Raw genomic sequence first — 144,179 nt, forward strand, 5'->3', positions numbered from 1 at the left:
AGCTTGGAGGTCGAATGCCCCTGGGTTCCTTCCCCAGACCTGCAAAAAAAAAAAAAAAAAAAATCAGACAAGAGATATAATAGTTATAAAATGACATTTATATTGCTTTTTAAATATTTATCTATGTGGCTGCCTTTACTAATACTCTATTTCTCCATATGTATTTGAATTATCACCTAGTGTCATCTTATTTTAGGCTGATGGAGGTCTTTTAGAACAGATATGCTTGTGAATTCCTTCAGCTTTTGTTTATCTTGGGATATCTTTGTTTCTCCTCCAGCTTTGAAAAATCATTTTCCTGGATATTAAATTCTTCACCCTATCTCCTGGGCATTTGCACTGCTCTGATCATGCACATAGATCTTCAGGAATATTTCAGAGATTCGCAATGGCCCTACGGACATTTTCTCTAGAGAGTCAGGTGGGGATTCTCTTTTTCTTAACTGTTTCCTTAGGTAACTTATTGTTTCTTTTCTACCAATTTTTCTTATTGTTTCCTTAGGTAACTGCCATTTTAAATAATGGCAGTTGATTGTTTTAAGACAAATGACCTACAAATAGGGATTTTTTTTTTTTTTTTTTTTGCCATAGACCATCTCTGCCTCATGTCAGTAACAAATGGGCCTTTTTTCAAGGAATCAGCAGATATATCTTATAAGCCATAGAACCAAGAACAGTGCTCTGGGAGATGGTTTTTCCCTTCCTTCTTTTCTTCCTTCTGACTTTCTCTTTTTAAAATTTTTTTTGAGAAGCTTCGTATTATAATTCCCATCTTCTTTGAAGTCTACCTTTTCTATCTGAATATATTATTTTGATAATAATTAAGAGATGAGTTAAACAGCTCTTATGAGTAATCTATTATATTTTCTGTGGATGGGTCAGGTATAGTTTGTTAATGATTGAAAATGGGCTATATTTAACAAAGGCAGAACAAAAAGGAGCAGCATCATTTATTTCAGAGAATTCATGAACACCCTTTTCAGTAACGTAGGCTGTAATCTATATAGAACTTAAAAATTCTTCAACTAAAATGGGGAAAGAGAAGAAAATACAGCTTAAGAGAGAACTTGGATATTTCTGGGGCACAAACTTTTTAATTGTTAATATAATTGGTGCAGGAATTTTTGTGTCCCCCAAGGGGGTTTTGCAGCACTCTTGCATGAATGTGGGTCTCTCCCTGTGCATTTGGGCTGCCTGTGCTATACTGTCCATGACGAGCACTCTCTGCTCTGCAGAGATAGGTATAACCTTCCCCTACAGTGGAGCTCACTACTATTTTCTCAAGAGATGCTTTGGCCCAGTAATTGCTTTTCTCAGGCTTTGGACCAGTTTGTTTTTGGGGCCGGGGATAGTTGCTAGCCAAGCCCTGCTGCTCGCTGAGTACAGCATTCAACCGTTTTATCCCAGCTGCTCTGCGCCCAAACTACCAAAGAAGTGTATGGCCTTGGCCCTGTTGTGGATTGTGGGGATTCTGAATTCTCGAGGCATCAGAGAGGTGACTTGGCTTCAGACAGCAAGCACCATGCTGAAAGTGGCCATACTTGGCCTCATTTCCCTAAGTGGAGTGTTCATGCTGGTAAGAGGGAGGAGGGAGAACCTACAAAGGTTTCAGAATGCTTTTGAAGCTGAGTTTCCAGATATTTCCCAGGTAATAGAAGCCGTCTTCCAAGGATATTTTGCATTTTCAGGCGGGGGATGCTTTACATATATAGCAGGTAATTAACGATTAAGATTTAAAAAAAAAAAACCTCCAGCCAACACTCATTGTATTCATTATGAAATATGCATCGTTTTTTTAAAATCAGGTTTTGTTTTGTCTTAAGTAATGAGTCAATTATTCTGCCCATCTTGTACTTGTCACCTGCTTTTAACTCCTTTTCCCTTCTATTCCAAATTTTTAATTTATTGAATAACTCTTTTCCAGCTTTCTTTTCTAGGGTCACGAATATGGAACTCTTGAATTAATACGGATTTTTTTTTCTTTATCTGTTAATGAAAGAATGCTTGGGTTTCCAGAAATATTCCCTCTTCTCCATGAAACTGTGAATCCAGAAATGATCTAATGCCAGACTACGTTTATGTTGAGAGTGAGCGAGGCATACAGTCTCATCAGTATTTTTATTTCTTTATTTTGGAATTATAGTTCATATTTTATTATAACTTTTTTCTTCCATCGATGAATGCAATGTTAAAGATTTATGCTATAATACAAATTGATTTTGTATCCAGTTGGCATTTAAAATTAATGATAAATCTATATGGTTTCATGCATATATTATAGAAGTAATTAGCTCTAGTATGGTTATACTACAGAAATCTTGGATATATTTAAATGGTTAATTAGCAAGAATGCAAAGAAATATTTGGGACCACAAGCTTTCTAACCAAGATTACAGGAGCCCAAGAGATGCTTCCTTTCTCCCTGAAGCTCCAGACCAGCACCCCCCACACCAGAAGCAGGTACTTCTCCCGCAGCTCCAGGTCCCCTTGCTCACCACCCAGCACTGGGCAGCTGGCTGCTGGAAGAGTGTCCAAGCTGGGCACGGTGGTGCATTTCTGTGAGTCCAGTACTTGGGAGGCTGAGACAGAAGGGTCTCAGGTTTGAGGCCAACCTCAGCAGGTTAGAACGACTCTCAGTACCTTAGCAACACCCTTTTATCAAATTAAAAATAAAAAGGGTTTGAGGTGTAACTTGGAGGTAGAATGCCCCTGAGTTCAATCCTTAGTATCAAGGAAAACAGAACAAAACAAAACAATGGAGTTGTACCTCAGCTGGATTTTTGCGTTTGGACCTTTACTATGTATGCTCTTTCATGGTTTTATTTTTATTGGTGCATTATAATTATACATAAAAGTGGGATCCATTGTTATTTAATTAGTATTTTAAAATAGAAGATAATAATAGGTACCCTTGATTATCTGAGGCTAGATTGAATACCTTCTCTTCAAGGTCAAGCCGATATTTTTTTCTTTGTTTTAATTTCAAAGTCAGTCTCTTTACCTTGAACTGTTTCTTTCCCTCCTATCACCTCAGGGTCTTTTTTCTCACTTTCATTTATGTTGATGTTGTGTTTTTTCCCATTTTAGCTTTTTATTTATTTATTTTTGGTGGTACTGGGGGTGGAACCCAGAGGCTTTCTACCTCCAGGCTATACTCCCAGACCTATTTTATATTTTATTTGGAAACAGGGTCTCACTAAGTTGCCGAGAGCCTCACTAAGTAGCTGAGGCTGGCTTCGAACCTGTGTGATCCTTCTGTCTCAGCCTCCCAAGCGCTGGGATTACAAGCGTGCACCACCACGCCTGGCTCCATTTTATCTTTTTAACAATGCTTTTTCTTGATATTAAATATGAAGCAGACTTTTTTACTTCAAGCAAACAATTCTTTTAATCTTAGGACACTCTGACCCCATTATTTCAATTATTTATTATATAATTTCATCAGCAACTATCCTGATAAACGCTGACCATTTTTTATAACCCTATGTTAGTGTCTTAAAGAATAAGATGCCATTGTTGTCCTTATCTTAAATAGGCTTATAGACTGGTAGAAGAGGCAATACCTACATTTTGGCCTGGGTCACTATAGTTTCAGGGACAGGGATAATGACAAAATCTCCTCCTTTTTTCTTTTTTTACTTTTTATTTCTTGTGGTCTTGGGTATTGAATCCAGGGACACTTTATCTCTTGACTACACAACCAGCCCTACTTCATTTTTTATTTTGAAATGGGGCCTGGCTAAGTGGCTGAGGCTGGCTTTGACCCTGCAATCCTTCTGTTTCAGCCTCCCAAGCACTGGGATTACAAGTGTACACCACCACACCTGGCTGTCTTTCTCACTTTTTTTAAGAATAGAAGAGATATCTTTGGCTTCGATTGAGCCAATTTCATCTGGTTTCATTGCTACAGATGTTTCATTATTGAATAATTGTTCTCTGCTGAAAATAGATTTATACAATTTACTAACCTGTAAGCTAATTCAAAATCTAGGGAATTTAACTTTGCATTGGGTTGTTAATTGTTTTGGTGGTACTGGGGGTAGAACCCAGAGGCTTTCTACCTCTGGGCTATACTCCCGGACATTTTTTTAAAAAAAAATATTTTATTTGGAAACAGGGTCTCACTAAGTTGCTGAGAGCCTCACTAAGTAGCTGAACCCGTGCGATCCTCCTGTCTCAGCCTCCCAAGCGCGGGGATTACAAATGTGCGCCACCATGCCCGGCATGGTTGTTAATTTGATAAATATATTTTAAGTAAGACTAAGTTCTGAATAGTGTTTTTACCTGTAAAATAGTGATTAGTAGGCCACCAACTTGGCATAGTGCCAGAATACCCATCTTAAGATTAAAACCCAAGGATATTCACTACCTGTCCTGGTTATTATAATTCTTGGTCATTCATTAAGTTCTAATCTACCTTCTCTCTATAAATGAAATATAAAATAAGAATGAATACAAAGCCTGAATGAAAAGTATAGTTAATTTAAAAAATTTCCCTTTTGCTTATTCCAAAGCTTTAGCTAATAGCCATAGCCATTAGCAACAATCATTGTTTAATCATTTATTAAGTGATAGGCACCGGGATTGGAATTTTTTGTCTTTATAGTGTCCATTTCTACCAATAGTCAGGTAAGGAAATTGAAACCTCGACAGCCAATATGTTGTCTGAAGCCTACAGCTAGTGAGTGGTCAGGCGGGGAGGAATTGGAGCTTCCAGTTCTCTGCTCTCCAGTCACCTCGGCATCTCATACTGATGCTCTGTGGACATTATATGCAACCCTTGGGCAGAGGGGAGAACTGACATATGTCAGAGGGTAGATACTTATTAGTCAGGGGGATGGAGTTTTAAGTAACAGAAATCCACATACCTTAGCTTAAGCAGTAAAAGAGGAACTTACTGGAAGCTTAAGGCTGTGTTTCAAGGAAGATACTAGCAACCAATCTTCAGTGGCAGCAGGAAACTGGGAAACTCTAAGACTTAAAAAAAATCAATCCTCTTTCTTTCTCTCTTTCTGCCACCATTACATTACTTTCTTTTGATTCTCTTAGTCCGCTTGACCTTTGGTTCACATTCTTTAGAGAATTATTCTTATTTACTGGCAATAAATGATTGTCTTCCAGTGAGTCGGATGCCTTTACTGGGCTCTACTGCCTGTGGTCAAAGCACAGGGTCACATTGTATACACAAGGCTATTACAGGTTAACAAAGTCTGCAATACCCCACTCCCACCATGGAGGTATGCTGAACCAGTCCAGAGGGGTGACCACAGCCTTAGGTGCAACTGGGGGACATTGAATAAATATAAGAGTAGGTGGGAGGACACAGAGGGGCACTGAGTACTTTTTTTTTCTGAAAAGGGTAAAGTAAGCAGAACGTGGTGGCACACACTTGTAATCCTAGTACTTCGGAGGCTGAGACAGGAGGATTCCAGGTTGGACACCAGCCTCAGCAATTTGTGAGGCACTTTGCAACTTAGTGAGACACTGTTTCAAAATAAAGATAAAATAGGTCTGGGGGTGTAGATTGGAAGTGGAATGTCCCTAGGCTCCATCTCCATTACCGCAAAATAAATAGAGAGAGAGAAAGAAAGAAAGAAAGAAAGAGAGAAAGAAAGGATAAGATTAAGGTAAGCCAACAAGTTCAGTAATCTATAGATGTTGAGTTCTTTGGGTAAGGGAGAAATTTTTAGAGAAGGGAAAAATGGTGTGATGCGTAGGCAATCTTTGAAAAGGGAAGAACATCCCACATAAAAGATTGGATAGCATGGCAAGAAGGAGCATGATGTTTTTGAGGAATGAGAAAAAGACCAGTCTGCCTCAATATAACAGAGATGGTCAAAGGGACTTAAAATTATCATTTGACATATCTTCTAGAATTTTATTTTAATGGTCACTTCCATAGTCATCATCATTATTATTATAATTATTATTATCACTGTTGTTACTGTTATTATTTGTGATACTGCGGATTGAACCCAGGGGCATTCTACCTCAGAGGTACACCCCCAGCCCTTGTTTGTATGTATGTTTTGAAACAGTATTTCTCACTAGGTTGCTGAGAATCTCCTTATATTGCAAAGGCTGTCCTCCAACCTGTGCTACCACAGCTGGCTCCGTGGTCATTATCTTAACTATTGTTTATGAGCTCATTCAGTGAATGTGCACCTCCATTTTTTGAGGTTAAACTTCAAGCAGTTTTTTTTTTTCAGGTCTGGGGGTAGAACCCAGAAGCATTTGGCCTCTGAGCTACTCCCCCTGCCCTATTTTTTAAAATTCTTTTTTATTTTGAAACCGGGTCTTACTAAGTTGTGGAAGGCCTCACTAAGTAGCTGAGGCTGTCCGCGAACCACAATCCTTTGGTCTCAGCCTCCTGAATGCTGGGATTTCAAGCATGCGCCACCACACCCGCTTTCAAGCCTTTTTTTTTTTTTGCAAACCATTATGTTCCCACTCTGCACGCTCACTCCTTAGGCTCTCCTAGCGGAGAGCAAATTTGCAAGCAGGTTCTAAATGGCCAAATGATACAGGCACCATGGGTGCAAATATCAGTTTTGACTTTTGTGTCTTCAGAAATATCACCATCTACGAGGATGATTAGGAAAATTTCCTTTTCTGCATTTAGCACCAAACTCAGAGAGTGGTAAATGTGCAGGGTGTGTGTGTGTGTGTGTGTGTGTGTGTGTGTGTGTGTGTGTTGGATGGATAGGAAGAACTCTAATACTTGACACATGGAATACTTTTAAAGATTAAGTAATAATTTCTAGCATTATGATGTTGCTCTTTTATGTGTTATAGGCGAACTGAAGAAACCCAGAAAGACAATTCCCAAATGCATCTTTACAGCACTGCCTTTGGTGACTGTCCTCTTTTTACTGGTTAACATTTCCTATCTGACAGTTCTGACGCCCAGGGAAATTCTCTTTTCAGGTTTGTACACAAGAGGCCAAAGCAATAAATAAAGTGATGGTCCCTTTGGCACATTTTAATATCAATTTATTAGTTGGGACTGCAGTTTGATTATTATTCTGTATAAAGTGGATGTCGTTTTCTTTATTAATATTATTTGTTTATTGCAGTACTGGTGATTGAACCCAGGGCCATTATACATTATACTTTGGCTACACCCCCAGACCTATGTTTTAATTCTTTATTTTGAAATAGGATTTCACTGAGTTGTAGAGGGTCTCACTAAGTAGCGGAGGCTGTCCTCGAACCATGATTTTCCTGTCTCAGGGTCCCAAGTACTAGGATTATAAGCATGTGCCACCATGCCTAGCTGAACGAGTCATTTTCTAATAACAGACTACCAAAGAGTATGATTTGGCTTAGGAAGATGATTCATGTTCAAGCATGGTCTTGCATTTTCTTACAATATGAAGAGGGCATGTATCATGCTATTGTATTATACAGACCAGATTCAAAATATTAATTATTCTTTCCATAATCTCTTCTCATTAGTAACACTACAAAATCAGTTCTTATGTAGACTAATACATTTAAAACATTTGATTCTCAATATTCTTTTAAATGACAAGAAGTATAAATTTTAAATGTAAAGTATTAGCAATTAAAAGAAAATACTAAAGGTTAATTGCTACATGTTATTAATATTATTAATATGTAAAACAATGTAGTTTACCTTAAATAATTCCAAATTTTATAGTGGCAAAAGAACTTGGACACATTGGAAATTTGACTAAAAATTACTGTTAAAGCCCCAAATTGTAGAATATAAAAAAGAATAAATAATTAAAAAATACATATTTACAATTAATAACAGATTAAATAAATAAAAAGATAGTTGGAAAGAAAGAAAAATCAGGGCAGTGCAAGGATAGCAATTTTTTCACTCAAGTGTTAAACCTTGAGTCTCCACCTTCTGAAATAAACCTATCAACCAGCACCTATAGGACTAATCCCTTTTGAGGAATCCAGTGCTAGGTCTTTGTGGAAAACTCATAAAGTATTTTGACTATAATCACTTGTAATTTGGCTTACAGTACCTACTCTTTCAGAAATATAATACTAAGATTATGTTTAAATTCTGAATTAATATTTTTGAATTTAAATATCTATGCCTTTTATAAATTCAAAGGAAGAAATAATGAGAATTTCATATGAAAAGTATACTTACAGGGGAAACCATCATATCAGTAGATATGGCAGCAAAAACTACAGATCACCAAATTATCCACTAAGTTTGAAATAAGTAATTCAGAAAAATTCATGACCATTCTGAGCTTTTTTTTTTTTTTTTTCCTGCACTGGGGATGGAACTGAGAGGCATTCTACTTCTGAGCTACACCCCCAGCCCGACTTTTTATTCTTTATTTTGAAACAGGGGACTCATTGAGTTGCAAAAGGCCTTACTAAGTAGTTGAGGCTGTCTGCAAACTGGGATCCTCCTGTCTCAGCCTCCCGAATGCTGGGATTACAATATGTGCCACCACGCCCGGCTCATTCTGAACTTTTTAAAAGATAAAGACTGGGGATGGCAGCTTATTGGATGAATACTTGTTTAATGTATGTGAGACCCTGTATTCTCTCCCCAGCACCACAAACAAAACAAAACAACAACAAAAATGCTTTAAAATATCATATTATTGATGATACTCAAAGTTTAGGGATAATGTTTATAATGGAATAATGATGAGAATAAATTAAAAAAAATCTATACTCACCCGCATATAAAAAAAACAAAGAATAAATAGTCAACAAAGGTGATCAACTGGGGTAATATTTTGGATTTTTTGCTTTATGTATTTATTTATTTGTTTATTTGCAGTACTGGGAATGGAGGCCAGGGGGATTCTACCTCCAAGCTATACCCCTAGCCCTATTTTTTATTCTTTATTTTGAAACAGGGTCTCACTGAGTTCCAAAGGGCCTCACTAAGTAGCTGAGGCTGTCTGCAAACTATGATCCTCCTGTCTCAAGAGCCTCCTAAATGCTGGGATTGCAAGTGTGAGCCACCACTCCCAGCTTAAAGCACATAGTTTATGTAATTGGTAGAAAAAGTTATAAACAAAAGAAATTGGAATTTTAAGTATTAAGGGGTACATTTGTATTCAAACAAGTATATCTAAAAGATGGGAAGAATTTCCAAAGGAAAAGGAATATCTATAACCCAGTGTGAACTGGATATCACATTTTTTGAGGAACATTGAAAAAATTATGCTAAACTATAATAAATATTAAGTAAATGTTATAGGTTGGCATGATTGCTAATTTTCGGTACTAGCAATGCTATTAATCCTGTAATGTTTTGTCTGTGTCAACATTGGAGTTCTGACCTGTTTCTTTACATATTATTCTCTTAGAAGAAAAAATGTCCTTCATTGTAAGTAAGTTCTGCAACTGAGGACAGAGGTGTGTGGCCATATTCTAGTGAAAAGGCCTGGTTCTAGCTTTTTGGCCTGAGATTTTTTTTTTTTTTTTTTTTTTTTTCTGAATCCCTAGGACACGCTGTGGCCAAGAGTACCACAGATGGGGATTTTGAGGTTTTGATGCTGTATTTGATTCTAGAAAACATTGGCACCAGACAAGATTGATCGCATAAACCAGTAAATAGGCTGCCTGGGGAGAGAAGCCAAGGGTTCCTTGTGCAGAAGCAGTTTCTAGGAAGCAGCTTTCAAATACACAGGTGTGATTAAGAATTTGGGAATTAAAGTGGGAACTTTAGAATGATTTGTAAATTGATAAAATCAAATTTGGAGGGCATCTTTGTAATATTGCTCTTACTTGTGAATATATATGCCTTTGGACTTACAAGTCCCACTTCTAAGAATTTATTTTAGGGAGAGTTGTTTCAATTAATTATATTATTTATATTAATTATCAGGAATTGAGCTGGCTATGGTGGCACATGCTTGCAATCTCAATAGTTGGAAGGCTGAGACAGGAGGATCACATGTTTGAAGCCGGCCTCTGCAACCTATTGAAACCCTATTTGAAGACAAAAAGTGAGAAGGGCCAAGGGTGTAGCTCAGAGGTAGAATGCCCCTGGATTCAATCCACAATAGTACCAGAAAAAACAAAACAAAACAAAATGAAGACATGAGTGTTTTTATTAAAGAACATTTTTATTATAAAATAAAAACAACCTACAATCCACCAACACAAAATGAATAGATGAATTAATTTATGGTAATAGAATACTGAGAATTTACTAAAATAATTAGGTGGCTACATATGTTCTCTTATGATCAAGATACATTGGAATTCTGGGTGTGGTGGCGCATGTCTGCAATTCCAGTACATGGAAGACTGAGGCAGGAAGATCACAGGTTCAAGGACAGACTCAGCAATGGAGCGAAACCCTGTTTCAAAATCAAAATAAGGCTGTGTGTGGTGGTTTACACATAATTCCAGTATCTGGGAGGGTGAGACAGAAAGATTGCAGGTTCGAGAACAGTCTCATCAAGTAGTGAGACTCTCTTCAACCTAGCGAAACCCTGTTTCAAAATAAAAAATAAATAGGGCTGGGGATGACGCTCAGAGGTAGAATGGCCCTGGGTTTCAACCCCAGTGCCAAAATAAATAAATAAATAAATAAATAAATAACTGGTTGGGGTGTAGTTCAGAGGTAGAATACCCTGAGTTCAATCCCCAGTAAAAAATAAAAAGGGTTCCTGGTTCAAGCTTCAGTCAAAAAAAAAAAAAAAAAAAAAAAAAAAAAAAAAAAAAGAAAGAAAGAAAAAAAGAAAAGAAGAAAGAAAAGAAAAAAGAAAGAAAGAAAACTGAAAGCAGTAAAAAACAAACCAAAAATATCACTTGTGAGATAGTTTATGCAGGAATATTAAGTATGATTTTTGCCATCCAAAACTAGTAGAACTGTGCTAGACCTTTGTCGAGTTACAACAAACCTTGCTTATAGACTACCCACTAGGAAATCAAAGGAGAATTCCCTTTGCATTTACAAAAAATAAAAAAGATACAATGGAAAGTGAATAGAAACAAGCCCAGAGATGTGCACACAAACCCCTGTGCACACATGCATAGAATCCCCTCCTCCCACCACACATACATAGTCCTCACAGAGGCTTAAACAGTATGATAGACAACTTCTGGAAGAGGGTCCAAACAGATGTCAACAGTAGTTATATTTGGGGATCATGAATGAGAAATTGGTGAGAGAAAAAAAAAACACTTACCTTTGATTATATGCTTCAGTGCTTTTTATAAAAGCATTTTTTAGCTGGGCGTGATGGTGCACACTTGTAATCCCAGCATTCGGGAGGCTGAGACCAGAGGATTGAGGTTTTCAGACAGCCTCAGCTACTTAGCGGGGCCCTTCACAACTCAGTGAGAACTTGTTTCAAAAAATAAAAAAGACTAAAAAATAGGACCGGGGTGTAGCTTGGAGGCAGAATGCCCCTCGGTTCCATCCCCAGCACAGCAAAAATAAATAAATAAATAAATAAATAAATAAATAAATAAATAAATAAGAAGGACTAAAAAATAGGATAGGGCTGGGGGTGTAGCTCAGAGGTACAAGGTCCCTGAGTTCCATCCCTGGTACCGGAAGAAAAAAAAAGAAAGCATTTTTAAAAGAAAAGACATGAGCTAGGTAAGCTGATGCATGCCTGTAATTCCAGTACTTAGGAGGCTGAGACAGGAAGGACAAAGTTTCCAGGCCAGCTTCAGCATCCTAGTGAGACTCTGTTTCAAAATAAAAAATAAAAAGGGCTGGTGGAGTAGGTCAGAAGTAGAATGTCTCTGTGTTTAAGCTTTAGTACCCCCCCCAAAAAAAAAGACATATTGAAAGGAAGAAAAAATCACTTCTAGGATAAAGATCATGCAGAAATATTAAGTATGACTTTTGTCAACCCTCACTAGTAGAGCTGACTAGACCCTCATCTAGTTATAACCAACCTTGTTTACAGAATACCCACTAGGAAATCAAAGGAGAATTCCCTTTGCATTCACACAAAAGCAATATTTCTAAACACATGTCTGAGAGGGGATAGTGTAGGGAGGCTGAGTGTCCAGGAGACAAGACTGACAGTCACTTATTTGGAATGAATAAGAGGGGGATGAGATATCTTAAACAATACTGTAGAATAGCACTAAAAAAATAAAAAGTGATACTACATTGAGGCTATTGAAAATGGGTTTAAAAAAAATAAAGATATTAGGCCGGGCGTGGTGGCGCATGCTTGTAATCCCTGCACTTGGGAGGCAGAGACAGGAGGGTCATGCTTAAGAGACCCTGTTTCCAAATAAAAATATAAAATAGGTCCGGGAGTGTAGTTCGGAAGTAGAGGGGCTTCGAGGAACCCCAGTACAACCAAAAAAAAAAAAAAAAAGATATTAAGAGCAAGAGCCACTGATGACATTTTAGTTTTGTCACACTCTTTATTATAAGCTGCTGTATTCATGTCCCCTGAAACCAACCTACTCATGTACAAAAGTACAATCCCAGAGGCCAGGGACATTACCCCAGGGACATTAGACTCTGTTTTTCACTAAATAATGGGGAAATTGTTTCTCTGCGACAGATTGATTTATCCTAATATATATTTATTTAATATGAATTGGACTCAAGTGGATTTTCATGAACAATGGGTGCTTTTCATCATTAAATTTTTGGGCCTACTTATTTATATTAAATTAGTATTATAAGGTCTCTTTACTTTTAAGCAAAAAAAGTAAAAATTTCTGAATATTATCTAAGGATTGGTATATAGCAGTGTTTCTTAATTTCAACACTGTCAACATTTTGAACTGTGTGTGTGTGTGTGTGTGTGTGTGTGTGTGTGTGTGTGTGTGTTATGGTTGTGTATCTATATATATCTCTCTATATCTTTTCAGTGCTGAGGATCAAAACTACGGAGTTTTTCATGCTAGGCCAGTGCTCTGCCACTGAGCTACAGTCTATTTCTGGACCTCAGCTCTAGGGCTGTTCTGTTCATTATACGATATTTGGCAGTATCCTTGGCCTCTGCCTAGTAGATGCCAATAGCAACCTCCTACCTCCCCAGCTGTGATACATTGCCACGTGACCCCCAAAGAAGCCAGACCACCTCTAGTTGAGAACCACTGGTCTCTAAGTTAGGTTCCCGATGTCATGAACATTTTATCTGTGAGCAATTTTTTCTTGGACCTATGTGGTTCACTTCTCTTGAGTGTTTTAAATGGTATCACGCCAGGAGTCAGTTCCAGTCTCATGGCAGCAGTGTTACTCTGCTTTTTTGACTCTGTATCTATCGCCACTCCATATACTAGTTTTAGAAAATAAACATGCTTTTAATCATTCAACAAAACCAGTTTATTTCACAAATTTTTATCAAAAACTCACTCTACATCTGACAGTGAGTGAAGGACTAGTTTTCTAGCAAAAAAATGAAAGATCCTTGCCTTCAAAGCGCTCCTGGTCGTTTGGGGAAAGCATGATGAAAATGATAACCATTTATGATGTGTGGTGATGGGGATCGATGGACACGTGCATGAGATGTTATATAAGTGCAGAGCAAGGAAATAAACAAAACTCAACAAAATTTTATTTTCTTAGTGACTTTTAAAATTTTGTGCTTTCAGTGGGAAAGAATACTGTTAAAAGGTTTACCACGAGTTTCTCTTCTTAACACATTTTCTTTTGTTTTTCTACAGAGGCTGTGGCTATTACATGGACTGATAGAGTGATCCCTCAGTTAACATGGATTGTTCCTTTTGCTATTTCTGCCTCATTATTTAGCAACCTTATGGTTAATGTACTTGAAACAGCAAGAATAACCCATCTTGCAGGCCAACAAGGCCAGCTGCCTTTGTTATTTGGTACACTTAATATTCACTCCTCTCCGCTGATACCTGTGCTACTAGATATCACTATGGGATCTATTGCAATCATTTTAACAAATCTAATTGACCTGATCAACTATCTTTATTTTGTGGTTTCTATTTGGACTTTATTATCGATGGTAGGAATACTGAAACTGAGATACCAGGAACCAAATCTACATCGGCCTTATAAGGTAAAAGTGAGTTTTTAAATCTTTTTGGTTTTCAATGTGAAATAAAAGATACTATGTGTGACTGTATCTGAAGACGATATTCTGAACATCAGTGAGGTGATGTTTCACTACTTGATAAATTGTGAAACACGAAGGATAATCTGGTCTTCATTTTAAATTTAATTCTTACTGGGTAGGCTTCACTCAATATAAACTCTCTTAGGTTCCACATAAAGGTTTATTAGTGAGAAAGGTAGCTCTCTGGATGGTGGCACAGGTCATTATGAGTTTTTTGACCAGAAATTACTTGGTTTATATATGTAACTACTTATGCATACCCGTGTCTTCTACTGGTAAGGTCAGAGTCAGCAGATGAGAAATGAAGAAGGGTGAGGTCTCAAATGATAGCACCTATGGTTCTCAAACATTGCCGTATTGTGATCATTGACACGACCAGGCTTTTTGACATAAATATTTAAATTAAGTAATTAGTTAATTAATTTTGTTCCTGGAGATTGAAACCAGGGACATTCTACTCCAAGCTACACCCCAACCCTATTTTATTTTATTTTTTTAATTTAAAACAGAGTCTCACTAGATTGGTGAGGATCTTGCTAAGTTGCTGAGGTTGGCCTTGAACGTGCAATTCTCCTGTCTCAGATTCCCAAGTATTGGGATTACAAGCAAAATTGGCAACACAAGGATTTATTGAGGAAAGATAGACTATCAGAGTAATAAAATAATCTTGGTTGGCTCGGTGGCATGTTCAAAACTTCACTTCTATCATCACCTTCAATGATCAGTAACGCAAAAGGTGGATACTGCTGTTAGGCCTATTTTACACAAGAGGAACAGGCTTAGAAGAGCTAAGTCATTTACCCACGCACACAGAGAATGGAGTGAGGCGGCATTCAAATCTAGGCAGTTTCTTTGCAGTGTTTGATTCTTGTTAAGTACGAAATATAGGAAAGAAAACTAGGAGAAAGAAAACAATGTTCTGATCAGCAACTTCGGTTGATTTACAACCATCTTGCCTTTGCAGTCTTCCCTTCTACTTCCATCCAGACACTGCTTACCTGCTGTGCACTCAAGTACTTATTGAGAAGTGACTATATTTCAAGTACCTTGCTAGCTACTCTGGGTAGAGAAAGGAATAAGGCTGGGCTCCTTCCTTTTGACAAGTTACAATCTATTTGGTACTCAGGTGAAACAACAACAGTTGTTAATAGTATGCTAATTGCTACACAGCAGCATCCAGAGGATGCTCAGAGAACCCTTGGGGAGGGAGGGTTGACGTTTGTGGTTCCCCTTGGAGCCACCTCCCTCGGGTCTCCACTCCCCATAAATTCAGATGATGTCTTTTTAATCTGTCTCTTCTTTGATGTTTTCTCACCCACACTGTTGTTAGAACACTGACCCTAACTGTTTGTAATTAAAAGTTATACACTGACAATGGATTTGTAATGCACCAAGTAATAATATAAGGCAATCATTAAGAGCTTGGGCTCGATTCCAGTTCCTCAACTTATTTTCTGAACTTTGTCTTGTTATTGAACCTCTGATCCTCAGTTCTTAGGTATCTAACAGGGGAACAAATAATACTTGGAATACTTGGAATGTTGTATGTAGTAAATAAGCTAATGCACAAAAATAATCTAAGGTCTGACCTTACTGGCTATTTATTTATATCATTATTTGATTATTATTTTTGTGGTACTGTGGATTGAACCCATAAATATTCTACCTCTGAGCTATGCCCCAGTCCTTTTTATTTTTTAATTTTGAAACAGGATCTTGATAAATTGCTGAGGCTGGCCTTGCGCTTGTGATCCTCCTCACTCAGCATCACAGGTACTTGGATTACAGGCATGTGGAACCATGCCTGGTTTATGTCATCATTTGATTTACATTTAAATGTACAAAAAGGTACCTCCAAGGCTGGGTGTGGTGGCGCACACTTGGAATCCCAATACTTGGGAGGCTGAGACAGGAGGGTCACAGTTCACAGCCAGCCTCTGCTACTTAGTGAGGCCTTTCTGCAATTTAGTGAGACCTTGTTGCAAAATAAAGAATAAAAATAGGGCTGAGGGCATAGCTCGGAGGTAGAATGCCCCTGGGTTCCATCCCAGTAAAACAAAAGAAAAGAAAAGAAAAGAAAAGAAAAGAAAAGAAAAGAAAAGGAAAGGAAAGAAAAGTGCCTGCATTGTATATATAATGGTTAGAATTTTCTTGGTCTTGTCTCTTCTCCTCTCTCAATTATTTGATAACTAATCGTGAGCTGTGAGATGATAAATTATCTTTTCAGGGATATTTTATAAATTAAGAGAAGAATATTAATTAATTAAGCCTCAAATGAATGACCTCTCATTAAAGGGTTTCAAAAATTGTGACTAGCTACATTTTATCTTTAGAGTACAGATTCGTGTCTCTTACAGGAATCTCAAAAGTGACTGCTACTGAATTTTCTCTCTAGGTTGAATAATGTGAAGTGTAGGAACTCTATAATCCTAACACGAAGCGGGTACCAAGGATGGATCTTTAAAAAGATCCTTTTAAGGTATCCTTTTAAGGATGGATTTTGAAGAAAAAAAAAACAGATTAAAAAATTGGAAGAATTGTCTTGGTCAAAATTTTATCTTGATTTATTTCTTAATATGCTAAGCTTATAAAGTCATATGATATTTACCTGCCAATATTTACCTGAGTAATAGGATAAATAGACTTTGTGTTGAATTTCTTGACTCAAAATATTTTCCAGAGAAGATTATTGTGAGCTCCTTAGAGAGAGATTGTTGTTAGAGCTCCTTGTTGGGCCTTAGAAACTCCTGAGCAGATTCATGCCATGTCGATCAGCAAATGGTCATAATTACTTCCATTTTGAGAACGCCATGCTAGAGGCTCATTTCTTCCAAACAGCACCTTAGAATGAGCCTTTAACATCCCTCTCTCTCTCTCCCTTTTTGTAATACTGGGGATTAAACTCAGGCATTCTACCTCTGAGCTCCACCTCCAGCCCTATTTTATTTTATTTATTTTAAAACAGGGTCTCACTACGTTGCCGAGGGTTTTGTGAACTTGCAATCCTTCTGTTTCAGCCTACCAAGTACTGGGATTACAGGTCTGCGCCAACAAGCCCAGCTAACAGCTCCTTTTATGAAAGCATTTGTCTCAATTCTAAGCCAGGTTTATCTACCTTAATAACTAATTTAACATGCTTTTATATTATCAGTTAATATCTCATTTTTGTTTATCTAAATATGCAAGTATCGTGATAGTCTTCATAGCTAATTTTTTTGTTTTGCTTTTTTCAGGTCTTTTTACCATTTGTCTTCATGACAATTGCCATGAGCCTGTGCTTGGTTTTGGTACCACTGATAAAGTCACCAAAGATGCACTATATCTATGTGTTTCTCTTTCTTCTCAGTGGACTGCTGTTTTACGTACCTTTAATACATTTCAAATTGAAGTTGATTTGGTTTGAGAAGTTGACTTGCTATTTACAATTGCTACTTAATATTTGCATTCCTGATGTGTCTGATGAAAAAATGCCAGAAGTTAAAACTCGTTAAAAAAAAAAAAAAGCCTTCCAAAAACATAACAAGTTCCAAATAAAGATTAAGCAGATGATGCAATATTAATAGTGAAATTCCCATGGTAACTTTCTCAAGTGAAATAATGTACATAAAAGTGCTGAGGACAGTACTAGCTTTACACAAATCATTATGTATCACTAAAGCTGTTTTGTTTGGTTTGCATAGCTTGATATATTGATGGTATCTCTCTTATTCTTTCATTTCATTGTCTATACCTCATTCCTTTCTACTAAATTTGTGCTGTTCTTGTAATAAAAGTTAATGATTAAAAAAAAAATAAAACCATTCTCTTCATGGTTCTCTTCTTGAGTCCTCCTTGTGGCACTGACATGAAGGTAAAAAAGAATAATTCAACTTTTTCTGCTAGTTTTTTTCTCTCAAGCAGTATTTTTTTAACCTAACAAGTATTTTAGCAGAATGTGTTTTTAAGTTTTTTTTTCCTTTAGGAGCCTTTCTTCAAATTCTGAGGTGTTGTAGAAGAACATTACTATGTCTTAATTGGCTAAAATAGGATCTATTTGCAATCTGTATGTGATTGTTTGCATAAAAAGTGAGTATTAGAAAGCTGAGTGGAAAGAATTCACACTCATCTGATATCCCTCAACTTTTAAGAGTTCTGCTACTTAGTATAGAGTGCTAAAGAATCTGGGTTAGAAGATGTTCTTTCAGAAAGCAGAGTGGTGATGTGGGAATATAAAGGTATCTTTGCTTTTCATTTCTTCGTGCCTCAGAGATGGGGTCCACAGATACCTCTTACCTGTCAAGTGGGAGCAGCCATTCTCTGCTGTAAAGGCTTCTCCTCCTTCTCTTTTTTGCGGCGGAGTCTCCCTATGTTGCCCAGACTGGCCACAAGCTTCTAGACTTAAGTGATCCTTCTGTCTCAGCTTTTCCTGAGTAGCCAGGACTGCAGCTGAGTGCCCCTAGGCCTGGTTTGTGGCCATTAATTTGGCTGAGTCAGAGTGATCAAATATTTGGTCAAACATTATTTTTGATGTTTCTACAACTTAGGGAGCTGGGACTCGAACCCAGGGTCTTGTGACTACTTGGCAATGCTCTTCCCGGGAGCTACATCCCTAGATTATAGCTTATTTTTTGTCTTTAGTATTTTGAATTTTAATAACAATGTTACTTTCTGTGACTCTACTTTTATCTATGATGTTAGGCCTTTAGTGGGCCCTTTCAATATGAAAAATCTTCTCCTTGAAAATTTCTTAAACCATTTAATTGATGTTGGACCTCTTGGAAATGCATAGCCAATGACCAGTCTGGTTTGTTCTTATCTCTTTTAATTCTAAAACATATTTAGTTCTATTTCTTTCTGTTTTTTCTTTTCTTTTTCTTTTTTTTATGGTTTTGGGGATGGAACCTAGGGGCATTCGACCTCCGAGCTACACCCCCTGCCCTATTTTTTATTCTTTATTTTAAAACCAGGTCTCACTGAGTTGCGGAGGGCCTCACTAAGTAGCTGAGGCTGTCCGTGAACCGCGATCCTCTGATCTCAGCCTCCCGAATGCTGGGATTACAAGGGTGCGCCACCACGCCCAGCTTTAGTTCTATTTCTGAAGAAAAGATTTGGTTCCATCACTGATCCATTTCTGTATTTTGCAGTGATATGCAGTTTCTAAAACTAACAGTGCTTTTACTCTGTTATAGTGCCCGCCCAACTCATATCCTTTCGAAAATTTCAGAATGTGAATGCATTTGGAAATAAGGGTTTTGAGCATGTAGTAAAAGGAGTAAAAAGAAGGTCATATAGGAGTAAGATGGCCTTTTATTCTAATGGGACTGTTGTTCCTATAAGAAAAGTAAAAGAGACAGAGAAACAGACACACACAGAGGGAAGATGATGTGAGAAGACCTGGGGGAAAGGGCACATGACCCCTACGACAGAGATGGGAGCCATGCTGCTGTAAGCCAAGAAGGGCCACGGATGCTAGCAACAGCAATGGCAGCAGGAAGCACAGAGGCTCCTTACCTGGAGTCTGTAGAGAAAACATGGCCCTGCCCACACCTCGAGTTTAACCCTGGAATTCATGATCCTTTGTATGTGGCCTTGATCTGGGTTTTCCACTCATGCTATAGGTGAAACATGCTGTTGTTGAAGATGTTTTTACCCAGTTTTTTTTTTTTTTTCCTTCAGGCCAAAAATGGTTTAACTAGTAAAAGTTGTCAAGTATTCCCTGGTCACTTAGAAAGATGGTAATCAATCTCTCTAATCTGTTATATTAGCTACAAATTCGAGTTAACACCTACTGCCTGTTTGTTTACGAGAATCAAATGACATAATACCTAACATTTAATACAACATACTGAACTCAGGGACATTCTGCCTCTGAGTTACACCCTCAGTTCTTTTTATTTTGAAACATAGCCTCACTAAATTGCTGAGGCTGTTCTCAAACCTGCGATCTTCCTGTCTCAGCCTCCCAAGTATCAGGATTACAGGTGTGTGCTACCATACCTGGCTGAAGGTAATATATTTTAAAAAAGAAAAGGTATTCTTTTTTTTTTTTTTTTCTTTTCAGGGACCAGCACATTGTATACAGTAGTCAACATAATTTTAAATTACACCAGCTGGCCACAGTGGTATATGCCTGTAATCACAATACTCGGGAGGCTGAGATAGGAGGATGATAGTTTTGAGGACTGTCGCGGCCCTCTCGGCTAGATCGGGATGGGGCGGTGGCTCAAGATGGCGCCTAGGCATGTTGCCAAGTCACGAGGCTCACGAGGCTGGCAGTGTCCTGAGCCTGCACAGTGAGCCCTATCAGGCGCCCTACGGATGATCAGTGATGCAGCGCCTCATGCTACCACCAGCCCGCCTATGAGAGGGTTAGAAATGTGCATGCCCTAGCTGTGGGAAGCTTTGGGTTGGTGGAGTGATGAGGGAGGGGTTATGAGACTGATATATATTTGCCTGCTGTGCGCATTGAGGGGGAAGCATTAAAGAGGAGGAAGCATTAAAGAGGAAGCATCATCAACAGACTCGGTGTTTGTGTCTTCTTTCCTGGGGCTCTGCAGGCCGGAGCCCTAGAGATGCGACAGAGGACAGCCTCAGCAAATAGTGAGACACTCATCAACCTAGTAAGACTCTATTTTAAAAATAAAAACAAAAAGGCTGGGAGTGTAGCTTAGAGGTAGAATGCCCCTGAGTTCAAGCTCTAGTTCCACACACATACACACAAAAAGTTATACCTCTATTTTATTTTAATAACTATTTGGATGACCCCCATGATTTGGCAGAAGGAGGATATCTAAAACTGGAGATATACACAGCTTTTTAAAATGTCCATCACCTAAAAAAAAAAAAAAAGAAAAAAAATATTCTCTGGTAAGAAAGAAAGCAAAAAGAAATATTGAAATGTTATCTTTAAGTCATCAAAAGTTTGGTACCAGACAAATGAAACTGTTATGTGAGATTATCAATGTTAATATTGTATAAATTGCTATAATACTAGATGTCAACCAGTAAGCCAAGCGTGGGAAGGAGGGATGGGGAGGGAATGGGGTGGGGATCGGGTAGGGGCTAACTGGGCGAGATGTGCATGTATGTCCACAAAAGTATTTTCTTTATACCACTATGATGTATGAATACATTGCACCAATAAAAAATAAATTAAAAAAAAATAAAAAAATAAAGAGAAAAAAAAATAAAATGTCCAATATCTGGCATGCAATAAATGCTCCATAAAAATTTAAAACAAATGGCCGGGCGTGGTGGCACACGCTTGTAATCCCCGCGCTTGGGAGGCTGAGACAGGAGGATCGCACGGGTTCGAAGCCAGCCTCAGCTACTTAGTGAGGTTCTCAGCAACTTAGTGAGACCCTGTTTCCAAAAAAAAAAAAATACAAAAAAGGTCTGGGAGTATAGCCTGGAGGTAGAAAGCCTCTGGGTTTCACCCCCAGTACCACACACACACACAAAAAAAAATTAAAACAAATGAATATAGTAGATATGAAATATATTCTACTAAATGGGTAAATAAAAGTATAAATGGGCAAGGAAGTGAGTTAACTAGTGAGTGTCGATAGTTTCTGTTATTCTTAGTTACTCTAAATTGCTAGAAGGAACAGTGGCATGGTGTCCAATTGAATGCTATGGAAAATTTAATATAGTTCCTCTGGAGAGCTTACAATAACATGATAAGCGGGACAATATGAACTCCCTGAAGAACACTGTTATCACCTCATTTACTACTGATAAAGCCGTCAGTTGTTTTGTTTTGTTTTTGTGGTACTGGGGTAAAGTAGCCCATTGCATCATGGAACATTTTTACAACCCCTCTTAGGAAATTTCTTTAAATAGTATTAAGTGCAGATCTTGTCTCTCACCCTATCTGGGATTTTATCTGAGAATCTTACATGCTTATGTGAGATCATCAAGTTTCAATTTATCTAATATACGTTTAGCATTTGCCATACACAGAACTCATTAAAACAAATGGAATGTACCAGAGAGGTTTCTACAGAACAAGGTGTTCCTCATAAAAGCCCTTGGCTTCTATAATTCTTTTTCCTTTCCCAATTGATGTGCTCACTGTGGGCATAAGCGGACTTCCAACTAGAACTTCTTCATCTGTTGGTCCCAATCTTATCACAACAGTTTGTATTTTTAAAAGGAACGTATAACATTAAAAGATAATATTATTTTCTTTTGCTTGCAGGAAGCACGCATTGTGTTTTTCACTGAAAAAAAATTCTGGCTCACATAGCTCTTGACGTCACACCTGAACTCAAAGTCCATTCTTGTTTTGTAATTTTAAAAAAGCCTGACTGCAAGTTCTGCAGAAATCATAATTTACAAAACAACAGCTCAAACCTTCATGATATTTTTGATGGCTGATTCAACAGAATCCAAATTACCTCAGTTCAATATAAAGGAAATGACTTAAACCAATTATTAAATTGTGTAAAATCCTCTGGAAAAAAGTAAGTGATTTATGTTTAAATATTTTATGAGTCCAAAGGTTGGATCTTAGGGATAGGGCTTTGAAAGGCCAAAGCCATGAAAGAATTAATGCCATGGTTTCTTAGGTTGCTCTTCTAGAAAGTTACTGAAAGATTATGGGCATATATCTGTGATCAAGGGGAAACATCACTCAGAGGACACTCAGAGGACAGTGCCATTGACTTCTTCACCTTGTGGGTGAACTGGAAAATGGTCCCTGTTGAGTCCCAGGAAAGAGTAGCCTTCAAACCCCAGTCAGAGAAGGACTCAGCTTGTGGTCTGATGAGGACAAATGCTTAATCACAAACCTGTGAATCAGTACTCATGGAAGGGACAGTGTGAACAATTTAGGTAGAACCTGATTGCACTGAGGAAATTTTCAGTCAAGGTAATATTAGGAAAAACGAGAGCTCAAACTCCAGCTGGAGAGAATACTCAGCCAAGAAGTTTCCAGATTAAGGTACAGAAACAGTTTGAGAATGACAATTATCATTTCATGTTATCTTTTTTTTTCTTTTTTTTTTTTTTTTGCAGGTCTGGGGATGGAACCCAGGGGCGTTTGACCTCAGAGCTACTCTCCCTGCCCAATTTTTTATTCTTTATTTTGAAACAGGGTCTCACTGAGTTTCAGAGGGCCTCACTAAGTAGTAGCTGAGGCTGTCCGCGAACTGTGATCCTCCGGTCTCAGTCTCCAGAATGCTGGGATTACAAGCGTGCGCCACCATGTTATTTTATGTTTATAAATTTATACCCTCTAGGGTATAAATTACCTGAGAGTTCATCAAATGTTAGTGGGTAGTGGGTACTGTTATTATATGTTACATAAAATAGCTACTGCACATAGGCAGTTATTTAAACTATCTTTGCATGCTACTCAAAATTGGGCAGCTATGGAATGAGCTTGTCAACCATTCATTCTCAAACCTTCATGCTTTTCTGATTCTTATTTTTATAGCAATCTAGAATGGATGGAAGAAATTCTGACAGAGAGAGAATAACCTTTCATTCCATAACTATTAAGGCTCCCTAAAAAAAAGCAACAAAAACTTCTCAGCAGAGTTGAGAACTCCTGTGACTTGGCTATGGTTTGAGTGTGTCCCCAGGAGCTGATGTGTTGCAAGCTTGGTCCTCGGTGTTGGGGGTATTAGGAGGTGGTGTGGCAACTTTAAGATGTGGCAGTGTGAAAAACAGTGTCGAGGTAGATTTGATAGAACTTGGTAGCTGACAGATATGGGGAGTGAGGAAGGAGGGCTCAGAGGTGACTCTTCAGTGTGAGTCTACTTTGATTAGGGCAGTGGAAAATTTGTAGGTCATTGGGGGTGTTGCCCTTCAAAGTGATTAGAGTCGTCGTTTTGGGTCCCCGAGTTCTTGAATGAGTGAATAGTTATAAAAGAGTGAGCCCGACCCTTGAATCTCGCTCTGGCTTCCCATCTCACCATGCGATCTCTTTTTCTCATATGCACTCCTGCCACGATGCCATCTGCCATGTTGTGATGTGGCCAGGGGGCCCTCACAGAGGTGGCACCATACTGCTTGGAATTTCTGTCTCCAAAACTATAAGAGAAATAAATCTCTGTTTTATTTAAGTTATCTAGCCTTAGGTATTTCACTACAGTAACACAAAATGTGCTAGTATAAAAACCATAATGCTAATAATTAGAATTAGAGCCCATTGCTTAAAAAAAAAAAAGTATGTCTGAGACTATTCAGAATAACCTCCCTGCCTTGTTGCCCTCACAACCTCTCACCTCCCACCCATTTCTCACTACATCTTACTAGCTTTCTGTTGCATCATTTTAGTATTTCAAACAAGGATTAGGCTTGGTTAACTACTTGTGAAGAAGTTGAATTTATTAAAGGAAATTGCTAAGCTATATGTTATTTTCATATTTTGAAAGGGCACATTTCATAATATAGAAAAACAGAAAAGGGTATCTTTTCAAGCTACACAGAAGAGCAATAGAAATAAGAACCAAGAAGCAGGAATATGATTAGCATATTACACAGACAAAACCATTGTCTGGCCTGTGGGTCAGTGATAGCACATTTTCTGTACATCATAGCATAGATTCCCAAATTTATTGCCTTATGGGCCATTTAAAAATACTTTATTTCCTCTGGACACTACCATCACCCCCTTATTTTTATTCAACATCCCCCAATTGCTCCCAAGGCTACTATAGCCCTGTGGATGGTTCCAGCATCCCACCACTTGGGGAAGGAGTCTAGTGTCACTGACTTTGAGAATTTATGGAAAGGTATGTCCTTCAGAAGTTTATCATTTACATTTTCTTTTTACCATGGGAACACTATTTTCTCAACTTGCCTTCTTGATAATGACTTCCAAACCAGGTGTGATGGTGTACTCTTCCTAGTACTGGGAAGTTGAGACAGGATTTTAGGTTCATGGCCAGTCTCAGCAATTTAGCAAGGTCCTCTGCAACTTAGTGAGATCCTGTTTCAAAATAAAAAATAAAATAAGGCTGTCAGAGGTAGAATGCCCCTGGGTTCAAACCACAGTACCACAGGGGGAAAAAAAGAAAGATGGGTTCCAAATGTTTGAGCTTCTCTTCAAAGTTATAGAGAGGATAAAATGTCAACATGTCCCAGAGTTTTATATTGGTTGAGCCAGTCCCCAAGGAGATACTCTTTCAATACAGTACACAATTGTCCAGTTTTGTCCTAATATTTCCATCTGCCTACTAGTATTGTTGTAATGGCATGTTTACGGGCATTTCAAACTTAGCATATACAAAATTGAACATATTCCTTCTCAATTGAAACTACTCTGTTCTCATCTCTCAGTGAGTAGTGTTGATACACTGCCAGCAACTAGACTCACACTACAGAGTCATCTTCCAGCCTCCTTGCTCATTCTCCATATCTGTCAGCTACCTAAATTTTATGAATTCTATTTTGACAGTGTTTCTCACACCGCCATATCTACTTTTCTGGAATGAATGATTAATATATGTTTCTAGTAATTACTGTAATACCCACCTAATTTATCTTCCTGAATCTAGTTGCATTTTCCAACTCATTTTTCTCATTGGTATGAAGCATAGCTATGAACACATCATTCCCCTGGCCCAAATCCCATGGTGTACATATTCTAGGACATTCTTATCTCCAAAACATCCAATATCTGTCAAGTGTTTGTATCAGGTGCTGGTACAGGTATGACCTCTATTATTCTTATTTTCCATTATTAGGACAATGTGGTAAGACTCTACGGACTGTCCCATAGTCTTGACTTGAGTAGGGCATAGGTGTGAGAGGGGGTTCTAGTTATTAAGAAGGTCCAATTGATCATGGGGCTCTCCCAGGATTAAAAAAAAAGGGAAGAGTTCTGAAGTATAAGCTGTTTTTTTTTTTTACATGAGGAACTGAAATTATGCTACTAGGGCAGATATGAATCTCTTACATAGATTCATGAAAAGCATTCTACTACTGAGCTACACCCCCAGCTCTATTTTATTTTGAAACAGGTTCTCACTATTTGTTGAAGATCTTACTAAGTTGCTGAGGTTGGCTTTGAGCTTGCAATCCTTCTGTCTCAGTCTCCTAAGTACTGGGATTACAGGCATGCACCATCACACCCAACATGTGTATGCTATTAAGAATAGGGCGCTTGTAATCCCAGCCTTTCACAGACTGCCTCAGCTGCTTAGTGAGGCCCTTTACAACTCAGTGAGACACTGTTTCAAAAATAAAAAGACTGAAAAATAGGGCTGTGGGTGTAGCTTGAAGGTATAATACCCCTGAACTCTATTCCCAGTAACACACACACACACACACACACACACACACACACACACACACACACACACAGAATATGGCACTGTCTAAAGTTCTCCCATGATATAAACGTATGATTCTGATTTTTAAAAATAAGGTCGTGGTATGTTGCCCAAGCTGGTCTCAAGTGGACTCAAGAGACCCTACTGTCTCAGCCTCTTGAGTAGCTGGGTCTACAGGTGCAGGCACCCCACACAACTCACATTCTTATCTCCAAAACATCCAATATCTGTCAAGTGTTTGTATCAGGTGCTGGTAGAGGCATTACCTCTATTATTTTTATTTTCCATTATTAGGACAATGTGGTAAGATTCTACAGACCGTCCCATAGTCTTGACTTGAGTGGGGCATAGGTGTGAGAGGGGGTTCTAGTTATTGAGAAGGCCCAATTGATAATGGGGCCTTCCCAGGATAAAAAAATGGAAGAGATCTGAAGTATAAGCTGTGTTTTTTTTTACATGAGGAACTGAAATTATGCTACTAGGGCAGATATGAATCTCTTACATTGATTCATGAAGGGAGGTTGTCTAAATTATTTTACATTCTCAGAGACAACCAAGAAAAAAACCCAAATGCAAACTGCAACACACACTGGAAGATTATCTTCCTATCCTCTTCATCCCCAAGGATTGAAGCTTCTTCTCCTTTCCTAGCTAGAGGTGGACAGAGGAGAAGTAAAAAATGATTACGATTTAAAAATTATGCTAAGCCGAGCGTGGTGGTGCTTACTTCTAATCCCAGCATTCAGGAGGCTGAGACAGGAGGATCGTGGTTCGCGGCCAGCCTCAGTTACTTAGTGAGACCCTCCACAACTCGGTGAGACCCTGTTTCAAAATAAAGACTAAAAAATAGGGCAGGGGATTTAGGTCGGAGGTCAAATGCCCCTGGGTTCCATCCCCAGACCCACAAAAATAAATAAATAAATAAATAAATAAATAAATAAATAAATAAATAAATAAATAAAAATTATGCTAGAAGCAAAGTTTCCCAAATGGTAGAGAAAGTTTCTTCCTGGCCCCTGACAACTGCCATTCCACTCTGTGTCTCTGTGATTTTGACTATTCTAGGAACCTCATAGAAGTGGAACCGTGCAGTATTTGCCACTTGTAGTTGACATTTCATTTAGGCCGATGACTTCAAGGTGCATCATGCTGCTACATGCATCAAGAACTCCTTATTTCAACTAAATAATTTTCAATCGTATGTATTTATCACATTTTATTAATTTATCTATATGTGGATGCTTGGTCAACTGCACGGTCTTTTATAAGATAACTAAGACAGAGAAACAATTGCTCCTTCATCTTCTACCTCCTTTCTGATAATGGCAATCTCTCTTTTTCTGGCCTTAATTTTTATATCTTCCCCATGTCTATCCAGGTTTTGATTAAATTGATCTAGCTACTTTTTTTTTTTTATGGTACTGAGGATTAAACCCAGGGCATTCTACCTCTGAGCCACACTTCTATTTTATTTTTTATTTTGAAACAAGGTCTCACTAAGTTGCAGAGGGCCTAAGTAGCTGAAGCTGGCTGTGAACTTGCAGTCCTCCTGTTTTAGCCTCCTAAGTACTGGGATTACAAACATGTACCACCACACTGGCTAGTTGCTATTTCTTTAACACTCAATTTACTGTTGCATTTGCACTTATACATTTATTAGAGACTGAACCCAAGGGCATTCTACCTCCAAGATACACCTTAAGCTATTAAAAAACAAAACAAGAAATTGTGTGTGTGTGTGTGTGTGTGTGTGTGTGTGTGTGTGTGTGTTACTGGGAATTTGAATTGCACTCTGTGTCTTATTTTTATTTTTTGTTTTGAAACAGGTCTAACTAGGTTCCTGAGAGTCTCCTTACATTGCTGGGGCTGTCCTCCAACCTGCAATTCTCCTGACTCAGCCTCTCTAGTAATGGGATTATAGGTATGCGAGCCACACCCTGCCAAGGCACTTGTTTATAACATCTCCACCTGAAATGCTTTTCATTGTTTTTGTCTTTGCTATCAAAAGATAGCAATCAAAGATTAAGAAATCTTTGTTTTCTAAGCAGTAGCAATCCTCTCTCAGTGAGTTCTCAGATTATAGAAAATTTACCAAATCCTATGTAGATAGGTGTTTTTCTTCATTTCTGATTATGAGCTTCTAAAAGGCAGGAGTATATTTTATTGTTAAAGTGTACTACTTTTTTTTTTTTTTTGGTGGTACTGGGGTTCCTGGAAGCCCTTCTACCTCTGGGCTACACTCCCACACCTATTTTTACATTTTTTTTTTTTTTTTTTTTTTGAAACAGGGTCTCCTAAGCCAGCGCACATGGCTGGCTTCAAACCTGCACGATCCTCCTGTCTCTGCCAACCAAGTGCGGGGATTACAAGCGTGCGCCACCAAGCCCGGCAAAGTATACTACTTTTCAAAATGGTAAAATCATGAATCTTTTACAAACATACAATGAAGATATATTAAAGATTTTACTTATACCATTAGTCGATGGTAAAAAGAGAAAACCAGTAAAATGCCATAATTGATTCAAATAAGAATTTGACTTACAGAGATTTGTATTCATCATGAAACAAAATTAATTTGTATATTGCCATTATATTAGTCCATTTTCATTGCTATAGCAAACTATTTGAGGTAGATTATAAAGAAAAGAGGTTTATTTAGCTTATAATTCTGGATGTTCAAAGGCTTATATCTGGTGATGGCCTTTCACTGGCAGTTTCCAGGAGTTGTAGGCATTGCATGATGAGAGACAGGGTGCATGCGTCTTGAGTGGCCTCTAGTTCCTCTCTCTTCACATAAAACCACCAGTGTTCAGTTGTGGGGCTCCACCCTGATGACTTTATCTAATCACCATTACTAATGGAGATTATTTATTTTTATATTATTTATAATATATTAGATTATAAATAATAATTTGTATGCTACTAGGGCAGATATGAATCTCTTACATAGAGTCATGAAGGGATGAATCTATGTAAGAGATTCATCATTGCCCTATAAATAATCTCCATCAAATCTTTATCCAATGTCTCACATCTAAACACCATAGTTGGATTTTGTACCCTCTTAATACTGCACATTAGAGGTTATATCTCAACAGATGGATCCTTGGAAACATGGTCCCAATCCTATCTAAGCCATAGTAGCCATAAATGAAGGAATTATTGTCATTGCTAGAGTGTCATGCAACTTAAACTTCTATCCTCACAGAGTTACAAAAAGCCTAGTCAACCAAAAACTTCCAATAAATTTCTCATTTGTTATTTTATGTGTAGTACTATTTTATGTGTAGTACATTTATAGGTAGTACTAGTTAAAGATCTAAATATTTTTGTCATGTTTTTTAGAAATTTGGGGTAAGATAAATTTAGATACATGTACTTACTGAATTATTTGGGAGAAGTTAAGTTGTTTGAGATAATAACAATTTTTTAAAAGGTGATTTGGGAATGCCCTGAATATGGTTTATCTTATTCTCCCAAAGTTGGTGTTAATTTTCGTTGATCATCATAATTCAATATGCTTCAGGTAAGCTAACTGAACTCAGCTGAGTTGGAGCTAGAGCATAGCTCAATGGTAAAGCTTTTCTTTTCAAGCAATATTTATCTGTCTACTATTTGCCAGGGAAAAACTCTTCCCATCTTCAAATATGTTCTGAGGGTGAACATGAGAAATAATCTGAAAAGTAGGCAGCTACAGCATCATGGCCCATTTAATGTAATAAATCTTCTCTACCCAGTAATGTTTTTCTTGTATTACAGGAAATGCCTTTAATCAATGTAGAATTTTCATGATACAGTTTCAGTTAAGATTCATGTCAGAGCTACTGAAGAGGATGGATGCTATTGTGCCTAATGAGGGATCAAATGTATCTCTATAATTGGCCAAACTAAAATTACTTAATTAATGAATATACCTAATTAATTCTAAAAGGAGATATTATCCAGGTTGTTGGTTTCAGGCTTTCAGAGGAATATTCTGACTAGCTGGTTTCAGGTTCACAAAGCTTCTCACAACTTCTTCAGTCTAATGCTTTCTGAAATGAACTATTTCAGCTGAGACAACTGCCTTTTTTTTTTTTTTTTTTTTTTTAATGCAGTACTGGGGATGGAACCCAGGGGCATTCTACCTCCAAGTTACCCAGCCCTATTTTATTCTTTATTTTGAAACAGTCTCACCGAGTTAGTTGCAAAGGGCCTCACTAAGCAGTAGCTGAGGCTGCCTGCAAACCATGATCCTCCTGTCTCAGCCTCCCGAATGCTGGGATTACAAGTGTGTGTCACCACTCCTGGCTTGACAATTGCCTTCTTATGAGGGTTGATGTGCAGATATGGGTCACTATGCAGACAATTACTATGACAATTCCAGTGTGCAACTTGGTTTGCATTATCCTCATTGTTAACCCATGATGGCACTGCACTGATTCATCTACCTAACAATTTTAGGAACCAGAGAAGTTTCCAGGGTCACATCTCACCTTCACAGTAGGAGTCACAGAAGCTGTTGCTACTGATGTTGGTGATGGAGGCTGATGAGGTACTCCAGGCTAGAGCCTAGTGAAAGGAGGAGGAGGAGGTCTGACCTGTAGGCACTGCTAATCCTTTATATCCAAACAGCAGCTGAGCAGCAGCAGGTGAGGCCCATGTGTTGCACTTTCTGCTCTGGGAGGAAACCCTGGAGAAAACTTGGAGCAAAGGAAAGGAGGTTCAGAAGAAAATGAGGGCAAACTCCACTGTGGAAGTCTTGTGATTTCATAATTTTTACTGCAATTCTGTCACGGGGGAAAAATTATGCCTTTCTAGATCAGAAGAAAATGTTGAATTTGACTCATCTTACCATCTAAATAATCACAGCGTGGCCTTCACTAATGTAATTATTAAGCACCTATTGGGTACACACCTTTTAACTAGAGAATATGGAGCTCTAATAACCATAGGAAGAAGGGAGTGATTTAACAGGGAAATGAGAAATTGCATATTAGCCATGAAAATTATATATAAACACATGTCCATGTTAAAGTGAAGGCAGATCTTTAACTGAATTACTGTTTTGCATTTTAGAACAGGTGAAATATATTTATATTTTAAACAATATAATTTTTAAAGGCATTTAATAATTTGTTGTGTTGGGAATTGAACCCAGGGCCTCATATGTACTGGGCAAGAGCTCCATCACTGAGCTTCATCCTCAGCGTAATAATCTTTTTCAGTAGTTATTGAAGTAATTACTGGTGACATAGGTTTATAAAATAAATCCTATTTAAAGTAACAATCCACTGTGAAGTTATTTTTATGTCCCTAAAAGACTATGTTCTCTAAATGCAGAGCACTATCATGACATCTTTCTTCCCACCAGTTGCCCCATGAATCACTGGGTCCACTCAGACAGCAGTGACAGACCACAAGCTGCTTACTATCTGTTGGACCTTGGACTTTTTATTTTATTTTTTTGCGGGTCTGGGGATGAAACCGAAGGGCATTTGGCCTCTGAGCTACATCCCCTCCCCTATTTTTTTTATTCTTTATTTTGAAACAAGGTCTCACTGAGTTGGAGAGGGCCTCACTAAGTAGCTGAGGCTGTCCGCAAACTGCGATCCTCTGGTCTCAGCCTCCCGAATGCTGGGATTACAAGCGTGCAACACCACGCCCGGCTTAACTTTTTTGTTATAGGCAAAAATCATTGGAAATGGAACTATTCAAGACAAGGTGAACTACAAATAAGGTTCTTTACAGAATTGTGAAATCTTTTAACACTGACAAATTAAGTCAAGTGAGACTCAAATGAATAACAGGTCAAAGAAGAATTATATGCCTTTTGGAGGAGGAGGCTGCCATTTTTCATTTGAAATTTTGCCTCCCCCTGTGGAGAATCTCTGCTCTCCTCTGGCCTTGCTCCAGGCCTGGTCTAGGGCAATGGGCTGCTGTCCATGGACACATAGGTGGACAAAGTTTAGGATATATAGGCCCACTTTTCTTTGCTGCTACCAGTTACCACAATACATAGAACTGTCTTCCCAAACCATTGCACAGCTCAGTGTAACTCAAGGGTATTATCAAATATGTCTCAAATATTTGTCTCATTTTTTTCAGGGTCTAGACAGCATACAAGAAGCAAAAACTTTTATAAGGAATTATCTTGGGTACATCCATGCTTCAAATCTGGCTCTTCCACCTCATGTTTTTCTTTTCTTATCTCTGCTCTGAAAATTACTATGTGAGTATAGCCCTCAATAAGGAAGCAGACCCTCACCAGACCCCAGGCCTGTGCTTTGAACCTCTCTGCCCCTGGATCTGTAAGGAATCTACTTTCATTGTTTAAAATCTAGAATTTTGTTATAGCAGTCCAAACAGACTAAGAACAAAACCATGCCTCTTAACACAGAGACTGATTTCCCTTGCTCTATTCTTCTTTTCCACAGATTTTCCTAACTGTGAGTCATTTATGTTTAAGTAACATTCTCAGTATGAGTGGAAGGGATTCAATAAGACAATGAATGATTCGCACTGACATTCCCTAGGTAGCCAGGCAATATTCGGGTGGGCATGAGTCTTCTAGAATGGGTCAACCCATGAGAGCACTAGGTTGAAAAAATGGCAGGTTCCCCCCCGCCCAAATGTACAGAGATAAATGTTGAAAACATTTACACACACACACACACACACACACACACACACACACACACACACACTCCACTTCCTAAAGCTATATATGGTTTGTATATGGAATGTCCTCCAGACCAGCTCATGTGTTGGCAACACACAAATATTCACAGGTAAAGTAATTTAATCATGAAGGCTTTAATCTCATCAGTGGGTTAACACACTGATGGATTAATGATTTGAATGGTCTCACGGGGGATAACTGTAAGCAACAGGGCATGGCTGAAAAATGTGCATCACCGTATGTGTGGCATAGAGTACTAGCTCTGTTCTTGGGTGCTTCCTGTCTCTGCTTCTCAGCTGCCATTAATTGAGCAACTTTCCTTTACTCTGCTCTGCCACCATGGTATGTCTGCCTTGGAGCTGGCCGACATGGGCTGGACCTCTGAAACAACGAGCCAAATAGACCTTTGCTCCTCTAAGTTGTTCCTGTCAGTTCTTTTTGTCACAGTGATTAAAAAGTGAACTAAAACACTATATAAAATAAAAAGAAAAAAATCTCCATTGAATAAACATTATTAGTTATTAAATGGTAATGCTTGGTTTAAAAATATGAGGCAGAGGAGATGGACCAAGATGGTGGTGGTGGTGGAGGTGGTGGCGGCGGTGGCAGCAGCAGCCAGTATGTGGGAGAAGCAGACAGATCCAATCCAATACACCATAAAGTTTTGAAGAAATCTCCCCGAAAGTAGACTGCTCCTGCCACACAGGCTCAGGAATTCTGGACAACATACTATGTAAGAAAAATGTTTGGGGCGCATTGGAGGGAGCCCCGCATGGTCGGGCCGGACTCACTGCGCCGCACAACCCGGGGGCCTCGGCACTCATGGCTGCCACGCTCTTCTACCCCGCTCTGAGGCCAGGGTGCACTCAGAGCAGCAGATCCTGCACTCTGTGGTGAAGCAGTGGGCCTCTGCCTTCGGTAGGGAGACACAATTCATTGCTGCTAGGTATTCGGGTTCCCAACTTCTGCAAAAGACACATACTGTTTTCTCCTACTAAAAAATATATATGGAAGAAAAAATGGGAACCTCTGTAGACGTCCTGCCCATGGTGACAGGGACCAGAACCTGCTGCACAGTGAGGCCAGGACTGGAGTCTGCCATCCAGTGAGGCTGAGACCCGGGCCAGTGAGGCCAGGACCGGAGCCTACTGCATAGCAAAGGGCCAGTAGGTCCCTGCAACTATCCGATCAGAAGCACTTGAAGCTGCCGCTGCCTTACCTCATCTCTCAGCAGATACTCAGATCCAAGTGACCTCTATTAAAAAAAATTGGTTGTGAATGGTTCATCTCATCAAAGTTACTCATCTTCTGGCTTTCAGGATTTCATCAAGTGAGAATCATGGTGGAAAATAAAAGAAGGACTTCCACAGGAGGGATAAACTGTAATTGATTGGAAGTGGAGAAGTAGAAACTCTAATACATTATTGGTGGGATTGCAAATTAATGCAACCACTTTGCAAAACAGTATGGAAGATCCTCAGAGGAATGATAATTTACCATATGATCCAGCAGTACCATTTCTGGGTATCTACCCAAAAGAATGAAAACCAAAATACCAAACTAATGCATGAGTGACTATGTTTATAGCTGCACAATTCACCATTCCCAAAATATGGAACCAGCTAAGATGGCCATCAACAGATGAGTGGATAACAAAACTATGGGATATACACACAATGAAATTTTACCCAGCCATAAAGGAGAACAAAAATATGGCATCTACAGGGAAATGTCACAACAAATAAGAAATCATATGCTTTCCCTAATATGTGAAAACTAGGGAGAATGGGTGACAGGAGGAACCCTAGATGAAGAAGGGATTCTATAGAGGAGCAATTAAGGTGACCTATCTAAGGGGAAGGGAGGGGAGAATAGGAAAACTCTTTAAAGCACTTGATGTATTGAAACAAACATCAAAGTCAATCATTAAATCAAGCATGGGAAAAAGAAAGGGGGAGGGAATCAGATGGGGATTGGATAAGGGCTAACTGGGTGATGTGTGCATGTATGTCTCCACAAGTGTTTTTTATCCCATTCAGATGTATAACTACAATGCACCAATAAAAATTTATTAAAAAATAAGAGGCAGAGAAAAATGTTCACATGAATCTATATAGACAAACATATTAGAACAGCTGAAGTACGTAGAAAATCCAACCAAGAGCTACAGGCTCTTTTTCTCATTACAAAAAAGGGTGAGATTGTTTTTGTTCTAATTGTTGGCTTGTTGTCTATAATGATCAAATAAGGGAAAGACTCTCTATTCACTCTATAAACTTAAAGCCAGAGACTAATTAAACAAATAGTGCATATCAGGGAAAGACAAAATAAAACTATAACAGTACTTCATTGAGGAACAGGAAACAGTTTCAGAATGATGATAGACACACAAGCAAATTTAATAAGGTGATGCACAAATGTGCAGTTTTGCAACCAACCAACCAACAAACATTGCATTGCTGGATGACATCTAGACACAAGAATAAGAAAACTGGTGGAAAGAAGCCAACTCAGAATAAGAGATGACCATATAATCTGATTATTCTGTATAGAATCTTTATTTCTGTTATGTCTAATATGGAGATAATTTGGACTTGGAAACAGGGTATTGACAAGATCACCAGTATTAATCTAAAACATATTTACCCAATCATAACTGCTGTGCATTTTTTTTCTGAAAACAGTAATTATAGTTAACACTTCTAACTTTCTCCTATATTATATCATTTTTCCCCATGACGAAGCATCTTAGTTTCCCTAAATTAAAATGCAATAATGTGGGCTGGGGGATGGTGGCAGACACTTGTAATCCCCTAATCCTCATACTTGGGAGGTGGAGACAGGAGGATCTCACAGATTTGAAGCCAGCCTCGTTGGTTTGAGAACCTGTTTCCAAATAAAAATATATATAAAAAAATAGGTCTGGGAGAGTAACCTGGAGGTAGAAGGGTTTCTAGAAACCCCAGTACCACCAAAAAAACAAAAAAACAAAACAAAGGAAATAAAATGCAATAATGTGGGAGAAATAGACATATAAAAAACATGTTTGCAAAATTATTACCTTAACCAATTAGTTCAAATGTTTGTTTGGTTTTGTAGTGCTGGGGGTTGAATCCAGTGCTTCACATAAGCACCCTACTTCTGAGCTACACCCCAATTCCCTAATTAGTTCAGATAATAAATTAAATATGATATACATTTGGTACCATAAGGACAAAAGAAAATATTTATTGGGAGGAAGAGAGTAGCATAAAAATGTATGAGAATATAAAAGAATCAATGGGAAAATATTCATGACCATAGTTTTTCATATACATAGAAAATCCTGCCAGCAGTTATAATCTGATTATGATGATGATGATGATGATGCAGTTTTCACTTCATCAGAAGTCATTGTGTTTTCCAAGAGAGTTCTGACGATTTAAACAAATCTCTTTGAAAAGAATTTAATATTTTGTTTTAAACGTGTTTACATATAAAGAGGAAAAATATATGTTTCTGGAAAAGTGACTTTTAAAATAGGAAAAAAGAAATTTCAAAAAATTCACTGTAAATGTCACTTTTATCTATTCTGACATAATTTGTTATGATAATAAAAGTCATTTAATTCAAGTTAAATAGTTATTTATTACTTAACTATTATTCATCATGGTTTAGTTATGATGTTTTATAAAAACAAAAATGTCATCATTTAGAAAATGAATTGTGATACCATCTTCAGTGGAAAATATAAAATTAACAAAAATAGAAATTGAATTGCTTACGAAGCCTTATATATTTTAATATACAAAATAATATCTATGTGCCATTTTATCATTGTCAAGGTATTATCACAGGCAGATATTTATTCAGTAGGGACTTTTTACTCAATAAGTACTTACTGAGCACCAACTATGTGCCAGGCACTGCTAATCACTGAGGTTAAATTGTTAGGCAAACGGAGTCACTGATTTCCTGGAGTTTATAGTTTCCTGGGAAGAGGGTCCAGTATGTATATTTTATGGCTCCTCATGAGGAGAGAGAAGGACATATTAGAGGAATTTAAACTTGGCCATGGTGGTCAAAGTGCAGAAAGGAAGAGAGAGTTGGGGCTGGGGAGAGAAACAAGCTGTTAAACCCATTCGCCCAGAGGAAGATGCAAAACATGGCTGCCAATCAATTTTTCATCTTATAATTTCCATCTTTGAAATAAATTGACCCAATATTTCTCTAGTATAAAATCCAGAAATCTTTAGTAATAGGAATGATAGAGATACATTGGCTCACCAAAGTTAATTAGCCATTCCTCATTCATTCAAGTGCCTTATGAAGTTGGGTGTTTTAGACAAATTTAAGTTAGATTTATACTCTGTCAATTAACCCTGACTAGGAAATGGGCCATATAGAAACATACCATATCTCCTCATTCTATCCCACATAGATGGTTTGGGGAAGAAAAGAGAAGAGGTCTCACCTTCCTTTCCACAGCCCAGCATGTTGAAGGTGAAATTTATATTCATCATCATTTTTCTTATCTTAAAATCAGTCCGTCATCTACTGAGATTTGACTTACATTTTTACCACTCCAAGAAACTATGTTTGAAAAGACCATAATTAATTAATTCAGTAAACACTTTTCAGTCTTTATTGTAAAAGAACTCTCTTCAAAAGAAGACTATTACAGCTGGGACTGGTGGTGCACTCTTGTAATCCCAGCATTTGGGAGACTGAGACAGGAGGATCGCGGTTCAAGGACAGCCTCAGCTACTACTTAGTGAGGCCCTTTGCAACTCAGTGAGACCCTGTATCAAAATAAAGAATAAAAAATAGGGCTGGGTGTGTGGCTCAGAGATAGAGTGACCCTGGGTTCCATCCCCAGTACCTCAAAATAAATAAATAAAAATGAGTCTATTAGAGAAGAGGAAGGGGATCTTGCAGAGGGAAAAGGGCTAGAAATGGTAGATGGTCAATAGGGATAGATATTATCAAAGTATCAAAGTATGTTATATGCATGTACAAATATGGCATAGTAGAATCCATTATTTTGCATAATCTATACTGTGAGAATATAATAGATCTTTTCTATCAAAGGAATAGTTTGACTTATGCTCCATTTTGTAGAACTGCCATTAGGTAACCTTGTGTATGCTTGTATTTTTTATAAACATAACAATTCCTGTAAATTAGGAGTGCCAACCCCTTATCTGGCATCTCTTCAGCCAATGCTGTGAAGATTGCGAGGTTGTTTTCACCAATAAGAGCACAGCACAAAAGCTCCACAGTGAAAATAAAACACCCAGCAGTTTTCCACCATGTTGTTTTTGTCTACGTAACTTTACTGGTAGCAGGATCCCTTTTTGCAAAAAGTAAAATTTGCCTTACTAAGAGACTTTCAAATATGTGTCTTATGACACCATGGGAATTTATTTCTAACAATATGCATAAATAAAAGAAGAAGTCTCTTTATGCCAACATTCAACAATTCCTGTATAATAGATATTTTCAGCTGCTTCCTAGGATCATTCCCCCCTCCTTCCTTAGTAAAATAGAGCCTCGTTTTCAGTGGAATTATGGCCCCCAGAATAAGATCTCCATTTCTCAACCTCCACCAAAGTCAGATATATTCATGGGTTAAATTTTTCCAATGGACCGGAAGCAGAGGTAGTATATAAAATCTAGAGTAGATTCAAAGGGAGCCTTCCCTCTTTTGAAATGCCTTCAGTATACCTGGGATGAATCTCCAGTAAACCTTTTGGACAATAAGATACAAAGTAGAATATAGAGAAGACCAGATGATAATGGAACCCCATACCAGTACCGCTTGCTTCACTCTATACCTAGTCTATGAGAGCAAAAACCGCACCCCGTGGCTAAGTCTAATTATAATGGATAATGGACTCATTCTTATGACTCTCTCCCTTTCCTATGTTGGCTTTCTCTGACTCTGTTCCTTACTGATCTTCTTTCTTTAATTCTTGATTTTCAAAATCAGTCTTCTTGTTTTTTGATCCAGCCCTATCTCCAGGAATCTATCCAGCAGGCTGTGCTAAATCTAAGTCATTATATCTAGGAAATCTGCTCAATACCCACACTTTGAACTGCTATATCAAGTTGACTCAGAAACACAAGTCTCCAGTATTTCCCCTGAAAACCTGTGCATGCACTTGGCCTCAGAATAATGTCAATATTCTCTCTCAAAGTGCTTTAAACTCAGCAACTCCACTATCCAGTCTGTTGCCTAAAAGAGAAGACTGAAAAAGAAGACAGAGTTTCTCTAAACATCCCTTTTCTACTCCGTGGCAGCTGCCTGACAGCTGGTCTTCATTTATCCAAACTCTTCTCCGCAATTGCTGCCAAAGCAGATTTTGCTAAAACTAACCTTGATCAGGTCACTTCCCCAAATCATAAATCCTTCAATGACTCTCTGTCGTCCAAAGCACCATGTGCGTTCACTTTGATGCTGCATAACAGAAACTTGGGTCTGCCTCTTTCTCTAGACTCATTTTCAGTATTTTCTTCAGAAATCTCCAACAATCCAAACCTCCAATAAGCCTTAGCAATATGAAGCTCCCAAATGAACACACTTTCTCTTTGTAGGTATGGTAAGCTTTGAAATGGACTTTTTTCAATAGGGCAAGATTTTCTTCCTATTTCATAGCAAAATCCCAACTTTTTCTTTGAAACTCAGCCCAAAAAATCTCCTGGAAGTGTGTGAGTGTGTGTGTGTGTGTGTGTGTGTGTGTGTGTGTGTGTGTGTGTGTGTGTGTGTTTACTGGGAATTGAACTCACGGGCATTCCACCTCTAAGCTACACCCCAGCCCACCCCCCTTATCTTTTTCCCAGTTTAATTTCTTTTTATTTTGAAACAGGTCTTGCCAAGTTTCCAAGGGTCTCACTAAGTTGCTGAGACTAGCCTTAAATTTACAATTCTCCCCTCTCTGCCTCCCAAGTACTGGGATTACAGGCATGTACCACCACACTCAGCTTGGAAAGTTTTCTCTGAAAAAAATAAAAAAACAACACAGGTATATGTAGATTGACACTTTCTTTCAAAACTTCTTCTAATTCCTCCTACATATAGGCACAAGCTTTCTTATTTGTTTTGATGTTAACCACTTTATATTTCTGCATCTCTTACATGAGTGAAAGCTTATCTTTTTATACCTGATGTGTTGTCATCTTCCTGGTAAACTTTTGGTATTTAATTAAATGCTTAAATTATTAACTTAAAAAGGTAAAAATTACAGGGGAAAAAAACCTCAAGAAAACAAAGAGTTCTGCTTATAGGAAGCCTGGATATGCTCACCGATAATAATAGAGCCAAACTGGTGCTACTGCTCAGTACAATAATGCTCCCAGTGGACCTGTCTATATTACCTCCCCATTTTTGCTGTACCCCATGGCCTTGGCATTGGCCATTTATCCAAGGACAGAGAGGCTAAATCTGGCTGGGCAAGTAGGACACTCCCTCTCCAGGCATTTGAAAATGAATTGAGATGTGCAGAAACTGAAGGTTCCCAGAGCTGAGTCATCTGATGTCCTGCAGAGAAGGCTCCTGAGCCACCAGCCCCAGCTGAGTCCCTGGGTCAGCTACCATTTCTAGCCTTGTGAAGGGCTATCTTTACCCTCCTCTTCCTCTGATTTTGTGAGTCTCCCTTTTAACACACTCCCAATTGCACTGGAATGAGTTAGAGTCTTTGTTTTGCTTGCAAATACAAGAATCTTAAGCAAAGCACCAATTATAATACATCACTATTGGCTGATTCTCTGTGCTATAGACTGATGATGATGTTTTCATAAACCCACACGGTGAAGCTCTGTGAGCTCGCAGAGTTTGTGGTCCTCTGAGAAATGAGATGTAGCAAAAGCAAAGCCAGGCATATTGACCGTAGTATTTTTTTTTTTAACAAACAATAGTCTTTTAACAAACCACATGAACTTCATTTGAATACTTTTTTTCTTTATGGGCGTCATTTTTCATGGTCGTGTGTGTGTGTGTGTGTGTGTGTGTGTGTGTGTTACTAGGAATTGAACCCAAGTTCTTTCTACCTCCAAGATGTACCCATAGCCTTATTTTTTTATTCTTTATTTGAAACAAGTTTTCACTGAGTTGCAGAGGGCCTAAATAGCTTCCCAAGTACTGGGATGACAAGCATGTGCCACCACATTAGACTGGCTATTTTTCATGTTTTTAAAATGAATATATTTTTGCCCTTCAAGAAATAGACTTTCCACTTGAAAATGACAAAAAAAAAATTTTTTTTAATACTGGAGTTTGAACCCAGAAAGTATTCTATTCCAAGCTACACCTCTCTTTTTACTTTTAATTTTAAAACAGGTTCTAAGTTGCTCAGAGTCTCACTAAATTGCTGAAGTTGGCCTTGAATTTACTATCCTGTCTCAGCCTAAAAAGCACTGGAATTAGAGGTGAGGGCCTGGCTCCACTTCAAATTTAAAATGCTAGGCTAAGTTAATAAAGATTTGGGCTTACCTTGTTCCTAGATATTAGGTCCTCTTTCCCTTATTGCCAATTAAAATGACAGTCTGATGTACATAGAATCTGATGTTTCCACAGCAATAAGCTGCTTTACTTGCTAATTAGTCTGACAGTATACTGTGAAATTTCTTCTATCCAAAGATGAGAGGTAATAAGATATGGCCTTTTTGTAAACATAACCTTATATGATAGGAAGCAAAAAAAGCAAAATTTATCCAGACGAAACAGAAAGGGGAAATGTGCTCAGCCAAAGTGTTACATTCAAGCTGAGATTTGGCAGAACACTGGGAAGAAAATATCCTCTACTGTTTTGTTATCACACACATATTCAGTGGAATGCTTAATAATCAGAAGGAGTTCAGGGCTGGGTTTTGTAATGCGGCTTAGAACTGGCATCTTGAGGAGCCAAGGTCCCCACATATCATGAGACATTATTTAATACTAATTTAGGGGGCATATCAGTCGGCTGACTCAGCCCCACTACTTCCTGTCAACAAAAATGATAGCATTATAAAAATCCTTCACGTACTCAGCAGCTATTTAACAAAGTAATCTCGATGCTCAGAAGATAGAGGATAATCCGTGAAGCTGAAAAGCCTGCCAAGGATCCACAATGGCATCACAAAGCCCAGGTGCTAAAACTCACTCTGATTTCTACTTACACTTATTTTCCACCTAATTTTAAGCAGTATAAAAGTTTAATCCCATGGCTCATGATAAATAAGCGGAAAATTGGATGCAATAGAAGGAAGCTAGAGAAAAGTTACAGGAAGTAACAGCGAGAGAAGGGCAAGAAAAGGACAGAGCAAGCGTGCTTAAAACTACAAAGCCTGTGCTTGCCTGGAGTCATTTCAAAGAAGGTCACATAGCCCTATCTTATTAGCCCCCAAATAATTCTGTATTATTTTTTGAAGTGGAGGAGCATCCCAAGCTATTAAGAATACTTGATATCCTCTGTGGAGCCCTCTGTTTATGAAGGCAAGGATATATTTATTTATTTATTTATTTATTTATTTATTTATTTATTTATTTTGCTGTACTGGTACTTCTGAGCGACACCCCCAGCCCTACTTTTTATTTATTTTGAAACAGGGTCTCACTGAATTGCAAAGGGCTTCCCTAAGTAGCTGAGGCTGTCTGCGAACCATGATCCTCCTGTCTTAGCCTCCTAAATGCTTGGATTACAAGCATGCGCCACCATGCTTGGATCACATTTATTTAAATTTGTATAGGAGGTTATTATGAGTGGGTGGGGGGACTGAAAGATGGTGTGATGAGATCCAGGAAACAAATCATATGTGGCTAAGACTTCAGTTGTCATCTCTGCAGACAGTAGCATGAAAGGCTTGGGAGAGCAAAGGGGAATGAATTAGAAGAGAAGGAGCTGGAACTTCAAGCTTCAAGAGAAGCACAGGGACCACTGTTGGGGCTTGGAGAAGGTGAGAGGAGAGATCACTGTACAAAGGAGGTCAGAACAGAGGAGGTCAGCAGGGGTCAGAGTGGCCTCAGAGGATCAGAGAGGAGGTTGCTGGGTCATCCAGGCAGGAGGGATATTGGCTGGAGAGGGGCAGCCAGGGCGGTGGAGGGGGTGTGCACCCTCCCTGTATTAGACAGGAGGATTCCCAGCTCTGGAAAGAATGGGGATGACCCCTGTGGACGGACTGGGTGGCTGGAGGTGCTTTCCTGAAATGGGGACCCCATTGGAGAACCATCTCTTATTTGGCCGGAGCCCTGTAAGGGAAGAGCCAAGACTGTCTTAGCCACTGAGGATTCCTTGCTCCCAGCACAAACCCAGGACGCAGTAAGTTAGTAAACTTTTAAGACTGTTTTCCCATCTATAAAAGTGACATAGGTTTAGCTACTTCTTGAGGTTTCTATAAGACATAAGTATGCTTAAATGTTGACTATACAGCCTAGAATGAGATTGGTGATCAATAAATAAATCCCTCTGCCATAGGGCCATGAGTTTCCCTCAATTCTTATCTCCCCTCCAAAAAAAAAAAAAAGATTTTATTTGGGGGACACAGGTAGGGTGAGCATAACGGTTTTACTGGGTGAGTTCACCAGGAGAGTCAGAGCCAGCTGGTTTGGGAATGGAAGAAAGGAGGGCTGAGTCTACTACATGGTATGTTTTTATACTGTACAGAAATCCCATCCCTCCTCATGCACAGTAATTTGGGGTGGTTACTGCTTAGTGAGCCTGTGCTAAATTTACCATGCTGGATTTTCTGCTGGTATCTAAAGCTGCAATGTAATGGCTCCAAGTCACTCATCACAGGTGGACAGGGGCAATCCCCATCTCTTCTCAGAAGGACTCCTCTCTGTCTCTGTCTGCTTATCTCTGGATAACTACCCAACATCTACCTCCTTTAGATGGTCTTGCATTAGAATGACTTGTGTGTGTGACTACCCCACTCACTAGATTGAACATACCTGGAAAGTGAACACCATCTCCCAGTTATCTTTTTTGTTTGTTTGTTTTTTGGAGTCTGGGGATGGAACCCAGGGGCATTCGACATCCGAGCTACACCCCCTGCCCTAATTTTTATTCTTTATTTTGAAACAGGGTCTCACTAAGTTACAGAGGGCCTCACCAAGTAGCTGAGGCTGTCCACATACTGCAATTCTCTGGTCTCAGCCTCCCAAATGCCTTTGTTCACAGCATATGCTTGCAAATAAATAAACCAGACCCACTTTTTAAATAAAATCTAAGTTTTAGTATTGGATATTGATAACTGGAGAACTAGATTAAAATAATTTTACTTTATTTTCAAACTGGACCTGGTTGCAGATTAATTCTAATAAAAAAAAAAAACCCTTACCCTCCACCTCAACCTGCACTGCAGGTTGATTTATATAGAGATAGGATAGAAGCAATAAAAAAAAAAAAGGTAGAAAAGAGACATGCAGGAAAGACAAGGACGTATTTTAGTTTGAGGTTCGGCATACCTTTCTAGGCCTGACAAACCCCAAACCCATCTTTTCCTTAGGCTATTAACTCACAAACTTCTGGAAAATCTGTAAATCTTAGAGTTACTGTAAATTCACTTACTTAAGAAAATTACCTTAAGTAACTGTTAATTAGCCCACCAATAAGTAGTTTAAGTGAAGAAAGATACTACATTTCAAGAAACCTATAATTTAGGGAACTTTCCAAAGTTATCTACACATCAGATAGTGGAGAACTAGTCAGATGGAGGATCCTGAGAATGATTCGATTGATGTTATCCCACATAGGTTTCCATGCCCACCATTCACCAAATTTTCTTTAAAAGAAGAGCCCAAGCTGGGTGTGGTGGTACATCCCTGTAATACTAGTACTTGGGAGGCTGAGACGGAAGTTTTCAGGTTTGAGGCCAGCCACAGCAACTTAGCAAGCCTCCTAGCAATTTATCAAGGGAGACCATGTTTGAAAATTAAGAAAAAAGAGGGGGTAGAGGTATAGCTCAGAAGTAGACCTGCCCTGGCTTCAGTCTGTGGAAGCACAAAGAACACCAAAAAAAGCCCCCACCTCCAAAGCATCTCTCACATTTGAGAGGACCCACGTTTGAACATGAAGTATATTTCTTGTTTCCTAAATAAATCTCTGTGTCCCTATTAGGGATTAAAAAAAGAGTTCATTAACTTGCCCAAGGCTGTACAGTTCTGGAAATTAAAGATAGAATCCCTCTCACTCAAAGACTCAGTTCCTTTTCTGCTCTAACCAGTTAATTTCTCAGAGTTAAATTTTGTTTGTTTCATGCCAGATAAGATTTGCAGGACTTATTTACAAGGTTTTTGTCAGCTGGTCCTTCAGAGGTTGGGCCAATAGTAGGTTGAGAGCAGAGGACCTCTTTGGAGGCTGGACACCTTTCCATTATCCCAAAGGGTAACTGTGGTGAAGGGAGTTCACCTCTGACATATAGCACTTTGATTTTTTTTTTTCAGTATCAGGGATGGAAACCAGGGACATTGTATCTCTGAGCTACACTCCCAGCCCTATTTTTTAGTCTTTTTATTTTTTTGAAACAGGGTCTCACTTAGTTGCGAAGGGCTTCCCTAAGTAGCTGAGGCTGTACATGAACCGTGATCCTCTGGTCTCCACCTTCTGAACGTTGGGATTACAAGCGTGCACAACCATGCCCAGATCACTTTGATCTTTTAACACCCCAATTTCATGTAATTAAGAACGCGAACAATAGTCTTTGAGGTAGCTCTCTACTGGAATATTTCTCAATGACTAGGAAGCAGGTTCTAGTAGGATTTAGTACAGATAGCCAGAAATACAACACATTATGATTAGTGGGTTCAGAAATACCTTCAACCTTTATGACTTTCTTTAACCTGGACCCGTATATCACATGTGTGTGTGTTTTTTTTTTAAAGACTCTGGAACCCATTTATTTTGAAAATGTCCCCTTAAAACTCTTATTCTGGAATGATGCATGTAAGAAACACAGAGTTTCGGTGTATTCTTTAAGAGCCCAGGAGAAGCCGGTCACCCTGGAGACAGTGCTGAGGCCTAGCCAGAGCTCCCTCAGCCTTCTTCAACTCAAAGAGAATTGCACAATGATAAAAGTTTCATAAGACAGTGTGTTTGTGCACCTTTGGGCCTGAACATTTTTTGCTTCTTAATCTTAAGCTATACCTGAAGGAGTTCACTATGAAAAGCCCTCCCCCCTCCTCAAGGGTTCTGCTGTTAAGAAAATGGTTCATTTTGGGTCGATGACTGAATGCTACCTAGAGTAGTGAAGGCATGCTATGAGTGTCCAGTAAGTGTGAGAGCCCCAAAACAATTGTTTCATAAAATCTGGACATATGCTCCTCCTGCTTAATGCTTTTCTATTTTTGATGGGGTGAAGGCTTTGGGCTTGTTGCAGGGTGTACAAATGTTGGGTTCAGTCTTGCCAGGGACTTTGGAATTAACCTTAAATGCCATTTATAAATGTCTGAAATAATTTCTCTCCTTTTTATTACATCATTTATCTTCCTTCCCCCTTCCTTTACTCATCAATTTTCATCACCAAAATGGAATTTTCTGTGCTTCTGCTTTGTTCTACGTGCCTGGAACACTTCAAAAGAGAGATAACATAATTAGTTGAATAAACAGTATGTGGCAGAGTGAATCTCACTTGATCATTCAGTCTGATTTTCTCCCCTCTTGTTTAGTATACTTCCTAAATGAGAGAATTAACCAGTTCTTTACGTATTTTAGATTTATGTGAATATTAAGGTAGATATTGAGTGTTTGTGCGAATGGGATTGAGAGTCATTTCCCAGTTTCTTCTTGGTGTTTGGGGGGGGGGGTTCAAGAAACAATCTAGGGGAGTATATCTTGCTTATGATATCTTTTTTTATATCTTGGGCTTCTGTGGACATTTGCAGATCATGGAAAGAAGACTCTAATTAAGTAGCTTTTGGCCAGTGTATATGTCTGAGATGGAACTGGCCTAGCTTCTGACAGTGGGACTAGGCCAAAAATGACTGTGGGCAGACAGGGGAGGCCTGTGGTACTGGGGGTGGAACCCAGGGGTTTTTCTACCTCCAGACTATACTCCAAGATCTATTTTATATTTATTTGGAAACAGGGTCTCACTAAGTTGCTGAGAACCTCACTAAGTAGCTGCACCCCTCTCCTAGTGCATGTGAACTGGGGGCAGATCCTTCCTTGCTCTTTGCCCCCTTTGGTGCAGGGTGAGGTACAGGTGCTGATGCGGTGATTGCCCCACATGGATTCATCCAACAGATATGTGTTGAGTGTCTACTTTGTGCGGGCCATGGTAGTATGCAGGGCCCTGTCTTGGAGTGTGTTTCTGCCTGTTCACTGAGTGAACATAGCTTTGACTTCTCTATGCCTGGGCGCTAAAATATCTGTAAACCAACAGAAATTTATAGATCCATTTATTTTGTAGTCATATTTTAACCTTTCCTTCTGTGATGCAAATTAAACTTTATGAGAGTTGGAGATATACGTCCATGGTAGAATGTTTACCTAACACATCCAGGCCCTGGGTTTAGTCTCCAACACTAAAACACTAAGTAGAGAGGCCCGGCGTGGTGGCGCATGGGCCAATCCCTGCACTTGGGAGGCGGAGACAGAAGGATCGCGCAGGTTCGAAGCCAGCCACGCTGGTTTAAGAGACCCTGTTTCAAAAAAAAAAAAAAAAAAAAAAGTATAAAATAGGTCTGGGAGTGTAGCTCGGAGGTAGAAGGGCTTCCAGGAACCCCAGTACCACACACAAAAAATATGTATATATGTATATATACATATATATTATAAGAATAAAATAAAAAAACTAGATAGATAAATAATTAAATTAAAGTAAAAGAATCAGTAAGGGTGAGGTAAGAGATGGACAAGAGCCAATTGAAGAAGAGAATAAAAAAGCGAGCAAAGACTGCCTTTTGGGGCCTTGTCAGTCATAGTAAATGTTTAACGTCAAATACAATGGGAAGATATTGAAGAATTTTCGTTTGTTTTTGTGGTTCAGGAATTGAACCCAGGGGCATTCTACCTCTGAGTTACACGCCCATCTCTATGTTATTTATTTATTTTTTATTTGGGAACAAGGTTCCACTAAGCATGAAAGAATTTTAAATAAGGGGAAGCATGGTCTTTGGTCTCTAAAAGCTTTCTTAGCTGGGCGTGGTGGCGCATGCTTGTAATCCTAGCACTTGGGAGGCTGAGACAGGAGGATCACACAGGTTTGAAGCCAGCCTCAGCTACTTAGTGTGGCTCTCAGCAACTTAGTGAGATCCTGTTTCCAAATAAATATAAAATAGATCTTGGAATATAGTCTGGAGGTAGAAAAACCCCTGGGTTCCACCCCCAGTACCACAAAAAAATAAAAATTAAATAAACAAAAGCTTTCTCAGGTGTAGAGAGAATAATGGGTTAAACAAAAATAGAACAGAGGAGATACACAAATTAGAGGTTTATAGCCCTAATCTAGATAAAAGATATTAACGGATTGGATTTATCTAGCACATTAAATTAATATTTTTGTTATTAGATCTGGGAGAATTTACTGATGGGCGGTATATGATAGGAGAGGGATATCAAGATGTCATGTTATAACTAAATTACTACCATTTTAAACTTAAAATCTTAGCTGGGTGTAGTGGCACATGCCTGTAACCCCAGTACTTGAGAGGCTGAGAGAAAAGCATTGGAGGTGTGAGGCCAGCCTCAGGAGTTTAGTGAGACCCTCAAGCAACTGTTTCAAAATAAAAATGAACAGGGCTGGGGGGGGGGGTAGCTCAGAGATAGAATGCCTCTGGCTTCAATTTCCAGTGACCCACCCTCCAATCTTAATTAATGAACTCTTTAATTACTGGCATTCTAAAAAAAAAAAAAAAAAAAACAAAACCACAAAACTGGTACAAGGAATTTAACCCAGGGCATTCTACCTCCAAGCTATATCTCCAGCCCTTTTTAATGTTTTCTTTTTTCTGTTTTGGTTGTTTTGCAAATTAGGTCTCTTAAGGTGCTGAGAGTCTTACTAAGTCGATGAGACTGGTTTTGAAACTTGGATCCTCCTGTCTCAGCCTCCCAAGTACTAGGACTACAGAACAGTGACAGCATTACTTCCAATTAGAAGTCTTAAATTATACTGAACATAATAAAAATTGGCATTCAGTAAATGCTCAGATGTGTATATAATGAATAATTAGATAAAGTAGGTAGTGTTCCCACTATCCTCATATTTTATGAAAGTAAGTAAACAACATACTTTTATAATTTTTTCTAATATTCAAATATTAGTAGATAATAAATATTATACTTGGAAAAGATTTACCGGAAATATCTTGGCAGGCCAGTTGCTGGCAAACCTAGAACATTTTTGTTGTCTTTGGACAAGAGAGGCTCTTTCTGCTGGGCTAGATGCTTAGTCAAATATGATCGGGAAGTGCTGCTCATCTCTCGGTTCCTACATGGCTTTGGGAAAGACAAAAATAGTTCTTAATTAAAACAATTATTATTGTTATTATTATGATATTGTTGTTATTTTGGTACTGAAAATTCTACTGCCAAGCCAAATCTCAGCCCTTTTTAAGATTTTTCTATTTTGAAGCAGTGTCTTCCTAAGTCACCGAGGGCCTTGCTAAGTTGCTGAAGCTAGCCTTGAACCTGCAATTCTCCTCTCTCTGCCTCCCATGTACAGGAATCACATGCTTGCCTCACCATACCTGGCTAAAAATATTAAAGCCTTGGGTCCAGTTCCATGAGCTCTTAACTTCCACTTGACTTGAGGCAATACATTTTTTTTTCTTTTTTTTATTTTAAGCTAATTTGCTGTCTGCTGTTTCTCACAGAATGTGTTCTGGCCAAACAAGGACCTTAGTCTCAAACTGGAGGTTTAAGAGACAAGAAAAAAGAAAGGGGATACTATGAAGGTCATACATGCATATGGAAGAGTTAGGACCCTTGATCCCCAGTTTTGACTCCTCTACTCTTAGCTCTTCTAATTTTAATTTTCTTATTCAAAAAATGGAATATTCATTCTCGTTCTCCAATCCTATACTGATCATTCTAGAGTTTGCATCCCAATAAACTCATCATAATTTGAAAATATTTTAAGCAAAAAAGGTGTCAATTAAACCTAAACTACTAAACATCTTGGTCCAATTACTGTAGAGTATTGGTTGTTACTGTCTTGAATGTGTGACCAACTGGGACTCCAGATCCCTGTCCAGGCCAGCATTGTGAGAGAGATTGATGATATTGTCTGGGATAAGATCAAAATTTCAAATTTCATATATAGTTGCCTCCTCCTCTTCTTCTTCCTCCTCCTTTTTTTTCTCTTTCCTCTTCTTCATTTTTCTCCTTACAATGCTAGAGATAAAATTCAGAGCCTTGTGCATTCTAGGTATGTGCTTTACCACTGAACTATACCCCAGCATCCAGGTATGATTTCTACTGAATGCATATCATTTTTCAACTTCATGAAGTTGAAAAATCATACATTAAGTGCGTCACAAAGTTGGTTACTTTATTTTTAAGCACCTATTTTATACCTACATTTCATACATTATTATTAAATCATAAGTTACATTTCTTAGTCTCTTTAGTAAAGATTCAGCAGTGAGAAAACAAAGAAGTTTCTTAGATGTTTATATTGAATAAGGAAACAAAGGATATTCAATGTATTGTATGAAAGTTGTTTGGTCAAGATATGACCATGAAAGGAGATTGTTTTACAGTAGAAAAATTAAGAAATAACTCATATATATCAATTTATTTAAGGGAATATTTTGTTGATATGTAGCTTCAATTTTTTGCTGTAGGACAAAAAGACCTTGCTACAAAGAATATGGAGAATGCTGATTTCTCAGGAACATAGAAACCAAATTGTGCAGAACAGGTGTTTTGAGGTTCAATAGGGTACCATAAAATTATAAATTTGGACTCTGCTGGTCTTAGCTTATATCTCTTTGGAGAAACCATGGTTATTCATCTGCTATCTTGCTTGGTTCAAACTGCTTCCCTATTTTCCACATCATTGTGTGCATATAAAATGATAACATTGTCCGGCACCTGGGGGCAGGCAGAAAGGTAATGAAGATTGGAGAAGACTGGAGGCCATGGGCATCCCTACATCTCTATAATTCACAGGAGATACAGCTGTGTGTTGGGATATTCTGGGTGAGAAACTGTGGTTTAAAAATAAATGTGACACGAGCCAGGTGTGGTGGTATACTCTTGTAATCCCAGAATTTGGAAGGCTGAGACAGGAGGATTGAGGTTCATGGACAGCCTCAGCTACTTACTGAGGCCCTTTGCAACTCAATGAAACCCTGTTTCAAAATAAATAATAAAAATAGGGATGGGGGTGTACTCGTAGGGAGAATGCCCCTGGGTTTCATTTCCAGTACCATACACACACACACACACACACACACACACACACACACACACACAAGTGACATATGTGTCCCTATTACTAGTATTTTTCTTCTTCAAATGAATGCTCAAAACTTAGTTTAACAGGGCTTTTATCATGTTTAGAATCCTGAAAAGATAAAGCCTTAATTTATGTCTATTTGAACAATAAGAAAATGCTTATATTTCTATTTAATAAGACGCTATTCTTTTTGTGCCTGCAGCCACATTAGTAGAATTTCAGAGTTTGGGAATCACTTTCTACTAACCATTTGTTGAATCTGAGATAAGCCTTCTTAAGTTACATATAGAGCACTTATAAGATGTTATGGAGAGTCCTGTGGATGTTTAACAGATGCTGTGATACTGCCCAGGCTCTTCTCTGAGAGGCTGAACCTTGTTGCTTCTGTGGAGCCCAGGAATTGCATTTGCAGTCGGCAATTATTTCCTTGTTCTAAGCCTCCTTTCCTAATAAAAATGTAGTACTTTTGGTGTAATAGTTATACCCTACTGAGAAGATACAAATGAAAAAACCCTAAAAGATGGAAAGGAAACAAAAGGGGGAAACAAGTAAAAAATGCTAAAGCACTAATGTGACTTAAAAAGAGTAAGAGTATGCTTCTCATTGGACATCAACAAGATAGGCTTTTAAAATTTTATTTAATTTTATTTATTTAATTTTATTTTTTGGTGGTACTGAGGATTAAACCCAGAGGCATTGTACCTCTGAGCTAAACCCCCAGATCTTTTTATTTTTTATTTTATTTATTTTTTTATTTTTTTGGTGGTACTGGGGGTGGAACCCAGAGGCTTTCTACCTCCGTGCTATACTCCCAGACCCATTTTATATTTTATTTGGAAACAGGGTCTCACTGAGTTTCTGAGAGCCTCACTAAGTAGCTGAGGCTGGCTTCAAACCCATGCGATCCTCCTGTCTCAGCCTCCCAAGCGCGGGGATTACAAGCGTGCGCCACCACGCCCGGCTTTATTTTTTATTTTTATTTTTTTTTTGTTCAGTATCACTAGGTTGTTGAGGCTGTCCTTGAACCTGTGATCCTCCTGTCTCAGCCTCTTAAGTACCGGGATTACAGGAGTGTGCCATGATACCCAGCTAACAACATATTCTTTTACTTTTCCTAGGTTCTGTCACAAAGCAGTCAATTCTCAAGTTTCCGATCTAGAGCTAATTTAAGCAAAAACAAACCCCCAAACAAAACAACAACAATCCATTGCTCATGGAAGTTTCCTCTGAACTGACTGCTGGTTTCTGCTTTATTTTCCTGAAGGCATGCCTTTTCTCCTTGCTGCTACTACCCACCTCTATTTTGAGATTTCTCCTGTCTTCTATCTTTCATTTTTTATGTGGCTCAGGAGTGGTCAGCAGTGTGTCCAGGTGTTTATGATTCACATGCAGTCACCTCCACAATCCTCCGTGAGCACGGCCTCATCGGTGCAAGACAGCTTCGGCTACTTTCTAAACATAAGGATAAATACATCCTTCTGGAAAACGTACTGCCTTAATTTCCCACCTGATCTTTCTAGACTTAGCAGTATTTACTGAGTAGCTTATGCATCTGTTCTGCTCACTTTTTACTCTTCCACTTGACTTATTTGGCTTTGAGCAATAAAAGATGATGAAAAAGATAGAAATGACTCTTTTTGAAGTGCCAGGAAGGATGTGAGAGCACAATTTTCATCTATATCACTGAACATGAGGCCTTTAAAGTAAATTGTCCTTTTGATCACTCAATGCTGGATATATGCTTTAGTAACTATCATCTGGCCAGCATCTTTTTTTTTTTTTTTTTTAACCAATTCACCAAGTTTTCACTTACACTTCTTGAAAAACCAGTAGCACTGGGTAAAGCATTTGATGAACTGGAACATCAATAATTTTAAGTCAAGCATGGAACTTTGGATAATAATTTCAGTGTAGTATGAGAGCAAACTGGTTTTGACCTTGACCCCCTCCCTATGATTGACATGACTTTCTTGACCAGGTGGGGAGCCCTCCCCTACCGCAGCAGATACGTCCATCAAGTAGCTTGTTTGGCTTAATGGGCTGCCTTTTTAAAAGATAGAAAAGGCATATTAGAACCTATATTTTATTTTTAAAACTGAAATATTTTCCATCCATTACTTTCTAACCTGTGATTCTCTTCCATTCCTCAGTTTATGCAATGAAGATTTCTAACCTGGAGCCTATAGACCTCTAGGCTCCCTGCGAATAGATTTTAAAGGACCCATAGTTCTTTCATACATATACTATGCAAAAAATGGGTGGATGTGCAGGTTCTATTATTCTTTTTTTTTTTTTTTTTGGTGGTACTGGGGATGGAACCCAGGGGCCTTCTACATCTGGGCTACACTCCCAGACCTATTTTATATTTTATTTGGAAACATGGTCTCTTAAGCCAGCTGAGGCTGAGTTTGAACCTGTGTGATCCTCCTGTCTCAGCCTCCCAAGCGCAGGGATTACAAGCGTGCACCACCATGCCCGGCTCAGGTTCTGTTATTCTGAGGAAATGTGTCTTAGTGCTCATCAGATTCTAAATGGGTATGTAAACCTAAATATTAAAGTGACTGAAATATTTTATCATTCATTCTTATACTTAAATGAAAATAAAATTGTTTAAACTTCCAAATCGAAACAACCCAGAAATGTAAAACAGTGAGCATTTTACAAAATGATCTATGTGCTTCCACAATAATTGAGCAAGCTTGTTGTTTTAACTTTTAAAATACCTATAAAGCCAGGTATGGTGGCACATGCTTGTAATACCAGCGCTTGGGAGGCTGAGACAGGAGGATCGCACAGGTTCGAAGCCAGTCTCAGCTACTTAGTGAGGCTCTCAGCAAATTAGTGAGACCCTGTTTCCAAATAAAGTATAAAATAGGTCTGGGAGTATAGCCCGGAGGTAGAAAAGCCCCTGAGTTCTATCCTCAGTACCAGAAAAAAAATACCTATAAAATAGACAAAAGATGTATAAATTATTTATTATCTAGGATCACTGTTCAAAAGATAGCAAAGGTAATAATGACTTTCACTGCTGAAGAGCTAGACTACGTGTCAGTGAATCTGGTGGTGCTATCTAATTGTTAATGAGAGTACCATCACACCTAGGTATACTGGAAGTCAATCATGTACTGATCCTAGCTTTTAAGTGAATCTGTGAATCTGATAAGCATAATAATTCTTTGGGGCCGCGCGCGTGTGTGTGTGTGTGTGTGAGAGAGAGAGAGAGAGAGAGAGAGAGAGAGAGAGAGAGAGAGAGAGAGAGAGAGCATTACTAGAGATTAAACCCATGGACATTCTAGCTCTGAGCTCCACCCCCAGCCCTATTTTTATTTTTTATTTTATTTTGAAACAGGGTCTTGTGCAGTTGGTGAGAGTCTCACTACTTGCTGAGGCTGTCAGGGAATGTGCAATCCTCCTGTCTCAGCCTCCCAAGTATACCTGGAATTACAGGTGTGAGCCACCATGCCCAGCTATCCTTTCTAATATAGTGATAGTCACAGTGATCTCTACATGCATCTTGTTTACTTTACTCCCGGAGGTAATTCCACCTTGCCTTTCCCAGCAGAAGCAGTCAGGTCTCATCTGTGTTGAGCAGTGCTCTGGTCCAAAGAACTTCAATAAGTGATCAAACTTTCAGTCAGTGGTAGAAACTGAAATCCACAGCACAAGGTGAATGAAGAGAAAGGGGGAGCAGGTGGAAAGGTGATTGATAGAAAGCCAGGTGCAAGACTGAAGATGTGAGAAGAGGATTGCTTAGGGAAAAAGAATTAGGTTTCACTGTAGTTTCTACCTTTTATTTTTATGTACATATATTTTTTATTTTTTGTGGTACTGGAGGTGGAACCCAGAGCTTTCTACCTCTGGGCTATACTCTTAGACCTATTTTATATTTTATTTGGAAACAGGGTCTCACTACGTTGCTGAGAGCCTCACTAAGTAGCTGAGGCTGGCTTCGAACCTGTGCAATCCTCCTGTCTCAGCCTCCCAAGCGTGGGGATTACAAGCGTGCGCCACCACGCCCGGCTTTATGTACATATAGAAGTTACATGTTTTATGGTTATGCAGTCATCTGAAATGACATTGAAACTCCTGAGCTCAGCTACTGTGAGACATAAGAAAGAAAATCACTAAAAATGAAGCCCCTGGTAATGTTACATTTCTAACAATTCTTATTTTTTGTATATATATATATACACACACACACAATATATATATATGTATATGTATATACACATATTTGTGTATATGTATATACATATACTTGTGTATGTATATAATTATACCTGTATATATATGCACATACAGTATTTATATATATATATACACACATATACTATTGATATTAGTATCAATGCTTTTATTTGCTGAAGTGGAGAGAAAATGACTCAAAATAAATCATACAAGAGGACTAATTGGATGATGTGTACATGAATGTCTCCCCCATCTTTTATCCCATTAAGATGCATGACTACAATGCACCAATTTAAAAAAAAGAAGAAGAAAAAAAGAGGAAAAATTTTTGGTCCTGAAATTAACTAGAATAAAATAGAGCGATACTGAAGTTTCCCATCCTTCTCATCCCTTATCTGTGGATCTAAGACATTACTAACAGCATTTAAAATGGTAAGCTTGAAAGTTACTATTAACAAAGCCTCTCACCAAGTTTTTTTGTACTATATGAATATTATGCGAATATTTCTGTAAATTTTCTCAATGCCATACTATATTGCTGCCATGCCAGGCTGGGATAGAGGGGCACTTCAGACTGACTGACTGAATTCCTGCATTGTCCAAAAATATTTATTCTTGGGCCAAACTCATTCAGATTCAGAATGGCCATTACTATGCTCTGTTTTCTGCATTTCAAAAGCATTAGAACACATAGAGTGACTGTATTTCTTCTTAGATGTTCTCCTAATGGCTTGAGAATTGCAGCAGCTACATGTAGATCCCACAGAGCACCACAGTTCTGACTGCAAAGTCTACTTAAGTTCCTCCTATACGTTCCTGCTTAGGCTGAAAAAGGTTTGGGAACCCATGAGAATATTGCTAAAGGGAGTAGGCAGAGAGGTGGGGCAATGGCTAAACAATGATGAATGTACAGGCAGGACTGGTTGCAGACTGCAAGAATTCTGAGTATGGAACTCACTGGAATATAATGTTCTAAGACCAAAGGCAGTAGACAATGGAGATGGAACTTTGAGAGACTGGTAACATGTTGTGATCCAGGTAGAAAAGGGATGGTGAGGAATGGCTGAGAAAAGGCCTTGGGGGTTTGGAATCTTCATGTTTATATAAGGGAAAAGGAGTGTGACTTGTGGCACCCTTAGGGGCCCTACCCATGTCAAGGAGAGGGGCTAGGGAGGGGAGAGTCTGAGAAGCACTTCCATGCCCTCTCATACACCTTTTCTGTCAGTTCTTTTTCTTTCAATCTTTACAGATGCCACAGACTCAAATGTTAGATATAGATATGTCTCAGTCCAAGTTCTAGTGTGATGGACAAAGGTCCAAGAAGACGAGGGAGGATGCTGGCCGGCTCCGTGGCTACTTAGTCAGCTGGTGTGTTGGCCCCACAGAATACTTACCCTCAGATACCATCAAAGCATTGGGGTAGGCTGGGACTCTCTCACGAGTATGAGGTTGGGCACTTAGCTTTCTTTCTGATTCTGTGACCCATTTTTTTATGCTTAAAAATCCCTATCACTAAAATTGCTAAAATAGTTTACTAATTTTTTATTTCTATTGAAAAGTTTTACTTTGTTTATGTACCCAATTCTATATATAGGTATCTATATACATTTTTTCCTTTTATGGTACTCTGGATCAAATCTAGGGTGTTATTCATGCTAGCAAGTGTTCTAATACTGGGCTACATTCAGTCCTATACATGTTTGATTTTTAAAGAACTGCAAACAAAATTTTATATTTAAAAATCTATTTTAAGCCAGGAGTGGTAGAGCATGCTTGTAATCCCTGCACTTGGGAGGCGGAGACAGGAGGATCCTGCAGATTCAAAGCCAGCCTTGCTGGCTTAAGAGACCCTGTTTAAAAAAAATGTAAAAAATAGGTGTCTGGGAGTGTAGCCTGGAGGTAGAAGGGTTTCCAGGGACCCCAGTACCACCAAAAAAAAAAAAAAAAAAAAACAAAACAACCCAAAAAAAAACAAAACATCTATTTCATTTTTAAGAAAAGAACTTGAGCAGTATTCTGTTACTTTTTCTGGGTAGGTCTATGCACTTTTTTTTGTTTTAACCAAGGTTTTATGGAGAATCCATATCCTATGAACCGAATCTAATTTTTTGCTTCTGAATGAATAAAAACCAATCAGTGGGGTTGTTTTCTTCTTGGGTAAAGAATGAAGGAACCACAAACAAGGAAGTTGCTTTTTTTTAAATTTGAATAAAGTTGTGAGAAACAAATTCATTAACAAATTTAACACTACTTGCATCTGGGAAATCGTATAGCCTTCTCAAGTCTACAAGGTCAAAATGTCTTAGAAAATAAATGCAACAATTCTCATTAAATGCAGTCCATGTTGGATACTGATTTTTATGGACCTAGAAAAAGTGAAAGATAGTTGAAAAGCAAAGCAGATTCGCAGTATTAGGGCCTAGAGAGGACTGGAGAAAAGCAAGAATAAAACATTTTCCTTAGGTTTGACATGACCAAGTAAGATTAGGAAGAATACCATTGGGCTAAGTAAAATGAATGTCAGAGGGCCAGTGAAGAATAAGACATGTAGAAACAAGATTTGAGGCTGCCAAAAAGAGAGAACTTCTTTATTTTAGGGTTGGCTTTCTGGGCTTCCAGCAGATCTAGTCAGGTGCAGTGTGGCTTACTTTTGTAGAACCTGGATAAAGTAGCACAATTCCTTTTATTTTCTTCAATAACATTCCTCTAACAGTTATGATTTTCTGCGATTGAGACCTCCCTTCTTGGCTTATAAAATTGGAATGTAACTGTTGATTTTAGTTCGATGTCTCTGTGAAATGCATTCTGCGATCCAAACGACATTTCTCATTTCTTGTTCCTTCAGCTTCACATATGCATAAAACACACCATAGTGGAATTGCCTGTTGAATGCCAGCACATTCATTTGTACCTGAAAAAAATAACATGGCCCATCAACTTACAAAGAACATACTTATATTTATGAAGTAATATTAAGCTATGAACTGACTTCAGACAAGGTAAGTCAGGCATGGTGGCGCACATGTGTAATCCCAGCATTTGGGAGGCTGAGACAGGATGATCATGGTTCGCGGCCAGTCTCAGCTACTTAGTAAGGCCCTTTGCAGCTCAGTGAGACTCTGTTTCAAAAAAAAAAAAAAAAAAAAGAATAAAAAATATGGCTGAAGGTGTCTCTCAGAGATAGAATGCCCTGGGATCCATCTCCAGTATCACAAAAAATAAAATAAAATAAAAAGCCAACTAACCAACCAAACAAAAAACAATGTAGCCGGGCATGGTGGTGCACATTTGTAATCCCAGCACTTGGGATGCTGAGACAGGAGGCTCACAGGTTTGAAGACATCCCCCAGCAATGTAGCAAGACTCCCAGAAACCTACCAAGACTCTGTTTCAAAACAAAATATAAAAAGGGCTAGCGATGGAGCTCAGAGGTAGAATGCCTCTGTGTTCAATCCCTAGTACCTCCAACCCCACAAGAGTCAGTGTCCAAGTTGAGAAATCAGTAGCAAGTCACCAAGTTCTAAAGGGAGAGTGCCACTTTGGAAAATAGGGACAATAGCAGCTTAAAAAGTAAGCTTGAAGACTCACAAATTGGCTGCAAATTTTAGCAGCACTGTTGGCTCAAAGATTTCTAGGAGGATTTTGGAATGTATGTCTAACTGTGTAGTACTATTTATCTGGCTTCCAGCTAGTAGACTTGCTCCAGTTAGGTAAAATATTCTTCTTGGACACAATTTTTTAACTTTTAAAGAGGTATTTTGGCTGTTTCACTTCCCTCCAGGACAATGTCACTGATTCCTGGAAACTAAAATGAGTGATATTATGAACTTTTCTAGGAAGATCTGCAGCAGTTTTCCAGAGTTGAATTGTTTTATTCTTCAAAAGTTAAGTGAGCAAAAGAAATACTCAAATATAAAAATTTTAAAACTGTAATAAGGCTGGAAACTCCTTCATTTTTTTCATTTTAACATTTAGGCAGGAAGAGGAGGAGAGGTAATAAGTCCCTCAGGCCTCTCTGAAAAACCCACGCAAATTAGCCGGGAAGCAGAGGCCACCTCTGTTTTCAGGAATAGACAGGGTGGGTTCTCCTGCCAAGGGCGGTGTCCTTAGCAGCCTCCTTTGCAGTAGTGGTGCTGTAGTGTAGGGTTTTAAAGGATCCCTAATATATTAGATAATTTGCATTGCTGTTACTTCTTTCTATGGAAGACAATACAGAGCTGTTGGAAAATGTCTAAAGGAATGTTCCCAAGCTGCTTTCTAAGCCAGTCCAACCCTAGCGTGTGGTTCTTTATAAGTTTCAATCAAATTGAGATGAAAGAAATGGCTTCAGAGAAATGAGAATACTAGAAAATTTCTCTAGATTTTGGGGGGGGATTTACCTGGTAGTGGAGTTGGGAGCCCTTTTGTTAAACCAGTACGGTAACCCAGAAATTGATTACAAATGAGTTAAGTACTCTTCTGCCTTTTTTAGGGAAAGGTAATAATCTAGACTCTCTGGATGTATTTTCATAGCAATCATTCCTAAGGGTTGCAGTTGTGCCCATGTGTTATAACCATGGGAATGTTTCTTTATGGAGAGATGAACTAGGGAGTGAGATTCACCCAATAGTGAGGATAGTAATTATTTGACTATGAGGAGGACCTAATTTTGCTTCTCTAGTTGACTATGAAATAGCCACATTCCTTCTAGAACCTCCCTGTGTGCACAGAACAATTCCATGTGAAGCCATCCTATGTAAGCCACAGAGCCCTGGGGTTCAGGGCAGTTGTATTACATTGCTGATCGGCTGTACAAAGAAAATCCAAAGTCAGAAAATATGAAATCTCAGAGTAGGAGAAAAGCACATAAACTAATAGCATGTTTACTTTGATCATACCTCATGTTCATAAAACACATCTTCCAATGTCTTTCCTCCATTGCCACCTACGGCCTCGAACAAAGGCTTGTACACCTTAAAAACAAAGACAGTAGATTTAAAAATTTTTCATTTCTTACAAATATACATGAGTACATTTCCCTAGTAATCTAGAAATTGTATTTATTTATTTATTTATTTATTTATTTATTTATTTTGGTGATACTGGGGATGGAACCCTCCTACCTCCGGACTACACTCCCAGACCTATTTTATATTTTATTTAGAAACAGTGTCTCTTAAGCCAGCAAGGCTGGCTTCGAACTTGTGCTATCCTCCTGTCTCCGCCTCCCAAGCATGGGGATTACAAGCATGCGCCACCACGCCTCTGGCTGTATATTTATTTTTTAAACATCGATACCAGAAGGCCTGAGTGCTTATGTAGGCTCTTTGGCCTCCTAGCATCTACCCCAAAATTTCAAATAACAAGAGTGTGGATGAAATTCTACACTATTGGCTTATTCAGGGCTATAAGGCAAGAGCCAAAAGCCATTTTGGTCAGAGTGTACACTGCTTAGAGTTAATTTCCACACTCAAGTTCTTTGAGCTTCGTGAGGAATACTGGTAGTTTGATCTGTATGGGTTCATAGGTTCTTTGAGATGACAATAAAATCCAACTGGACTTTGAAGGGCAGACAGAAAAGGTAGGGTGTGAGAGAAAGCACGTGTGTGTGTGTGTGTGTGTGTGTGTGTGTGTGTGTGTGTGTGTGTGTTACTGGGGATGGAACCCAGGGACATTCTATCTCCAAGCTATAGCCTTAGCCCTATTTTTTTTTTATTATTTATTTTGAAACATGGTCTCACTAAGTTGCAAAGGGCCTCACTAAGTAGCTGAGGTTGTCTGCCAACCGCAATCCTCCTGTCTCGGCCTCCCAAGTACTGGGATTACAGGCGTACACCACCATGCCCGGTTTAGCACAAATTTGATAATGATGTTGAAGCGTCTCATGCAGTTACAGATGCTACAAAGGTTTATGTATCATTTGCTACCTTCCCTTCAGAAATCCACAGGAAAAGAGGAATGTCATTGTAGTCCTTGAAAAAGTACCTAGAAAACTTGTAGACACTTCACAAGTCAAAGGGAAGAGAATCTGGGGCGAGGTGTGTAACCTGGGGCTGAGAAGCTTCAGCAGAGTTGGGTGCTGGTGTAGGGCAAGGACAGCTCTTTCCTCTCCAGATTTCTGCCATTCAGCAAAGGGAATAGAAAATCTATGCACATACCCAAGCTCTCCCTATAGTCCATGTAGATATTCTTTTGCACCTAACCCCATTTCTCCAGTGAGTACTTGAATGGGCCACTTGGTCAGGCTATTTTATATAACTTTGACACAAGCTCACATTTCTACAACACTGCACCAGTCCCTTGGGGCACATGCTTGACCAAGCACTTCAAAGATGTACTCAGATGACCAGTCCTTGGAGATTTAAGCAAGTACTTGCTTGGCAGAAACCTTAAAAATACCCACTTGGGCTAGAAACTTGAAGTATTTCTTTGGGAGAGATAATTACAGCAAGAGCCACTGCTTGCTACCTTATAGACCGTAACTTCTTTCAATAGGAAGGTTAATCTGATGTGTGAGCTTCTAAAGCACATGTAATAAAATCACAATGTGCTCAGGAAACCAGCCATAATCACATACTCCGTAATGGTCTGCTACCCTCTTCATCTGCTCAAAGTCTTCAGCTCGAGCCAGTAAGCGCAACCCCTCAGGGTAGAGCTTGCCACAGGTAGGGTAGAGGGTCTCCCGGTCTTCTTTGCTCAATTCAGTGCCAAAGGAGTTCAGAGTGATGATAAAAGCACGTCTGTCGGCTTCAAACTGAATTTTCAAAACATCAAATCAGTAAAGTGCAGTAATCTACTAAATGCTACAAATAGAATTCCCAGTACACACATTCATTTCTGAGGTGATTGGCTTTCTTTCCTGACCTACATCTAATTATAATGCAGACATGTATTATTAATGTTCTCTTAATCTCATCTTAGAATGGAGTGACTTTGCTTGCCAGAGGATTGCACTTTGCACTGGTGACCTATGACCTTTGAAATTCCACCAAGTTTTTTTTTTTTTTCAGAATCCTACAACAAGTTACTCCTGTGTCTGTCATGTAGACCACTAGAGTCACATAAAAATAAGAAATAATGCCATAAATAGAAGTAATACCTACCATAGTCCACTCATGGATCAAATAAGATGATAAAAGTGGAATTATCTAGCACAGTATTTGGAGAAAATGCATGTCATATATGTTAATATTCCTTCCTAAATGTTGTCAGTATTAATGTGTGTGTGTGTGTGTGTGTGTGTGTGTGTGTGTGTGTGTGTTGCTGGGGATTGAATCTAGCTCCTCATGCATATCAGACAAGTGCTCTACCACTGAGCCACAGTCCTGGCCCATAATTTTCTTATATATAATAAAATTTTTTGCTGCCTTCTATGTTTTTGTATTTGCAAGGTGTTGGTTTTATTTCTTGTTATTTAACTTCATTTTTTGTACTACTGGGGATTGAACCCAGGTGTGTTCTACCACTGAGCTCCATTTCTTTCTTTCTTCCTTTCTTTTCTTTCTTTCTTTCTTTCTTTCTTTCTTTCTTTCTTTCTTTCTTTCCTTTCCTTTCCTTTCCTTTCCTTTCCTTTCCTTTCCTTTCCTTTCTTTCTTTTTGAGATTGAATCTCACTAAGTTTCCAGGCTGGCCACAAACTTGTGACCTTCCTGCCTCAGCCTCCCAAGTAGTTGGAATTATAGGTGTGCACCACTGTGCTCAGCTTGGTTATCTTTTCTAAATGTCTTAGGCTAGATATAAAAAAAATCTAATGCTGTAGTTAAGAATTCTGTGGCTTGAGTGAATTATTTTCTGAAGGCCTCGTTTTCCTTATTTATAAGATGAAATGATTGGCTGCATGCTCTTTAGGGTGAGTCAGCATGTTCTCAGCACCTGTCTTTGTGCTCAATACCTCTATGCACCTGTCCTCCCATCCCATGCCAGGCCCATCTCATCCAGTCACTCAGCATCTCCCCTCCTCCCCTCCTCTTTCTCTTTCTCCTACTTGTATTTGAGGATTGAACCCAGGGCCATTCTACCTCAGTGTTACACTCCCAGCTCTATTTTGCTGTTTATTTTGAAACAGGGTCTTGCTAAGTTGCCGAGGCTATCCTCAAACATGTGATCTTCCTGTCTTAGCCTCCCAAGTCCTGGAATCACAAGCATGAGCCTTAAATGTTTGGCTATCACTCAATCTTTCTTGAGACTTCTTTTTCTAATTGTTCAGTCTCCACATTTTTACTGTCTCTTGGTTCTTCTCCTACATACTCTGACTCTTCCAACTCAGTCTGTCCTCCAGGGGCTCCTCGCTGCCTGCCCACCAGGGGTGTTTACCATGGCGCCATGGGCTCCGAAGCTCTTCTCTACATCCTCATAGTGACTTAGCTAATTATTTTGAAAAAAATCTGTGCCTGTATTTTTACACTCACTACATTCTTAATTCTCTGAGGAACTATGTTTCTCTTGTTCATTTTTGAATAACCAAGTGCCTGACACACGGAAATATATTAACGGTTCATTGAACCCAACAGAACACTCTGTGATTTTACCACTTTAGAAATTCACTAATATTCCCCACAGTGTTGCTACTCAAAGTGTCTCAGGGCTCAGCATAGCTTTGATGTCACAGAGAAGCTCATTAGAAATTCAGTCTTGAGCCACAGTCCAGCACTACTGAACCAGAGTCTGCTTTTTCACAGGATTCCAAGGTAATTCAATGCACACAAAAAAAGCTAAAAATAATTGCTCTATACTATCTTCTAATCATTAATTTTGACTATTACCCAATAACAAAACCAGGCTTGCAACAAATTTTACTGGAACTCTTTTGTTAGAACAGGTGTTTCCTATCAGAAGGAGAGTGAGAGTTACTTTTGTCTGATTCATTTGATTGCGCTCATGGGAATTATGGGTGGGCCAGAAGCAGGGAGTGGCCTTATGGGAAAGCAAAGACAGCTGCCTCTGGCTACTGAATATAACCAGTATTGGCAGTAATTTTAGATTTTGCAGGGATAAGAGAATAAATTCAAGAGGGATATTTTATGGCAATAAAAAAAACTTAAGATAAAAATTAGGGCAGGAGCAGTACAATGTATGTAATAGTCCCAGATGTTCTTTTATGCATTTTCTAGTTTTAACTCATTAGGGTTTTAAGAAGAGAAATAGGGCAAGGTAGATGGCACTTCAGACACGCACTACAGCAGATCCAGGCAGGAAGGGGAATCTATGTGAGGGAGTACATGGAATTTTGAAGGAATGGTCATAACTCACTGGGGAAGCGAGAAGTGTATGGACTGGTAGCTGAATGTGAAGGGCTCTGTGTGCCGTGTCAAGAAGGCAGGACTTTGAAAGGCTGGGTTAATTGGATCCCTGCATGCCCTTCCCAACTGCTTGCCCTTGTTACTACTTCTCCCCATAGTCTGCAATGCACATGCTCCATTCCTTTACCCCATGGTGATGTCCTGCCTGTGTTGGTTGGTCCCATCAAATACCATCTTTTTTTTTTTTTAACAAGCTTTTTTTAAAAAAATATTCCCTAATTGAATACGATTTCCTTTGAACCTTTAGTATAATTCAATTTTCATCATACTATATGTGTGTAAATCTACCCTATTCTTCCATGCTGGGGCGTTGTGTGTGTTCTAATCCCCTTTGTGAAAATAAAACCCCACAATTTTAGAAGTGTAAAACGACTGTTCTTTGGTTTAAGTGGGCGTAGTTTGGGTTTGATTTAGCTTCTGTTTCCTTTCCAGAGAATGAGGTTGCTGTGTGGTGCAGTATATATTGGATGCCCCATTTCTTTCTTTTTATTTATCTATAGAAATATTCATTTTTCAAGCCATAACTTATTTCTGTTGTTGTTGCAAGAGAGAAAAATACCATTGATTTATTCAAAGTTATTAACAGTTGCACATCAGAGAGAGGGACTGATCTGGTTACAGATTACTGCCAGGAAGAGGAGTAGGGCTAGTAGGGGCCAGAGGGCAGAGGTGTCCACAGCAAAGGAAGGGTGAGGTGAACTGGAATTAAGCCCAGCTCCATTAACCATTTACAGTAGTTGGAAGAACAGGGATAAAAGGCAGGCAGTATACTGTAGTGCATTTGTCTTGAACATGAGTCAATTTCTTTTTTTAATATGAAGTTATAATCCTGTAAGTAGGACAAATTTCACATGCAAGCTTTGGTTAGTGTTCTCTTCTATCATAGAAGCCTTTTGAAGAAATCTGTAGAATGAGATTAAATGATCATATATAAATGGAACTTTATAAATTGTGTCTATAGCTGCACAAATTAAAGGAGGGTAATTATATGACCTAAAATAAGTATGTCAAACTGACAATCTACTCTGATCACATTATTAGAAAGGTTTTAATTGCATGCCATATATAGCTGTATAAAGATAGTAGAATGAATTTTTATTTTTAATGTAGTTTGAAAAAATTCTATTCTAATCTGATAGTATCACGAGGGTAGGGAAGAGAAAAATGAGAACACTGAGCGTGTAGTACTTTGATCAATAATTCTTTCAGTGACAAGCATTTTTCTAATATTATTCTGTCTTTTTACATTACTGAGGATTACAAAAATATAATTTTCCCTAGTTCTGATTTTTTATAGGCCATACAGCAGGACCTTACTCACAAATTAGCACTTACTATACAAAAGAACTGTGAGTGGTAAATTTAACGTAGATACATATGGCACAGTGGATAAGCATATGGGAACTGAATCCAGGCTGCCTGGGTTAAAATCCTGACATTACCACTTACTAGTGGTGTGATGACAGGCAAATGATTAGACTTCTTTGGGCTTCAGTTGCACCTTCTGAAAAACAGACACTAAAATATTCATTTTGTTGTACAGTTTTGAAGTCTAAAAGAACTCATGTTTATAAAGCACTCAGGATAGCACCTAGTACACAGTAAGTGTTTGCTATTAATAGTGCAGTGGTATACCTTTCATAAGTGATGAGTTTTCTTTATTTTGCATATTTCTATGTACAAAATAAATATACAAACCACTTCTAAAGCCGTGATTATGCCAAGTAAAAACTAGTTTTGGGCTGTAAATGATATAGTTTTTTTACAGGGTGGCTAAATTTATGAAAAGAGACAGCTTCATAGGGTCACTAGGTTATTCATGTATATTATAGCATGTCTGAAAAAAACTAGCCCATTTTCTGACACTAAGCGGGTTATTTAAAAAATTCATTTATTTGATACCTACTTTCTGGGTAATGTAGATAAGGACTTTTTTTTAGTTCTCTAGTGATAAGGTCTTTAAGGATTAGTTGGGTTTATTTTTATAATATGAATGGGGAGACAAAAGTATTTCTTACTGTTTTGATGATTAGATGTTTGAGAACTAGTTTCCTCACATTCAGAGTTAGAGCACTAGATTAAAATTCTTTCAAATGCATTTAATTATCTTTTTTCTGCCTATAATATATTACCTATTAGATTTTTCTCAAAATCAGAAGACTTTAAGCTATGTGCATATCTATCTACCAGTAAAGTCAACTTAATAGATAATCTAGAGATTCAAAATATTCCTTAGGAAAAACTTATATTCTGCCGGCAAAACAAAGGTTTAAGAAAGCTCAGAGTTGTATTTCTTTCATTACTCAAGTGAGTTAGGAAACTAGCAAGATATATGTGTGTAAAACATTTGATGCAAATGTGCCCCGGACACCTCCAAACCCTCTTGATCTCTGCCAGAATTGCTCATGCATTTTTGCAAATTAAACTTCTCAGAGAAGTTTAAGCATAGATGCAATCTATGGTAATAAAGAGAGATTAAAAAGAGCATACATCAATCAGCTAGAGAAGTAGACTTCAGTGGTGGCATCTGACACATAATTAAATGAGTTTGCCAACTTCGAGTGCTTTACCAGTCTCCTGCTGAAAACTGGAATGTGCAGGGATTGCCGGGGGCAGCCTTTATTTTAGGGTTTATATAAGAAATGATATCTCCACGGATGGAGCTGCTAAATTGTGGTTGTTTCCATCCACTCATTGCTCCTTCATTGGAAGGAAATTGAGTGATTATTATAATAGTATTTATAATGCATTGCATAGTAGACTATATTTTAAATTAATTTTTACCCCAAACTGCACCTTGACAAAATGTTTACAAACATATTTTCTTTTTTAATTTCAAAATAACTCTTCTATGTAGAAAAACTGAAAAATACTACTTCCCCCACCCAGGGCTAGGAATTAAACCCATGTTCTTGGGCATGTTAGCAAACACTCTACCACTAAATTACATTTCTAGCCCCCAAACACATACTACTCTGAATTGAAGATATCAAATAATATATAATATAATATGATTATTTATTTCTAGATAACTTCTAAGACAAAGAAATACGAGCAGAGTTAAGATAGGCATGGTGGCACATTCCTGCAATCCCAGTACATGGAAGGCTGAGATAGAAAGATTGCAGGTTTGAGGCTGGCCTCAGCAACTTAGACGCTCAGCAACTTAGCAAAATTCTTTTTCAAAGTAATAAAAAAGGTTGAATGTGTAGCTTGGAGCTTGAAAGCCCCTGGTTCAAACTCTAGTGAAGAAGAACAAAGAGGAGTAGTAGTAGTAGTAGTAGTAGGAGGAGGAGGAGGAGGAGGAGGAGGGAGAAGTAGGAGGGAAGGAGAATGAGAAGGGGAAAGAGAAGAGGAAGAGGAAGGAGAAGAGTATACGAAGGAAGGAAGGAAGGAAGGAAAGGAAGGAAGAAGGAATGAAGGAAGGAACAAAGGGAGTAGGATCAACACAAGGAAAAGCAGGTAAACACGTTATTTGATATAAAAACATTCAAGGATTTTCTTACCTCAAGAATGGGACACATAATTTCTGCTGTGACATCGCCATGTTTCTTACAAAATTTATAGAATGCCTCAAGGTAAGACTTAAAAAGAAAGACCATAAAACAATAAAATTAATATATTTTCCTTTTGAGAATCTCTAGACCAGCTTTTTGTGGCTTATTAAATGCTTTAATGGAAACTGAATTATTTCTCCCATAGAGACATATTTAATAATAAATTTGAAAGAAACTTTCATGTTGCAGCATGTTGCATAGACTAAAAAGGAACTCCATAAAAGAACAAAATTGCACTTATAACTTATAATCACTTAAAAAGCATATTTTTAAACATGGTTCTTGGATTATTTCACATGGTTAATTCTGGCTATTCTGAGTATTAGGAACTTTTCTGAGCTTAGCAAATGATTCTAGCATCCCTAAGCTGACATTTACTCTTCTAGAGATACCTTTGTGATGCCTTTGACTGTGGGATCTTTTGGAGTGGCAGTCTGGGCTGTGCAGGGTCAGACTTCCTGTGTTTAAATCCTGTCTTCAACACCCACCAGCTAACTGGCATCTGTCAAGATACCTTATGTTCTTATGTGCCAGTTTTCTCCTCTGAGGTATGGGTATAGCACAAATCTGATAGTTTTCCTGATAGTTTAAGTGAGTAAAGCCTACTAATTGCTTGGAACAGTATCTTCTGAGAGGAATGGCCCTGTGTCCCTTTATTAAAAAAATGGCCTATAATTCAACGCTTTTGAGAGGACCACATGTTTGAGCATAATAAAAGATACATGTAGTATGGTTTTTCTCTGGTTGTGTGAACAAAGATGGGCAGATTTTGCCCAGCCTGTAACATGGGATACTCTAACTGTGGCAGCCTATACCAGACAGTAAGATTGTGCAGAGTACATGTGAAGTAGAATTCACTACTTTGACATTCTATGTGTCACACACTGTTGTTTAAAAATGTGTGGGCAGGTAAACTGTGAGATTTGTGGACTCTCTAACAGGACTAATGACAGAGATGTACATTTTGTGACAGAAGGTTTGGTATGTATGCTGGTTGCTTTAAATGGGTTAATATGGTTCAACCCACTGACTTATCCATCTACCTACCACCATCCAACCAACACCTTTTATATTCTGGGAACTGTGCAAGGAGCTAGGGATATAGACTAATAGGGCATGCTATTTCCTTTAAAAAATTCTGCTGGCTGGGGGAACCTGACATGTATGCATGTAACTAGAAGATGGGCCAAAAAGTAGATGCTATATTTGAAATCTGTATTAATAATCATCATTAAATCTGCATCATAATTGCACAGGTTAGTTGGTGGGCAAAATAACTTTATTAATGAAGAATGAAAGTTATAACATATTGTATAATCAAGAAAAATATATTTGGGAAAACCGTTACCTTGTACAGTTTATTGCGCAGTAATTCAACATTTAGTTCGTCTAGGGTATTTTCAGACATACAGTCTTGAAAGAATGGAGCTGGAAGCAAAAATTACCATAAAAAATAAACTAGCCAAAGCAAGATTATAAACTGTAGAAAATGTTTCCTGAACACACATCCCTCTTCTCACTCCAAAGGAGTGACTCAATAAAGTTCACAGCAATCAGGATGATAAGAGTTATTACTTACTGAGCATTTAACAGATGTACGTTCTAAACACTGTTTATTGTACTAAACAGCAAATGCATACAAAACCTTGAAACTACTCACTTACTACTTAAATTTTGAAATCCCTCCCTCAGAACAACAGACCCCCATTATCTAGTAGAAATATTTACCATTTCTGACCTAATTTATGCTAGATATTGAGTCATATTAAAACTAGTTTGCATTTAGTTTTTTAAAATCTTATAGTGCATGGTGGCACACACCTGTAATCCCACTACTTGGGAGGCTGAGATAAAAGGATTGACTGCTCGAGGCCAGCCTCAGTAATTTAATAAGACCCTGCTTCAAGAAAAAGAGTAAAGGAAGAAAGGAAAGAAGGAAGAGAAGAAGCAAGAAGAGAAAGACCGGGGGTATGACTCTGTGGTAGAATTCCCCTTGCGTTCAATCACCACTACAAAAAAAAAAAAAACCACCAAGAAACCTCTGTTAAGATGATTATTTCCAAACTGGGTGAACTGGATTGCCCCAAATAACCTTGTTGAGACCAGGCAGAGCCTGGCTTTCACGCCCAACACCTTCTAATACCAGGCCCACCCTCTTTCTTCCAGACTATGCTGCCTCAGCCTCAACATAAAAGGAGACACAAAGCCTTCTTCTTTTTCTTCTTTTTCAACATTTTTATAATTTCTATCTTAAATTGTTTTTGCTGGTGGTGCAGTCAAAAGAGTAGCTGAGTGCAGTTCTTATCATGCATGATGTCCTAGGTGCAATCTCTAGTACTTCCACTCCTAAATTATAATGTGGGGCAACTATTTTGACGAGCAATTCATAGTAAATTGCTTTTATCCAGATTTTCTGCCAATAATAAGTAAATAATGCCTGTAAAGTTATTTCTGTAGCATTTTGGATAAGGCAGTTGTAGTCAGTGCAAATTATATAATGCTCACTTCCTCGTTGCTTCAGATATTTTGACAAATCCTCCTGAGTATCTCAGAAAAATGATGTTTCCAAACTTCCTAAAATAAAATGCTTCCTAGAGGCAAACTTATTTAGACAGAAGTTTAAAATGAAATTATAAGGAACTAGTCATATAAAACCCAGCTAGAAAATTAGTACTTTGAAGCCAATCATTAAGGTGCATGCCTACAATCTCAGTACTTGGGAGCCCGAGAAAGGAGGATCATAGGTACTAGGTCAGCCTCAGCAACTTAGTGAGACTGTTTCAAAACACGAAATATAGCTGGGCGTGGTGGCTTGTAATCCCAGCATTCAGAAGGCTGAGACTGGAGGATCACGGTTAGTAGACAGCCTTAGCTACTTAGTGAGGCCCTCTGTAACTTAGTGAGATCCCGTCTTAAAATAAAGGATAAAAAATAGGGCAGGGAGTGTAGCTCAGAGGTCAAATGCCCCTAGGTTCCATCCCCAGACCTGCAAAAAAAAAAAAAACCCACAAAATATAAAGGGCAGGAGGTGTGATGTAGTGTGAAGATAGATTGCTTCTTGGTTCAATCCCTAGTGTCATAAGAAGAAAAAGAGGAGGAGGAGGAGGAGGAGGAGGAGGAGGAGGAAGAGGAGGAAGAGGAGGAAAAGAAAGAGGAGGAGGCAACCATTTTAGAAATTTTATCATTAATTTGCTGTGTCCTGGTAAAAAGTACAAGAAAGTACAAGGGTTTGGAGTTTGGGAGTTGAGCCCCAACTTTCTCTCTTCTATGAACGGTTCATATATGACCTTCAATTGGCTATGACAGTTGTCTTGATATGAAAAATGAGAAAGCAAGATTAGAAGATTCTTTAATGTCCTTTCCACAGCTACAAACTTATATGGTAAAACTGCATTCATGGAAACAAATTGTGAACTGAAAATACATTCTCTAACGACTGCTTTAACATACAGGCAGCCTTGTATTGCTTCAATCGTACCTAATGGTGTTTCAACCAGAACAGCTTTAAAGAGATCTGAAGTGGTCTCTGCAATGTTGACTGCTTCCATTTCCGTGAAACGGCCCAGAGGGTGACACTTGGCCAGAATTTCTCTCACAGATTTTTTCTGCAATGCACCGTTCATCAGTAGAATCACATTGTCGATCATGTAACTGCATCTGGTTTAGAAGAAAATGCAATCATTAGGAAAACAGCTATACAAAGAAGCATCCCACAAGTACAAAGTACAGTTCAGGCACACAGTCCACCAATAATTTAAAGGAGAGAACTTTTTTAATGTGAAATTTTAGGAGATGTTGGTGAAGAAGAATGTTTCAGAAGATGTCATAGTTTTGTTTTTTTTTTTTTTTTTTTTTGGTTCTGGAGGTGGAACCCAGGGGCTTTTCTACCTCCGGGCTACACTCCCAGACCTATTTTATATTTTATTTGGAAACAGGGTCTCACTAAGTTTCTGAGAGCCTCACTAAGTAGCGGAGGCTGGCTTCGAACCTGTGCTATCCTCCTGTCTCAGCCTCCCAAGCACAGGGATTACAAGCGTGCGCCACCACGCCCGGCGAAGATGTCATAGTTTGAGAAACCACATTCAATGAACTAAAGGGCAATAAAACTTTGGTTGGTGGGCTATGTGAAAGATGGCCATTATATAGTGAGTGTCAGGCTGAAGTGAGGGTGTGAAAGTGTTTGGTTCATCAGAATAGACTATGGTCGCAAAAGGCTGAGAAGTGCAAACCTAGAACATTTCACTCTACTTTAAAAACCATTTGAATCTACAATGGAGCCTATCATGGAAGAGTCAAAGTTTATGATAAAAATATTCTGTATCCCTTTTCTCCAATGAGACCAGGGAGTGAATTTTCTAGCCTCTGCATCCCCAAGAGTCCGTAAGTTTATACTTTATGTCATTTCTTTATTTGATGTAAGTTCTGCCCAGGGCATGCTGGATGCATGCTGGTGTTCACTCATGGTCCAAGAAAGAATATAAAGAAGTACAGGAGTTCTAGGCTCTTCATGAACAGAGAATACCATTCAAGGGAGGAACTAGATGAAGAATCATTTACAGTAAGTCATCGTGAAGTATACCTGTGTGCTATGCAAAAGAAATTATAGGGTGGTGAGGGGATTTGTAGGTGAGACGTAAAACAGCCTAGGGTTCAGACTTCCTAAAGAAATGTTATTCTGGCTGAAACTTGAAGAATGAGTAGGAGTTAGATAAGCATAAGGGGTTGAGAGCCTGGGAAAGGCATAAATCAAAGGAGGAACAAGAGCATTTGAAAAGCCCCAGCAATGACAGCACAAGAATGTTCAGGGTGTTTCTTCTGCCTGGTGCTGAGCACTGGAGGAGGAGCTGAGGCTGAGGCTGAGCACACAGGGTCCCTACAGACCAGATGAGGCATCTGGCTGTGAAGACAATGGGACAGGATGCTGCAAACCTTGAAACTGAAGGGAATATTATGGTTTATGGATTAAACATCACAACAGGAGGAAAGGTAAACAAACACTGATAGAGTGAGGTGCTTTGCAAAAGTTACCTTACTTAATCTCCATAAGAATGCTGTAAGTTAGGAACGGTTATTAGCTCCACTTTACAGATGGGGAATCTCAGGCCCAGAGAGATATAAATCTTGCCTATGATATCACACACAGTGAACAGAGGGGACATTTTGCTTCTGTAATCCTTCTCTTAGCCCCTTGTGTCACGCTGCTTTTAGTTGTCAGGAATGGGGCGTAGGTTTCTAGGTTGAACACGTTTGGGAGCTATTTATTGAGATGAGCACATTGGAGGAAAAGAAGGTTATAGTGTGTGCAGATATGTTGGAAGCAATAAATTTATCATGTCTACAAGATCAAGAGGAGATACTAAACAGGCCTCAGAAGTCTGAGTCCTGAAGACAAGTGCAGACTAGAAGCATTTGGGAGGGCCAGAACAGGGTGATTTAAAGTGGAAGCCAAAGTCTTGGAAATAATTAGGATTCATTAGGATTCTATCCTAGAGGGTATGCAGAGTGTTCTTTCCAGAGAATTCTGGTGAACTCCAACATTTAAGAACTTTGAAGAAAACTGACCAGATAGGAGTGGAACCAGGGGAGTAAATTCTAGAAAGCTCTAGAGAGTTCTAGAAAGAGGGGATAGAGTATCTTGAGGCCACAGGTATGTCAAGGTAGACACTGAAGTAGACATCCATAGATAAACAACTAAGAGGTATTATGTGAAGACAGTGAGAACACTTTCAGTAAAGTGTATTTTGGGGAAAGAGGGGAGGAAGGAAGGCAGAAGCCTGGCTACCATGTGCGTAAAAGGAGTGGGAAGGAAGGAAGCCAAATAGAGATAGCTCATACCACAAGTTGACTGGAAAGTAAGGGGAAGCTAGCTATCTGGAAATACAGGGGCTGAGAGAGTGGGAGCTTTTAGTATTTGTCATTAGGTGGAAGAGCAGTGAAGATGTTTAAGTGCTAAGGGGAAAAAGGTGGCAGGAAAGATGAGGTTGTAGCTGGGAAGAGGGAAGGGACAGTCCACCGAGGAACTGAAGTGGTCTAGGTTTGGCACTGATGGGAGGCTGAACTGCTGCCACAGAGAATTCAAAAATGACACTTAGAGGTGCTGTCCCTGGAGTCTGGCTGCCTGGGTTACAGACATCCTGCACAAGCATTAATTTCTGGACAGAAAAGTGGAACTTTTCTTCACTGTGGAACTTCTACAATTTACTCCAATAAAAATTCTAACTAAAGAAGTTTTTGAAGCAGGCAATTATCCTTTTATAAAAAGCACATGACTATAAAGTTCCTTTGCCTCCCAAACAGCAGTACCAAATTTAGACATTATGGAATTTTAGAATCCTTTTTATCTCTTGAAAATGATATTAAAATGGAAGTGCTTGTTTAACTGTCCCTTTATGGCTCAAAAGCAATTACCTGAGAGGGGAACTGCCAGCACTTAATAATCCTGAGCTGGCACTAGACATTTAATTGTTCCCTACAGCACCCCCATAATGTAAAAGCGTATGAGTTGCTAACATTCCCAGTTTGCAGAGGACTAGCAGACCAAAGTTGATGGGCAACCAGTCTCAATTCTGAGAGTAGGATTTTGCCCATCTAACAAACAAATAAGCCTATGTCTATACAGTAAATACGTGGGTGTGCACTGAGTGTGCTCATGTTTTCACTAATAGAAGGGCTAGGCCCTATATAGCAAAGAGCAAGAGCTTTATAAATTGGATTCAATTTGATGTCAACTCAGTACTTGAGTGGCCTTGTGTCGTACATGGGAAAGTAACACCCATTGTCATCCTGTTCAGGAAGTGAAATGAGAACCCAGAACCCAGGGTTTGGCTTGTGCTGGGGGCCGGGTCACTTTCCTGGCCCTCATTTCATCAGGCTTATGCACCCGGTATATCCTTATCACCTGCAGCTGGGGTAGAGAGATAATGTGTCCACAAGACAGTTTATTTGCTCAAAACAGCAGACCTCCGGGGCCATGCTTATGATGGTGAGGAATGAAATAATTACTGCTGTTGCCTGAGCAATGTTTGAGCTTTAAGATGTCTGTTTATCTGCCTAGTTCAAACCTTTCAAGTTTTAGTTAGTTGTGGTCCTGAGCAGTGACTGAACCAGGGTCAGTGCCCATTTAGGCAGGTTAACTTTTTCTCCTACTCACGATCTACACAAGCATCTTTATTTTTAACCCTTTCTAAATGTTTTATGCTATAACTCTGATACTGGCACCTGTGACTTATCATGAAGTCATCCCATACTGTGATAGAGTGAATTACTCAGTTTCAAAAATTCTAGGTTATAAAAGTGGTGCGCGCCTGTAATCCCAGTACTTGGGAGGCGGAGAGAGGAGGATCAGAGATTTGAAAACAGACTCAGCAGCATAGAAAGACTCTCAGATACCTAGTGAGATCCTATTTCAAAATAAATAAATAAATAAAAAGGGCTGGGAGTGTAGCTCAGAGGTAGAATGCCCCAAGTTCAATAGATCAGTTTCCAGAAAAACATAAACATGCACGCACGCATGCACGCACGCACACACTCTATTTTTGTTACTGGGAATCAAACCCAGGAATATTCTACCTCTGAGCTACCTTTCTCCAGGCTTTTTAAAAAAATTAGCAAAGAGCCAGGATCTTACTAGGTTGTTGAGAGTCTTTCTGAAGCTGTATTCAAACCTGTGATTCTCTTCTCTTGGCCTCCCAAGTATTAGGATTAAGCATGTACCACTTTTATAACCTAAAATTTTTGAAACTGAGTAATTCACTCTCTCACAGTTTGGGGATGACTTTGTGGTACTCTACAACTCTATTTCAGACCAGGGTCTCTCTGACCTGCAATCCTCCTGGTCAGCCTTCCTAGTGCTGGGATTTATAGGTGTGTGCCACCACACCTTGAAAAATGCGTTTTAAAAATACTCAATCTTAGCTGGGCATGGTGGCGCATGCTTGTAATCCCTGCTCTTGAGAGGCTGAGACAGAAGGATCGCACAGGTTAGAAGTCAGCCTCAGCCACTTAGTGAGGCTCTCAGCAACTTAGTGAGACCCTGTTTCCAAATAAAATATAAAATAGGTCTGGGAGTATAGCCCGGAGGCAGAAAGCCTCTGGGTTCTACTCCCAGTTCCACCAAAATCAAAACAAAACATATAAAAATACTCAATCTTAGAGGTCTTTACTATGTGGCAGACTGGCCTTCCAGTTATCTTCTCGCTCAAGCCTCCCAACAGTTCAGAGCTCTATGGACCACTGCTTCACAGGAAACAGTGGCACCTGGCTATGAAACACCTGGCCTCTGTCACAATGCTGAACCAGCTGGATGCTTGTGGCCTTGAATAACAACTTGCCTCACTGTGAAGCCTCTTTTACATCCTGAGCCCCTGTAGAAGTGTTCCTTGCAGCCCCGGAGTGTGAAGTGCCCACGTGGCACTGAGATTGGGGAAAGTATTAACCATTTCTCCAAAGCCAAAGCTCAGGCTCCCTTACTAGGTTCAGCTAAAACAGCTCAAGCCACACAATATTTTAGCATTTCCTTTTGGCCTTTCATTGTTCTTGCTCTCTAACTTTTGAAAGCTTCTTGAAAATAACTGCAACATATTTTCTGTATGATTAACAACCACACCCTGGGCTCATTTAACCGTTGCTGAGTGGTCAGATGATAGGGAGGCATAATTTGCTCAATCAGAGAAACTTTCTTGCATAGATAAAAAGTTTAGTACTTCAGTATCACTAGCAAGAGCTGGAAAGTGACCGTCATTGGCTGAGCCTTCTGGCATGGCCTTCTGAGAACAACCGTCCAGCAAGTATCTCCAATGTGCCCCGCCACACCACGGCTGGTGCCATGGTTGTTCAGTGCCCTAAAGCTCTTGGTGCCTGGGGGTGGGGAGAAATGGCAGGAAAGGACAGTTGTGAATGGGGACATGACGCAGGGGAGCCAGCTGATGCCCCACTCCACAAACGTTCCCAAGGTAGTTTTTTTTTTTTTTTTTTTTTTGGTGGTACTGGGGATCCTGGAAGCCTTTTTACCTCCAGACTACACTCCCAGACCTATTTTTATACATTTTTATTTGGAAACAGGGTTTCTTAAGCCAGAGCAGCTGGCTCGAACCTGAGTGATCCTCCTGTCTCTGCCTCCCAAGTACAGGGATTACAAGCGTGGCCCCAAGGTAGTTTTAACACAGACTTATACAAACATTCAGGATCTGAAAGTTGTCACTTTGCAAATATTCTTATCTCCATAGCCCTGGGAAAGCCACTTTGAATACCCAGGGGGATGTGTCTTATCTCAAAGGGTATTCAACATCATTCATTGACTTTCTTATCTTCCACAACTATCCTTTTTCTATCTTTCCCTCCCTTCTTTTTTGGCACTGAGGATTGAACCCGGGGTGCTCTATCATTGAGCTATACCCCCAGTTCTTTTTAAATTTTATTTTGGGACTGAGTCTCACTAAGTGGCTGAAGCTGGCCTTGAATTGCCAACCTCCTTTTTCAGCCTCCTGAATAATTGGGATTAAAAAGGCGTGTATTACTGTGCCTGGCTTAATTTCTTTTTTAATGTTATTTCTTTTAAAATGTATATAATATATTAGAATAATAGGATGTGCATATAGTTAAACATGCTTAACATATTGGAGGGGTCTCATTTCTTAATTACATCTAAAGGATGATTGACGGCCTCTGATCTAAGAGGACAGAGAAACATTGGCCACTTCACAATCAAGAGCTACTGGCCACAGAGTCATTTGTCCCTAAGATACATACCAAAAAAAGACACTGAGTTAGTGGAAGGGAGAGAGAGGTTTCTGATGTGCTACTGAACACTGAATCAGAATGTCCCTTAAACATTATAAATTCCAAGAATACAAGAGTTCTGCCTTTCCAAAATAATAATAATAATATCAACAACCATAATGATAATTATTCTTATTTTGTAGTACTGGGGATTGAATGTAGGGGCATTCTATTTCTGAGTTATACCCCCAGCCCTATTTTATTTTTTATATTTGAAGCAGGGCCTTATTGCAAACACAGGCTGTCTGGGAACCTCCAATCCTCCTGTCTCAGCCTCCCAAGTTATAAGCATGTGCCACCATGTCCAGATTTAAACATTTTTAATATAATTTTTGTGTTGGGTTTGCCCCTAGGGGAATTCTACCATTAAGATATGTCCCTAAGCTCTTTATTTTGAAACAGTCTTGCTAAGTTATAGAGGTTGGCCTTGAATCTGCTGTCCTCCTGTTTCAGCTTCTCAAGTACTGGGATTACAGGTGTAATTAAAGAAGTGGAGATTTATAGTTCCCTTCCTTGAGGGTAGAATATCTATATAAATTATTTGAAATTCTTCTGCAAGGGAGATTGTCCTTTCTCATTTATTAATTTATTTGATCATTTATATATAACAATATGGGGTCATGGATGTTTATTTTACGCCTAAGGTGATCATTTGATGTTACTGCATTTCACTGCTCCAATGGTTCATACTTTGACCACTGGGAGCTTTTTATAGTTGGCTTCTGTATTCCTTCGACAGACGTGCATCTTCACAGTTTTTGTTTATGTTCCTAGCACTTCCTTATTTTCTAACACTCTGGGGAAGTCCAGGCTCACTTTGATTATTTCCTGCCCCAGTTCAGGAATCTGTTATTTCTCCAAAAGAGCCCTGGTTCCTCATAAGGAAGAAAAGCATTCAAAATTCAAAATCATGATCTAGGTGCTAGCTGGTTTTGTTACTAAGGAGTTATTTCTTTTAGACTAAAAACCAACCAGAACTCTGTTGACAGAGCAAATAAATATATGTGTATATGAACCAAGGATTCCACTAATATTCTCATTCAGTAGATTTCACTTAAAGATTTCACCCATGGCCATACTTTTTCTTCTAATATGGAGAAGCAGGCTTTTTCTTCAGTTTTTTGCTGGGGGGTGGAGGAGTTGCCCAAGGCTTTGTGTGTGCTAGGCAAGGGCCTTGACTCTGAGCTGAATTCCCAAACCCAGAGGACTCCTTGCAAAACTTTAGCTCTAGTCAAAATCTTTCTCCCTAGCCTCATATCCATATCCCTTTTTTTCTTTCTCTCTCTCTTCTTTTCTCTCCCTCTCCCTCCCCCTCTCCCTCCCCCCCCTCTCTCCCACCCTCCCTGCTCCCCCCCAATTGAACCCAGAAACTAAACTTGCAAGTGCTTTGCCACTGAGTCCTACCCCTGCCTCAATCCAAATTCCCATATTTCCTTTCTGTGACTATGATTGTCTGGTCTCCCCACATGCCCCTCAATCACATGATTTCAGAACTTCAAGGTTCCTATTCTGTTCCTCTTCTCTCTATAATCTTTATTTTTTATCTGCAGCATCACTGCTTTCATCCCTAAAAATCTAGCAATGGCATCCCTTCTGCCTTGAATAAAACAAGTTTCTCATCCTTGTATACAGGCCCTTTTATTAATTGGTCCGTAATTATTGCTCCAGGTATGATGTAGATAAAAAGCATTTTAAAAAGTGTGCATTTTTTTTTTTTTTTTGGTGGTACTGGGGTTCCTGGAAACCCTTCTACCTCCAGGCTACACTCCCAGACCTATTTTATACTTCTTATTTGGAAACAGGGTCTCTTAAGCCAGCGCGGCTGGCTTCGAACCTGAGCGATCCTCCTGTCTCCGCCTCCCAAACTCGGGGGATTACAAGCGTGCGCCACCACGCCCGGCAACAGTGCCGGGGAGAACGGGGCCAACCTCTGAAAAGTTCTTTAGGGGCAGAAAGGAGACTTTGCAAGATAAAGAGTCACAATGGTAAAAGATGAGACAAAGATGTCAGCAACTGTCAATGCCATGATGAATTGGGAAGAGGCCGGGAAAGACTTATGGGACTTAGCAACTAGCAAGGTTTCAGGGGCGTGATGGGGTAGAAAACACAACTGAGGCGGGTGAACAACGAGCGAGGAATCAAACAATTCTTCTCAGCAAACTTGGTGTCATGAGATGAGCGGGTCAGATTTCACAGGGTCACTGTGCAAACGAAACCAAATCATACATGTGAAAGCAGTTTGTAAATTGTGCGTGGCAGCACATGCATGTAATCTTAGGGACTGGGGGGGGGGGAGCCTGAAGCCGGAGGATTACAAGTTTGAGGCCAGTGTAGGCAGTTGATCAAGATCTTGTCTCAAGGGGGGAAAAAAACAACTTATAAATCACAAAGAGGCTGTCACAGTAGAAGGCTTTGGGGTTTTGAATAGATAAACCTGATTCTAAGCCCAGTTTTGTCACTTGGAAAACAGTTTAACAAGCACTTCTATTATTCAGTTTAAAAATGGAAATATCTGTGTCATTCTGAATACTTGGCATCAGGATTTGTAATACATATGAAAGCACTAATAGGTTGCTTTTTTGCATAAAGGAGGAGGACCATGTACTTTTAGGGGAAGATATTTTTCCATACACTGCTCTTTGTAGGATGGAAGCAGAAAATCATAAAGCCTGAGATTTCTGCATGTTTGTAGTTTTACATTTAGTTCAAGCTAAAAGAATTCCTTTCAGCTGGGCACGGTAGAATACATCTATAAGCCCAGACACTTAGGAGGCTGAAGCAGGAGGATCGCAAGTTCAGGGCCAACCTGGGCCACTTAATGAGTTGCCTCAAAAATAAAATGAAAGGGGCTGGGATGTAGCTCAGTGGCAAAGCGCTTGCTTACCAGGTGTGACACTCTGGGTTCAATCCCCGGTTCCAAAAATAAAAGACAAAAAAAAAAAGACAAAATAAGTTAAAAAGGCCTGAGAATATAGTTTAAGGCTAGCTTGGGCAATTTAGTGAGACCTTGTCTCAAAATCAAATTTAAAAAAGGGATAGCCAGGCGTGGTGCACACATTTGTAATACCAGCATTCGGGAGGCTGAGACTAGAGAATCACAGTTTGCAGACAGCCTCAGCTACTTAGCGAGGCCATTTGCAACTCAGTGAGACCCTGTTTCAAAAAATAAAAAGACTAAAATAAAAAGACTGAAAAATAGGGCTGTGGGTATAGCTCGGAGGTACAATGCCCTTGGGTTCCATCCCCAGTACCGCAAAAAAAAAAGGGGGGGGGGCTGAGGATGCAGCTCGGTAAAGTGCTTGCCTAACATGCACAAGACCCTGGATTCAATCCTCAGTATGAAAAAAAAGTGATCTTCTTCTAAAATTGCCTACTTGCCTGTTGCTCTCTTTGATAATAGGAGGTGATGGAGCCAGTGTGATGTAGTGACAAAAAGCTGAGTAGTGCAGTCACACGGAAGAGGAGCAGCCACAGTACCATAAAGCGTGATCTATTTGGAGGTTAATCTCAAAGCCTGATTTATACCTATTTTGAAGGACCTGATACTATTCTGTTCCGTATCTTATAACCCCAGAGTTGTCTTTTCGTGGCCATTTTGAAAATATAAACCCTTTAAGATACCTGAATTCAAAAGGTTCATTCTCTTTGGGGATGTAATCATTAACCTCAAAACAATGCTTGCTGGCTGGTTGTCATAGATGATAATCACCTTTATATATACAAAAGGCTCAGATGCCTTTGATAGATGGTCAACACTTCAAAATTCAATCTGAACTTCTTCCTTTGGTCCCTAATGAATAGTAAATCAGGCGATTACGACAGAGCCATTTTCTAAAAGCCTGGTGACTAAGATTTGGCTCAAATATGGGAGCCCCATTCTTCTATCGAGCTTTGCGTTTGCTTAAGGTTCTTTTCTACTTAACAGCCCTGGTCAGCATTCTTTTATCGGCAAAGTGTAGTACATTGTATTCTCCATGACAGCAATTGTACTTTAGGTGACCAGAACTATGCAATATGCTAGTGACGTAGTCACATTTGTACCTGAGAAGAATATGTAGACAGGGATATAAAACGATTTTCAGGGTTAATTGCTCATGGAAAGAACTGGAGCGGGTGCACGTGAAGTAACTTTGGTGCACTTTTGTAGGTTATTTAACCTCCTCAATGAAAGGTGCCATTGCTCCCTCAATAGGCCCCTCGTTGTGACAGGGACAACAGTGGCCGTGCTGGAAGTATTCCCCTATGTTCTGATATTTTTTTAATGAACGTTTTTCTTGATTACACTGGTAACATTTTGTTATAACGTGAATGTGCTCAATCCAGCGCTAATAGCATATGTACGCTCACGCGGGGAAGCCCTGTCATTTTGCCTGAGTTGGTAAATAGTCTGCTGAGATTTAGAGTATTCCCCAAACATTCTGCTCTTGCTTGCATTTTTGGTAACATTTCTTATTTCTCTGAAACTTCTCTCTCCCTTTTTTTAGAGGAAGCGTATACTAATTCTAAAAACAATTAATTTTGCTGTCACATCCAATTCTCCTTCTAGCAAGTAGAATGCTGAAAAATTCCTCAGAAGTCAGCAATGCCTATGATAGCATACTGCAGAAGGAGAATGCTGATCTCACTTTGCATTTCCAAAACCCTCCATAGTTCTGGAATTTGAAAGCTCTTTAGTATTTAGGACTCTCTACAGTCTTGATCTAATCTGTTTGGATTAAAAATTCTTCAAATTTACTTGTCCTTTTCACATTGATGTCTCTTCCTACTCTTCTCTAGATGTGTAAAGTTGCTGAACGTTGAAATCCCTCCCCCTTTAGGCCATATGAAAATACCGGATTTTTTCTTAAATGTCTTCAGTGAGAAGGGTTATCTTTTTCTTTCTCAAAATTTCTGTGTTTAGCTGGGTGCAGCAATGCAAGCCTCTAATTTCAGTACTTAGGGGGCTGAAACACGAGGATCACATGTTTGAGGACAGCCTCAGCAAGGTAGAGACTTTCAATAACCTAGCGAGACCCTGTTTCCAAACAAAAAATAAAAAGGGCTAGGAGTGTAGCTTGGAGGTAGAATGCCCCTGGGTCCAATATCTAGTTTCTCCTTCTCCAAATTTTGTATTTATATTTATTCTGGGGTAAAATTAATATCCAACATACATCAGCAGTGATGGACATGAGGAATAGTTAGCACGTTAATTCACAAATATTTATTACATATTCAATATGATACGCGACCTGGATTCCAGTAGTAATTCTGCTATTCAGTATTCATCTGTATGCTCTTAATTAAATCATTTTAATGTTCATTTCAAGTATAGTTAATATTTGTAGTTAATTCTTACCCATCTTTATTAGCAAATATCTGTCAATACGGGGACTTTATGTAATACATTTCTTGTGGTCTCATAGGACCTGACTTCTTCCTTGTACAAAACAGGAATACAACTATCAACTTTTTCAGTTGATGAATACATTTTTCTCTCTGTTCGCTCAAGTATTCATTGGGTAAATAGAAGTAAAGGAAATAACCGGCTGTCTGAACTCTTAATCCCGAGTTCCTTTTTCTAGAAGGAACTTATTTCTCACATTTTCTATAGCTTTTCTATCCAGGATAATTATCATAATATTAAAGGTGTTGCTTTAATGTTGCCCCTCTTCTAGCTATGAAGGGAATATTCTGGTAACTCAGAAAATGAATACCATAATTATTCTTGTTGGTTAGACTGGTAAAACATGTAGCGAGTGTGTATCATAACCTTTTTACCACATGGTCAAGAACAGTAGTGTGTGGATCTCATCTGTATTATATTTAAAACACCAGTCATAACATGTTTTGGAGAATTTCATGTTTTCTAACATGGGGGAAAAATAACCATTCCAGCTGAAAGGATTCTGCAAGACTTTCAAACATTGCTGGAATATTAGAGATCAGCCTGCTGGTATTTATCAAAATGTAAAACCTGCTTATCTTTTGCAAAACAATTTCACCTTTGGGAATCCATCCTAAAGAAATTCTGGCACAAGAAAACAAAGGTGTATGTACAGTGATGCCAGTTGTAATATTAATTGACATAGCAAAGAAATGAAACAATCTAAGTAGACAAAAGGAGAAAGATTAATAAATTACGATGCACTCCACAGAATGAGTACTCTATATTATATGATAGATCTATATGCACTTAATGTGGAAAATTTGTAATACCTAACATTTAAAAAACAAATTGTAGACAATACATATAGTATGATCTCCACTACTCTAAAACAAAAACAACCATGTCAATTTATTTTTGTGCTTAAATATAAACATATACATATATGTAAAACCCTATCATACAGAAAACATTTACAATGATACATATCAAATTTATGAGTGGCTGCCACTAGACTTTGGGACATGTGGACTTAATCTGCTTATTCCTAAAAGAGCCACCCAGTACGATTGTGGTAAAAGATAAATGGATCCACTGATGTAAAGTGAGTATATTATTATTGGCATGTACTAAGCATTAAATAAATTTTAATTAAAAAATTTTAAAAGCACACTGTGATCCTTTTCAATTAAAAATCCAGCTAAAGCAAAACTAGGGCAATAGCTATCTGGATCCGTACCAGGGTAGATTTCAGTCTTCATCCTAAAAATGAAGGTTGCACGACAGCCTCAAATCTCTTTTAAACTAAACAATTGCCGGGAGGGTTACTGGGCTCACTCCCGACCCCTAGTGGTGGATTGATATCTATACAGAAAGTTGAGGGAGCTTAGAGGGAAAAATAAGTATAGCTTGGTCCCCATTTGCATCCCACTAAAAGAACTGTTGTAGCTATGGCATCCTAAGGTTTTTCCACATTCATTACCTTAAATCCTTAACCCACAGACACAAGTTTTTCTGATGTTGGTATTAGCAATCCAACAGCAGTACTAGTTAAACCTGTTTTTTTTTTTTTTTTCTTTCTGCTAGATTTGCCCTGGCCCAGCCATATCTTTGTGTAAGCACAGCACCATTTTTCAAGTCTCTGCTCCAGCAACACTCCTGTATGCAATTTTTCTTACTCTTACAGGTGAATTTTATACTAAAATTCACAAACAAAATTAGCTACATTTTTTAGCATGTGTATGCATATATGAACATATTTATATATCATAGAAGTATACACACAGGCACACACACACTTGGTCTGTTTCATTGAGCGTGTAACCCATGTAATCACATAGGTTAATCACATGTGTGTTTTCATTATTTGCTACTGTTCTCCTGAAATTATTAAACATTAAAAAAAAGGGCCTTGTATCTTCATTTGCCATTGGCCTCACAAAATACATAGCTGGCTTTATTTTTAAATTAATCTCAAATTCCATATTGTAAGTAATTACATTTTTCCATTAGAGACAAGGAAACCAGGTTTTGTGTGACTAAAGGACTATTCTTGAGGTCCCATGGCTAGCAAGTTAGATCCAAGTTAGAGTCCATGTAGTGACTGAGAATTTCTCACTTGTACCAGGGGCCCCTGAAGGGCCCTTTTTTAAATTTACTATTATTTTTGTAGTACTGGGGGTTGAACCCAGGAGCATTCTAATGCTGAGATACACTTCTAATCCTATTTTGTTTTTTATTTTGAAACAAGTTCTCACTACGTTGCAGAAGCTGGCCTCAAATATGTGATCCTCCTGTCTCGGTCTTCCAAGTACTGGGATTATAGGCATGTGCCACCGCACCCAGCTTCCCTGGAGGGCCTTTAAAACTGCAGATTCAGCCGGGCTTGGTGGCGCACGCTTGTAATCCCGGCGCTTGGGAGGTGGAGACAGGAGGATCGCGCAGGTTCAAAGCCAGCCGCGTGCGCTGGCTTAAGAGACCCTGTTTCCAAATAAAAGATATAAAATAGGTCTGGGAGTGTAGCCCGGAGGTAGAAGGGCTTCCACGAACCCCAGTACCACCAAAAAAAACAACAACAACAAAAAAAACCAAACAAATAAAACAAAAACGCTGCAGATTCACAGGCCACATTCCAGGGCCTACTAAATCATAAATTTTGGAAGCATATTCTTGGAATCTGCACTGTAAGTAATTTTTTCACTGGTTAGAGAACGAAGTCTAGATTCAATGCATTTGTAATCTTGGAATGTCTAGCATAAACCTTCATTCATAGCAGTCACTTAATAAATGTTATGCTGATTAAATGATTATCATTCAGATACAGGTAGACCAAGTTTTGCTCCTGCAGAATAGCATCAGTGCTTTTTCAATTTACAAAGTGTTTGCAAGTTCCAAACGCTGAAGGCTGAAGGCCTTATCAGCAGCTGCGGTTGAGACAGTTTTGCCCCACACTTGCTCCCCATGGAACATTCCCAATCAAATAAATCTCTGGATATAAACTTTTCAGCAATGTATTCTCTAAGACTTCAGAAAAACTCTTCCAGCCAGAGACTCAGGTTCATAAGTGCATACTCATTTCAAACAGTCAATACCATAATGTTATTAGGAATTAGAGTGTTGAAATAAAAATTTAACAAATTAGATACTATGCAGTTTCTGATAAAGAAGACACAAAACTCAACACACACACCTCTAATGTTCATAAAGAGAGCAAAAGCTATATAGTATTTTTGGGGGGTGGTGGTACTGGGGTTCCTGGAAGCCCTTCTACCTCTGGGCTACACTCCCAGACCCATTTTATATTTTTATTTGGCAACAGGGTCTCCTAAACCAGCATGCGCGGCTGGCTTTGAACCTGCGCGATCCTCCTGTCTCCGCCTCCCAAGCGCAGGGATTACAAGCGTGCGCCACCATGCCTGGTGAAAAGCTATATAGTATTTTAAAAATATGTTAGTATCGCTGGGTGTTGCTGGGGAAGCTGAGGCAGTAGGATTTCAAGTTCAAAGCCAGAATGGGCAACTGAGACCCCATCTCAAAAGAGGGGGGCTTGAGAATTAGCTCATTGGTGGAGCACCCATGAGTTCAATCCCCAGTAGCATAAAAGATAAGTAAATAAATATTTAAATATGTTAATGGAGCTGGACATGGTGGCACATGACTGTAATCCCAGCATGTAGGCGGCTGAGACTGGAAGATCATAAGTTCAAGGACAGGTTAGTAACTTAGTGAGATCCTGTTTCAAAATAATAATAAAAAAAAAAAGGGCTAGGGATTTGGCTTTAAGGTAGCATGCCCCTGGGTTCCTTCCTCAGTAAAACACACACACACACACACACACACACACACAGGACAGTGAGATGAAGGGATATTCATTTGTTTATGTAATTTCCTCTAGTTTACAGTGAGTTTCCTATTTTTTATTAGAAATAAAAATAAGTCACTGTCAACATGATTTACATAATGATGTGAGACTGTAGTGCACCAATAAAAGCATATTAAAAAAGAAATAAAAATAGAATCCCATGTGTCATTTGTGAATTCTCTCTTCCATTTGCTCAGCAGTCCCAGGAATCATTGTCTGCTCTCTTTCATTCATCATAAATCAATATACAAAATTCCATTATGTTTACCTCCCAAATGTACCCAGCCACTGTCTCCTGTCTCTACTGTTGAGATTTCCAGTCGAAACTTTTAAGATAGCTTCCTCTGTGGCTTCTCTGCTTTAAGTCTCATTCTCTCACCACGTCTTTTTTAATACCAACAGAATAATCTTCCTAAAATATACTATCATTCCCTTACTTGCAAGGCAGTAAGAATTAAAAAGCAACAACAACAAAACAAAAAATAAACAAAACAGGAAAAAGTTACAGACCCTTTGGAATGGTGTTTGGCGTGGCCTGATATCACATCTAAGTGCTCTACTTCCTAGCTATGAGGACTTGGGCACTTTGTTTTTAAGTACATCCCGTGATGTAAGCATAAGAATAGTGTTGCCAATATAGGATGGGTACTAAGTGTACAAAAATCTAAGAACGAGCAGCTTCCCTTTGGCTAGATGAGAAAATGACTAGTGCTTAGAGGTTAAACTGCTTCTGATCACCCAGCCAGATGTGGTGGAAGTGTCATTCACTCTCTTAAGCCCCCTAGTGGGAACATCCTCCTCTTCTTACAGGGTGGTCACCATTAGTGTGGGGTATTAGTATGGTGGTTCCTCTAAAGCCTTCCTCCTTTCTTGACTTTGACTTAGAGACTTGCAGTCCAGGCCCTGAACCTGGCCAGGCTATGCTCTCCTATCCCAGCCCACATTCTTGCTCCAGACAAAAAATCCTTTCACTCCCCAGTGATCCCTTCAATCCAAGCACAATTTAAATATTGGCTCACCCCCTGCTTTCTTTGCAGAAGCTTAGAAAGTCAACTGTCCCAGTGCTCTGGGCTTCTCTGATGCAATACTCAAGCCCCTAGGATAGCAGCTGCTCACTCTGTCTGTTTCTCAATATGTGACCACCTCTACTTGCTTCATTCAAATGGATGCTCTTGGTGAACCAGAGTGATAATACTCATTTCTTGAGTGCCAGGCGATAGGGTGACCAACTCTGGAATGCCAAAGTCTTCCTGGTATGAATACTAGGAATCCTGCAGTGTACAGCAGAGCAAAGCCGGTAGATGGGCTGTAATGAGTCACTGAGATAGTCAAGAATTTTGATTATCTTTTACAAATGAATAATGATTTCTTCAGTGTGTGGCCCTTCATCTTAGATTCTCAGTAATCTAGAATCCTTTACCTAAAAATATGCCTTATAGTCATCCCTCATTATCTACTGGGGGAATTGGTTCCAGGACCCCCCGAAAATACCAAAATCTGTGCATGCTCAAGCTTTTTTTAAAAAATGTAAAATGACATAGTATTTGCATAGAGCATGCACACATCTTTCCCCATACTTTAAATTATCTTTGATTACTTAGAACAGGCCGTAAAATATAAATGGCATGAAAATAGTTTTTATACTATTATACCTAAGAAAGAAAAATGTCTGTACATATTAATTACAAGTACACTTTTTTGCTGAATATTTTTGATCCATAGTTGGTTTGACTGGAAGATATAGAATTTAAAGGTATATGTTGAAAAGTAAAACTATTTCTTTGGTCATTTTATATTGAAAAATTTCTTAGCCTTGGAGGAAGGATACTCTGAATGCGTAAGATATTATCTTTAAGAGATGTCTAACTTCTAAAGAGATGAGATGTTGAAGTTCTGCTGGAAAGTGTTGCGTAGGAAGGAAGAAAAAATAAATTCCAGGCCTACATTAAATAGTCTTCATTAAAACGCTATTGGATTTGTTTCTTTGTTTCATACAACTGTGTTTAATTATAGTATACAAAAACCTCCAAATCTTCCTGCCATTAAATATTTAAAAATATCTGTTCCAGATTTTCAAAATAAGTTTCTCATGTACAGTAATTATATCACACAAAGTGTGCAATGCTTAAGACTGTATTTATTATACCAACTTAAATTCAGGCTGCATCTCTTAGGGTTGACTTGGTCATTTCAATAACATTACCCTGGGCATTTTCTAATAGAACAGGAAATAATTCTATATGATGGAATTTAATGAGTATTGGATAAACACCTGACTCCAAAATATTTTGGAAAAGAAATAAGAACAATGGTTTCAGTGCTGTGAGACATGTTTCTCCCATTTGTATACAGAGAACAGCTGGATGTTGCCAGGGCTGGAAAGTCACAAGACATTACCACGTGGTGCAATGAACATGGTCGGAAAGTCAGAAGAGCAGGGCTTTGCTGTGGTTGAGCTAGCTGGTCCTTGATAGTAAGATAATTCTATCTTTGAACATAACTGCTGAAACTTGTGAAAGGGACTTAGAAGTGGTAAAGTCAAGGCACCACAGTGAGACATTTTCAACCAGAGGTGCACATCAGAATAGCATGGGCGCCTTTTGAAATACAGAAGGGCTTCACTCCAAAGCCAATTACACTAGAATTTCTTGAAGGAGAATATGCACATTTTTTTTGGAAACCCAAACAAAACTGTGACTCACTTAGTGGCAAGATTATAAACTTTCTAGCCTAAGGGACTTGTAATAGAATCAATCCTTTTCAAGTATATAGTTATGTGACTTTGGAAGATTCATCAATTCATTGACTTTCAGTTTAACTAATTTAAGAATAGAGATTAGAAACAATTTTTTTTTCAGAGTTCTTGTTTAGGCATACAGGTAAAACATCTAGGTCACAGTAAATTTCTTCAGAGATTTGATAAGTAACCTAAAGCATTTGAAGCTCAGAAGACAAGAGGAAGTGTTTGAGAAAGTAGCTAACTAAAGTGCAAGCCCTAACTAAATGCATTACATTTTTCTAAACACTGAGTCAGCATCACAAACATATCTGCCAACATAATATCTTGTTGTTGTTGTTGTTTTTACCTGAAATATTGGCTAATAATAAATTTTCCGGTGCTATAAAATAGAAAATTCTAAATTTGGCTAAGTATTTTTGAAGGTGCTGCTGAATACAGGATTATATACAGATTTAAAAATATGCAATGCTCTTATGTGCTAGTGAGTCCAGACAGACAATGAGAGAACAAATTCAAAGAATGTGCAGCCAATAGAAAGAGCAACTTAAAATATGTTCATTAGTATCAACACTAATAACTACCAAAGCTACCTCTCCAATATCAATTTTACATCAGTTAACATTGTACCTAGAGTTTTATGATTATGTGTATCTTTGTAAACAATTTTTAAACGTAGCTAATGACTATAGTTAGAATTTTAAATAATTTGTTCCTATGAAGCAGAATATATTTAACATAGTTTGTGGGGAAGTAATCAAAATGGTGGTCTGTTGGGAAAATAAGATGCTTGCTGAATTAATGTTGAAACTCTTTTCTAGTCTAAGATTCTCTGATTGGGAAACATTAAACCAGTGGGGTCTCCATGTCTGAGGACCATTGGCCAAATGATTCAGTGTCATTAATAGAACCACAGGATTTCCCAGTATATTTTGGGCAAATTTCTTCTATGCAAGATCTACCTCTCCATTCCCACGTACAAAACCTGGCAGCTTCAGATCCAGTTAGATGGAGCTGTCCTTGCACCGTCATGGTCAGATTTTCTGAATGCAACTAAAATATGAGCAAAATAATTTTATAAAACTTACTGCTAACATTTATTTAAAAGCATGACTCCTTTCCAAGTGAGATCTAGAAGTCACTGCAATTTAGGTTTTAGTTTCTTTGTTGTACTTAGAATGGGGATGATAACAGTTGTGTAGGATTATCAGGAGGGTTAAATGAGGCAATGTTTGTCCAAGAGGTTGACCAGAATTTTGATTATCATTCAACTTCCACACAACTGGGACCCTTTTGTGCTTCAGCTTGGGAATCTTCAATGTCTCCACAGTCATTCATGCCAAGCATTTTTGCAGGAGGGTGTCTCTGCTTGCAAAGTGTTGCGTGGGCAGCCATTGATTGAAACTTGGATATGAATCAACGTCCGACTCAATCCAAAGTCAAGTGCCTTCCGCGTCATCCCGACCACAATGGGAAAAGGAAAAATGTTCTGAGAGCAAACCCAGCCTCTTCTTCCTCCTCTTATATTTTACATTTCTCTTTTAAAATTTTAGAAAGGGACACACACACATTCACACTCTCTCTCACACACACACAAATGCACACACGCACGCATTGAAGACTTTCTAAACTCCAGTCATTTGTGTTTTCGGTCCCCCCCCCTTCCCCCTTCTTTCCTGGCTTTCCCCACTCCAGCCACTCTGACCTGTGACTCACACATGTGACACTCTTCTCATCTACATGCTCCATCCCCGACATCAAGCCTTCTCCCAAGTCAACAAACACTACCTCTTGCCCAGTTCAGCCCCAGTGTCAGTTCTTATAGGAAGGCTTCCCAGAATCTTTGGACTGAGTTAGATCCAAATTCATATCTAATCTTCCTCTCTGACTAGCTGTATGTTTGTGGATTCTTTTAAAATGTTAGCATTTTTTTTTTTTTTTTGCAGTACTGGAGATTGAACCCAGGGGCATATTACCTCTCAGCTACACCCCCAGCCTGATTTTATTCTTTATTTTGAAACAGGGTCTCACCAAGCTGCAAAGGGCCTCACTAAGTAGCTGAGCCTGGCCAAGAACCCGGATCCCCCTGTCTCAGCCTCCCAAGTACTAGAATTACAAGCGTGTGCCACCAGGCCTGGCAGCATTTGTTTCTTGTCCACAAATAAAATAGGATCATCCTAACTCTGGTGCTGATAGGAAGGCTGATATGGGAAACCAGGACCACTGGCACCAACCACATGTCCAGGTATATCAGTTACTTTTTTCTGTTTGCTCATTCATAGGGACAACTGGAGAGCTATTGGGAAAAATAATTTGAGCTAGATCCCTAGTCTTATTCTTTACACCAAATAAATTCTAAAATAAATCAAAGTTTAAATGTAAAAAGTAAAACATCAATACAAACAAATGAGTGGAAGAAAAGTGAATTTACTTTTGAATCTGAAATATAGTAGAGGCCTTTCTAAGGTAGAGATTGTAAGAGAACCAGAAACCAACAGATTAATAATACTCATGATTATAACTAATTAAAATTGTTCATTGGAACTGGGGGTGCAGCTCCACGGTACAGCACCTGCTGGGCAAGTGTAAAGCCCTGGGTATGATCTCCAGCAAAAAGTTCAGTGTGCCTACAACAAAATAATAATAATAAAAATAAATACTATAAATATTAAATTATATGAATAAAATAATTTTGAAGCATATATTATGAATGGCTGATTTTCTTATAAAAATCCTTACATATCAATTTCAAGGTGCTAAAAACTTTGATAAAGATAGGTAAAGTATTTGGTCAGGTAGCAAGTACATATAAATAATAAATATGAAATCATCAGTTTTACTCACAAAGAACCATAAATTGAAGCAAAATCATCACTTTAAACCTATTGGATGGATAAAAAATAATTTTCAATATCAATAATGGTGGGAGGACACAGGCCTTCTCACCTATTTTGGGGCTGTAAATTGGTGCTAGTTTTGCCGAAAACAACATATATATATATATATATATATATATTTTTTTTTTTCGGGTCTCGGATGGAACTCAGGGGCATTCGACCTCCAAGCTACACACCCTGCCCTATTTTTTATTCTTTATTTTGAAATCGGGTCTCACTGAGTTGCAGAGGGCCTCACTAAGTAGCTGAGGCTGTCTGTGAACCAGGATCTTCCGGTCTTAGCCTCCAGAATGCTGGGATTACAAGCGTGCGCCACCACGCCCGGCTTCAATTTAGCAATATTTACCAAAAAAAAAAAAATGCACATTCCAGCCGGGTGTGGTGATGCACACTTGTAATTCCCGCGCTTGGGAGGCGGAGACAGGAGGATTGCTCAGGTTCAAAGCCAGCTGCACTGGCTTAAGAGACCCTGTTTCCAAATAAAAAATATAAAATAGGTCTGGGAGTGTAGCCCGGAGGTAGAAGGGTTTCCAGGAACTCCAATACCACCAGAAAAAAAAAAAAGGCACATTCCTTTGACTCATCACTTTACAGTGCTACAAATTGAACTTAGAAAAAAAGTGTCAATAAACGCAAATAATCATAAATATTATTCAGGAAAAATACATAAGAAATGGAGAAGTGGTTACTTTGGGGAAAGGAACTAGATGAAAAAGGGGACAGATGGAATGGAAAAATGTTCAAGCTTTTCTGAATTCTTGGAAGGTTATAATCATGTCCCTTGATTATTATTATCTCTCCTCCTCCTCCTCCTCCTCCTCCTCCTCCTCCTCCTCCTCCTCCCCCTCCTCCTCCTCCTCATTCTTTTCCTCCTTTTGTTTCTCTTCCTCGTTTTCTTTGCTGGCTTCAGTCAAACTAGGCAAATGCTGTACTAATGAGTCACAACCTCAGCCCCTTTTCTCTTAAAGATGTTATTCATGAAATAAATTTGATCCATGAATAACATGATACCAAACAGAAGGACTTTTCTCTATTTCTGTTCTTGCCCACTATCAACACTAGAAAGTTTCCACTGACTTTCGTCTGTGTTAAAACCCTGGGAATGCAATTCTGTTCCATGGAGTAATTTCTGGTTGTCATATTTATGTTTCAAGAAGTGTGAGTTACAGTGTGAGAAGTCTTGCTGACTGGCACATTACTTCCCCTCACCCTGAAGACTTAGAGTTCATGTAGCTTTGTTCACCTGGGTGGACACACTTGGGCATTCTTAGCCATAGTCTCTTGTTCACTGGACTCATGGGCAGAGCCATTGATATTTGTAAACCAGAAGAGCAGAAGATGGAGAAAAGAAAGGATGGATGGGGTAGAAGAACAGGAGGGTCTTCCTGATTAAATAAGCCAATTCTTCCTCTCCCTGGTCCACGAGGCGGCCCCTCCCTGGTCCATGAGACGGCCCCGCCCCATCATTTGAAATGTCAGCAGTCACCCAGGCAGAGGCTGAAGTTCCCTTTCAGAAGGCGCCCTGCCACCTGCTCACCCCGCCTTCTCTTGTTCTCCTGGAACCTGCCTCTCAACATCCCCAGCCCCTGTGCATGCTCTCCAGTGCCCCGTTTCTTTTATTCATATGCATTTCTCTAATTTCCTATCTCTAGTGCTGAGCACAGACTTTGACACAACGTCCTGTTCTTTTGTTCCCTTTTGACTAATTTTTGGCCATTGCAACCCGGTACTTGCTTCATTGTTAACATCTTTCCAAAAATATATGAAGAGCCTGGCTGTCAGGTGCCCTGTCTGGCTTGGGCCTAGTATTCATAACTTTGTATCTTACAGCTATATTTTATTTATATAGTCTATGATTTATCTACCATGGACCTTTGTTCCCGGATTGTCAGCTAGTTGAACCAGCAAGGCACAAAGGTATATTAAACGGCTCACTTAGGCTCTGGATATAATTTATCAGCTGGATTCATAGAAGTACAATTTACTATTATGTTGGAATCCAAGTGTGTGTGTGTGTGTGTGTGTGTGTGTGTGTGTGTGTGTGTGTTTGTGTGTGTGTTACTACGGATTGACTCAGGGACATTCTACTTCCCAGCCCTATTTTATTTTTTATTTTGCAACAGGGTCTAACTAAATTGCTTAGGGTCTCACTAAATTGCTGAAGCTGGCCTGGACCCTGGGATCCTTCTGTCTCAGTCTCCCAAATACTGGGATTACAAGTGTATGCCACCCTACCCAGCTGAGTTAAAACATATTTTAGAACTAGGGGACCATATACTGAAAGATGGGAATCACTGGGGATGGATAAAAATAACACACCTGTCATGCACAAGGGCACTTAATGTTCCAAGGGGAATCAGGAGAGATGGAAGTGATCTTAAAAGCAATTTGTGACTTTCCAACCTCACCCACACAAATGATGCAAAAATGTCACATCAAATTTGCCTTCAGTACTAACACCTTAAGTATCAGCACCACTTACTATTTTTTTAAAGAACACATTACTTTATGTGGAGGATGCCATCACCCATGTAATCTTTATAAATTTATAATATCTTTTTTTTTCTAATGTGAAAATGTGACTGTGAGCTTACCAGTTGCTAGAATTCAAGTGTGTTCAGACTTAAAAAATAATGAAAAAAATCTCAAGTATCCTTCAGGCTTGATAGCTGCTGTTGTGATCAGGGGTGATCCACACAGACCCTCCAGGCTCAGTGGAACCCCACCATCACTCACGTCATGTAGGTGAAGAAGGTGCTGAGGGGCTCCAGGGAATGGTTCCGGAAATAGTTGAACTCTCCGCATAGCTTCTTCCTCATCTCGGTGTCAATTTTGGAAACAGTGAGAGGATTTGTTTGATTAGCCAGGAAGTTGCCATAATCAGTGGTCTGGAGATGAATTTTCAGATCTGAAATTAAATGAAGCTCCAAGTTAAATTTTGAGCAGGCCTGAATGGCTTTTTTTCCACATTGATTGAATTTGTGATGACTTTAAGGTAAACACATACCTATTATCTTATTAAGCTATAAGATTTATATGCTATTTAAACATGAGTGTTGATATCTAAAGCAATGGCAAATCAACATAAATATGAGTATCCTAGCACACCATAAACATTCCCAGTTATCTAAGAAATTTGGTATTATTTTACACAGACAAAAAAATTAAAAACACCTAGTCCAGAATTGATTTTACCTGAGCCAATTTTAGTCATTTGGAAATAGCTCTTTGTAAAACCATTAAGAAGGATATTAGGGCTCCATCCCTACTTAATGGAAAGAAAGGAATTTATTAGTAATAGCTTCCAAGGGTACCAGGGTGCAATGGCAAACCTTTACTGCTCAGATTCAATTCCTTTCATTACAGATGAAGACACTGAAGCTCAGTGGGGCTAAACAGAGGAGTTCTATAATGGTTGAGCTTGGGCTAGCAGATGAGATTTCTTACTGTTAAAATTCAGCATCGTTTCCATCAGACCATGCCAGGCATCCTTTAAATGTCAGTGCCTTGGATTGTGAGATAATTGAATTCCAGCTTCATTTGTTGTCACTTCCTCCTGAACAAAGCCTTTCTTTTTCTTTTTCTTTCTTGCAGTGCTGGGGCTAGAACACAGGGCCTTGGTACACTGGGCAAGTGCTCTGTGTGGCTCTACTAAGCCACACCCCAGGTCAAAACATATGTTTTATAGCACCCACACTTTTGAATGTTGAGCCCACTCCACTGTACAGAATGTCTCTTCCTAGATCCTTTCTGATTTGCTAATTGTACTGTATTCTTCAAGGTCTGATTATAATATTAAAATAATAATTACCAGTGGTAAGTGTTAATTATATACCAGGTGTTGAAGGCCTGTATTCTCTCCTTTAACACTTGTGGCAATCCTATGAGTTAGGAATGAAGTTTAGGTCCTTTTACAGATAAGAACACTGAAGTTTAGAAAGGTTAGTAACTTTCTCAAGACCATGTAAGTAAACTGGGATTCAAAGCCAGGTGCATCTGACCTTAAAATCACTGGAAACATGTATTTTACTGCCAACCAGTACAATCCGATTATCCCTCACTCTGTAAAGCCCTAGTTCTTTCTCTCAGGCAGATTTATTCGAGCTCATTCATCTGAATTCCAAAGTACTTTGAAAAAAATGCCTCTAGCATAGAACCTATTGTAGAATATTATAGAATTATATAGAGTTATGTATACTTGTAGTGAAATGGTATGACATTTCAACCCTAACTGCAAAAATTATGTAAAAAAAATGTGAAAAAATTGCCACATAAAACTTACCTTCAGAAGCTGGGCGTGGTGGTGCATACTTGTGATTCTAGCACTTGGGAGGCTGAGACAGGAAGATTGCAGGTTCATGGCCAGCCTCAATACTTAGAGAGGTCCCCTGCAACTTAGTGAGACACTATTTCAAAATAAAGAATAAAAAATTGGGCTGGGGGTGCAGCTCAGAGGTAGAATGCCCCTGGGCAGTGCCGTAAAACAAACAAACAACAACAACTTACCTTCAGTACTAATATCTTAAGCATTGGCATCGGCACCACCAAATATTTTTTATTTTTTATTGTATGTATGTATGTATGTATGTATGTATGTTTGTATGTATGTATTGGTGGTACTGGGGATGGAACCCTTCTACCTCTGGGCTACACTCCCAGACCTATTTTATATTTTATTTGAAAACAGGGTCTCTTAAGCCAGCGAGGCTGGCCTTGATCCTGCGTGATCCTCCTGTCTCCACCTCCCAAGTGCGGGGATTACAAGCGTGCGCCACCATGCCCAGCCAAATATTTTTTAAATAGAAACTTTGCTTTATACAAAGGCCATCACAACCTATTTATTCTTAAAATTTATGATTTATTTATAGCATATATGTATTTACAATTTATAGTATTCCACTATTCACATATGTACATGTATATATTTAAAAGCATCATGTTAAATTTAAAGTTAAGTTAGATGAAAGCAAGAAGTTCTGGTGTGTTGTACAGCAGGTTGACTAGAGATAACAATAATGTACTATACCTTTCAAAAAACAGAAGAAAAGATTTTGAAAGTTTTCATCATAGAGAAATGAAAAATGTTTGAGGAGATAGATATGTTTAACCTGATAGAAACATTACACAATATATAAGTGTATCAAAATATGGTATTCCATTATATGCAATTTATTGCTTTTCTGTATCCATTAAAGATAAATGTAATGTACACACAAAAAGAAAATCTTGCTGTGTATGATAAAGAGAAACAATTTTTAATGTGTCAACTTTTTTTTTTTAACTTTATTTCTGCAAAGCCAATGAAGAAGTGATGGAAGGAAAAAGTGTAAAAGTTATCCTTGCATATTTGGGAACAGCAAACACTTAAGTTTCAGAAAATGAGGACTTAAAATGGTTGAATCAAAGGCAGTACCCTGCTACTTATATTTTTAAACAATGGTGATGTTCTTTCTTAAGCAACATTTCTTTCTTCCCTAATAGCTACAATATGATACAGTACGCAACGGCTCACTTGAAAGTGCTAGAATCAGAGAGTAAAGAACGCCATAAGCCATCCCACTTACATTTTTTCTACTATACAACACCTTTTTGGTGCTTGATAAATCAAGCATTCATGTAGCATTACATTCAACAGAAACAGCTCTCATACCAGTTCCGAAGTTGTGACATCTGACTCTTCATCATTGTAAATATTTTCAGCCATTTGCCATATCTGCAGGATGTTATCCTCAGACACAGAGCAAATGACTCAAGGCTCATTGGGGTTCCAACTAAAGTCTGAAATCTTGGAAGTGTGTCTTCCATGAATAAACAGGAGTTCTGGAGGCCCATCTTCTGTTGTCTTCAGCTGATTGTTCTTCTCCAATTTTACTTAAATCCCACACATTCAGGCAGCGATCAGTACCACTTGAAGCCAGAATAGTTTCATTATGTGGAGACCAGTGGACCTGGAAAATTTCACCCTTATGAGATTCGAAGGTATGGAGTTTTAATTTTAAGTTACGCAGGTCCCACAAAGCTATAGTCTTATCCGCAGAGCCAGTTGCCAGAATGAACTCGCTGTATGGATTGAATGAGAGGCAGTTGACTTCAGCAGTGTGTGCATCCACCAAGTGGCTTGGTTTAGAGGTGGTATTGGACCTGGTGTCCCATATCATAAGTTTCTGATCATCAGCAACAGATCCAAACAATGACTCATGCAGCAGATGCCAGGCCACATCCTCTACAAGAGCTGAGTGGCCAGTGAAGATCGCTTTAGCATCAACAATTTTTCCTTCCTTTGGTCCTGCATTTATATCCCACAGGCAGACAGTATGCACTTAGGAGATGTCCACTCAAATTAGAATTCCAGGATAGACCATAGCCTTCCTTTTGGTGACCTCTTAGTCTGAGATCAGGATTACATCCTCCACTTGGGTCTGGTTTAGCAGGATGTTTTGTGTAGTCAAAACCAACACATCAGAAGATGGTGTTTTCGTAGCAATGATGTGAGGATTCTGCAGCATATAACGAGCACGGTTTACTTCTCCTTCCTGATTAATTTTAATTTCAAATTCAATTTTTCCTGTCGCAGAACCAAAGCCACCAAATTCACCTTTGTCACTGTCACAATGGGAAGCACCAAACTGTGCATCACCATTAGGAATATGAACACGAGCAACCACCAGATGATTCTGCTCATCAGACGTAGGAGTGCCCAACACTAGCCAATGAAGGGCATAATCTTTTCCCTCCGGTTTAGTCACTTCAGGAAGCCACTGAACCGTAAGACTGGGCCACTGAAGAGAATGGGTCATAACCAGGTCATACAGAAACGGTGTATTCTTCTTCCAGATTTTATATTCTTCATTGATGACATGCTCCTCCACAGTATCTTCGAACATCTCTTTATTCGCCGTCTTGCGTAGGGTCGTTCGCCCCTGGTTGCCGCCTCGGACTCGCTCGAACGCTGGCGCTCCTGCCTTTGCAGGGCTCGTCACACACTCTTAGCTCGCGAAGCCTGAGCTCCCCAGACGCTGCGTCCTTTCCTCCTGCCTCCTCCCCGCTCGCGGGTACTTCTCTCTAATGTGTCAACTTTTTAAAATGATGGTTCAAAGAGAGCTATGAAATTGAAGTCAAAGAAATACTAAGGTGTTGTTCCAAAGAGGACTTGATATCCTCATCCTGAAGATAACAGGGAGCCATTGTGAACTATGAATTGAATGCTCTGGTGTGTGTTTGGGGAGGCGGATCTGCAGTTAGGCATAATGGTTATTTATTTATTTTCATGGTAGAACTGAAAATTTAAGCCAATAGCTATCTACTCTCAGGCATTATTATTGTTATTAATTATTATTATTAATTTTTTTTTTTTGGTGGTACTCGGGATGGAATCCTTCTACCTCCGGGCTACACTCCCAGACCTTTTTTTTTTTTTTTTTTTTTTTTGGTGGTACTGGGGTTCCTGGAAGCCCTTCTACCTCTGGGCTACACTCCCAGACCTATTTTTATATTTTTGAAACAGTGTCTCTTAAGCCAGCTGCGCCATTCTCCTGTCTCCGCCTCCCAAGCGCGGGGATTACAAGCGTGGCCCACCATGCCCGGCTCCCAGACCTATTTTATATTTTATTTGGAAACAGGGTCTCTTAAGCCAGCAAGGCTGGCTTTGAATCTCTGCAATCCTCCTGTCTCCACCTCCCAAGCGCAGGGATTACAAGTGTGCGCCAGCACGCCTGGCTTAATTTAGATATTTTCAAACAGAGTTTTGCTAAGTTACTGCATCTGGCCTAGAAACTGTGATCCTCCTGTCTCAGCCTCCCAAGTATTGGAATTACAGGCATGAGCCACAACGCCTGGAATATAGTGGTCCTTGAGTGGTCAAGATAAAGGATATGGGCCATTATTCCTCAGCATTTAGAGTAGATTGTGCACAGAAAATGCTCTTTTATTTTTTCAATTATGTAGTTAATTCACTCAAAACAATTACTCTCTCTTTCTTTCTTTCTTTCTTCTTCTTCTTTTTTTTTTTTTGCCATCCCTTGTTTGACTTCTATTTCGGTGGTGCAGATTTGTATGGAATGGAATTTGACAGTTTGCATTCTCAGCACCAAGGAATATTTGCCAACAGAAGCGGCAAATGGCATTTCTTTCAAAACCATGATATTTTACTCCATGACATATGTTTTCTTTAAGCTAAATAACTTTAAAACCTTTCAGCTTCCAGTAAGATGCTGAAATTAAATGTCTCAAGTGTTTCAGACCCTGTAAAATGCTGGAATCCTGGAGTCAGGGGAGGAGTCAAGGGAGTGAAAAGCATCCCACGTCCCCAGCTCCAAATGCTCCTGGGACACTTGGATGCGGAGCCCAAAACTTGTAGGAACGGAAATGTTTGCTCTGAGATAATAATGCTGCCAGTAACAACAGTGCTCATTAGTTTTCCAAGTGGGGTCACTTAATTTTTTCTCCCTGCATTTCCCTAAATGCTTATTTTACTATGTCAATAATTGGACTTTGTGGTCATATAAGTTTGAAATAAACAGTCTCATTTACTGTAGCCATAGAAAGCCTTTAATACATTAATGTAAGGAATTTCTTTGAGAAAACATGGAACAGAACCTCCCAAGCCATTAAATAACAATGGATTGTCCACGGAGAACACACAGGGCAATTACACTTCTTTCTTCTCCCGAGATAAAAAAAAAACAAAACGACAAAATAGCAAGTGGTGTCTTTTTCTTTTAAAATGAGAAAATAGAATGTTTTCCAAACCATTGGGTTCCTACCAACTTAAGAGTTTCTCTGCAGTAACTTAAATAAAGGTTACTTTAACAAATAACAGAGTATATCACAGAAGTGTGTGTATATGTGTGTGTGTGTGTGTGTGTGTGTGTGTGTGTGTGTGTGTGTGCCTGCATTCGTGTACATGGGTAGGATGTAAAACAGTGCCTTTGGAGTATTGCAGTCACCCAGTTAAGGGTAATATATGAGAATACTTGGCTAGTCAGTCAGGACAGGGAACTGAGACTTCCTAATTATCTTCTACTAATTTGATGGGAGGTCATTTTTTAGAAAAATATTATTTCCATGCAGCTTCCTACTTGGGCCTGTCTATAAAATGAATGTCTAGCCAGACATTTGTCCAACGGTGTAAATATTGTTGACCTCTTTAATTCCTTACCACTTTCTCTACAGAGTGGTCTCTTTAATGCCTAGCTACTCTGCCTAAAGGGTAGTCACCTTGCCATGCTAAACAATACAATAAATAATTCTTTCTAACCTTGTCATCTCTGTTTGATTTCTATCCTGCGTGAACAGAAGGGCCCACTAAGCTGGTGACATTGGGGCCAACAGACCAGTGGTCACAAAGCAATCCACGCAGTGAGTGCTAGGAGGGTTGAAATTTCTTAATTTGATTCTTATTCCCAGAATGAATATTTTCAAAACTGGCGCTCTCTGAGGGAGAATGAAACCAACTAGTCATATACCAAACACCATTAAGTAAGACCAGGAAATGAGAAGAACTATTGCAACCATTCTGAAGTCTAGCAGAAGAGGATTCTCCATGTATATCCACTGCCGGCTAGAAACAAATCCCAGGAATACTTAAAATTAACAGTTCATGAAACATCATCAGATATTTCTGATCCTCCCCTGATCAGGCTAGGGAGATATCATTTCAGTATCAGATAAGAAGATACCCATGCGACAGGTTAAGCTTAGCGTCCCACTGGGGCATTTCTAATGTGATTTTCAGATTCTTTTTTATGTGTGTGGGTCTGGGGATGAAACCCAAGGGCATTCAACCTCCGAGCTATAACCCCTGCCTTGTTTTTTATTCTTGATTTTGAAACAGGGTCTCACTAAGTTGCAGAGGGCCTCACTAAGTAGCTGAGGCTGTCCGTGAACCGCGATCCTCTGGTCTCAGGCTCCCAAATGCTGGGATTACAAGTGTGCGCCACCACACCTGGCTTTCAGATTCTTACTATGCAAAATAGTCTTAGGCTACAGAAGTAGGAGAGGGAAAGTGTCAGGTGCATTAAGATGCTTACAATAGGGCTGGGAATAAAGCTTAGTGGTAGAAAAGAACATGTAAAAAAATAAAACACAAAAAGAAAAGAAAAATGGTTTACAATGTGGGTGACAGAGCCATTTACTCTTTTCTGAACTGATCCTAACTGATAGTCTTTGGAGCTAGAAAGATCAGTGAGAAAAATATCCAGGCAAATGGCACAGGAGGAGACTCATTGCACATGACCATGGACACAAAGTTGAGCCTTGCCTATACTACCCCACTGGACACAGTAGCAATGGGTCCATAGAGTTGCTTGAAAAAAGACTATAAGGGGGAATTTATGTTCTTCAGGCAAACCAGATAGAGAATGAACTTTGTGGTTGAAGGAGTAACTTTAGAGAAGTCAGCAAGTTTCTGAGGAAATGCTTACAGGTAGAGGTCAGCGAGACTGCCTGAGTCTTTAAAGCTAAGAGTGACATTTGCCTGGTAGAAGCTTTTGAACAGTGACAGTGTTGGGTATGATTGCTTGCCGATTTGTTTATTTATTTTATTATTTTTGAACCCGGGGGCACTCTACCACGGAGCCACACTCCAGCCCTTTTTATATTTTATTCTGAGACAGGATCTCACTAAGTTATCTAGTTGAATCTGGAGTTTGCAGTCCTTCCAGCTGAGTATCTCGAGTCACTGGGATTACAGGCATTTTCCACTGTGCCTAGCTAGCAGTATTAATTTTTAAAAGAATGCCAGCTTCTTTCTTTTGTGCCTAGGAAGACTGAGTCACAGTGGGTACTGGTGACTGGGTCAGGTTTCTGTTAGTCAGGGGCAGGCTCTGGAATATATGAGGACTTCTGACCACACTTGCTCTCTTAGGCACACAAACCACCACAATTTTGAATACTAAGACTTTCCAAACTTTTTTTGGACAATTTTTATTTTCCCTCTTCTTTTTTCTTTCCTGCGGTACTGGGGTTGGAACCTGAAGCATTCTACTTCTGAGCTGCTACCTCTGAGCTACACCCCCAGCCCAATTTTTCATTCTTTATTTTGAAACAGGGTCTCAGTGAGTTGCAAAGGGCCTCACTAAGTAGCTGAGGCTGTCCGTGAAATGCAATCCTCCTGTCTCAGCCTCCCAGATGCTGGGATTACAGGTGTGCACCACTGCCCAGCTTCCCTCTTCTTAATTCATCAGAAACCTTATGTAGTTCTTGTAAGTAGTTCTAAAACTACAGTTGCTTGCTACCAGATACTTTCATTTTTTTTACATTTCTATTTTTTTATTGGTGCATTGTAATCATATATCACATTGGAATACAAACAAGACTTGAGAGGATATACAAGCACACATCATCCAATTAGCCCTCATCCAGCCCCCATCCCATTCACTCCCTCCCTCTATCCCATGCTTGTTTGGTGATTAACTTTGATACATGTGTTTATGTACCTCCTGCGTTTTAAAGAGGCTCCATCCTCCCCTATTCCATACCCTCTGATTGGTCACCTTAATTGCTTCACTATAGGGCCCTTTCTATAGCTCGACCTCTTCCTGTTGCCCTTTTCCTCCTAGTTATTGCTGATTAGGGGAAGCATCTGGTTTTTATTTTCTGCGATATTTCTCTGTGCATTCCACGTTGCAAGTACCGATCCCACTCTTGACAGTCCCAGTAGTGGCCTGGCTACCCAGTGGACTGATCCAGACCTCTCTGGCTCAAGCAGCGGCCTTGCCTCATGGGAGGCCTTGATTCTGGTCTCGCTGGCCCCCACACCGGCCTAACCATTCAGCTGGCTCTGATCCCGGCCTCGGTGGCCCTAGCACCGGCCTAGCCTCAAGGCAGGCTCTGATATCGGCCTTGGAGGCCTCAGTAGCAGCCTTGCCTCACGGAAGGCTCTGATGTCGGCCGCTGGCCCTGGCACCAGCCTAACCCCTTGGCAGGCTCTGATCCCAGTCCTCGGTACCAGATACTTTTAAAGACTAGAGGACTTTAAAAGACTAAAAGCAAATTCCATCTTTGCCAAATTAGCTTTTCTTTTAGATAAAGCACCTGCTTCAACATGTATTACTGTAAAAATAGTTCACCTTTTCTTCTTCCTTCACAATTTCTCCCATACCTTGTGCAAACTTAAACAGAAATCCTTACATGCTTAACTTCTATCCCAACAAGAGCCCTTGATTGTTTCACCACTCTGAAATCAGCCGCATTCCTTTCATTCAGGTTATTTATTTCCCAACATTCTAGAAAATAATCAACTGGGGCAGTTCTTTTATTTCCCTTTATCAAAATGGAGATGATGCCAACTCAACACTGACCTATTAATATATCTTCAATTCATATTCAGAAAGCAGTGGCATTTTAGTGGAAAAGAGCCACGGATATTTTTCTTATCTTTTTTCTTTTTTTTTGTGGTACTGGTGATGGAACCCAGGGACATTCTACTTCCGAGCTACATCCCCAGCCCAATTTTTTTATTATTATTATTATTTTGAAACAGGGTCTCACTGAATTGCAAAGGGCCTCACTAAGTAGCTGAGGCTGTCCTCAAACCTCGATCCTCCCGTCTCAGCCTCCCAATGCTGGGATTATAAGCATGCCCCACGACGCCTGGCTCTGAGGCACAGATATTTCTGTCCTCCATCTCCTACTCCCTATTGTAGTCCTTCTGAGCCTCGTGTCCTCAACTGTTAAGCAGGGACATAAAGTTTTTGCTTAGACTTATTATTATCAGCAGTCATGATAGCCTAACCACGATTTGATCACTCATACTTGGTATTTCTGGGAGTCTCCAAATGTGCTGGAACACAGATTTCAGTGTAGTTGTGAAATGAATAATTGTGGAAAATATTACTGAGAAGAAAGGTAGAACCCATGAGATAGAATGACAAGTAAAGCAGCGGTGTGTATGCAGGGTCCCTTATTCAGGATGCAGCCCTGACTTCTTGTGGCCCACGATTTTCCTAAATTTGTGTTCTGTTATGCGTGCACTTGTGTATATTTTTTTCAAAAAGTTTCATTTCTGATGTCTCCAAAAGGGTCTGAAAGCTTTTTTTTCCCTCTCCCTAAATTGCAAACAAGGCCACCAACTTCAGAATGCCTATTCAGATGACAGGTCTGTTAACCTCATTTCTGTATTGTTTCTTTGTTTTTTTGTGATACTGGGGCTTGAACCCTGGGGCAGTTTTCCTCCAAGCTCCACTCTCAGCCCTTATTTTGTAATTTTTTAAAAATTTTGATACAGGGCCTCACTAAGTTGCTGAGGCTGATCTAGAACCTGTGATCTTTCTGTCTCAGACTCCCAAGAACTGGGATTATCAGTGTGCATTACCCCATTCCTTTCTTCTTTTCCCTTTCTCTCTCTCTCTTCAGGATCTTTTCATCAAAAGGGCCCATAGCAAAAAAAATATTGGGAGTTTTTTAAATTCCTGATTTGCCCGGTGTGGTGGCGCACGCTTGTAATCCCTGCGCTTGGGAGGCTGAGATAGGAGGATCGCACGGGTTCGAAGCCAGCCTCAGCTACTTAGTGAGGCTTTCAGCAACTTAGTGAGACCCTGTTTCCAAATAAAATATAAAAGAAGGTCTGGGAGTATAGCCCAGAGGTAGAAAGCCTCTAAGTTCTACCCCTAGTACCACACACACACACACACACACAAAAAAAAAAAAAAAAATCCTGATTTATGATTTTATTTATTTTATTGGCACATTACAGTCACACATTATATTGGGGTACAAGATGGTAGGGTCATACATGCACACATCACTCATTTAGTCCTACCCATTCCTTTCCCTCCTTCTCATATTGGCTTACTGATTGACTTTGTTTTTACATTTTTATTTCTTAGGATTTTTTCTATGACTTTAGATATGAATCCTTGTGGCTTTCTTTCTGAATTCTTTCACATGCAGATTGAACTTCATTTCTAGTATTGTGAAGACATTTTGTTTTGGTTACATTTAAATTTGCATCTCTTACCTCATCTAAACGGCTTGATTGAAAATAAAATAGAACTTATTCAAATGGCTTCTCTTAGAAGCACTTAATCTGACCCGTGTTCTTTAATTTTATCTAATTTAATTTGTGCCGATTGTTTTTACACATGACTAACATTATCCAGTCACCACATTCCTGATTTAATACACTTAGGGGATTTGGGATTTTATTATATTGTAATTATCTGTAGCCAAAAGAAGTAGTTATCATCTGAGAGGGTCTTGCTGTTTCCAAAGCTAATGAAGGACAGGGTCTATCTCAGGCTGGGTAGATTGGCCTTAACTCTGGCTTTGACTGGTCACAACTATAAACAAGCAAGCCCAGCACCTTCAGCCCTACCTGAGAAATCTGTAAAGTCACCTTCAGAAGGGTTTTTTTTGTCTTGTTTTTGTTTTTGGTTTGAGGCTTTATCCTTAGTGCCTACATGCTTCTTTTAGAATAATCTGGAAGTTTTAAGACATCTTACTGACTTTATAAAGATGCTTCGAAATCAGCAAGTGAAGCTTCTTTTAATAATAAAAATAACAATACAGATGTAGAATTTGGGGTAAAGTCTTGGAAAAAATGTGGTTTAAAGATAATTTTACTTCATCTTCTGAGTGCTTATTTCTCCCTATAGTGTAGCTAAGCAGGTATCAGTGTTGTATGTCACAAACAAGGAGCTGAAGGCTGAGAGGCTGGGAGTGGGAGGTCACCTCTGGAGACATGGCAGAGGTCAAAGCAAGGACTTTTGAATCCAGGGCTGGGCCCACCACAGTCCCGATCCCCTCCCCTCAAGCTTCAGTTAAAGACAAACCTCAAACTAAAAGCAAGCTTAAAGGATGAGTACATTCTGTACTCTGACTTTAAAACAGGGGAAAAAAATATGACATTTCAAGGCATCTGCAAGAACTTTAAAGGGAGATGAAAATATTTAATTTCTATTCATGAAAAAAAATCACAGGTATTGCTCATACCAATCACTATGATTTGTAGCCTGCATTTATAATAAAAGGAAATGTAAAACTTCAATTAGAGAGTATTGAAATTAGAGATTTTTTCCTCTCATTCAAATTCATGAACACCAAATATCTGGACTCCAAGAATAAGAACCTGTTCAGAACTCAGTCCATGGGATCAATAGTCCCTCTCCTCGCAACAGAGAGCGACTTCATTTCTACTTTTTCTACCCTTACCTTCGAGGGTCTCACACTGGACCAGGTTGATGTAGTCCTGCTGGGTCAGCAGGCTGGCTTTGCATCCTCGCACCAGGCCCTCCAGGTAGCCATGGTCTACGTTGAAGTACAGCTCTGCACTCTCCAGCATGAGGAAAGGTCGCAGCCAATTCAGGCTGCAGTGACTCTGTAGTTCTGGGCAGCCCCTGAAGACTTGAGCTAATCTGGGAAAAGTGCTGGTGGCACAAATAACCTCTCAGCTGAAAGTCAGGGCTCTTGTGACTAGTTTCCTCCGGTTTCAGTGGTTTTCGACACGGTGCACTCAGCACTGTTTTTACAGCAACAATGAATCAGCCGGATGACCCAAGGAAACCTGGAACAAACCTCTATTTTGTAGGAGGATAGGTGTGCAGGAGGGAGGGGTCAGGGCTGGACTCTTCTCCCACAGCTCCAGCCTCTTATGGCTTTGCTATTGAAAGGCCTCAAACACCTGAATGTTTTGGGAACATTTCTATCCCACCTGGGCTTCCAATTGTAAATGATATTGGTTCCATTTTTTTTGAGGCCTATTAATATGAGCAAAAAGAGGGCTTTCTTTTTCAAAATAAAGTTAACTTATGTAACTAGATCAAATGTGAGCAGACAGTTTAAAAACTCCTGAGAAACTAGTTCTACTACACAGTGCATTTGTAAAACAAATGATGGGTAATGTCTTAAAATTGACAAGGGCTGGTGGATGCTTCCTACCCACTCTGGAGGCAGAGCCCTAGGGTTCCAATAATAAGTTGCTGCCTTTGCAAACTCTGTTTCTAAGGCATTCTTTATTTTCTTTTTCCCATTTGAATTGCGTGATTACTCTGAGATGAACATCTGCACAGATGATATTGCTACTCAAATCAGAGATAAGGAATCAGCTCTCAGAAACTGTGAGGCAGTTCAAAATGCACAGCTGGCAATACAGCAGGTTTTTAATGAAGCAGGGACTTAGTTGTGGAGTTTCCTGCTAGAAAAAGAAGTACTTGTTCTCTCAATATACTTAGCTCAAAAATTGTATCAAATATCTTGAAGACTATTTGCATATATAGGATTACATATATGTCAAAAACTTAATTGAATTTAAAGTGCCAGATAGTCTCTGTCTCAGTATCTCCAAAGGGTTTGGGAAACGTCAGAAGATAAAATCAATGTCAATTCTGCTTTAGTTGATGAAAATCACAGAGAATGAAACTTAGTTTTGCACAAGACTCAACTTTAAATGTATTCAATAAATGGGAAAGACTCTAACTATGCCGTTCTTCCTACTCCCCCACAATTCCATCAACCTTAAATATCCCAAGTATGTTTTATGTTGAATCATATGAGCTTATTTATCACTTTGATGGATCTAAGGATGGTTGTCTATCAATCAGCTATTTTTCATAGTTTAATGCAATCTTAAGTCATAAAAACAAACTTATCTTTTCCTGTTTTACTATTATTTATGCAATTGAGATTATTATGTCATTATATCTGTATGCTAAATTTGTTTCTTGTTTCCGAGGTGCTAGATGTTAATCATACATGTGTCCAGCATGTGTTAAGCCCTGGATTAAGCCACTGAGGTACACCCCTGCCCTAGTAGGGGAGAGATTTAGGTAATGGTGTGCTACCATGTATCTCCCCTTGGCTAACCCTGGCAGGAATATTTACACCATGAAAATAGGCAAATGCAGAAAAAAAAAAAAGCAAAAAAAAAAAAAAACAACAAAAAATAGGCTTGGTATATAGGTTGATTGTTCACTCTTTAGAAATGGAGAAAATGTTAATAAGTCAAATACAGCCTATAAATTTATGGTGTCATCACCCAGGCCTGGTGGCACATGCCTGGAATCCCAATAATTGGGAGGCTGGAACTCCCAAGGAGGATTGTAGGTTCAAGGCCAGCTTTAGCAATTTAGCGAGACTCTCTTTCAAACTAAAAGTCAGGGCTGGGTATCTCAGAGGTAGAAGGCCATGATCAAGGCTGCTGCCTGTGCACCAGCCTCTGGAGGTCTGTGATGCAGCTAAGGCAGGCCAAGGTCCTGCTAAGCTCTGAGCCCGTTTCAGGGTGGATAGCTTTACCCACTCTCTAGCAGCCCCTGAGCGCATCTCCAGAGGCAGAGCTATGGGGATGCACCTCAGAGCAGACAGAGGATGCCTTCCTTAATGAAAAAGTCAAAACCAAGGCAAAGTCCTTTTCTAAAGCTATGAGAATTTCTTTAAACTTCTATACTTTTTATTACAGAAAATTTCTATATAGAAAAAACATTAAAATATAGAAAAAATATAGAAGAAGAAACACTACAATAATTAATCCCATGTATCTGTCACTTAGCGGTTTTTTTTTAAGAAGTTTATTAAAAAGATAGAAATACAGAAAATAGAAATACAGCCCCATGCCATTTTGGCATGGGGGGGTGACTCGAAATGAGTACACCACTAGTGGTTGTTTCATATAGTGTCAGTAAATATTTTAGGCATTGTGAGACATACAGTCTCTGTGGAAACTATTCCACTCTGCCATTGTAGCAGGGGAGATTTCATAGTTTACACATAAATGAATGTGCATGACTGTGTTCCAATAAAACTTTATTTACAAAAACAGGTGGTGGGCCAGATTTAACCTTTTGCAACCACTCTATAATTTTGCTTGCTTTTTACCAGCCAATATTATTTTTCAAGTAAACCCAAGGCGTATTATTTTGTCCATAAAGTTTTCATAAAGTATCACCAAAAGATAAATACCCTTTTGTAATGTAATCACAAGTCTATTAGGATACAAAGTTTTCCTCAATATCATAAAATACAGTCAATATTTAGATTTTTTCAATTGCTTCATAATGGCTTTTATATTTGATTTTATAGTTTATTTGATTGAGAAAACACTGATTGATTTATGGGTCTCTTAATTTTCTTTTAGATAATCTCTCCTGCCCCTTCCTCTGTTTTTTGAGAAGTTGGGTCATATATCTTATAGATTTTTTAGAGTTTAGAATTTGCTTATTGTATATTCACTCAGAAGTCATTTAATTTGTTGCTCTGCCCCCTGTAATTCTTATAAATGGATATCTAGATGTGGATACTAGATCACTTTTATGTTAGATTATTTTGCGAGACCACTCATAGCAGTACTGAATGTCTCAACAGGATGCACGTAACATCTGTCTTTCACTGTTTTTAATCAACCATTATTCATACTACCCAAAACACGGTATCCAGGTATCCCAAGTAATAGATAAAGAAGTTGGTGATGTGTGTGAAATATCATTCATGCATAAAAAGAAACGAATCCTGCCATTTTCAGCCACATAGATGAACATCGAGAAGACTGAAGTTCTTCATATATGGGCAGAATAAAGCTAAGTCCCTGCAGGGCAGTGGGGAGGGAACAGTGGCAGGTAGCACCCCCCTCAGTGTCTCCCTGAGCCTGAGGTCACCACTGAATGGCCGACTTCTGGGAGCAGAGGGGCTCTGTTAGACACACTGCTCCTATAGATGAGCGTGTGGTTACTTTTCCTTAACCTTCTGTCCACCACTTAAATTTTTCTAATTAAAATCTGTCAAAACAAAACAAAATTTCCCTATCAGTCCAACAAAAACACTATGCTAAAAGTAATTAAGTTTTAAAGCCACATGAACTTAACTCCTGTGCATGTTCTTCAAGAATTCCAGCTTGATTAAAGTGGATTATAGTAAGAAAACCCAGGAGGCCAGTGATTGTCTTCTGTACACCACAGGCAAAACAAGACTGTGCCCTCCCACCCGATCAGAGCAGCGATCGCACCGCTCAGGCTGAGCACGCACTCCTTGCTTCTTAGAAACAAAAGAGAATTTGTAATCCATCATCTGAATCATTAACTTTCTGGGCCACTTCACACAGAGAGAGAGGTCCTTTATGTTTGAGGTTAGAAGTAGGACCACTTATGCTCTGTCTTAAGGGCACTTACTATTTTCTTTCTCCAGGAAAGAAGACTTGAAAGAACTTCAGGTGTTGGTCAGCTATTAAATCTGCCCTGCTGGTGATTTGCAATGTGGTATTTGCCCTAATGGTTCACCTTTTGTACTTTAACAAAATGATATTATTTTCTCTTCTATTGTAATTAAACCTGGGCCTAATTTAGGACATGCCGTCCTTTATAATATCTCATTGTTCTTCAGTGATCTGATTTCATTTCTTGTTACATAATCTCTTCTATGGCAAGAATTTGTAATCTGATTAGAAAAGGAGAAAAATCAGTCATCACTCATTAGCAGTTAGATAAAATATTTACCTAGGTATAACTACAAAGCAAAGGGAAAAGTTCAAAATCATGGAATGGCTGTTTATTTCAAACTCTGAAGACAGTTTATTAGAGAGGTGTGGTGGCCCATGCTTGTAATCCCAGTACTTGAGAGGCTGAGACAGGATTGCAGGTTCAAGGTCAGCTTCAACTACTTAGTGAGGCCCTCTGCAACTTAGTGAGACCATGTTTCAAAATTAAAAAAAATAAAAAATGGAGCTGGGGGTGTAGCTTTGAGGTAGAATGCTTCTGGGTTCAATCCCTGGTACCACAAAAACAGAAAATTTATTAATATTTTAATTTGAACTTTATATGCTGGCTTGCAAAGAAATTAACAATTGCTTAAGAAAAATAATCCTTTTTTCTACATTTTAGTATATTTTACTCTGTCCTTTCTTCTTTGTTTACATATATATATATATATATATATATATATTTTTTTTTTTTTTTTTTTTTTTTTTTTGGTGTGTGTGTGTGTGCTTGGAATGGGGCTTCATGGCATTCTACCTCTGAGCTACATTCTCAGATCTTTTTCTAACTTTATTTTTTATAAAGGTTCTCACTAAGCTGCCAAGGCTGTCCTCAAACTTTCAATCCTCCCACCTTGGCCTCCCAAGTCTCTGGGATTACAGATGTGCTCTACCATGTCAAGTTACAATGTATACTTTTAAAAAATTGAACCATGACAGAGATATATGAGAGAAAAGTCACCCTAATGTCACTCTGAAAAGATAATGCCCCCAGTTAGGGTGAACATTGAATGAGACTACTGAAGTACAGGGGGCTGAAATTAATTTTTTAAGGGCCATTTTGGACTTGAACCACAAGAGGTCACCATAATATTAGAGCAAGCAAATCTCATTTGGTTCATCTCTAACCTGTAAATTTTTTATTTGAAAAGTGTCATATCAAATTTTTTTGTTTTTTTTCTTATTGAAACTTTTTTATTGAGTTTTGTTCAAATAAAGTTACATTTATCTCTCTACTTGTGACATTACTAATTTAAAATATTTCTGATCTTATTGGCACTATGTTAGCAATATATTTTATATAAGCCCATTTTATTTATTTTTATATATTATTTTATTGAAAGTAAATGTTATACATTTAATCTGTATTTGGTCTCCCCCCCCCATTTTCCCTTCCCCCTCCCGACAATTAATACCCAGGCTAACCTTGCTATATTTGTACTTTTACACCTATTTGGAAGCAGTCCCTCATCATTCAAGTTCAGCCTCCTTCCTCTCTTAGCTTTCCATTCAAACTTTGCTGAGATTTCCCTTCCATTATCTGGAGTCCCTCTGGTATTCCCAATGCTCACTCGTTTGGGCATATTAGAGGAAACATATGTCCCTTCTCTTTCTGTGTTTGGCTGATCTCACTTAACATAATGCTTTCCAGCACTTTCCATCTTCTTACGAATGACGTGATTTTGTTCTTCTTTATAGCTGAATAGAATTCCATTGTGTGTATTTCCCATAACTTTGCAAACCATTCATCTGTTGATGGGAGCCTAGATTGTTTCCAAATTTTGGCTATTACAAATTGTGCTGCTATGAACATGGGTATGCATATGTTACTGTAGTTCTGTGATTTCAACCTTTTTGGCCAAATACCCAGGAGTGGTATAGCCGAATTGTATGGTAAATCTATTCCCAGTTTTCTAAGGAATCTCCACACAGATCTCCATAGTGGCTGAACTACTTTGCACTCCCACCAACAGTGCAAAAGCGTTCCTCTTTCCCCACATCCTCGCCAGCATTTGTTGTTGTTTGATTTCTTTATGCTTGCCAATCTGACTGGGGTTAGATGGAATCTCAGCATAGTTTTGATTTGCATCTCCCTGATGGCTAATGATGAAGAACATCTTTTCATGAATCTATTGGCCAATTTTATCTTCTTTTATAAAGTTTCTATTCAATTCAATTGCCCATTTCTTAATTGGGTTTTTTTTGTTTGTTTTGTTTTGCTAGTGTAGAGTCTTTTGAGCTCTTTGTATATTCTGGATATTAGCCCCCTATCAGAGTGGTGACTGGTAAAGACCTTCTCCCATTCTGTAGGCTTCCTCTTTAGGTTCTTGATGGTTTCCTTTGACGAGAAGAAGCTTTTTAGTTTGATGCTATCCCACTTGTTGATTCTTGCTTTAATTTCCTGAGCTTTGGAGGTTTTGTTAAGAAAGTTACTGCCTGTGCCTATATGTTGTAGTGATGAGCCTACGTTCTCCTCTAATAACCTCACAGTCTCTGGTCTAATTTCTAAGTCTTTGATACATCCCGAGTTGATTCCTGTGCATGGTGAGATATAGGGGTTTAGTTCCATCTTTCTACAAATGGCTAGCCAGTTCTCCCAGCACCATTTATTGAAGAGGCTGTCTTTTGTCCAGCGTATGAGTTTGGCCCCTTTGTCAAAGATTAATTGACTGTAGGTGTGTGGATTTGTTTCTGTATCTTCTATTCTGTTCCACTTGTCAGTGTACCTGTTATTGTGCCAGTACCATGCTGTTTTTATTACTACTGACCTATAGTATAGTTTGAAGTCTGGGATTGTGATGCCTCCTGCGTGATTCTTATTGCTGAGAATAGCTTTGGCTATTCTGGGTCTTTTCTTTCTCCATATAAAGTTCATTTTTGTTTTTTCTAGGTCTATGAAGAATGTAGTTGGTATTTTAATGGTAATTGCATTGAATCTATAAATCATTTTAGGCAGAATGGCCATTTTGATGATTTTTATTCTGCCTATCCACAAGCACAGGAGGTCTTTCCATCTTCCAAGGTCTTCTTCAATTTCTTTCTTTAATGTTTTATAGTTTTTGTTGTAGAGGTCTTTTACATCTTTGGTTAGGTTTATTCCTAGGCATTTTATTGGTTTTGAGGTCATAGTGAATGGAATTGATTGTTTTATTTCTTTCATTGTGGATTCATTGTTGGTGTAAAGAAAAGCCACTGATTTCTTTAGGTTGATTTTGTATCCTGCAACTTTGCTGAATTTGTCAATTAACTCCAGAAGTCTTTTGGTTAAGTTCTTAGGGTCTTCTAGGTAAAGGATCATGTCATCTGCAAATAAGGATAATTTTAATTCCTCCCTTCCTATTTGAATTCCTTTGATTTCCTTTTCTTGTCTTATTGCTGTGGCAAGACTCACAAGGACTATATTGAAGAGGAGTGGTGATAGTGGACATCCTTGTCTTGTTCCCGATTTTAGGGGAAATTCTTGCAGTTTTTCCCCATTCAGTATAATGTTGGCTTTGGGTTTGTTGTATATTGTCTTAATGATGTTGAGGTATGTTCCTTTTATTCCAATTTTCTGTAGTGTTTTTAACATGAATGGGTGTTGGATTTTGTCAAAAGCTTTTTCAGCATCTATTGCTATGATGATGTGGTTTTTATTCTTGATTCTATTTATGTGGTGAATGACATGTATTGATTTGCGTATGTTGAACCAGCTTTATTTTTCTGGGATGAAACCAATTTGTTCCTAGTGTATTATTCTCTTGATATGGTTTTGAATGCATATGGCTAGTATTTTGTTTAGAATTTTGCATCTATGTTCATTAAAGATATTGGTCGGTAGTTTTCCTTTCCTGAGGTATCTTTATTTGGTTTGGGGATTAATGTGATACTGGCCTCATAGAAGAAATTTGGGAGAGTTCCATCTCTTTCCATTTCCTGGAATAAGTTATGCAGTATTGGTATTAGTTCTTTACTGAAGGTTTTGTAGAATTCAGTTGGAAACCCATCTTGGCCTGGGCTTTTCTTTGATGGAAGAATTTTTATTGCCATTTCTATTTCATTGTTTGCTATTGGTTGGTTTAGGTTTGCTATGTCCTCTTGGTTCAGTTTAGGTAGGTTAACTGTGTTTAGGAATCTATCGATTTCTTCCATGTTTTCAAGTCTATTGGAGTATAAATTTTTAAAGTAGTTTCTGATAATCCTTTGAATTTCTTCACTATCTGTGGTGATGTCTCCTTTTTCATTTCTTTTGGTTAGGTTGTCCAGGGGTTTATCAATTCTATTAACCTTTTCAAAGAGCCAGCTCTTTGTTTTGTTGATTCTTTGAATTGTTTTTTTTTTTTTTTTGTTCTCTATTTCATTTATTTCTGCTCGAATTTCAATGATTTCCTGTCTTCTGCTGGCTTTGGGATTGGACTGTGCAGTCTTTCTAGGTCCTTGAGTTATGCCAATAGGATCTGAACTTGGTGATTCTGAGTACTTCTTATGTGGGCACTCAATGCTCTAAACTTTCCTCTTAATACTGCCTTCATAGTGTCCCATAAATTTTGGTAAGTTGTGTCTCTGTTTTCATTTATTTCCAAAAATTTCTTTATTTCTTTCCTAATTTCTGCTCTTACCCATTCATCATCCAATAGTGTATCATTCAGTCTCCATGTATTTGCATAGTTTCTTTTGAGTTTCCTGTTGTTGGTTTCTACTTTAATTCCATTATGGTCTGAAAAGATGCAAGGAATTATATTACATATTTTGAATTTGCTGGTGCTTTCTTTGTGCACCAAGATGTGATCTATTTTGGAGAAGGTTCAATGGACTGATGAGAAAAATGTGTATTCTGTAGTTTCTGGATGAAATATTCTGTATATGTCTATTAGGTATATTTGGTTTATAGTTTTCTTTAGTTCTAAAGAGTCTTTACCCATCTTTTGCCTTGAAGATCGATCCAGTGGTGTGAGAGGCATATTAAAGTCTACCAGAATTATTGTATTTGGGTCTATTTGAGATCTGATGTCCAGAAGGGTTTGTTTTACAAACGTGGTTTCATACACATTTGGAGCATAAACATTTACTATCATTATATCATCTTGGTGTATTGTTCCTTTTAATAAAAGGAAGCGCCCTGATTTGTCTCTTCTGATGTTTAAAGTCTGTTTTGTTGGATACCCTTTTTTGTTCTCCAGTAACATGGTATATCTTTTTCCATCCTTTCACTTTCAGTCTGTGAGTGTCTTTGGCTGTTAGGTGAGTTTCTTGCAAACAGAATATATTTGCTTTATGTTTTTTGATCCACATTGCCAGTCTATGTCTTTTGATTGGTGAGTTAAGTCCTCTGACGTTAAGAGTTATTATTGAAATATGATTTTTGTTTTCTGTCATTTTGTGTTCTGTCATCTGTTTGGTAGCTTTTTCTTTCTTCCTTACTTAGAAGCCCCTCTGATCACTTTCCTCTCTTCTCTGGTTCTGAAGTCTGCTTCTTTTTTCTTCTTTGTGGTTTATTTCTTTATTTTCTCTAGTGTTGACTTTGAATTCATAAATTTCTTGAGATTTTGTTTATTTTGAAACACTTTTATTTCTCCATCAACTTTGAATAGTAGTTTTGCTGGATAGAGCAACTTCGGTTGGAAGTTATTTTCTTCCAAAGTCTGGATCACATAATACCAGTCTCTCCTGGCATTCAGGACTTGGGTTATATAGTCTGGGGTGATTCTTATTGTTTTGCCTCTGTCTGTCACCCGACCTTTTGTTCTCACTGCTTTTAAGATCTTTTCCTTGGCCTCTATGTTAGTCATTTAGGCTATTATGTTGCATGGGGAGGTCCTTCTTTGATCTTGTCTTAATGGTGTTCTCTATGTCTCCTGAACATGAAGATCTATCTCTCGTTCCATGTTTGGGAAATTCTCCAAAATTATTTCTGTGAAGAGATTACGGATGCCCCTGGTCTGTACCTCTATCTCTTCTTCAATGCCTTTTATCCGTAAATTAGGGCATTTCATGTTGTCCCAAATTTGCTGTATATTTAGGTTTTGTTGCTGTAATGACTTCTGTATACTGTTGACTGTGTTTTCCGTGTTGGATGAACTGTCTTCTAACAGTGATATTCTATTTTCCATTTCATCTAATCTTCCAGAATTTCTTTCTATTGCTGACTTCATTTCATTTATTACTCTTTCATTTCATTCCAGACCTCTTTCTGATTCTTTCTTAGTATTTCTAACTCATCTTTCATCTCCTCTAAACTTGTTTTAAATCCTTTCATCATATTGTAGATCAAGATTCGTAACTCCCCTTCTTGCATTTCTTGTAGGTATTTGTGACTTCTGTCATTTCTCTATTATTCCTAGTTCTCGTATTTTCAAAGTTCTCAGGCCTGATTTTCTGCTGTCTTCCCATCGTTAGTGGGTATTACTTTTAGCCCAGTCTTTGTATTAGGACTTTAGAAAAGTCTGCCGGTAAGCAAAACTTTTTCAAGTGATGAGGGTTGGGTGATGGTGAAGTAGCTAGGGTGATGGGTACAGGAGTCAGGTAAGGTAGAAAATATGATTAGGTTGTGGAAGAATTTACATATAATAAGGTTGTGTATGGTTGAGAATGGGAGGAGTTTAGATAGTAAAGTTTTTGTAATTATTGGAATATATAGTATGGAGATGTGAGAAATTTTGTGTATTAAACACAGAGATACATTTAGGGGACAGAGAGAAAGTTTTGAGGGAAGATAGTATATAGCCTAAATTGAAGACTTTGTAGACAGGGTGGGAGAAAGGAGCAAAGACAAAGAGATAAAGAAACAAAATAAGGTACAAAAGGCTAACTTTTATACATCATGTATAGACAGCAACTTCGACAAAGAAAGAAAAGATACCACCCAGAGAGAACAGAAAAGATTAAGAGAATAAACAGGATGAGAATAAACTAAAACAAAACTCTAACCACCATATATAAGTAAAAAAAAGAAGAAACCAAAAGCTTATTCCCACAGAAAACCAAAAACAAAATCAAACCCAAAGACCCAAAAAATAAAACAAACAATACCAAACCGCAGTAATAAAAAATAAAATATAAAAGGATAGAAAAATAATAAAAAATAGAGATAACAGTCCTACTATATTACTGATATATGGTGAATGCACCACTGTCTTGTATTTGCTTGGAGTGTCCCCTTGTGGCGCCGTGCAGGTATCATGCCTTAAGTACCCTTCTGTCATACCGGAGTTTGAGGTGGCCCACTCTGTGCACACTGGCACTCACAATTATCGCACTCACTGTGTGCTCTCCAGGTCTGTGGCTCCTCTGAATTCACGCTGGCAGTCAAATCTGTGGCTCTGAAGCTCTGGCAGCTCTTCCATATCCCGCTGAGTTTCCGCTCCCATGGTGAGCGAGTCCACTTCCCAGGCCCTGCAGATCTCCGGGCGTGTCTGAGGGGCTGCCTTTGGTGGGCGAACAGTGCTTCTCAGGAGCTCCAGTTAGCTCGCAACTTCAGGTATTGGAACTCACTGGACACTTTCAGACTTTAGAGCCTCTCTGGGAATGTTAAGGACCCAAAAGTCCCGACTGGGCCAGTGGCCCTTGTGGCCACCTGCACTGCGCCTGTGCCTGCACTCTGGGGCTGCCACATCTTCATCTCACTTTCTGCTTCCTTTGTGTGTTGTGGTGAATTTTGCAGTTCAGTTGTTGTATTTCTTCTGCCATACACCCCACCTCTGTTTTGGATTGTACATTTAATTTTATCTTTATTAAGACGCTTCTGTCTCGGTATTTGAACTTAATTTGCTTCAGCTAGTGAGGAACGCTGCATCTCTCCGTAGCCATCTTGGAGACCCCCCTCAACTCCATATCAAAGTTTTGACAGATGGCTTTCAGTTGCTTAAGTTGTTGGTTTTTTTTTTTTTTTTTTTTTTTTGCGGTACTGAGGATGCAACCCAGAGGCATTCTACCTCCAAAATACACTCCCAGCCCTATTTTTTATTCTTTATTTTGAAACAAGGAGTTGCAAAGGACCTCACTAAGTAGGTGAGGCTGTCTGAGAACTGTGATCATTCTGTCTCAGCCTCTGGAATGCTGGGATTGCAAAGCATGCACGCACCGCAATTTATCTTAAGATTCTTTGTCCGTCTCACTGTCAAGGAGTCCTGCCACCTCCTGTCTCTTCCTCCCTTCTCCAGATGCCTCTGTCCACATCACAGATGCCAAACCCTGATTCCCTTCCAGCCCAGGACTCTACCTTCACATCTATTTACCACAACCTGGTTTCGCTTACTCTGTATTGTAGTGACCTCTCTTGTCTAAGGATTTTTAGGAGACACAGTGGAGAAAAGAGCTCTGTGGACCAGTATGTTTGGGAAATGCAGTACATAGAAAAACCCCACCGTGGACAGTAACGTAGCCCATCTGCACATTAACATAGTAATAAAATCTCTGGGAAATCCTTTAATAACAAAAACTGTTTAACTCTAACCATACATTTTTAAACAACTGGTTTGACAGTTACTTCTTTGGGTAATTAGCACTTTGAAAACTGTGAAGTTCTACTCTCAGGAACACTGTGTAGGAACTCCGATTTATAACATTGATTATTTTATTTTTATTTTTATTTTTTTTTCATATTTATTTTAATTGGTGCATTGTATTCATACATCATAGTGGGATACATACTTTTGTAGACATACATGCACACATTGCCCAGTCAGCCCCCACCCGATCCCCACCCCGTTCTCTCCCTATGCCCCCCTCCTATGCTTGGCTTAGTAGTTGACATCTAGTATTATAGCAATTTATCCAAAATTAAAAATGATAATCTCACATAACAGTTTCATTTGTCTGATACCAAGCTTTTGATGACTTAAAGATAACATTTCAATATTTCTTTTTGCTTTCTTTCTTACCAGAGAATCTATTTTTTTCTATTTTTTAGGTGAAACTATCATATATTTATATATTTATTTTTCAGAAAAAAAAATCTATCCTAATATGGAATATGGGCTCTAGGTACCCACATCGATCTTGAAAAAGAACAAAGCTAGAAGATATATATTTTCTGATTTCAAACCATATAAAGCTACAATAATTAAAACAGTGTAGTACTATTCTAAAGGCAGATATAAACCATTGGAGTTAAATAAAAGCCTAGACCTAAATTCTTCCCTATATTGTCGTTATTTTTGACAAGGTTTCCACGAACATTTGGTGGTAGAAATAATAATCTTTTAACTAAGTATTGTTGAAAAATAATAATTACATGGAAAAGAATAAGATTGGACCCTTACCTAATCCCATATACAAATATTAACTCAAAATAGATAAAAGACCTAAATATAAATCTTAAGACTATAAACTTTTAGGAGAAAATCTGGGTCATAAAACCTCACAACACTGAAATTGGCAGTGATTTCTTGGTTATGATTTCAATGGCACAGGCAACAGAAGAGTATACAAACTCCCTAAAAAATAAAAAAACATATTGTATATCCAAAGACAATGTAACCAGAATTAACAGTTACTAATAGAATGGGATAAAATATTTCCAAATGCTATATCTGAAGGTATATTAATATTCCAACTAGAAATCCTAGAAATTAACAACAATAAAGGCAAGCAATACCCTTTAGAAATAGGTAACAAACTAACATAAATAATGAATCTCCACAGATAACCAATCTTAGTTGTCTGTTGGATGGAAAATCTTGTTTCTCTAGTTCTGATGTGTGTTACCTATTTCTTCTTTGTAGTTAGTCTCTTTGAGTATTTTCTCTAGTGCTGGTTTTGAAGACATAAATTCCTTCAGTTTCTGTTTGTCATGGAAGCTTCTTATTTCTCCATCTAATTTGATAGAAAGTTTTGCTGGGTAGAAAATTTTTGGCTGGAAGTTGTTTTCTTTCAAAATTGGGAATATGTTACTCCAAGCCCTTCTGGCTCTCATAACTTGGTTTGGGAAGTCTGGAGTGATTCTAATTGGTTTGCCTCTGAATGTCACTTGGCCCTTTGCTTTTGTTGCCTTTAAGATTCTCTGCTTGGCTTCCACATTGGTCATTTTGACAATTATGTGGCGTGGGGATCCTCTTCTCCGATCCTGTCTAAAGGGAGTTCTATAAGTTTCCTGGACCTGCGTATCGACCTCTTGCTCTATGTCTGGAAAATTTTCTGCTATTACTTCCTTGAAGAGATTGTTGATCCCTTTGGTTTCACTTTCTTTTCCCTCCTCTATTCCAATTATTCTTAGGTTAGCTCTCTTAAAATGGGCCCATATTTCTTCAATATCAGATTCCTGCTGTCGGATATTTTTTCCTAGATTAGAAACTATGCGTTCATTTTTGGAATGATCATCTTCTAAGAGCGAGATTCTGTTCTCCATGTGTTCTAATTGGTTGTTTGTGCTTTGAATTGAGGCCTTTACTTCATTAATTGCATCCTTTATCTCTTTTTGGCTCTCTCTGAGTTCTTTTCGAAGCACCTCTATTATTTCTACAGTTATTTTCCTGATTTGATCTTCTAGAAATCTCTGATTTTCTGTTTTATCGGGTTCTGATGTTGTGGGATTGTGAGCATTCATTGCTCCAGTATTATTCCTCTTTCCCATGATTTTGAAACTTCTGGGAAGATGGCGACCGAGAAAAGCGAGGCTTAAGAGCCCCGCTAACAACAAATATCCATTACCACAAAATCAGCGCCTTTCAAAGCCAGAAAACAACATCACCAGAGAAACAAAAAAAATCACCAGGCTCCAGAGAGAAAGCGGACTGAGAACAGAGCCACAGAGGAGATCCTCACGCCCGAGGACGCGGCAGACGCGGCAGCAGCGCCATACTGCCGGCGAATTCACGGGACGGCCACAGCAAGCCGAGGGGAGCCACTGCGGAACAGCCAGGCGGGATTTCTCGGCGCAGAGGACATCTAAAGCTCCCAGTGTCTGAGCTCAGCACACGCTGCAGGGATTCAGAGTGGAAATCAAAACCAAGAAAAAAAAAAAAAACGCCAGCCCAACAGCCGAGGGCGTAGCAGCGGCGCCATATTGCCACCAGCGGCAGCAGCACCGAATTCACTACAGCTACATCTGCGTACTCAAGAACAGTGAGTCAAATTGCGGGCCACAGCGGAGAAATCCCAGTACTGTACTCACTGGGACTTGACCCAGTGGGAGAGGGGCGGTGGCAGTGATATCACACCATAGGAGAACGTGCAACCTGGCACCCCCCACGGTCTAAAGCAGCCTCTATCGACTCTCTGGGTCAGAGACTCTGTGATAAAACCCAGTAAAGGAGTAGTGGGGTCTGAGATACCACAGACTCGAGATCCAGAGCACCTTAAGTGAAGTCATAGTGACCCAAGGGAAGAACCCAGAGAAGGCACAAACATTGATTATTTTAAATGTGTTATGAAACTCATACTATAAATATTCATTTTTAACTTGGATAAATTTTATTTTTGGAATTTACATGTATTTTTAAACATAATGGCCTAAAAATGTTTTCTTCTCCCCTCCACAGAGTCCCCATTTTTAATCTTCTTTGTGTTGTGATGGCAGTGGTCCCAGGACATGTCAGTCTGGGCTGCAACAGTATTTTGTATGGTAATTACGTAAACTAATGATAGAAAATTCAACAGGGGAAATAATAAATGGCATTATTATGTCAGGAATATTATTTCTAGGAAAAATATGCAGTAAGAAAAATGAGTTATAGATAGAAGGGTTATTATTTTATAAGACTAGAAAAATGCCACAGAAGAAAGTTTTGTAACCAGAAAAGGTTTTATACTAATAAATCTTACAGTCTTAATAGGAAAGGACCTCAGAGGTTTTAATATAATGTCACACCAACTGCAGAAACAGGAAGGAATGCATGGGTTTTTAAGGCAGATCATTAAATTTTCAGACATTTTCAAGTATTAGAGATATGCTTTCTAGCAAGGCAAGACATGTTTTAGTGGATCTCCAATACAAAGCCTTTATTCTTGGGAGATAGATATTTTTGTTTGTGTTTCTGAAATCTGGTTGGCTAAGTTCTCTTTAAAATTACTACAAAATGTTTTTAAAATATTTGAAATGATTTTTAAATTTTCTGGAACAAAATTTGGGGGAGGAAGTACTGAGGATTGAATCAAGGGGTGCTCTTCCTCTGAGCTACATCCCCAATCCTTTTTATTTTTATTTTTATTTTTTTGAGATGGATTCTTACTAAATTGTCCAGATTAGCCTAGAATTTTTGATCTTCCTGTTTTATCCTCCAGAGTAGTTAGGATGACAGGCATGCATCACCACTCCCAGCAGGAGAATGAGTTGTTTTTTGATGTAAGAGGATAGGTCGGATGGGATTTACCTGGGGAGGGCGAGATCATCACCTTCCCACTCAACATTACTTCTAAGGCAATGAGAGCCGGTTCTAGTGACTGGAGCCCTGACATATAGCTTGCTTTGGTGATTCCACGTCTGTGTGGTGAGTCAACAATGAGAAAGTGTTTGACCAAATGAGTCGGGACTGATAGAACAGTGCATTTCAACATTAGAATGTGTCCAGTATAGAAAGCATTTCTGAGCACCATACATGCATGAGGCAGAATGATACAGATCTGCATAGCCAGGCGTGGTGGCGCACACTTGTAATCCCATCATTCGGGAGGGTGAGACTGGAGGATCGTGGTTCGCAGACAGCCTCAGCTACTTAGTGAGGACCTCTGCAACTCAGTGAGACCTGGTTTCAAAATAAAGAATAAAAAATAGGGCAGGGGTGTAGCTTGGAGGCCGAATGCCCCTGGGTTCCACCCCCAGACCCACACACAAAAAAAGAAGAAAAAACATCTGCATAAATGTCAAAATATGACAGGCGGGGTGGTGCATGCTTGTAATCCTAGTACTTGGGAGGTTGAGACAGGAGGATAGCAGATTCACGACCAGCCTCAGCAACTTATTGAGGTCCTCTGCAACTTGTGAAATCCTGTTTCAAAATAAAAGAATAAAATCAGGCTGAAGGTATGGCTCAGAGGTAGAATGTTGCTAGGATCTATCCCCAGTACCACAAAAGTAAATAAATATCAAAATATCTGTGTTTAAAAAATATCATAAATGAAAAAAAAAGGTAAGACTGACAAAATTTGTTTTGATTTCCATAGACTGGATCATCCACTAGGAAGAGAATATAACTCTGGGCAAGCCTATGTCAGGCAAATAATTAATATCTTTAATTTGTAAATAAACAAATTAATAAAGGAAAGAAAAATTGACAAAAGGCAGTCAGTTGCACTGGGTGGGGAAGGGAAGAGCAATTCTCCCCTCCCCTCCCCCAAAACCAGACGAAGGAGAAGCATCTGACAAACAGACATACAAATGGCCAAAAATGTCTGGAAAAAAAAAAGAGTTCTTTTAGTAGTCAAAAACATACAAATTCTAACAGTTTTTAATGAATTATTCATAAAATCCCCCAAAGTGGTATTATAGGTTGGACTCGCCAAGGAAAAGGACTGATGTATGTATGTATGTATGTATGTATGTATGTATGTATGTATATTTTCTGTTCCTGGGGATGGAATCCAGGGCACTCTACCTCTGAGTTATACCCCTAACCTGTTTTATTTTTTATTTGGAAACAAGGTCTCACTAAGCTCTCACTCTCCTCCAACTTGCAATCAGCCTTCCAAGTAGTGGGACTCCAGCGATGTACCACCTTTGTTTTTTTTTTCCCTATTTATTTATTTTTTACTTCATTTTTACTTTAGTGTGCAGAATTTTAATAGGAAGGGCCTCTGGGATCATCACCTGTTGAAAGAAATAGAAGGAAATAAGATTGGGCAGGGGAAGGACTTAGCTCTGTTATAGAATAAGAGAAGCCACATCTCACCTCACAGGGAATTCTTGGGCTGGGATGGTCTTGCTGCTTCCCTAGACTAGGGAAAAAGGAGCCAGGCCCTAATAGCTCCTGTACATCATTCATGGATGTGTGCTGCCCCTGGAACGGAGCAGGAGAAAAAGATGAGCAATTTCTGTGGATATTTAAAGACAATAAACTTGGTCTGCTCTTTAATACCATCACACACCAGCAATTCTAAACAATGTTAGAGATAAAATACTTTCCCTCTGAATCTTTTGAGTTGGTCCATGGTTGAAATAATTGGCTTTCTATGAATTATAGTAATAACTATCTAAACACCACATTTTTATACTTTTATTACTTATCTGTGACATTGCAATATAATAAGAAATGTGTAAATATGTTGGTCAATGTCCCCAGTTCCTGTCAGAGAGCTTCTAAAATCTTTGTAGGTAGGGGTACTGGGAGAATCTTTTGTTCAAATATTTGATCATGAACCTCAGTTTCTGACACAGAGCTCCTAAATCCCTTGGAATTTTCTTTCTTTCTTTCTTTCTTTCTTTCTTTCTTTCTTTCTTTCTTTCTTTCTTTCTTTCTTTCTTTCTTCTTCTTTCTTTCTGTGGTACTGGGGATGGAACCTAGGGGCCTTCTACCTCCAGGCTACACTCCCAGATCTATTTTATATTTTATTTGGAAACAGGGTCTCTTAAACCAGCTGAGGCTGGCTTCAAACCTGAACAATCCTTCTGTCTCAGCCTCCCAAACAGGGGTTACAAGCGTGTGCCACCATGCCCAGCTCCCTTGGAATTTTCTGGCTGATAGGAGTATCTCTTTCCCTCTAATGAAGTGACTTTTGGGAGGTTCCTGGATGGCTCAGGATGGGAGTATGGTTGCTGAGGGAAACATGCATGTCATTAGAAGGTGAAACTTTTACCTCACTCCATCTCTGGGAAGAGAAGAGGTGCTGAAGGTTGAATTGATAATCAATGGCTAATGGTCTAATCCCTTTTGCCTGCTTAAAATTCCCATAATAGCAAAAAGGGCATACCAGGAGAGCTGAACCTGTGGAGGTGGCTGGAGGGTGGTGCGTGCCCAGATTTGGTGACCTTTTAGTATACTGTGCCGCAGATGACTGTTCATCTAATAGTTCAACCTTTGTACTATCCTCTCTTATAAACCAGTAAACGTCAGTATTTTCCTGAGTTCTGTGAGACTGTGTTAGTAAATCAAACCCAAAGAGGGGATCCTGCGAAGCCTGGCTTTTATCTTGTTGGTTAGAAGGGCAAGTCACAATTTAAAACTTGTAATTGATATCTGCAGTGGGAATAGCCTATAGGATTGAGCCTTTAACCTGTGGGAGCAGATGCTATCTCCAGGTGGATAGTGTCAGAAGAGAATTGAATTATAGGACACCCAGTTGGGATCCACTGGAGAATTTCTTGGTGTTTAAAGAGGAATCCACATATATTTTGGTGACCTATGGTAAAGTGTTTTGGGATGAGTGTTGGGTTACATTTGGTTCTATCTATCATCTATCTATCTATCTATCTATCTATCTATCTATCTATCTATCTATCTATCTATCTATCACTAACATTATTCTCACACATTCCCACAATGTGTGAGAATATAGTTATGTCTTTTCTATCAAAGGAGTAGTTTAAACTTAGAGCACCATTTTGTAATCTGATAGGGACTTACATTCCTTCACAAAATTAGCATCTCTTAAGAGATTGCAGGTGCTCAGCCCACCCCCCCCCCCACCCCCACTTCTGCAATAGCTGACTCAGAAGAATGTGAAGCTGTGATTCCCACCAATAGGAGCTCAGCGCAGGAGGAGCATAGGAGCATTACGTCAGAGATATAAGACACACCCGGTCCTTCCTTAGGTGTGCTCTCTTCTCTTGCATACCTGGGAGCACTCTTTTTTGCAAAAAAAGTAAAATTGCGCTACCAAGCAATTTTCGACTACATGTCTTTTCTTAACACCATAAAAAGTTATTTCTAACAAATCTGGCACCCAATGTGGGGCAGAGCGCCCCTCCAGGGTGGTAAGGATCCCTTCTTCTTAAGAAAGATGCATCCTACCACCCTATTGCTTTAGCCCTAAGGGGAAGGGGACCCACAATATCTGGAGCAGGCAACAAACCTTCAGGCCAAAATTACAAGGTAATGCAGGAAAGCCTTAGCAGATACCGCAGTGACGTGAAACCCACATGTGGACCCAGGTATGAACGCTTCAGGGAGAAGCAAGTAACACCTGGACGGTCAGGGCATCCTAAGGGGGTTGTGCTTGAATGAGTGAATATGGAGTCTAAGTTTGCTGTTCTGCTATACCCCTGGTTGTTCATACTGCCTAAGGCCTCTTCTCTGAGATGGAGTCAGCTAGGGGCTTTAACTGGCCTGCCAAGAAGTGTCCACTGTACATATATATTTTCCATGAGAGAGGACAGAGAAAGATGAAGACATTGGAGGAAGAATGCTAGAAACTTCCACAGGGAGAGACTAGGCCTCAGTTGACTCAGTCAAGCCTATAGTGTGGTTATACGACCAGGAAGGCTGGGGTGGGAGAACTTGAATAACACTTAGCAGGTGTAAAGTCTAAATCTGCCACTTTGGCATATCTTTGCCGGCTAGGAGCTTTAACTGGCCTACCCAGAAGCACCTATGGAGGATATATATGCCACATATCCCACAAGGGAGATGAGGGAGACAGACAAAGACAAAGCACACCTGGAAAGGAATACTAGAAACCCCAGCAGGGAGAGTATCTAGTTGTGATTTCACAACTAGGCAAGCCAAGCAAGATGGAAAATAAAACCTCTTCATTCAGCAAAAAAGCTCCCAGGGAGGGAGAAGTACTAGACAAAATTTCTTCTGGTAGTCGGTTAGTCCTAATGTTACAATATTGGAGAGATAAGCATGCAAAATCACTATGTTTTAACAAATTGGCTATAACTCTCTTGTCTATCCATGGGGATGCAATACTTGGCATATTAAAGCTATAAGAAATGTGTTTTCTATTTGTATGTATGTCTATTCCCATAAATGTATTGTCTGTCTATTGTCCACATGGTAACAACATTGGCTTATAAAATAGAGTTATCATAAGTTATTTTTTGAAGGAATTTGAAATTATGGCATTTAAAGATTTTTGCATGAAAAAAGAGAGGCCCAAATCAGAGTATGAACAGTTGGTAATCATGGTAGCACGGGTGGTCATTTTAAAGTAAGGCACTCAAATTTCTTTCCTACTGTTTTTTCTGCCAAGTTTAATTTTTTTTTAAATACAGTTTAAAGTTTGCTATCTTGGTCTCCACGAGGTTGAGACTGGGTGGTACCATCTTGATGACTTAGTTGCTATTTCTGTTTTAGTCCTAATGTAAATTAGGAATGAAAGCTTGTTCTATAAGTAGGAAAAAGGGCATAAATCTAAATATTAAATACAAATATCTAAATATTTGTATTTTTTCTTCCTCAGGAACATTGATGCAGATCTGCCTCGTGGTGACAGTGCCCACCTGAACTATTTTGTTTTGGTGTCATTCATGATTAGCAGTTCCTGCCACCAAACATACCTTACTGTCTGAGTGAAAGGCCCCATTTAGAAGACAAATCGCAAGCCCTAGCAGCCAGCTAATAGTTAAAAGAGCCAAATAGTTAAAAAGAAAAAGTATATATTACTGCAGCTTGCAGCTTAAGAAGCATAGCTTAAGAATGAAAAATATGCAATAAGCCCACCCTGTTCCAGGAACGTACCTAGCATCTTATCTATACTGACCGGGTCAGCGCGCCCTGTGCTGGGAACCTGCTGACTACACCTGGTATCTTATCTAACACTTGACTACAGAATGTACTTTTTCAAATGATTCTGTAATATTTTGTAAACGCATGTAACTTGGCCCAAACCCCCCTAACTGGTGGTCTTTTCCCTATAAATATCCACACTTTCAGTTGCTCGGGGCCGAACTCCTCTGCTCTTAAGTGAGATACGGGTCGGCCCCAGTGCACTGGCTCCCTAATAAAATTTTACCTTTTGCTCATTGCATCAAGGAATATAAAGTCTCTCGTGTGTTCTTGAAGTCGCGTGTCCCGAGGCTGATTGAGGGTCTCCCCTCTGCGGGGGTCTTTCATGAGCTTCCATGTTTACCAAATAAATAAATAAATCAATAAATGAAAGTAAGAGATGTCATTAAAAGTTCATAGTTTTTTTTTTCCAGGTTAGCCAATGAGAATTATTTTGTCAGTTCCTATTTGGTGTTTAAATTGCAATGTTCATTGTTTTTAGGATTTCTATTTGTTAAAATAATGACTTAAAGTGCTGGTGATGGGCTACTAAAATGGGTAAATTAGGAAATATAAGTTTTTATAAATAGCTTATATTTAAAAAAATCTAAATTGTGTGTAAATAAGCTAAAATGCTAAAAATCAGTTGCTAAATATATTCTTGGCTTAACATCAGCAAAAGATAATATATTTGAGTCTCTTAAATGTGTTTTTATATATGTAGGGAGCAGGAAGGTGAGAGGGAGCACTACCTACCTCCCTGACCAGGTCGCAGGTGCCTCATGCAGCCCAGGAGCACCCGCTGCACACCAGGTCACAGAAGTTCTGATTGATATGTGATTCTACACATATATAAGGCTAAAGAATTCTTAGCCTGTGTTTTGATAAACAACTATTAACATTTTGAAATGTTTAATCTAAGTGCTAAGTGTTTTTTATCTTACCTAAAAAAAGGTAATTTGTCTAAATTGAGAGAATTATTATAAGGGTTATTTTAGTGTAAGAATTGTTTAAATGTAAGGATTGTTTCATTGTTTAAAGTTAAAAAAGTTGTCCAGACAAAGGAAAATTCAATAAATAATAGGACATACTTAGAGATATGAGGGGGTGTTATAAAAAGGGAAGGAAATGCATATATATATATATATATATATATATATATATATATATGCGTATATATAAGGATTTTGTATGTTAGTGTAAATGACTGAATTATCTTATAGGGAAAAAACTGAGGACAAAAATAGAAAAGTTCAGTAATTCACAGAGGGTTGAAGGAAGCTTAAATATCTGTTAAAGATAACTTCTGGTAATTTTTTACAAATTGGTTAAAAATTAAAGGAATTATTAGGGTTCTCTAAAAGTCATACTTGGTGCCTTGATTCTATGTTTGAAACAATCGGGTTTTCTTGAGACATTGATCTGCACTTAATTTTTTTTCATTTTATTAAAAATTTTTTATGTTATTTATATTTAAATTACTATGGTTTTGTTCTCTTAACATTTACTAAGAATTAGCTTAAAGGTGTGTTTTAGCAAGGTAATCTTTGTGTTTACTGTTCTTGATTACCTAGCAAGCTGCATCTTAGCAAAATAAGAGTTAATAACATTGGATTACTATATTTGACATCCTATATATATATCTATGACCATACATGTGTATATCTTAAAGCGAAATAGGCTGTGTATCCAGGTTTATCTAAATGTTTTATAAAAAGCTTTTAAGTTAAAGGTATATAGGTGTGGTTTTTTTTTTTTTTTGTGTGTGTGTGTGTGTGTGTGTGTGGTACTGGGGTTCCTGGAAACCCTTCTACCTCCGGGCTACACTCCCAGACCTATTTTTTTAAATATATTTTTATTTGAAAACAGGGTCTCTTAAGCCAGCGAGGCTGGCTTTGAACCTGCACGATCCTCCTGTCTCTGCCTCCCAAGTACAGGATTGCGCAGACACAAGGATCCTCCCAAGCAAGGATGACAAGTGTGTGCCACCATGCCCGGCATAAAGGTATATAGTTTTTATAAACATGCAAGCTAACTAATAAGTGATCTCTTATGCAACATGCATTGTATTTATATGTTGTTACTAAAATTTTGTCATCTATGTTTAGTACGTTGCAAAGCTTCATCATTAAGGCCTGGTTTACATCTGTTTGCCTTGACTGAACAAATATCATTGTATAAGAGACATAAAACCATCAATCAGGTAATAAGCTTATTTCTGATTATTAATATGGTCCTCTAAACTTATAAAAATCTGGAGCTATTCGCTGACATCTATCAATACTGTTAACCTATATAGCCTTGTAGTTATAGTTATCTTACTGAACTACTAGTTCTGAATTTCACTCCAGTCGTTCACATATGTTAACATCTATGTCACTATAGTGTTAATTATTACTGGCTTCTTTGCAAGGTAGGTACATTTGTCTTTCCTAAGTATCTTCTAAAATGAGCAACTTAAGAAAACACTTTGCCAATCTGATGTCCTCTAATAAAAAATTGTTAATAGCAATATTTTTTAAGATATATATTTCTGTCCACCTAAATTATATTATGATCATCTTTAAGCAAAGGTAATTAAAGATTTGTACTAGATAATAAAAGTTAAGAGCAGGATATAGTAAAACAAAATGCCTGATCTAAATGGATTAAAAATCTGGCAGCACCTTAAAATGGTTTACATTTGTGTAGCAGGCAGGCCTGTAGCTCGAGTGAGCCTCTTTCTACTCAGATGGACCTCAGACCTAATGGGAATGAGGTGCACGATCGCCTCAGGACAATCTTCTTCCAGGACAATCTAGTATGGGGAAACAAGTCTTGTCAAGCCCTATCTCTACTGTTTCCAGTGGCTCAGAGTCTAAAGCGAGATCCCCCCAAAACTGTTAAGCCTCCAATCCCAAATATTAACTATACCCTGTGCCTTTCAAGGTGGGATGGGCAATCTGTTTGTGGGCAATATTTCTAGCCGCAGTGAATGCTGGTCCTTTGAGGAGCTAGATAATCAGTCTGCATTCCCAGTTGCCCGAGCATATGTCTGGTGGTATTATGGAGGTCTGTTACTCAAGATTTTACCAGTCAATTGGGGTGGAACTTGTACTCTAGTACAATTGGCAATCTTCCATCCTGGCATTTCAAACCTCAAGTGAGTCATTAGATCCCTGCATTTATGTTGATTTGATCTGGATTTTAAAGGGTGGTACCAACAAATTTAAGTCTAAAACCCAAATCACTATATGGTTTATTCCAATATTACTTTGGGGTGGTCCACCACTAATTTAAAAAAATAGGTTGGATGAACAATATATATTACAATAAATTGTGGGCTGTCAACCAGACCCTAGATACTATACAGGAAATAAATAGATGGTACTAACAAAATAATCAGGGAAAATAGACTAGCCTTAGATATGATCTTAGAAAAAAATTATGTGCTATAAAGAGGGATCAATGTTACACCTGTATTTCAAACAATATGGCAACAAATAGTGCTATAACTGAAACCCTGCAAAGTTTGTCTGCATTAGCAGCTGAGATAGCTAGAAGTTCGAGAATAGATGATCCTTTTCCCAGTTTATGGAACCATGGTTTGGAAAACAAGGAGAAATAATGACTTTGGTCATAATATTTCTAATAGTATTTGGAATCCTACAGGTTTCTTTCCTGCTCTCTCATTGGTCTTCTAGCCTTTTTTCCCCTGCTGTCTTTTACTTATCATGTTTTTGTAAAGTTATGGTGTTTTCTTGCTTTTGTAAGAATGTTGTTTTTAAGGCAATGGTGATCAGGTGTCAGCAGGACTGATATGTGCTGCTTCCCTTGGTCACCATATTTCCAGAAGTCTGAAATGAGATTTTTATTAATATCTGCCAACTTAATTTTATATCTGAGATGTTTTCAAACTATTTGTATATGTGTTGTTTCATGTCAAAGAATCTGTGTAAAATTAAGATTAGTAAAAAGTATTGTCTTGTCAACTATGAGTGAAGACTGAAAAATCTGTCTAATTAAACTACTGAACATCAATATGAGAAGATCAATTTTGAGGAAGCATTGGCAAATCCTCAGAGGTGAGGCTTATAACCACAAGTTGTAATATTATCTAATATTAAAACAGATTAAAATGTGGGAATAAATTTCCTTTTTCCTCCCAAAATATATTAAAATACATTACTGTAACTTAAAAGTATTAACCCATTACTATTTTGTGTTGTGCTATTATGTTATCTTTTCATATGAGCAAAGTTTAAAAAATAATTTTTCTTGCCTGTGTGTTTTCTAGTTATTGTTATTTTTGTCTTATTTCATGATTATAAGGAAAATCAATATAATGTAAATGAGGAAAGATGCTATGAAACAATGAGCCTTTCAGGGGTCAAAAGCCAAGGACCTCCCTGCTAAAGGTTATATGTAGGGTGTCTTCCAACAGCACTTCCAGAGGCAGGGATAAAGCCCTTTGTTCCTGATCAAGATGGTAGTGGCACATCCCCTTGGCTGCTTGACTACACACTGGAACAAAATATTTAACAAAGAATGAGGTTTAACTTAATTTAGTTTATCTACATGATGGAATGCTAGTAAGCCACTTAAAATTAACTTTTAGATAAATAAATTTTTGACATAAGTAAATAAAGATAAAAAGCCGGGTGTAGTGGCACACACCTGTAATCTTACAGATAGAAGGATTGCAGGTTTGAAGCCAACCCCAGTAAGTTAGTGAGGATCACAGCAACTTAGTGAGACACTGTTTCAAAATATAAAAAATAAAATAGAGCTGGAAGTGTAGTCCAGAGGTAGAATGCCCCTGGGTTCTAACTCCAGTACCAGAAAAAAAGAAAAGGTATAAAAAAAGAAAAGGTATATAAAAAGTATATAAAGAAATTCTATATTGTACTATATATACCATGATATTGTCAATAAATAACATATAAATATGAATAAAAATGACATTCATATGTTTATAGATGAAAGTTATTTTTTAATGGCTAGCCTTCCTTTTTTGTTTTCAAAAACTTTACACTAGACATTTATTAACACTAAAATTGAAAAAAGACCATCTGGACATGGTAGTGCCCACTTGTGATCCCACCTACATAAGAGGCAGAGGCAGGAGGATCTCAAGTTCTTGGCCAGCCAGGGAAACATAACAAGACCCTAGCTCAAAGTAAAATTTCAAAAAGGACTGGGGAAATAACTCAGTGGTAGAACACTTCTGGGTCAATCTTCAGTACCAAAGATAAAATAAAATAAAAATAAAATTGGAAAAATAAATAAAATCCAGCTAAACATAACAAAAGGGTTGATAAAGCAATTTCTCTGCAGTTATAGGTATATGGAGCTTTCTCTTGCTAAACCCTTTCAGATCCTAATAGATACAAGGACTCCCCCTACCCCTTCTCTATTGATCTCATTTTAACCTGGGAGCTGTCTCATATTCTTATTTTCTTGAGGTGAAGCACTTGGGGGACTGTGAAATTACAGTTGATGTGGCCAGTTTTGTCAATTATAGGAGTGAATATTCCTCTGAATCTCTGGGCATATCTTGGACTTCTAAAATTTGGGTGTCTAAAACCATGTTTCCAATTTGTGATTGGTAGATCAGCTTAATGAACCTGAAATTTGGGAAATGGCTTTCTAGAATTTGCATTTTAAACTAGCTCCCTGGATTATTTTTACATATATTAAAGTTTGAGAGCTATTGATAATGACTGAGATCAAGGGTAAGAAAAAAGTGCATGCTTTTAAACTCTGAATTATGTTTGACTCCTTGTATGAGCTATTTTCCTGAAAGGTGATTATGTAGCTGATATTTTTAAAGGCACAAACACACATGGACAAATCAATGATGCAATTTTAATAACTCAAAAGCTTATTTTTTCCTCAGAAAGTTACTACTTCATTAAAGCACTCAGCATGTGTTTGTAAATTAAAGTAAATAAGCCAAAAGGTAATATCTTTAAAAAATAGCATTTCACAAATAACACTTCATATAATGGAGGGATAAAAAAAAGTCTCAATTTAAACTTTCTGGATTTTCCTGAAGCCAAATGACAATTGACAAATTTGAACACCAGAGGAGTTGATAATAGGTGAAGAGAATTAAGTCCTGAAAGTTTTCACAGTTGACTTCAGCTTGACCACGGTTCTCTCTTGGGCAGGAGGGAAGGGTTCTACGTTCTGAGACTCATGTTTGGGAGGAAACTGTGACCTCCAATTTCAATCCACAGCAGGTTTCTCCAAAATGTTGCAGAGAGAAAAATTGGTCACAGACTAACAGTTGGAGAGAAAAGGATTAGCAAGGGTACAAAGGATGGTGTTCTAGGAAGAGAAAGCAGTTTCCCTGCAGAGAAAAGTTTGTGTAGAAATTATAGAGGTATATGAGAACTATCTTGTAAAGTTTGTGAAAATGCACAGAAACAAGTCAAACAAAAACTAAGAGTCATTTTCCTGTTCAGTTTTTAAAGTCTTGTTTGTATTAAGTATTGTGGCAAGGAAAGTTAGGTCAAGTATGTAGTTAAGACGCTTATTTGTTTACATTAAAAATGAGTTTGGAAAGGTTTATGAATAGTATGCAAAAATTCTCTGAATGAAAATGAATAGCTTATTTTTGTTAAAATGCTCACTTGAAAATAGCTGGTCTGGATATTCAGATGTTGCTCTGCTATTATAATAATCATGTGGGACGCTTGAAGGCCATGGCCCTGCAAACCTCCCACAATGGCCAGCGAGCACAGTTGTAGAATTATGCTTTGCAAAGCTCCTATGGTGAGCATAGTTGATTGGAGGTCTTAGTGCTTGAGCTTGGAAATCTACCCTTAAGTTTGCGTTGAAGCCATGTTACCCATATTCCTCACCAGAGTGTACTGGAGATGCTAAAGAAGACCTGTTACTGAGTGATGAGCTCCTTTCTCTGTGACTTTGGCTCAAGGACTCCTTGCTGACCTTCTTCATGGGGCTTCAGTGTTTTTCCTCCCAGCCTTCTTCAATGGCTCTCCTAGGTTTTTAGATCACTCTTTCTGTTTTCATTTACATGGGCATTTTGACTCAGCGTCTATGCACATGAGTCTTATCTTGACAACTGCTTCTTGGAGTGTCTGGAATAACATAATATCTCTTTGGTAATTTCTTTCCTCAGAATTGTATTCTGATTGGAGGTTACACTGCTGATTTGAAATGCAGGAACAGAAACACTTTTTTTTTTTAAATAAAAGCAAAATATTGAGCTAGAATCTAGACTGCAGAGATGGAAACTTTAAAAATGTCCAACTGTGTTGAGATGTCACTGGTATTTATTTTTATTTCCACTTTTCTCTTAGATATTTTGTATGAATTGATCCTTTTTTTAAACAATTTTATCTCCCAGTTTCATAGAACTATACTTTCCTTGCAAGATGTTTTACTTGCAATCACATGGGTTAGTAGTTATTTTGAAACTTTCAATAGTTTGTTTATAAAATGAAAGAAAAATCCCTAAAATACAAGAGTAGTATATGTAAAGGCAGAAATTAAAGAATTTGGCCATAAAGGTATAGATATACATGTATTTAAAAATATATAAACATAAGCTGTGAATGGTGGTACATGCTTGTAATCCCAGTACTTGGGAGACTGAGATAGGAGGATCATAGGCTCACAGCTACCTTCAGATATTTAGTGAGGCCCTCTGCAACTTAATGAGACCCTGTTTCAAAATAAAGAATAAAGAATAGGGAGAGGGATAGGGGTATAGCTTGGGGGTATAATGCCCCTGGGTGGTTCCATCTTCAGTACTGCAAATACACACACACACACAAAGATCTTACTGCTACAATCCAAAAACAACTGACCACACATCATAGGAGAAGGAAGATTTATTTGATTTCAGCATTTCAGTTCATGTCACCCAAGTCTGTGGGAGGCAGGTTAAGGGAGAGAGCAGGTGCTCTGTCCTCGCATTAGGGAGGCTGGAGGCAAGAGAAAGCAAACAAAGGGATTCCAAGATACAAGTTCCTAAGGCCAAACACTTCCTCCAACCATACCCCTTCTGCCTAGGTTATCACCCAGTAAATCTACTACAGTAGATTCACCCACTAATGAGATTATAATCCTAATGACTTAATTTTATCAAATGTGAACATTAATATATGAGCTTTCCAGGGAACATTCTATACATAACCATAACAGATACATAAATTCTTACTGCTCCTATCTGATAATAGTTTTAATGACATACAGACTACAGAACGAATCAAAAATATTTATACTGGTATTTCACTGTTTTCAGCACTTGGCCAGGCACAAAGCCAGGTCCTGAAGAGCTTACTATCTCGTTATGATTAGAGTTGACCACATGAAAGATAACATGATAGAAGCCCAGCTTGGAAGAGACCTGAATATTCAAGTCCAATTACTCTTGTGCCTGAATATCCTCTTCTTCAGCAAAGTCAAGTGCTGCCATGACTTTGCTTGAACAGCTATAGAAATATGGAGTTTGAAACTTCTTAGGCATGTGTCCATATGTAGATCTACCTGTGACTTCCAAAATTCTTTCGTATAATGAAATTTCACTCTTCAGTCCTAGTTCTATTTTAGATGAAGCTAGTCTTTAAGAGGGCTCCCCCAGACCTCCACTTCCCGGTGGCCACATCCTTGTGTAGTTCTCTCAAGTAACATACCAGAGCTACAATATGTGATTCATTGTAGCAAAAATTATGGCATGCCACTTCTGAGGTGCAGTTAGAATGATAGTGGTGTCTATGTTGGGTGTTCTGCTCATAGGCTCATGCGCTCACTGTCTTTACCGGCCGCAGGAAGTCAGTTGCCATGCTTTGAGAAAGCTCAAGCAGCTCATGGAAGGGCCCTTGTGGTGAGGTGTTGAAGTCATCTACCCACAGCAAGCAGGAACTCAGGCCCACTAAGTTCACATGCATGAGTCTGGAAGAGGACTCTGTTCACTCAAGCCCAGGGGTAACTGCAGCCTCTTCAGGGAGCTTGGCTGCAACCTCCCTCCTAAGACTACTCAGCTAGGTCTCTTAGAACCTCAAATTTGAGAAAATGTAAGGAAATTAATATTTGTTGTTTTAAAAATTCTAAATTTTGGGGAAATTTGTTATGCAGCAATACATAACCAATATAATCCTCTAAAGTCACTCACTTTAATATTTATTGAGCATTCATAACATTCCAGGTACTGTTATAAGTGCATGAATTAGGTTTTTCACAAGAACTTTATGACATTTGTGTTACAATTATTTTAATTTCAGATACCAAAATTGGGAGGACAGAGAAGCTGACGAGCTTCACTAAGGTTAGAAAGTTGGTAAGTATTGTTACTGGGACTTGAACCTGAGAAGTCTATTTTTAAAGCCAAGTTCCCAGGAGTTTGCTGGCAAGCTATGAGCAGAGCTACCATCATTTCAATGTTCTTCTAGGGTTGAAAATCTGTCTCTAAATTCACAGGCCTTCATTTCTTGCTGTGTGTAAGCTGGAGGAATTTATTTCATTAGTGGTTTTAAAAGTGAGATCATACTATATACATTTTCCTTTTTTATACCCAGCAACATATTGTGAATATTTTTCTATGCAACTAAACATATTTTTAACTATCATTTTTAAAGGGCTTGGATGCAAACTGCCAACTTGAAAAGGCAAAAATCATTTAAGCAAATCAGCTAAAATATAGTGAAACACTCTCTCGCTTTATCTTTTTAAATTTATGCACTAAAACGGGGAAACTTTATTCAGTTCCATGTCTGCTGGTTTCTTTTAGTCATTACTATAAAAAAGTGGAATTTGTGTTTTTATTTGATAGCAGAAAATTTCATCTGTGATTTATTACTGTAAACTAACACTTATCTTTTTTTAATTATAAGACAATAAAACATAAAATCATACACAAGCTGATTTTTTCCCTTTCTTTTCTTTTCATTTGTTTGTTTTGCAGTGCTGGGGATCGATTGAACCCAGAGCTTCACACATGCTAGGCAAATTCTACCACTGAGATTCACCCATGGCCCTCAACTTCTCTTTGTTTCATGCTAAATGTAAAGCTATACAAATTAGCTTGAGCTGTTCACTAGTATAGGCAGGGAAGAATATTTTCAGTAATTGTAAAACATTACTGACAGGTTTGCATTATTATGTTCCTATCCTTGTAAGGTGTCCTGAGGGTTTGAGAAAGCCACACCTGGGTAAGAAGTTCCTGCCCTGTCTGAGCTTCACACAGCGACATGCTGCTTAGAGGAGTGTTGTTATTTGTTTACGAGAAGAAAGCTCTGAGAGTACCAGTGAGCTGCTGGCTCCACACATCATGGTGAGTGCGAATGTTTACCAGCGCCCCATGCTAGTTGTCATTACACACACAAATCCTACACCTCGAGAAAAGGAAGTCGAGGAGATGAACACCTTCAAACTGATGTTTAAGGCAGGAGATCACTTTAAAGAAAATTAATCCCAGCAGGAGGGGAGGTTCTGAAGAGAGCGAAAACTTGAAAAACAACAAAAATTGCAGCCATTCAAAGAGGAACTAATTTTAAATTAAGTAAATTCCTCATGTTACCTGTTCAAAAAGTTCTAGTGGTTCTATCTTCTCAATTTTAGAATATAGGAGGATATTGCATTGTACATCTTCTGAGGATATCACTCTTGGGGATGCCGCTAATTACTTATTTTGCTCTCTTCATTTGATTGAAGTATACTAAAGGCTGAGGGCAAATAGAATATAAAATAATTATATGTTTTTATGTATTTCACCAATATTTTTCATGTAAGAAAAAAATAAGATTTTTTTTGAATGATTGTGTCTTTACTGAATTTTTATTTGGCATGCTTAAAACCTTTCAGTGGCATACCCTTTAAAAATTGGTTTATAACTTGGAAGTATATCTTCCTCAAATTGAGTTATTTAATTAAATCAATTTGTGAAAGACAAGCCAAAGAGTTATTTTAAGAAGCCCTTTTATTGCTATAGACTCTCTATTGTTCAAGGTATATTCTAGGATTCAACTCTATATTCCCTCCTAGTTCTGCTTTTTAAAACTTGAGTGGAAAGAAGGTGGCACTGAGTGACTGGAACAATATATTTCATATTGTAACAAATGCCATCGCTGTCTAGTAAGAATCTCACTTTTGGTAGTTAAAATGGCAGTTGATGTATGATTGTTTAGAAGCTGGAGGTTCAGTCTATTCAATTACGCGTCACAAAACACCCTGGAATAAAGTTCACAAAATCAAGCGCTGACCACCAACTCCATTTATTTAGTAGGCGTATTACAGAAGGCCACTTATACACACTAACACACTGATGCAAAAATAAAAGTTCATTTCAAAGCGACTTTAAGTCTAAAGCTCATTTTAATAACTTTATTACTTCAACTAGGTTAAAATATACAATGTAAATAACTACAAGCTGGGCGTGGCAACACAGGCTTATAATCTCAGTACTTGGGAGGCTGAGACAGGAGAATGGCAGGTTCCAGGACAGTCTTATCAAGTTGTGAGACTCTCATGAACCTAGTGAGACCCTGTTTCCAAATACAAATAAACTAAGGATGGGGGTGTAGCTCAGAGGTAGAATGCCTCTAGGTTTAATCCCCAGTGCCACAAAAGTTAAATAAATAAATAAATAAATAAATAATCATAAATGACTAATGCAAATAGCTTGTGGCCCCAAACAATGCTCAAGTGGCTGGTTTCCCATGTAATGAAATAATTATGCACAAGAAAGAAATCTATGCAGGGGATACCATGTATTAGGATGATATTCTACATGCAGCTTTATGAATTTATTTTTCTGAGATTAGTTGGGTTTATGATTCTTTTTATATTTCAAAACTTGCTGAGGGCTATTTTGAATGCAGGTAGGAGGTCTTGTGGTAGATCCTCAGCTCCTAGGCCTAACAAACACACAAACAAAAGCTTGGTGAAAGTCCTTGAAAGTACAAATTCCAAGTACATAGAAAACTAAATTTTATCTCCAGGCACAGAATTTATATTATCAATAACACTTCCAGTTAATAGCTGGTGCTTCCCAGAAGAGAACTAATCAGTGGTTCTATTAATGTTTTCATTTTTAAAGGGTTTAAAATCAGTGACCGTATTAGGCAATTTTTAAGAAACATGGTTCAGGCTTAGAGGGAGAATGTGACAAAGCTTTCCTGGCTCTGTGGTGGGAAAATTTGTAGCTTCTGGGGAAGCAGCAGCGTGCTGCTGGGGGAAACCAGACTCACAGAGGGAACGGCTGCTCTGGAAGCCTCTGCTGCCTTCAGTTAAAATGTGTAGTGGATGCTTCCCGTTTGTTGGATGACACTTATCAAAACAGCCTCACCTGCTCTCTGAAGAACAGATAGAGTTCTTTGAGCAACACTGTGACATTGGACTCTTTTTCCCCCCTTCTCTTCTCTACGCTATTCTGAGTATGTAGCCTATTCTGTGAATTAGTTCAAAAGCTTAACATCTAAAAGCACCAGTTGTTCACATTTTTTGGGAGGAGTGCTGGGGATTGAGCCCAGGGACATTCTATCTCTGAGCTCTACTTACTGTCCTATTTTATTTTTTTATTTGGAAACAAGTTCTCACTAAGTTACTGAGGCACTCCCTAAATTGCTGAGCCTGGCCTCAAACCTGTGATCCTCCCATCTCAGCTCCCTAGTACTGGGATTACAGGCATGCACCACCACACCTGGCCTGCTTTCCACCTTATTAAAACCGCCTTTCTTTGTTTCTCCAACTACTGATGGGGGAAATCAAAGTGTGTTTGTTTGTTTTTAACTAAGAAAAGTTCTTTATTTAGTGTTAAATTTCCTTTGTGGGATGGGCTCATTTTTTTTCAAGCTGTACCCCAGCCATATTGTGAATTTTCTTTCAAAGTAGAGCTCTTCTGGGAACTATGACTAATTTATCCATAATAGACATTTTCTATGAAACCAAACTACAAACTAAATACAATTAAAAAGGAAATGATGCAATTGAAAGAGTACTGGACTGGAAATTGGGGGCCTTGGCCTCCATCTTAGATTCTACAAACTTTGCTAAGTATGCTGATTTGCTTAGTCTCAACTAAATTTCACGTCCCAGTATGTATATATATTATATATATTATTTATCATATATGTTCTATATGAGAAACTTTATGAACATATTTATCATATATAGTATATAATAAAATATGAATATATTTTATCAGTGTCTAATCAATATATAAAATACTTATTAAAGTGATAAATATATAAACATATTGTACATATTACATATATACAAATGTATTTCCACATATATATGCATATATATATTCATCGTAGAATGTGCTCAAATATGTTCATAATATATGCATATAATTTAAAAACATATTTCATCCTTATATAAGATATTTATCTGTTCTAGACAACTATTGTTTTTCTATCTCAGATGAATGACCTAGAGATAAGTCAGTCATGTCTCTCCCAGTTGTAAGTGGGTTAGTGGAGTTGTAGACCCAGATCAGCATCCACTATTTAATTGATGCTACAGAATATTGTAATAGGTAATGTTTTAAATATTATAGGCTCAGCTGGGTGTGATGGCACATGCTTGTAATCCCAGAGCTTGGGAGGCCGAGACAGGAGGATCACGCAGGTTTGAAGCCAGCCTCAGCTACTTAGTGAGGCTCTCGGCAACTTAGTGAGAACTTGTTGACAAATAAAGAATAAAATAGGTCTGGGAGTATAGCCCAGAGGTAGAAAAGCCCCTGGGTTCCACCCCTAGTACCACCAAAAAATAAAAATAAAAATAAATAAATATGAATAAATATTATAGGGTCTTAAATTTAACATATACATAACTATAATTGATGTTCATGTTATCTGGATACGAGCTTAGCCATGAAGACACAAAAGTCCTTTAGAGAAAGATAATCTTCCCCAAATCACATCCTTTTACAGGTTTGCATTCTCACATTGGAGATGAGAATGGTGAAGCCCAGAGTGTCTTCTAGGGCACTTTGCTTTCACTATGTTAAATTCTACATAGATAAGAGATCAGTGTTGATCATAGGGGACACTGGGTGGGGGTAGGGGGTTATCTCTTTAAAGGACTCTGCAGGGGGTTTCTTTGCAGGTCCTGCCCCATTTCCAGCTGCTTTGAGTATAAGTGAGGCCTGGGGATCCAGGGAGGCTTCTCCAGGAGCACATGCGATTTCAGAGAGCAGCATCTCAGGATGGGGTGCGGAGCCAGCAGGAAGGTGGTCCCTGAGCCCCTTCTGCCCAGGTTCATGAGGGCGAGTCAAAGCCAGGGAAGAGCAGAATCCTCTGAGCCCAGGCCTGAGGCAGCAACACAGGCAGCTCAGAGAATGCAAGTGGCTTACTTCCGAGCCAAGTTCGACTCCCGGGTCCTGGCCAGGTAAAATGTTGTTCGAACAGGGACAGGATTAAGACTGGCTCCCTAAAGTGTGCTAAACTCCAGACAAGGTTCTTCTTAAATATAGGCTTTGGGCCACCTTAAATTTTTTTTTCTGACCTTTGGATCA

General features: G+C 38.7%; 3 protein-coding genes and 1 pseudogene across 4 annotated transcripts in view; 2 read left to right on the top strand and 2 right to left on the bottom strand.

Annotated features, from left to right (window-relative positions):
- Positions 1-1,030: 1,030 nt before the first annotated feature.
- Positions 1,031-46,158, top strand: SLC7A13 (solute carrier family 7 member 13; the record flags this gene model as incomplete). The annotated part of the gene is made up of 8 exons (XM_080694752.1): positions 1,031-1,715; positions 6,796-6,927; positions 13,612-13,973; positions 17,264-17,516; positions 19,199-19,303; positions 33,717-33,900; positions 39,237-39,376; positions 46,052-46,158. 8 exons carry the CDS (start codon positions 1,031-1,033, stop codon positions 46,156-46,158), a joined length of 1,968 nt encoding a protein of 655 aa, XP_080550878.1.
- A 12,093-nt stretch (positions 46,159-58,251) lies between these two features.
- On the bottom strand, positions 58,252-108,251 carry ATP6V0D2 (ATPase H+ transporting V0 subunit d2; the record flags this gene model as incomplete). The annotated part of the gene is made up of 8 exons (XM_080694916.1): positions 58,252-58,413; positions 60,380-60,454; positions 62,059-62,235; positions 68,286-68,363; positions 69,685-69,764; positions 71,815-71,993; positions 95,708-95,879; positions 108,122-108,251. 8 exons carry the CDS (start codon positions 108,249-108,251, stop codon positions 58,252-58,254), a joined length of 1,053 nt encoding a protein of 350 aa, XP_080551042.1.
- LOC308261923 (histone-binding protein RBBP7-like) lies at positions 98,616-99,861 on the bottom strand (annotated as a pseudogene). Its single transcript has one exon. The product of its transcript is annotated as a histone-binding protein RBBP7-like (transcript).
- A 35,619-nt stretch (positions 108,252-143,870) lies between the features above and the next one.
- PSKH2 (protein serine kinase H2) overlaps positions 143,871-144,179 on the top strand; it is a gene marked incomplete at both ends in the record, with an annotated part of 10,515 nt that continues 10,206 nt past the window's right edge. The window contains one exon of the mRNA XM_080694922.1: positions 143,871-144,052. Within this exon, the coding sequence (XP_080551048.1) occupies positions 143,871-144,052 (182 nt within the window). The remainder of the gene's footprint in view (positions 144,053-144,179) is intronic.

The sequence above is a fragment of the Muscardinus avellanarius genome (genome assembly GCF_963383645.1).
Source record: "Muscardinus avellanarius genome assembly, chromosome: 4".
NCBI classification, from domain to species: Eukaryota; Metazoa; Chordata; class Mammalia; order Rodentia; family Gliridae; genus Muscardinus; species Muscardinus avellanarius.